Source organism: Heterocephalus glaber, unplaced genomic scaffold, assembly GCF_053883595.1.
Source record: "Heterocephalus glaber isolate CG9 unplaced genomic scaffold, H.glaber_assembly_v1.0 deba00000071, whole genome shotgun sequence".
NCBI lineage: Eukaryota > Metazoa > Chordata > Mammalia > Rodentia > Bathyergidae > Heterocephalus > Heterocephalus glaber.
In genome coordinates this window covers 5,180,454-5,313,046 of record NW_028258137.1, presented here as the reverse complement: position 1 = coordinate 5,313,046, position 132,593 = coordinate 5,180,454, and the positions used below count along the sequence as shown (strand labels likewise).

The window sequence follows — 132,593 nt, the reverse complement described above, 5'->3', positions numbered from 1 at the left end:
TTAGGATTTCTTTGGCTATTTTGGGTCTTCTCTTTCCATACAAATTTTAGGATTGTTTTCTTCTAGTTCTGTAAAGAATGGCATTGATATTTAATGGGAATTGAATTGAATCTTTAGGTCACTTTGGGCATGGCTGGTATGGCCATTTTGACAAAATTAATTCTGCCGATCCATGAATATGGGAGATCTTTTCATCTTCTGGTGTCTTCTTCGATTTCTTTCTTCAGTATTCTGAAATTTTATTTTATTTTATTTTGTATTTTTATTTTTATTTTTTTTGGTACCAGGGATTGAACTCAGGACCTTGCGCTTGCCAGGCAGGCATGGTGCCACTGAGCTAAATACCCATCCCTGAAATTTTAATTGTAGGATCTTTCATCTCCTTGGTTAGATTGATTCCTAGGTATTTTAATTTATTTCAAATATTGTGAATACTCCAGAAAGAATGGCTGCTATCATGAAATCAACCAATAACAAATGCTGGTGGGGCTGTGGGGAAAGAGGAACCCTGCTCCACTGCTGGTGGGAGTGCAGACTGATGCAACCACTGTGAAAATCAGTATGGAGATACCTCAAAGAACTAGGACTGGAAGTCCCATTTGACCCCGCTATTCCACTGCTGGGGATCTTCCCCAAAGAATTAAAAGAATCATACCACAGTGATATATGTGCTTCCATGTTCATAGCAGCACAGTTTGCAATAGCTAAAACTTGGGAACAGCCCAAATGCCCATCAACTGGAGACTGGATAAAGAAAATGTGGGTTTTTAATAAAATGGAGTACTACTCAGCCATAAAAAATGAGAAATTAGAGACATTTATAGCTAAGTGGATGCACATTGAGGCGATACTCTTAAGTGAAATAAATAGGACACACATGAATAAATTCTGAATAGCTTCTCTGGTGTGAGAAATTGAAAGTGTAAATAAGGACTAAATGTATAATAGGTAATGTGAAATAGGAAGAAAAGGGGCAAAGGGGAAGGAAGTGGGAGGGCTAGGGGAAAGGATAGAAGGGAATGGGATTAATATGAGAAAATGGAAAAATAGGAACAAAATCTTTGTAAATAGGGAGGACTGGAGGGGTTGAAGGGAGGCCTGGGCAAGGGTGAAAAATAAGAACCAAGAGAGACTATGTAAAGGTGCAAATTTCCAATGATGAATGTCATTAGATTGTATACCTAAAATGAACCAATGATTAGAATGAATAATTGAAAATGTAAAATAGGAAGAAAAGGTCCAAAGGGGTAGGGGTAGTGGGAGGGGCAGGGGAAAGGAAAGAAGGGAAAGGAAAAATGCTGAGAAATGGAAAAAATGGAAATAAAGTCTTTGTAAATAGGGAAGGGTGGAGGGCGTGAAGGGAGGGCTAGGAATGGGGAAAAAATAAGAACCAAGAAGCATTATGTAAAGGTACAATTCCCAATGAGAAATGTAATTGTGTTGTATACCTACAATGTCCCAATAAAAGAATTTAATAAAAAAATAATAAAAATACAAATAAAATAAAATATTGTGAATGGAATTGTTTTTCTGATTTCTTTCTCAGCTACTCCATTATTGGTGTATAGTGAAACTACTGATTTTTTAAAATGTTGTGTTCATATCCTACTACTTTGCTGAATCTATTTATCAGCTCTAAAAGTCTTTTGGTGGACTCCTTAGATTCTTCTCAATATAAGCTCATACAGTTTGCAAACAAAGATAATTTGACTTTTCCTTTCCTATTTGTATTCCGTTTATTTTTTTCTCTTGTCTAATTAATGTAGTTAATTTTAAGAACTATTGAGTAAGAGTGGTGAGAATGGATGCTTTTGCCTTATTCCCGAGGTAGCTATTTTAATACTATGCAGTAGGTAAGGAAATTAAAGATCAGAGGTCCATTGTCATACAACTAGCAAAAAGCAGAGCTAGAATTCACATGCAGGTATAAATCTACTGCCTGCCCAGAGAAGAGAGAGGGGAGAGAGAAAGGGAGGAAAGGAGGGAGGGAGTGACAGAGGGAGGGGAGAGAGAGAGAGAAAGAGAAAGAGAAAGATGAAGAGGAACAGAAAGAGAAAGAGGAAGAGAAGGAGATGGGAGAAAGGAAGGAGGAAGTGAAAGAATGACCATCAAGTGATCTCTGAGGCCTTCTCACAGTGCAATTATCCCTAACTACTATATCCAAGGTATGGAGTTTACTGTACATAATCAGTCTCTGTGAGTTTTCTCTCCATTCTTCTGCTAGGAGTCCTAGAGGTCATAAGATTGAGGCTCCCATCTCAATCAGGGCCCCAAGACCTCTTTGCAGACCCAAGGTATGAGAATGGCTGGTTTGTTGCTACAGTAACAGTCTGAGAATTCCAGGATGTAAAAGCTAGCATTTTGGAGACATTTGAATTTTTTTTTTTTGGTACCGGGGATCGAACTCAGGTCCTTGAGCTTGCACAGCAGGCAGTGAAACCACTAAGCTAAATCCCCGGCCCAAGAGCCAGCATTTTGACTCAGTGGAGCTTGATTGATCCTAGGGGGCAATATCAGGTATAATAGAGGTGTGGCCAAATTCAGTTGGATGTGGACAAATGGGAAGAGCTGTGAGCAGAGGTACATGGAGAGAAATAGAGCCCTGTCTTAATTGTGAACTTCTCTATGTTCTATTTCCTTCCTATAATATGGAGGACCTTTTCCTATTTTCCATAGAGATTTTTGTGAAAGTAGATAAAATGACATGGCTCTGCCATTTTGCCCCAAAGAAAATTATGGCAAAATAGTAAGATGAATACTTATGTAATATTAATATGGTACACGTTTAATCACCACTCATACTCTTCATAGTTGCTTCAGGGCAGAACAGGAAAAATATCAAGGTTTAAATGTTGATTTCCATAATGGGCACTTTTTGGAGATAAGAGTTGTCAAAGAGAAATCTTCCAGTTTGCAGGATTCAGGTGTGGTTGAAAGAGTACAACCTGCAGTCCCAAGTCTGGGAAGACACTGAGGCTTGCACGAGTCATTAAAAGTCAGTCCTTCTCCAATTGCTGTCGATGGATCTGAAGCATCTGTATCGCCTGAGTACCAATTAGGAATACAAATTCTGAGAGGTCTCCCCAATCCTGTATTAGATTCCTACAACAAATTACCTCACCCTTGGCACCATAAAGCAATAAAAATATTATCATAATGCCATTTCAGAGGTCAGAATTCTGAAATGGGTCTCACAGGGATAAACACAAAGGTGTCATAACATCTGTTCCCCTTCTGGAGGATCTAGGCAAGAATCTGTTTCTCTTCTTTTTCAGCTTCAAAAGGCCCACATTCCTTTGTTTAGCCTTATCACTCTGAGCTGTTTCCATTGTCACATCTGCTCTTCTGAACTTTGACTCTCCTGCCTCTCTTTTATGAGGACTCTAAACTGCCCTCATCTAGATAATCCAGGATAGTATCTCCATCTCCTTAATCATAACTGCAAAGTCCTTATCTGCAAGGTAACATATTCCCAGATTTTCAGGATCAGTGTGTCATTATGGTTGTTAAGGATTATTCTACCAGCCACACCTAAGCTGAATCAGAAGCTTAGGAGTGGACCTAGCAGCCTGTGCTATAATGAGCCCTCCAGGTGACGAACACCCATGTTTTAGAACCACTGCTCAAAGCCACAGAATAAACAGGTTCCTGGACAGGTGACTGGGCTGCAAAAGAAGTGGGAGCTCTTGGAAGAAAGAGGAGAGAGTCGGAGACATCCAGAGAGCTGAGTTATGAGTGGGGCCTATGTCTGCTCTGCAGCTTCCCAGAGGATGAAAACTGTATGAAGCACAAGGAGAAGGTGCTAAACAGAGACCTAGGTAGGTCTGACAATGTTTGTCAGAGAAGCTTATAGCTGGTTCTTCTCAGAGGGGCGATTCCACATTATTTTGGGGTTTTCCCCCAGGAAAACAAATCACAGGGTAGCCTACTTTGCCAGAGAAAGACTGACACCCTCTCACTTCCATCCCTAACAACTTAGTCCATTCTGGCTGCTGTAACAGAATACCTGGACTGGATGGCTTCTAAACAACAGGTGGTTCTGGTGGTTCATGGTTCTGGTGGATGTGAAGTCCAAGACCTAGGTGCTGGCAAATCTGGTGTTTGGCAAGGATCTATTCCTGGTAGATGGCACCTCCTGTATCCTTACAGGTGGAAGAGATGAACAAGCTTGTATTAGTTTTACCAAAGACAGATATAACATGATATATATAAATATATATAAGAATTTATAAGATTGGCTTATAATGGCCACTCATAGAGTTGGATGTGGAAGAGTGTAAAATATCTGTCTGCACACTGGAGATCAAAGCTCTGGAGCTCACTGCAGAGTCTGTATCAGGAGGCTGATGGGTCTGTGATGAAAGCCTGAAGAGTCTACACTGCAAGCTGAGGAGTCTGTGCTGGAAGCTGAGATGACGTCCAAGGGGGAGAAGACTCCAGCTCTCCAAAAGAAACAGAAGCAGATCTCTCTTCTTTTATTTTCCCTTATGCTATCCAGGTGACAAGCCACCTTAGGGTGGGTCTTCCACTCCCTAGGGTGTGGAATTGCTGAGCCAGTTTAGTTCTTTTACTCAAGTTGACACAACCATCAACCATCAATCAACCATAATGAAGCTCCCTCAAACCTTTCTGGGCACTAATCTCATTCAGGAGGATTCCTTTCTCATGACCTAATCACCACCCAAAAGTCATACATTGTAATATTATTGCATCAGGGATTTCAACATATGAACTTTGGAGGAAACAAACATTGGACTATGACACTCATCATGACTCCCTTGTCTTTGGGTGGGAGTAGGGAGGTCTGGATGATTGTTGGTGTCCCTTAAGAGAGTGGGGGGGAGCTTAGAACTAAACATTAGGGTTCCAGTAGGTAGGTGGGGGATGCTGCTTCAGAGGTCACTACATGGACATCTTTAAACTGGAGCTGAAGGGAGGATAAGAAATCTCATCTGGAGAATGAGACAAATAATCTTACCCTAGTTCCAGGAAAGCACAACAGCTCCTAAGAACCCAGAACCTGAGGAAAGGTGTAGGGACAAGAGAAGGGGATGCAGGAAGAATTTTATATCAACTACGTACTCATCTGAGAGACCTTGTGGTAAACCAAAAGAGACTAAGTTACCTGAAAAGGGTAATAAAGGCTCAATTATGTTTCACTTTTAGAACAATGGGTGTGTTGTTTTTCAGGACACAGAAGAGATACATATTACATCAGAAAACCTTCATCCCTTGACCATGTCCTGGGTTTTATTGCAAGAAACCAGTAATAGCTAAAAGCAGAGGGAAGCCTCCAGTACATCTACAATTTGTTGTATTCTTGAAGGAAGGCATGATGAAATGATGATTCAACAAGATTCCTGGCAAAAATATTTCCCTTTCCCCAGCTCTGTGGTCCCATTCAAGGCTGGATGCCAGGTACATTGAATACCTGGCTACCCAGGATCCATACAAAGCCCATGCATTCCTTTTTTGTCTTGTCCTTTTCTGCATTTTACCAAAGCCCATTACCAAATAATGGACTCTGGATGGGAGTGAGGAATTATGAAAAGCACTCAGTGAAAATGTTATTTGTTTTAACCTAAGGAGCTTATAAAAGACTTAAAAATAAACTTTGTTATATTATTGGAATGGATCCTTGAATTTTATTAGCTTCATGAAGAGGATGATGTTCTGGAATGACATTATGGATAGTTTAATTCTAAGAATGAGAAATTACATGCCAAACCCTCAAATAGGGTGGTGGCACCTTCACTCAGTATGTTAGTCAGCTTTCCATTACTTTAATACATACCTGAGATGATCAACTTATGGAGAGAAAAAGTTGATTTTGGCTACAGTTTCAGAGGTTCCAATTCACAATCAGGTGGAGCTATTTCATCTGGGCAGAACAATATGAGCAAACCCATTCACCTCATGGAAGAGAGGAAAAGAGAGAAAGAAAGAAATAGACTGGGGTCCCACATTCTCCTTTGAGAGCATGGCTCCCACAACCTGAAGACCTCATATTAGGTCACACCTTTCAAAGGTTCTACCATTTTTCAATAACACCAGACTGCGGAGTAAGCCTCATGGGCCTTTGAGAGGACATTCCTGATTCAAAAACTATAGCACTCAGTAAAAGTTCCTAGTCCAGCTCTCATGTAAAGCTCAGAGGTTTAGATCCTGGACACTTACTCTGGTGTGGCTCAAAATAAAGTGTTTCTTCAGTATTTGTTGCATAGGTCATTATCTCCCACCAGGACCTCTCAGGTCATGCATGGCCATGGCAGAGCTAGCTTAGTATTTCTGAGTTCTAGCACAATATCCAACCCAGAATCCTTTATCAAGACACAAAAAACAAAAGGAAGAAAGAGACATTGGGTACTTGGAAGATTGAAAACAGAGTGATCTCAGTATGTTTGTAGAGTGAAATTGCTTTCTCTTTTGTTTGCCCTACATTCCTTCTTTTGGGGGGTTTTGATGAGAGTGTCATTCAGGGGACCCCCACTTCTCCACCACAGGGTGGGCATTTGACCCACAGTGTCCAATACTCCAGTGATTAGTTTAGGAGTGAGCATGAGACCCAAGAAGGTCCAGTCAGAGATTTTTTGGTGGGAGATTGTTAATGGACACTGGGATAAAAAGAATATCCTTTTCAGCTACCTATTAAAACTGTTCATGTTAAGCTTAAAGCTTGTAGAACTCACCAAGAGAGAGACTATTAGAAGATAAAGACAAGATAAAGGAAAACATAGTAGAATGATGAAGAAAAGAGAAAGTTGAATGACATAGTCTTGATGTAGCCATACCTGCAGGGCTACCCTATAGATCAATTTCCAAGTTGTTGTGTGCCAGTAAATTTCATTTAGACTATTGAAATTGGATTTCTATCTTCTGCAACAAGAGTTAATTCCTGGAAAATACACAATCTAGGCACAATTCAATGAAGGATGAAGAGTAAGATAATGCTTGCTAGAGAAAGTGGGCAATATATCTCCATGTTCTAAGGGATAAAAAATATTAAACTGAAGATAAAAAGAAAGAAGGAGGTTAGGTTAGGTGATACTACTGTTCATCAGTTCTCTACAGTAGAACTGCAGTATTTCTGTTAGAATTTATTTTGGGCCCTCAATCCCAAAGTCTGTGAGCACAATCCCTCTGAAACAAGATGAAACAAGATCCTGGTGGAGCACCACCATGAGAATCAAAGCTTTCTCGGCTACTAGAATCATATAATACTTTCTTGAGGTAACAGTGTGAGGTACATTGTAACTAGTGTGATAAGATAGTCTCTCTGGATTTTCAAAAAACTTATTTACTATATTGCAAAATATAGTAATGACTGAAGAGAGAGTCCAAGCCTACTGTAGGATTCAGGAAACTCGAGGCTTTTGGCTTCAATTATTTCCTCCTCCCATTGTTTCATCCGTGTGAGGATGTTGTGGCCACAGGTAATTGCCCTGGGAATTGTACTGCAGAGATACTTTGGTTTAACTCCACTTTCTGTTCTTCTTCCTTTTTTGATAATAGGTAATGATTCACTGCTGGACATTATAAGACTTCTCTCTTTGGCATTACCCTGTGCTCTCTCCCTTACTGTCTGAGATGAATTAGTTATAGAGAAGACTGTAAATTAAAATACACTGTGGCTTGGTATTGGTATGGTTTTTAGGAAAGATTCAAATGTCTGAGCAAAAAAAGTTTCATTGAAGAACACAAAATGCACATTTTAATCTTGAATATGTTTGTTGAGTAGAGAAATAGGCCTAAAAATTATAAAAGGGTTAGGTCAATACATGCCATTTCCATTGTAATACTGGATTTTTCAAAAAAGGGAGTTACACCGTTCAGCATTCACTTAACTTCATATTTGGGGCCATCCCTTTGGTGTGAGATCTTGGTGGAAAGCAATGCCCTTCCTCCAACTGTCAAAGTCACAGGGTCTCACTCCTGCTCCAAGCTTTTAACCCTTTAGAACTGGACATATGAACACATATTGACCCTCCTAGACATGGAATGTTGACAGAGTGATTTAAAAAGTCTAACTTTTCAAGCCAAGCCCTTCAGGCTTTCTTTGATTATAGAATCTCATATAGATATCTCCCATTTTGATAAAGGATATTCAGAATTCATTTCTGTTATTTGCAAGGACAAAATTTATATTTATTTATAGCATCATCATCACCATCATCACTACCGTGTTTTCAAAGGCCCATTTGGACCACTCAGCCCTACATTTTCATGAGTCCTTAGAGATAATGGCTCCAAGAAAGACAGAACCTTTAAAAAGACCGTGCATATGAGAGCAATGACAGGTATGCTTCCCCTTCTGCACCCTGGTATTCCATCCCACTCTCAAGAAAGTCCTTGAAACTTAGAGGAATGGCACCCCAGGTATGTCCTGGATTCTCATCTCTCCCTTTTGGTTGCTGTTGGGAAACATCTTCCTAACCTCAAGTGCTCAAGTAGCCTCTCCCAGAGAGAGCATGAGGAGTGTAAGAGTGAGATTCATGTTTGACCTGAGCAGGTTGGAGAGATGGAAGGGAGTGGAATCTTTGAGCACTTTTTAAAGGGAAGCTTATGAAGGGGAGCACAAAGAGAACTGGAGAAGACTCTACAGGTTCTCCCCACTTTAAGGTCCCCAGATGGCTCCCAGAGTTTTGTTTCTATTAAGTGTTTCAAATCCTGGTGAACATTGTTCCTGTCATGTATTATTGGTGACAGATCAGCAAAGTAGTATGGTATGGATGTTTTTGAGGTAAGTGTTATGGACTGAATGTCTGTGTCCTCCCAAAATTCATGTGTTGACATCCAAACTCTCAAAGCGATGGTATTTGGAGATGGGGTCTTTGGCAAATGAGGTTATGAGGGTGGAATCATGGTGAGGGGGTTAATGCCCTTGTAAGAAAAGACAGGAGAGAGGTTGTATGAAGACATAAGGAAAAGACAGGGATCAATAAATAAAAAAGCAGATTGCCACACTTTGGAGTTGCTAGTACCTTGATTTTGACCTTCTTAGACTCCAGAGCTGTGAGAAATAAATGTTTATCATTTAAGCCACTCAGCCTATGGTAATTTGTTATAGCAACTCAAACTGACTGAAACATACAGACTTGGCTTTGAATCTTTGACCTGCTGTTCAATAGCTAGGTGACCTTCAGCAAGCTGCTTATTGTCTCTGAATCTTAAATGAAGGGTTTTCTTTTCTTTTTTTTTTTTACTCTAAGAACAGGGGCAATGGTGATAATACTGTAATAGAGTTATGAGGATTAACTGTTTTGATAATGCAAAGGCTTTAGCCTGCACCTGGCATTTAATAAGGGTTGGATAGATGTAGACAGGTGTAGTGGAGATATAGTTGTTTTCTTCTCTTGCCTTGGACTAGATGAGGTCATTTTGGTGTCGTCAGAGGGTGGGAAGATGCTGTGGCTCTGAATTTGAAGCCAGGACTTCAGGGGTGCCATGATCCAAATGGGGGCTCTTGTTGCTGATTGGCTCTTACTCTGCCTTGAGAAGAACACAGTGACTCTTTCATCAACCCCCAGCCAACTCACACCTCCTGCTCCTGATAAAATCCCCATTCCCTTTTTTTTTCTTCTTGGACAAACAAGGAAGCTCACACTTTCTATTCCTCTTGATAAAAATCCTTAGTGTTTTTTTTTTCTTAAGCAATCAGTGATGGCTTTCTATGTGGCAAGACCTCTGCTATGCAATTTACCTTGGATTTACCAATTCAGTTCTTACAACAATCCCACGTAAGTAAGCACTCTAATCAGCTCTGTTTTTAGATAAGATAACATTCTTAGAAAGCTTATTTTCCCAAGGCTACATCTCCAGTAAGCAGTAGAGTTGAGCTTTTTAAATTGTATGTTCAACTTCAAAGTTTTAAAAGGAGCTCTAGGGTACTGGGTAATTTCTTTTTGGAGCCCGCTTTCTAGAGCCATCTCAGTTCTGCTATTGATGAATTCTATGATCTTGGGGAATTTACTTGGTTTTTCTAGTGGCTCAGTGGGAAGGGCTAAAGTGGGGAGGACGATCATTAATGGTGCTCTTCTCTGAAGTGGTCTTAATAGTAAATAACTTAATGTATATTAAGAACTCAGAACTTATCTGGTAAATACTGTAGTAAATAGTAGGTACACAGTAGGCATGGGTTATTGTCATTTCATATAAGTAATTACAGTATGTTATATTCACGATGGGAACAAAACTAAACATGAGAGCATTAGAAAAGATGTTCAGATATGGAGTAGGCTTGGACTGTGTGGTTTTATTTCAGCTCACTTTGAGTTGAGCTGAAGGTGGTCTATGGGTGGGTGTCATCAAGTCACTAAAATTTCTTCTGATTACAGAGGCATTGTGGTTTTTCTCATCACTAGATAACCAGTTGGTCCAAGAAGATCACTCTTAGCACTCAGAAACATCTACCTACAGGGGTGGCTTCCTGGCAGATGGACGGCCTTGGATGAGCTGAGAAGTGCAAGCTTAGTAAGCCCATACTTCAGCCCTCTCTCAGTGCTGGACTCCGGGCATGAAAGGAAAATCTCATGACTTCACGACACCTCCCTCTTCCTTCCAAGGTGTCAAGAAATAATTTTCAGAAAATGTTAAAATCTTGTATAGATACACAATGAACACACATCAAAATTTTGTTTATCTCAATAAGAGAACTAGTGGATGGCAAAGAGGTATCAGAAGATGAGAAATTGATGAAGAAATACAGTCTTTTATAAAAGGGATGTGAGAAATAGATTGCTAAATTACATACAAACTAACAAACTACAAAATCAGTTAAATTCTGTGAAGCAACACACTCATAATCTTTAAGGCTATATTTTCTATTGACCAGGAATCATTTGCAGCCTTATTGGACAAAAGTAATTTGCCTTCTCTCAGCTTTCTCCAAATTAATAACTTTTACAGAGCTGGGTCAATAGATAAGTTGTACGGAAAGCAAAGCCACACTTCCTCAGTAAGATGTTCTTTGAGAGAGCTTTTAGACAGTGCTAGAGCATACTTAAAATACCACAAATACTTTTTTGCTTTCGTTCCAAGTTCTGGATGATAGTGATAATCAAGGTAGGGATGACTAAGGATCCAGGAAACTCTTTCGCTAGCCTAGATATGGCCTCAGACTCTCAGCACTGTGAGCTATGTAGCCACCACACACGGATGAGAATTTGTGTTAGAGAGGAAACTAATTTGCCCTCCAGCTTGTGATGACACCAGTGGATGGGTTTAGAAGTTCCAGACAGCTTGTCCCATGACTGGCTGACTCAGTCACAGCTCCAGCTCAACCTGAGGAAAGTCCCAGAGAAATATCATCTTCCATGGAAGAAAGTCAGAGGTCAAAATAACCTCTTTTATATCATCTATGGATGTTTACTGGCTCTTCCTAAGTCAGGCTTTTATAGATGTTATGGCTTGTATTTGATGTCCTCACAAAGCTTCATTCATTCATAGGTGGGGTTTTTCAGAGGTGGCTGGATCTAAGGTGTGTAAATATAAATTAAGGGTGTGTGGTAAATCAATTAGTTTACTGACTGGTTTAGCATAGTTCTGGGTATGGATAATGGGAAGCACCCCCACTGAATGGCATCAACCAATAGGCTATAGGATGGACTATAAAGGAAAAGATGGGAGGCAGGCTTGCTGCCTTCTTGCCTACTCTGCCATGGACTGTTTCTCCTCTGTGATACCCCTCTGCCATGCCATCTTGCCCTAGAGCTAGCTGACTATAGACTGAAACCTCTACAAACTGTGAGCTGAAATAAATCTTTCCTCCTTTAACTTTGGGTGTTGAGTATTTTGTCTCAGCAATGAGAAAGTAACCAAGATAGTAGACTAGCCTCTTGTCTTCAAAGCCCATCATCTCATGTTGATGAATTATTTTAATAATAGCAGACATAGAGAGTTCTGTATTAAGTGAGTAAGGAACTTGGAAGGGAATGGGAAATTTTTTCTTAGTTACACTGGGTATTGCTAGTGACCTTATAGAGCATATGGTCCATTACTCAGCAAATGGATCTGTTATATTCAAGAGAAAAGGGAAAATTAGGACTGAGGAGATGAAACCATCCTTCATTAATCCTGAGGCATCCATCTGACACCTACTATGTGCCAGGCATTATTGAATTTCATTGGCAGCTCTCAGGAAGTCTCTTTTTCAGAAACACCAGGAAACCTCCTAGTACGGAATGTAACAAAGTCGTTTAATGAAGAATTTCTGAATTGAGGAAATTCCCTAAATTTTTAAGGCCTATAAGCCCCTTACCATAAAGGCATGTGCATCTGCAGGAAGGGAGAAAACTTAAACAGTATGTAAACACCCTTTGTCAAAAGATTCTTTCTTGTAGATGTACAGTGTTTAAATTGTCAAAATTTCCTGTTTGAAAATTATACTTGACATTTATATTTCTTTGAAAATTTGGGGAAAAGGTAGTTCATCAGTGTTTCAAATAGGGAAAAGGAACAATAATTCAGCGTCATCATAGAATTTTAATTTCTGCCTTCAGTGAAATGATTCAAAGGGACAGAACACTTTCCTTCTCAAGGCAGCTGTGAAAAGAGTTGAAGAAAAGCACAAGGGGACAGAAGCTGAAGGCAGAGCATGTGGCATTTCAATAGTGTGCAGAAAAGGAAGTGTGGGACATCTTGGCCTATCTCTACCTCTTGGTGGCCTATGTTTTCTGCTTCCTTGTAATTGACAGTCTAATTTATACTTTGTTGAGAGATGGAAGACAGTCTCACTTAGATAGATCACAAAGCAACAGCCGTGGATGAGAAGCTATGGGAAGGGGTAGTGAGTCAAAAATCACATGAGACAGCCTCAAATCCTAGAAGTCACTGTATAGGAGACAGAAATTTACAGTTAGCCCTTTGTATTTGCAGCTTACACATCCTAGAACTCAATCAAATGCAAACAAAATACAATGGACCCTCAAGTTATGACTGGCCTGACCTATGAACAACTTGAGTTATGACCAGAATTTTAGTTTTAACTTATGAACAAAATCTTGAGTTATGACCCAAATGTTGGCTGCTTGTGCTTCCAGATGGTCTCAGATACAGATTTAACCCTTAAAGTGTTCAAGAAGGAACATTACAACATCCTTTCCAGTGTGGGGTTAATTGAGAAATCCTGGGCCAATGTCTCTGTAAGGACACTGAGATTTGCCTGTGTATAGGAGAGAGACTTTGAAGGCTGTGTACAGGAGCCTGAGCCTTCAATTGACCAACCTGAGTTACAAACAACTCTCATGAAAGAATTGAGTTCGTAAGTCAAGGATCCACTGTATCAAAAAAACTTGCTTCTGTACTGAATATGTACAGGCTTTTATTCTTGTCATCATTCCCTAAACAATATAGTATAGCAACTATTTATGTAGTATTTACAGTAATACTTTGGCTCACAAACACTTCTGTTTGGAAATAATTCAATTCTCAAACAAAAGCATTCGACAAAATTTTGCTTCCATTTATAGATGCCTCACTGGGTGACAAACACAACCCTGGCCATCTTCCCCCAAATCATAAAAGATACCCCAGGCAAACACTTATTTAATAACAAACATGGTGCTCTTTAGAGGGTCTAGAAACTTTAAGACTGTGACCTAGTGGGAGGTCTTTAGGTCATTGGCACTGGTTCCTTTAAATGGATTGTGGGGTCTGGCCTCCTTGCTTTCTTGAGGAGAAGATATTCAGGGAGTGGTATTTTTCTACCACATGTTTCCACCATAATTTGCTACTTCAACACAGGCCCACAGCAACAGGACCAACCAACCACGAACAGAAACCTCCACAAATGTGAGCTCATACAAAACTTTGCTCTGTATAAGTTGAATATATCAGGCATTTGTTATAGTGACAGAGAGGTGACTAACACAGTTGGTATAATTATCATAATAAAATGCAAAGTACACTCTCAGGCAAGAAATATTTCATAATTTCATTATATATTTCATATATTATTTATCCCATGTACCCCAATCAGAGTTCAAATATTTCTGCTCTGTGACTTCTTGTTGCCCTGCCTTCTCTGATCTGATCTGGGACACAAATTCCAAATCTCTTGGCAGTCTCTTCAGTCCTTGTGGTCCTGAAGCAGGAAAGAATCTTCCTTCAAATCTCAAATTAGACTTTCTTTTTCATTTTTTACCTGCTTCTCATACAAGTGTTAATTGAGATTTGACCTTGTGTGGGCCATGATGTCAGGCACTGGGGTCACATCTGGGAACACAAAAGATGCATTTCTGCTTTCCCTGGAGTTGACATTATAATGTGGAAGAGAAACTAGAAGCAACCAAATAAACAGTGACTAATATGAATACAATGAGTATTCAGGGAGCTTCTTGGACCTAATCACTGGGGATTCCTGATTTTAGTTATTTCCCACTAGGGAAATTTTAGTTATTTCCCAGCTCTTTGATACAGACTCTACCCACCAACCTAACTACCACTGGCCTTTCTGAAAAGAAGCCAGTAGAGATGAAACCTTTAGCAACTGGTCCAGGAAGTGTAAGAGGGGCAACAGGTCTACCTGGACTGCAAGACATTTCAGGCTGCCCAAGTGCCTCTCTCTCAGTTGCCTGCTGAAACTCAAACCTGAGGATTTAGTTCTTCCCAACTCTAATTATGCCCTGATCATGAAATCAGACCCATGGTAGAGTTTCAGCACCAGGTCCACAGGCTCTGGGCTACAACTAGAAGCTTGTGGTTTGATCTGAGGTGTACACTCAGCTTCATTTGGTAATTGGTTTTGAAACACCTGAACACAGACCAGATGCAGAAATCCAACAGGAAGTGAGTGCAACTTGGAGTAAAGCTGAGTAAACAGATGGAACTTGCTAGACAGGGGCTGTGGTTGATTTCCTGTTGTTTAGATCACTGAATATCAGATAATAGGCCTCACTGGAAACTGGCTCATCTCTGTAGGCTGTTCTCTTTTCTTTTTTTCTAAGAGTAGGAAAATTTACTGGGAGAAAGAAAGCTTCTGCCTAAGAGAGACAGACGGGGGACCAGAAAGTGGGTTGCCCACCCACTCCACTTTTCAAAGATGTTTTGTACAGCAAAGCCATGTGGTGAGGTGGGTACAAAGCGAGACAAAACTATAAGACCCAATGGAAATTTACAAGGTGGACATGAGGTGGGACAAAACCATGACCAACCAATAAGATTATAAGTACAGTTACCCAGGTAATATTGATTAAATGGGGGTCAAATGGGGGAGCAAGTCTTGTAGCAAGCATACAAGGATTTTCAGTTAGGGTGGGTCAGGGATATTTCCTGGAGAGGGTGGGTTAAGACCTTGGCCCTTCACCCAGGTGATTGATACCTGTTTAGAATATCAATCACTGCTATTCATTCTACATGGGTATGCTAATTTCTCTCCTTTTACAATGCTGGCCTTCAGTGAATTTGTCTTCACTGTCCTCCATATTGACTCCTTGACTGTCCACCATGTTGGCTCCTCTTGGGCTGTAGGCTGTTTTCTTTTATTCATATGCAGAGAAACTTGCAAGGCAAGCCTATTTTGCCCTGCCTCCTAGGCCCTCCAAACTCTAAATGTTGTAGAGCTTCTATCGCTGGACAAAACCAAAGTCCATTTTTGTTTTCTCCAGGCTATATTTCTGCCTTTGAAGTGCATTTTACAAATCAGTAGAAGGTGGTCCACTAAACAGTCAGTTCTGAGAATGTCTAACTCGATAAGGAGAGCAGAGGCTGGATATTGGGCCCCTCTTTGCCTTGGCAGGAAATGTGCAAAGAGGGCAACCTGTATAATTCATGTACATCAGCTTTGTTGAACACTATGGAATAGTTTCAATCATAACCTACTTAGAATTCATCCTAAAAGGTCTGAGTTAGCATCAGACACTGGGAAATGAACAAGTAGCAACTGGAGAAGAAAAGTGGTAATCCAGCTTTCATTCTACATCTCTGGGGAGGCCTTTTGTCCAGGGACACCAAAAATAATTTTGGATCCTGAGCAGGAATCTATAAGGAAGCCAGTGACCATATGAACTCTGATAGAACACCCAGAAAACTGGGAAAATTTGGGATCTCCAAGTCCAAACTAAGAACCAAAAGAGTTGTTGTTATCTCTTACATTGCTCTCAACACTTTGCTGGAGGCAGCCCAGCAAAGCATCTCTAGTGGAAGAAGATGAGGTGACTGAGATGGGAAGACAAGAAAAGCATGGGTGGAGGAAGGCACTGGAGGAAGTGGTAGCTAATGCTCAATATATACAGGAGGGGCTCAACAAACATGAGCATGGGGAATGGAGGTAGGTTGTAGAGAAGGAGCAATGGAGAATCTTGACTGACTAACACTGAACTTTTTTCAAAGTAAAGTCAGGATAATCCACAAAAATGAAGTCATTGAAGTTCTGAAGCAAGTCATCTATAAAATATCTGGAATAAAGAGGTCTCAAGCACTTCACAAAAGAAGATAACTAAATGAATACTACATGAAAAACCATTCTAATCCATTAGTTATCAAGGAAATTCAAGCTAAAACTGCAAAACACTATGACCGCACATTAACATTGGCTAACATAAATAAGGCAGATGATTCCAAGAACTGGTAAGGATGTAGAATGACTCAAATGATTGCAAAACAGTGGTAATGATCACACCATTTTGTTTCATGCCATTTTATTCAAAATTAGCTTTTCTTTGCAAAATTGCTCTTTATAAAGTCATTCTGTTTTTTCCTTTACCTAATCTTGTAATGTCTAAAAGGTGAAAAAAATCTCTCTGAGTGGCTAAGATGTTAGCTGTTAGAGTCAACTATTCCAGGAAAAGGGAACAAAGAGAGAAAATATTGGTTTCTAGACCCCTAATCAGCAGTCTTTCCTTAATTTTTTAGAACCTAGAGCAATTGGTGGTCTTTAAAGAATGTCAAAGTAGGCCGGGGATTTAGCTCAGTGGTTTCCTGCCTGCTGCGCAAGCTCAAGGACCCAAGTTCGATCCCTCGTACCAAAAAAAAAAAAAAAAAGCAAAACTGGGCCAGGGATTTAGCTCAGTGGTTTCACTGCCTGCTGTGCAAGGGCAAGGATCCAAGTTCAATCCCTGGTACCAAACAAAAAAAAAAAAGAAAAGAATGTCAAAGTGTGGGCCAAGGACTTGCTAATCCTGTTTTCTAATTAAAAGAAGAATAATTAATTTTCATGAAAATAATATATTTAACTAAAAGATTACAGAATGAGCCAGGAATCAGAAGGTCATTTGTAATTGCGGGAATGTTCTAACTGAGAGAAAGGAAAATATGCCTGGAATGACAAAGGTGGCCACTGAGTGCCAGGTGTACAGCTCAGCACACAGCCTTGTTACCTCCCTTCCCCTCATAACTCTTTCATATACTTGAATTCTTTGAAATGGCCATCAGGTCCAGAATCCAGCCATTTTCTGATCATCTAAGTTTAATAAAATCAGCTAAGTTTAATAAAACCTGATTTCTGATTGCCATCCCATCAACTCTTGTCTCTCAGTATTGGCTACTGTGTGTTGAGTAGAACTGACCCTTAATCAATAACACTCATACATTGCTGATAGAAGGATAATTTGATACAATCACCTTAGCAGTTTATTAGGGCTGTCAAGTACTACAGGATGGGTGGATTAAACAAAAGAAATTTTATTTATTTATTTATTTATTGATTGTCTTCCGCCTGTGTCTTTATGCAGTCTTTCCCTAGTGTGAATCTATGTCCAAACTTCCTTTCCTTAAAAGCATACCAGATAGCTGGGGATTTAGCTCAGTGGTTCCACCGCCTGCCTTGCAAGCGCAAGGACCCAAGTTTGATCCCTGGTACCAAAAAAAAAAAAAAAGCATACCAGATATTGGATTATAATCTGCCCTAATTATTCCTATTAACCTTAATTACCTCTTCAATGACATTATCTCCAAAAACAGTCACATTCAGAAGTATTGGGGTTAGGACTTCAACATATAAATTTGGGTGGGTCCACAAATGAGTTTATAACAACCACTTTGAAAAACTATTAGGGTTATCCACTAAAACTGAAAACATTCATGCTTTAATAGATAGTCATTCTACTTTTAAGCATATGTTCAACAAAAATGCATACCTATTGGTGCCTAAAGACTTCTAAAATGTTGACAGCAACACTATTTGAAATAATTTCAACCTGGACACAACCCAAATGTTATCCAGCAGCAGAATGGACAAGTAATGCTATATTCATATATTGGAATGAATTTCATACAACAGTGCAAATGAATCAACTATTGCTACCCAATGTAGAAACACAGCAAAATCTCATAAATGTAATTTTGAAGCTAGATATCAAAATAATGAAATATCATACGATTCTATTTATATAAAATTTAAAAACAGGCAAACTTAATTTATGCCTTTGGAAATCATCATAGTAGTTACTTTGGGTGAGAATATGGATCATGACTAGAAGCAGACTTGAAGAGGCCTCTGGAAGGCTGGCCATGTTCTATTTTTTTTTTAAATATGGATGTTGGTTACAAGGGTGTGCTTCACTTTATGAAAATTCTTTTGTGTAAAAATGATTTATGTAATTTTCTGTCTCATGTAATACGTATAATTTTATATTTCTTAATTGTAATTCAGTAAAAAGTTGACAAAAGAGAATTTTTGACCATGTAAATCTTTGGAATTCAAGACTTTTAGTGTCTCTGCTGATGTGATAGCAACATTATAAGATTTGTGTCTTCAATGTTCTGATACTGGGGTTGGAACAGGTAGGGGAAGAGAGAAAAATGTACAGTTATGTTAATACAGAAAGAAAAACATTAAAGTGCAACTACCTGGGTTTGAATTTTCAGAAAATTGCCTTACTTATTTCCATTTATAAGTCATGTACCATGTACTCTTGGCCACGGAGGGAGGTAGGCAATGACTCCATTTTCTGCCTGAGGGACCCCATTGAGTTCTGGACCTTGCTGACATGCCATTGGCCTGACCTTGCTGCAGGCATCCATGCATAACTTCCAGATTTCTTACTCCATGAAGAGCACCTTCTTCCTGGAGGTGGCTGGGAATGAGGATGTTCTGAGGGCTCCAAGGGCTGCAGATAGTTGCAAAATGACTAACTCACCTGTGTGGATGACCACCTGCTCAACTGGATCACAGGAAAGAGAAAGATGTGACAGACCCTGTGCACCATGCACATGAGTGAACCTCAAGACTTGAGGCTGGAAAATGCTCTGGAAGAGGATGTAGCTGAATGCCAATTAATAATAGAGACTAACGAGTACATCTATAGGGCCTGTATGAAGTATTTTTCATGTGTTAATTCATTCACTTCTCAGGATACAAATGAACATAAATTATAAAGTGGATGTGTACTTTTATTAGCTCCATTTAAAAAATTAAAATATTTACTTCAAGGTCACTGTTGAGTCACATAGTCATGAGACACAATACAAAGAAATAGCCTGTGCCAATTACTCATTTCCTTCAGTGATAATCCTTTGCAAAACTTTAGCATAGTCTTACATCCAAGAAGTTGTCACTGATACATTCAGGACACAGAACATTTCTACCACTCCAAAGATCTCTCATGTTGCCCTGTAGTCACACCCACTTCCCTTCTAAATCCTTAACCCTTAACAACCACTAACCTGTCCTTTATTTCCACGGCATTATTTCATAACTTTTATGTGAATGGGATCATATAGAACATGGCCTTATAGGGATGGATTTTTTCAGTCAGAATGAATCCCTGGAGATTCATCCAAGCTACTATGTGTACCACTCCACTTCACAGAGAGGCAAAGAGAGGAACAAAGAGATTGTGTGTCTTATCATGGGTGAGAGAGTGGCTGGGAAATTTGAACCCAAGAGGTCTAACTCTGGAGCTGTGCTCTTAGCAACTCTATTACTTCTTATCATGGGTAACTAAATAAATGGTTGTAAAACTACTAGTTTAGGAGACAGTGTATTAGTGTATCAGGCCTGTTATATGAAGGCAACCAAAATTTGGTGATTTGAAATAATAGATATTTGTTTGTGGGCTGAGAGATCTAAAATCAAGGTGTCATCTGGGCCATGCTGTCTCTGCAGTCCAGGATGCCATCTTTTTTTACTACCAGTTTCTGGGAGATGGTGGGACTCCTTAGTGTTCCTTGACCTATGACAGCATCACTCCAATCTCTGCCTCTGCTTCCACAGTGTTCTTCTATCTGTGTCTGATCTCTGGGTAAGAGCCCACCTTATTCCAGTAGGCTCATTTTAACTTGGTGACATCTGCAAAGATCTATCTCCAAATATCTACTCACAGGTTCTGGTTCCACATGCATTTTTGTGAACTCCAAATAATTTCATTTTTAGAGAGCACTTCTGACCAGGGCTTGGCAGCTCTTCCTAAAAAAAAAAAAAAAAAGAAAAAGAAAAAAAAAAGACTATCTGGGTGTTGGTGACAGAATTAAGTTCAAATGTGGCTTGGCTATGTATTAGTTGTAGTCCAGGACAATTAATGTTTGTATAACTTCTTCATCTGCAAACAACAGGCATGAGTGAGAAAATATATTTAAAGCACCCCTTGGAGTGCCTATCACATAGCAGATACTCAGTAAACACTATTTTCTTGGGCCGGGGATTTAGCTCAGTGGCACTGGGCCTGCCTTGCAATGCAAGGACCCAGTACCAAAAAACCAAAACAAAAAAACATTATTTTCTTTTTGCACTGAATAGGTTATGAACCGACACAACCTTACCTCATAACAGACATACAAGAGTAAGAATTTATCACCCACAAGTCTATGGTTGAGGGGCCAGGTGGCTTTGCTGATCTTGGCTGGATTCACTCACATGTCTGAGGTGGGCTAATTGGTCTTGGCTGGTGCCCTCAGCAGGGACACCTATGGTGACCCAATTCTGCTCCTCATAGTTCTCATTCTGCAGAAGCCCAGCCTGGGCATGTTCTCAAGGTAATGATGGAGGCACAAGGAGAACAAGTTAATGCATGCAAATCTTCTTGAAGAAGGCCAAGCAACTTCAATGAAAGGAGCTGTGAAATCACGCAGCAAACTACATACGTGCAGGGAGGGATGAGCAATTGGAGCCACTAATATAATCAATCCGCCTCACCTACCGAGTCTTTAGTGGGTTGACATTTCCAGAGTTCAGAGAGTAAGATTTCTGAATGAGCACCATGTCAAATGAATGACAATATCATCCATAGCTCCATGATATTATGATGTTAACTCCTGGGGGATAGTACATAGATTTGGTGACTCAAGGGTTATACCCCTGTCATTCCCCAAATCCAGCTGATTTCAGAGGTCATGCTACTGGTGGCCCCAGGTTTAGGTAAATTTGCCTCATTGAGAATGGAATAAGTGAAGGTAAAAACTTGATGATACTTTGGAGTTGAGGTTGTGGAATGTGGTTAGTGGTTTCACCTACCAATGAGAAGGCCCATATGTCCAAAAAATTATTTTGAAAATTTTAAAGAACCCGCTATGCACTAGCCACTGGACTGAGAAGAGAGGTCACAATAACTAACGAGGTTAGTTCCTACTCAAGGATTATGGCAGATAGATGAGGAATAAATCCTGTACTATCCAATAGGTAACTGCCAGCTGCCCATGGCTATGAGGTACTTGAAATGTGGCCACTCCCAAATGACATATAATGCCAGGCATGAAATACTTACTGTGTTTGGCCTACTTACTACAAAAAGAAGAAGAATGAAAAATATTTAATCATTTTTTATATTGAGTGCATGCTGAAATGCTAATACTTTGAATATATTGGATTAAACAAAACATATCACCAAAATTAATTTAATCTGTTCCTTTTTGCTTTTTAAATGTGTCTACTGAAAAATTTAAAATTACAAATGTGCCTTGCGGTATATTTCTAGGAGATAGCAATGTGCTAGACGTCATAGATGATGTAGTGAAGTTGTGGGATAGTAGTGAAAAGCCCATGTTCTGAAGGAATAAGATTTAAATCTTGGCTGGATCACTTGATGGCTGTGTGACTTTGGGCAAAATCCTCAACCTCATTCTCACCTGAAGCACTGAACAATAAAAGTACTTACTTTATAGTGAGTGCTGCTTTAAATTTGTTTGGTTTCATTGTTTGCTTTTCATTTCTTGCCATGTGGAGATTGAACCCAGAACCTTTGCAATGAAGTACATCTCTGGCCTTTTCAATTTTGAGACAGGGTCTCACTAGGTTGTTAATTTGTCCAGGCTGGGATTGAACTTGGGATGCTCCTGCCTCAGCCTCCCAGAGTGCTAGGATTATAGGCATGAGCCACCTTGCCTGGCTTGTTCTGTCTTCAATGAGTTAATACATGTAAAATGATTTGAAGATTGTCTCATGTACATGGTGGTTAATATTTAAGAATGTGATCACCGTCAAGTTAGGATACAATTATCAGCCATCTAAGCCAAGCAGGGGGTCAGAGACAACTTTTTGAGGATGACAGGAAAAGGGGGGGGGGGAGAGGAGGCAGGAGCAGGTACCCGCTGTGTGAAGGCTAAGCAGGCAAGAAAAAAGGTAGGGGGAGAGGCAGTTACTGCACAGCCTTTGAGCCAAGCTTACCACATCCCAGACCTGAAATTACAGATTGGGGCTTGGAATATAAGGTGGCAAGCATAAAGCAGGGAAGGATCAGATTGGGAAAGGCTGGCCAGCCATGGCAGGCGGTTAGACTTGAGCCTAAGAGCTTTGAATATTGAAACTCTGGAAAGGAACAGAGTCTTGGGATACCTAGTGTGAGGGGAAATTCCTGAGATCACACTCAGTTTCACTCTCAGCTGTCGAAATAGTCGGCCCTCTGATCTGCGAGGGATTGGTTTCAGAGCCTTGATAGACAAATCTGTGGATCAGTTAACTCTGACCTCCATAGAGCTGTGTAACAAACCAGTCTGGTTTAGCAGCTGGAACAACTATTCGCTCTCACAGGTCTGTGAGTCAGCGGCAGGCCAGTTGTTGAGCTAGGACTCGGCTTGTCAGTTCTACATGGAGCTGGGGGCTGGACTGGACCCAGGTCACTCTGGGTTCATGTTGGGGCCCAGGCAGGAGTCACAGTGGAAGGCTGTCTTTGTACAGAGGAAGCCCCTTTCATAATACTAGAGAGAAATGAAAACACAGGATGAGACTTCTGAGTAGAACTGGCAGCTGCCACTCCCACTTAGATGCCCTTAGCCAGAGGACACCACGTGTCTGGCCCACATCCAGGAATAGGGCAGTGCATTGTACAGTGGCAAAGAAGGGCAAAGAATTTAGGCCTAAAATGTGACCTCCCAAGAGCGGTTGTGGAGGCCCCCTGGTGGAAGGAACATGGGGGCAGAGGACACGAGAAGGAATCAGATGTAACCATTTCTAGTAGAGATTTTTATATCGAGCAATGTTTAATGTACAATAAAAACATACCTCTTAAGTGTATGACTCAATGCATTTTGAGAAATGTTTACCCATATATAGCCCACACAGATGGGAATCTTTTTTTCCTTGAAGATTTCCAGTTATTCCCGTACCATTTGCTGAAAAGACTTCTTCCCTATGGATTGCTGGGACATCTTTGTAAAAACATCACTGACCATGTAAAGTGGGTTTATGTCTGAGCTTCCTTATATTTATTTCTGCTGATCTGTTTGTCTATATCATGCCAATGTCATATGCTTTTTGCTTCTTTATTGTTTTTCCTCTTGTTTTAACCTTTTTGTGGTGCTGGGGATAGAAGCCAGGGCCTTGAGCATGTTAGGGAAGCTCTCTACCACTCAGGTACATCCCCCAGCCAGCCCTCTTTTTCTGTCTTTTATTGGATAAGTTTTCTTTGACTTTCTATTTTTAATCCAACATATTCTATTTTGATTCCTTTGATGGTTGCTGAAAACTTTACTACGAACATTTAATGCTATATTTAAAAAATAATATCTACATAAATTTGAATTTCTAGTCTCCTCTTAAAGAAAATCATGCCCTTAGCACAATTCAGCTTCCCTCAAGATGATCCCCTCCTATCTTCCTTTTTTTTATGGAATTACTTTATTTTATTGTATTTAATTTTAATTAATTAATTAATTTTGGTTTTGTGAGATAGAGTTTCACTATATAGTTCAGATTGGCCTTGAACTCACTATGTAGCCTAGGCTGGCCTCGAACTCCCAGTAATCCTCCTGCCTCAGCCTCCTGAGTGCTGGGATTTCAGGCATGTGCCACCGTGCCTGGCTCTGGAATTATTTTAAGAAACAGCTCATTACTCTATTTACAATTAATGCATATTTAGATTTTCCAAATAATTGCACAATTTCCTATTAATGTGTATTTAGGTTTACAAACCACTCTTCTCTGATTTCTACCCTCACTAATGCTTTTTGTGTGACCCAACTCTATTTTCCTAAATCTACTCTTCAATATTTCTTTTCAGGAAGATCTGTGAAGAGTAGTAGCTCTTGGTCTCAGTGTTTGTGAAAACAAATTTCAATCCACAGTTCCATATCCAAATAACCTCTCATCAAGAGAGATTCTATTTCTGAACACAAATTTAAGCTCCTAAAAGATTTATCTTGTCTAAATCTTCACATTGGCCATACATTTTGATTTCTGCTTACTATGGCTAATTTTCCATGGTGGCCACTAAAACACTTGGTCCATTGCTTTCATGTTTGACTATGTATTTCAAAACTTAGGAATTCTGTATGTGTTTGGTCTTCTATCGTGAGCAGGGATGGTAGAGTCAAGAAAAACACTATGCAGGCAAAGAAAACAGCAAGTGAATTCACTCCAATGTGGTGAGAAGCTTGGTGGGAAAGCCATGGGGTTGCGGTGTAGTGAAGGAGACGGAGCTCATGGGTATGATTGCAAGGGCAGGGGCAGGTCACTCAGGGACAGGGGAAGGAGTCGGGAGTTCATTCTCAGTGTGATGGAAACCCATGGAAATATCTGAAGTGGAAAAATTACAAGATAGATTTCTATAAAGCAATTTGGCATCTACGGCTGGCTTTCTCATTCTCTTTACTTACCCAGATCCTTAGAGGTCTTGATTTTACTTTCATATACATATGTCTGTTTGCACAGCCTCCAGGAATTTACATTTTGAAAATGCTTTTTACAATATAAATAAAGGCTTCCAACATTAGCCTGGAGGCAATAAGAAATCATGTCAAAGCACTGGTTTAATCCTGGGTTATAAATTGCTTGCCTTAGAGGGAGCAAAAACATAATTTGCATTAGATTTGGACAATATTTGGTTAAATTAAGTATATCAAGTAATTACTCAAGAGATGCACTGTGGGCTAAGGCAGGATTGTGAATTCAAAGCCAGCCTGGACTACACAGGAAGACCCGGTCTTAAAAAACAAAACAAAACAAAATAACAACAACAACAGAACCTCAAAACAAAACAAAACGAAATGAAGAAAGATATGCAAGAAAAAGTGATAGAGTAGGGATCTATAATGTACAAGACATAGTGAAAATATCAACCAGTCATAATGCGGAAACCTCATTTGGAATCTGATTTAAATTGGAAAAATAGCATTTATTAGGCAATTGGAAATCAAACACTGTTCAGATGAAGAAATTGTGAATTACTGTAGGTATGATAATAGTGCTGTGATTATTACTTTTTATTGAGATAGCATTGTGTGGCATCTGGGATTTGATTCACAATAATACAGTGTGAGATAGGTGAATCTAATAAGAGTGAGGCAATAATATGGCTGAGTAGATCATTTTTGAACTAGAAAATGAGTAATGGACATTTGTACCAGTCTGTCTACTTTTTTGTAGGGTTAAATTTTTCCATGATAAAAATCTTTGGTAATTTAAAAAGCAATTTTAAATCATTCAATAAAAATATTATCTAATCAATATGAAACTTCCAAAGAAAAATGTCTTTGATGGTTCTCCTTTACAATGATTCTTAATTTCATACATTAACCAACTGTCTACCCTCCATCCATTTGTCTGATCATTATCCATTCACCATCAATCCACCCAATCATCATCTATTTATCTGTCCATCCATCATCCATCCATCCATCCATCCATCCTCTTTCTAGCTCCGTATCTGTCCATCCACACTTTTATCTAATTACTGATCTATATCTGCCTGTCTATCCTTAAACTATCAATAACAATTATTCAAATGTCTGGTTTGAAGTTGTCTTAAATTGTGTTCCCTGAAAAGCAGAGCCTGAGATGAAGCTTCAAGTGCCAGCAGTTTATTTTGGAGGAAAAACTTGGAGGGAGCAAGAAAGGAAAGCAGTCAATCAGCTGCCTTATTGACTAGGTCAGATACTGAGGGCAACTGCAGCTCCATCCCTGGGGAATTCTACACGTCAGTGTTGAATGTTGAATGCACACCCCAGAATTGTTCCTGCTGAATGCTGATGGGTGTTTTGATACCAGCTAGGTCAGTGATTAGTTGAGGGCTATTCCAAGGAGTTAAGTCTCTGGAACTTTCCAGTGCTATACTCAGGCCAAGCAAACTTCCACAACTTTAGAATAAAGCCATTTCTTATGTTTCTGTAGATAAGATCTTTAAATAAGGATCAGCAGACTTAGCATGAGTGTATCTTGAGGCATGTGTATTGGTCCATGCCTGTAGTTCCAGCTAGTTAGGGAGCTTAGGGAGCTGAGGCAGGAGGATCACTTGCACCTATGAGTTCAAGACCATTCTGGGCAATAGAGTGAGACCTCATCTCAAAAGAAAGGAGCACTTCTTATTGTATGTAAATTATACTTGAATATGAACTAAAACCAGCAACAACAATTCTTTTAGTAAGCTGACAGATCTGTGAGATAAAAGAGACCTGTAAGGTGAAGATTTGGCCTAACATTTTACAAGGCTCCTGACATTGTTAAAACCCTCCCTCAACTTCAAGTCATTCTCTTTATTGTCCTCTTAGGTTCAGGGAAGAAAAGAAAACCTTTCATTCTTTTTCTTTTTTCTTTTTAAGAATGAAAATATTTGTTCTTTATCAAGGAAATGAGTGAGTTAGCATATATTTAAATTTTATACTGTTGATTTAATAAGAATTTGAATTTTTGATTTAATATGAATTAGAATTTTTTCAGTAAGACAGTACTAATTCTAACACTTTAATAAAATCAATAAGTTTCTGACATGCATAATTCATATTCAACAGAGCTTTTCTTAGCCTCATAATTATTATTTCCTTCCATGGTTGCAATCATTGGCATCTAGTTAGTGGCTTTCTTGGTTTTTGCAGTCTCTTTATCTATGAGAAATAAGCTCAGAGAGACTTCAGGTATTTTCTTAGTTTTCTTCTTTTGCTCCCAGCTATAAACATTGGAACTCTCAAGTTTCTGATTTGAAAATGACTGGCTACCAGTCCACAGGTTTTGAGGATGTTTTCAAGTCCCCACCTCCCCCAGGTGGCTCTTCCTCATTATGGGGCTAGAAGCTTTCAACTTACTTTCTCTTACCACTGAGACTTCTGATCCAGTGCTTTCCTGTTCAGTTTTTGCTGGAAGGCCTCAGCTGCTTCTGCCACCTTTGCTACTGATGACAGAAGCAACCCCAGCCTCGTACACCTGGCCATTATGGATTGTAACTTCTCCAAATCCAGATGTCAACTTGCCCAGAATCAAAGGGATAGATGCCATCATCTGTTGAACAATTCTCCTATATTCGACTACAATGTTACCATTATTTTGTATAAAGATGAGCCAACCTGTTACAACATACTAGGATTACTCTCTTTCCTTGAAATTATCTCTAGCAATATCTGCACTGTAGCTTATCCCATATTGCTGATTTATCTTGTCCAGTTTGGAGTAATGTTTTCCTTCCCCCAAGCCTTGTCATTCAACCCACAGAAGGGAGGGAGGGATTTCATGGGGTTTCATAAAAAGCTTCCCAAACTCACCAGTAGTAACAGAAATGCAATGAAAATAGCAGTGAAATGTGACATCTCCCACACCTAAGATGGGAGACATTTTAAAGCCTGTGTTTCAGTTATTTCTTTCTATGTAACCCACTTCCATGACACTCACTGACTATTCCCCTAAGGTCCTTGGAATCCAGTTATATATAGCAAAGAAGGTCTTGAAGGCCACATGCATACATTGTCCTGACATCTCCAGAAATGTTCTTAGAGCTGCATACTTGGCTTTGAGGATTTACTTCAACATTTTCCCAGAGACCAAAAAGTCTAGATTTGATCTTTGCACTTTCTTACTTTGAGGAACTTTGCTTGCTAGAAAATCAACTACCTGGAATTTCAAACTTTTCCTTAAATTCTAATAAAATACTGCATAGTTCCTTTTTTATTTACTTTCTCTTTCTATCTCTGTCTCTCTCTTTCTCCCTCTCTCCTTCTCTCTTTCTCCCTCTCTTTTGCATTTTCCCATAAACATTCAGAAAAGCCATTTGTCATTTTTAACATTCTGCCTGGGAATTTTCCTAGCCTAATCTTTCTTATCAGGTGAAGTCAACTTCAGAGTCGATTTCTGGGAATCATCAGCCTCAAATGCGTTGTATCTCCTGCTCCACAGAGGAATCAGAGCTGGTGCCAAGATTCAGTCAGAGGGAACAGTGTGTCCCAGACTACTAATGTCCTGACTCTGATCTCCTGGGGAAAATACTGACATTCAGTCCACAACTCTTGAGCCTGGAATAGAAGACTTTGATTTTGTGAATATATGCCTTTAGACAGAAAGAAAACATTGAAGTATGGAAAACCTTTGAGGAATCCAATATTTATTAGATGAATTCATAGAAGAGAGCCACTATAGAAAATGTTTTTCATTCAATTCATTATTATCTGTTAAACACCTAACTTTTACAAAACACTGCCTGAGGAACTTGGGGTTGGACCCAGACAAGGAGTAAAGCATAATTATTGCTTTTCAAATAGGATAATATTTTATAGACTATGATCTACATGAAATTATAATGACAAATAGCTATGTTCCAGATGTGCCTTCATTAGAATCACATCTACAATCTTTCTTAACATCACTAATATTGAGAATATCCTATGCATAAAAACACTTGTGTCTAAAACTGGTTGTTAATGTGAAATTAACACACAGCATTTGTAAAATCTCAATGTACAAAAAGGAAATATTAAAAATACCAGCTAGAAAAAAAAAATACCAGCTAGAACAATATGATTTGAAAGATTCTGTTTGGAAAAAAAATCAAGGTCTTATGGGGCCAAGTGGTTTCATATCTGTTTCCCTGTTGCATTCTTTTCCTTTGCCCTATAGTGTGATATGAGAAAGAGAGTAGGCTTTGTAGTCAGTAGATCTGGGTTCAAATCCTGACCCTATGATTTAAAAGCTGTGTGGTGTATTGAATGTCTCTGTACCTCTCTTTCTCTTTTTTTTTGGTACCAGGGATCGAACTTGGGTCTTTCCGCTTTTGAGGCAGGCGGTGGAACCAAACCACTGAGCTAAATCCCAGGCCCCTGTACCTCTCTTTCTTCATGGGCAAAATGGAGATAGTACTTTACATCCCCAACCTGTTCTCCTGTGCCTGACCCAGTGTCAGACTTCAGTATCTGTTAAACAAAATGCATGATGACAGGAATGTTCTTGACATTTAATGACAAATCTCCTTAGCATGGCTGTCACAGTGGCTGCTCTTGGGGGACACCTATCAGAGCAACTGCTTTCTCCATCTGTGTTTTCCTCCAGTTCACATCTTGACCCCACCATCATCTGTTCCCTTCCTAATTAAACACCTGAAATGAGCTCAGACAGCCAAGTGTGGCTTTGTATATCACCCTTCTGGTGTACCACAGGGCTTCTGCTTCTATGGACTCCAGAATACAATCTGTGGGTGGAACTAGCCTTATTTCTATGCTATTGTCCATTTTTGATTTGCAGCCATCCCAATGCCTCAGTAAGGTGAAATGAGACTCTGAAAGGGGGTAGAGATGAATGATAGCATCCAGATGGGGTGTTATATTTAATGACATAACCATCAGTGACAATGCTTACAGCAGAGGTCAGAGTATTGGGGGTGGGGACCTTGCATGACTAGGCAAAGAGGGGGAGATGTTACACAAAGTCTACCAATATTCATTAGATTGTCATCTTCATTGCCTGAATAGTCTAATTTGATCCTGCTACAGTTTTGCAACAATGTAGGGTCACCCCTGCAGGTTTTTCTTTCATTCAGGTGATGCAGATGGGAGAGATACTAGTAAGCAATGCCTTCCAGATCAAATATACCTTAAAGCAAACCTATGTGTGTGGAACAAGGACAGATACTAGCAAAAGAGTTAGGAGCATGCTGCTACGTGGAATGTTCAGCTTTAACCCAGAAGGGATTGAAGACTGTTTTTGATGAGGCTATCACAGCCATTTTAACTCCAAAGAAACATACAGTTAAAAAAAAGAATAGGATCAAGATGTATAAACTGTTGTTTGATTATGTGAAAAACAACTTCAGTGGCCAAGAAAACTGTCAATTTCTCTCAGAAAGCATATGAAATGCTACAGCAATACCCAGACCTCTTGTAATAAAGCAGTTTCAAACTTGAAAGAAAACAAAAACCTGTCCTAAGAATTCTATAAAGTTCATTAAGAATGTTCCTTAGAGGTCTAAGAAACAGCAAACAGAATCTGAAGCCACAATCTATTATAAATACTTTATTTCAACTAGAAGGTATAATCTCTCAGGGTTTCCATAGTTTAAAAAGCTACAATCACAACATGTTGAAACTACATTAAAAAACAAAAAACAACAACAGTGCTGTAAATGGAACTGCTTGGCTTTGACGATATACATTTCCGCACAGCCCTTACAGAATCTGCACAAAGAAATATCTTCTCCTTTTGCTCCAGTTAATTGTTCTTGTATGTAAGTTGCTTTCTGTTTCAGTTATCCAGAGTGGTGAAATAACAAGGCCAGCCACGTAGCCAAAGGTTGCTCCAAGTGTACAGGAGATGGGCCATACCTGAAGAGAGAATGTGTGAGATCAAAAGTGAACAAACGTTTATTATTACCTGAGCACAAGTTAAATGTAAACTAAATATTTCTATATTAAAGCTTAATATGCTTTCTTAAAGAATGCCAAAAGTATCCCAGTCTCCTAGGGCAGAGAAGCTCAGCTGGTCCCAGCACCTGGAAGGAAGCTCTCTGCCTCCATTCCAGGCTCCTAGGGCAGAGAAGCTCAGTGAGTCCCAGAACCCAGAAGGAAGCTCCCCCACTGCCATCCCAGGCTCCTAGAGCAGAGAAGCTGAGCTGGTCCCAGAACCCAGAAGGAAGCTCCCTGCCTCCATCCCAAGCTCCTAGGGCAGAGAAGGTGAGCCGCGTGGGCGCCAGAAGCACTCCCTCCCATGGAAACGAGAAGACACATAAACAAGCCTCAAAAACAGACTTCTGGATCACCTACACCAACCCCAAAGGGAAACGAGATGGAACAATCTGATACTCAACCACCTGGACTCTCTGAACTGACAACAAAAGAGGATCTGGGAAAAATGAAATCAGAAATAATTACTCACATAACAGCAAAGATTTTGCTCATGGTGCAAGACATGATTAATAAATCTAGAGAGGACACAGATAAAAAAATAGAGAATCTGAGGAATATGATGGAATCCCAACATAGGAAACAAAGGGAATCCATAAAACAGGTGCAAACAGATTTCCAGGAGATTAAAAACTCCATCGAAAGTCTGCACAGCAGAATGAACCAATGTGAAGATAGAATTCCACATATAGAAGATAAGATTGCAATTAGTGAGGAGGAAAAGAAAAATTGCTTTAAAATTGTAAGGGAACATGAGAAATCAATCCAGCACCTGCTAGACGATGCAAAGAAGAATAACATAAGACTGATTGGAGTCAATGAAGAAACAGGAGAGAGTGCAGATGACATTAAAAAAACTGTTCACAGAAATGATGGCAGAAAACTTCCCAAGCAGGGGAAAAGAACTTGACATACAGATAAGTGAGGCATATAGATAGGACTCCAGCTAGCCTTAATCAAAAAAAATCTACACATAGGCATATAATAGTTAGGATTCCAGAAATTCAACAGAAGAACAAAATTCTGCAAGCAGTGAGAGAAAAGAAACAAATCACATACAAAGGAAAGCCCATCAGAATCACAGCAGACTTCTCAATGCAAACCCTCAAGGCAAGAAGGCTTGGAGTGATGTATTCCAAGCCCTAAAGGAAAACAGCCTCTAACCCAGATTGATGTACCCTGCAAAACTATCTTTCAAAATTGATGGAGAAATAAGATACTTTCATGATAAAGAGCACCTCAGGAACTTCATGATACCAAACCAGCACTCCAAAAAATTTTAGACAATACCCTAGGAAAAGACAATGAGGATCACAACCCCAGGAAACCCAGCAGAATGAATCCATTGGGTGTGACAAATTAAATGCAAAGGGGGAGAATCCAACAAAAAGAAAAAGTCATGACAAGGCTTTTAAAACTTTAAACTTCATCTCCCTAATGAGTGTATAATTCAATCTTCTTATTGTACTGATTAGTATTTTTCTGATTCTAGAGTTGCACACCATTCCTTGTGCTATACTAGCTATTTATCATCTTCTTATGTCTACATTTTAATTGGGTTGTTTATTAATGAGCTGTAAGAGATCTTTATATATTCTGCTCATAGGTTATATGCATTGGAAATATGGTCTGTTTAAGGCCTACTTTTCATTTTAATGATGTCATTTAAAGTTCTAAATTTTGATGGAATCTCATTTATCAGTTTTTTTCTTTTATACATCATGTCTTTTGTATCCTAGGTAGTTCTTGCCTACCCTGAATTCATAAATATTTTCCCTTATAATTTCTTCTTAAAGTTTTATACTTTTAGGCTTTCTTATTTAGGTTCATAGATCCCTTCAAGTTATTTACATGTATGGAAAAAAAGGGTTGAGGTTAATTTTTTATATATGGATACCAGGTGTTCTAGTGCTGTTTGCTGAAAACACTATCTCTTCCTTGGCTCTTGAATCGAGTTTATATTCTATAAAATGCTAATGTTAAATAATCTTTCAAAACTCAGTGGACCATATATGTGTGGTTCTATTTCTAGATTCTCTGTTTTATTCCAATGATCTATATGTCTTTCCTTACACCAACACTGGCTTGATTACTGTAGCTTTAGAAGAAGTCTTAAAATTAGGTACTAAACATCTTCCAGCACTGTTTGTTTTTTTTCTTTTTAACTTTTCTAGGTCCTTTGTACTCCTACATAACTTTTAAATTTCAATATCCAATTCTTCATTTATAGCAAGTATACACAGACCTGAATTTTTATATGTACCTTGTGTTTTCTAATCCTGCTAAATTCAAGTATGAGTTCTAGGGGCTCCTAGAGATTTCTTAGTATTTTCTCTGTAGATGATCATTTCATTTACATATAAAGATTTTGCTTCTACCTTGCCAATCCTACCCTAATTGTGTCATTTTATTGCCAGACTATTTTGGTTGGGCCTAGGTTTCAAAGTTTAATGGACAGATAAAGAGTAAGCATATCTGTCCTTGTTCCCCACCTTAAGGAGAAAGCATTGGATCTTCTCTATTCATATAAAGCATTCTTGCTGGAAGTATGGAGTACATGTCTTTAATCTGTTGAGAAGTTTCTGTTCTACTTCTAGTCTCCTGATTGCTTTTACCATGAACAGCTGTAGAATTTAGTCTGATACTTTTTCTCCAACTAGTGACAGCATCATTTGGCTTTTTCCTGTCCTCTGTTAAAACAATGACTTTTGGGGGTGGATCTTCCAATGCTGAACCAACACTGCCATCCCTATAACAAAACCACTTTCTACATCCTGCCAGGTCTGACTTCCAATAGTTTGTTTTGTTACACAAATTTCTATCCATGTTCCTACTTTTTTCTTCTATTATCTTTATCCAGTTTTAGGATTAGCACAATGTTGAGTTCCTAAAATGAGGGGAGAAGTGTTCCTTTTTTCTGCTTTAATTTTTTAATATAATTTATCAGTTAAAATGTTTATGAGCCTGCTGTTGTCATATGGGTAGGTTTTCAAGCTAGGAATATACTTTATTTAATAGGTGCTATTCAAATTTTATATTTCCTCCAGAGTTAGTTTCATTAATTTATCTTCTAAGTTACTTCTTAGAAGTTGTCAAATTTATTTCAAAAAAGATTTTTGTAATATGCTTTCTATATCCTTTTAAATTCTGTAAAATCTGTGGTAATGTCTCCTAGATCTTAATATTGTAATTTTAAAAATGTATAACTGATATTGTGTAACAGGAAGAAAAGGTCTAAAAGAGCAGGGGAATTGAGAGGGGTAGGGGAAGGGAAAAAAGGGAAAGGAAAAAATATGAGAAGAGCAAAAAAATGGAAACAAGGTCTTTGCAAATAGGGAAGGGTGGAGGGTTTGAAGGGAGGGCAAGGGAAGGGGAAAATAAATAAGAACCAAGATACTCGTGTAAAGGTACAAGATCCCAATGATGAATGTAACTGTATTTTATACTAAAAATGTACCAATAAACTTAATGGGGAAAAAAAAGAATTCCAAAAGTGTAATAAGGTCATAGCTGCATTTATCGTCAACACTAAAAATGTACATTTTAATTAATGTGCATTAAACTGTAACAAGGCTTCTGACAATTGTAGATTTAGTTTGATGTTCCCCAAATCGCATAAGATACAGGATAAATTACAAATTAAAATTTTGGGTCAGACTTTGCCATAATCATGGACTCAGTTTAGCTCTATGAATTAGCTGGTAATTTAAAAAAACTCCCACATTGGCTGTGTACATCAAAGGATGAGAACCGTGTATACTGACCAAAACACAAGAGAATGTTGATTTATGTTAAAGAGGCAAGACCTAGCATCTAAACGTTACATGGAATTTAAAACAGAGCAGCTGCTTCTGTAATAAAACTGTTGACACCTTTTAGATACAGATATTGCAACTATAACAGAAATTATAGAACCACAATTTATGTACGCATTCAGAATGTAAGTTAAACAGAATACCAATGGCTTCCAAATACCTATTCTCTCCAGTTGTATTACATTCACAATATTCCATTAAGCCAGAAGTAGATAATGTTGATTTAATTAATCCCGGGGCAGTACATATGTGTGTCCCAAGGTGAAAGACTCTGCTTAAAAAAAAAATTGGAAACATTTTTCATGTTTATCTGTAAAGCTTATGTGGTACTGGAGCCATTTCTTATCATCATCTGAGGAAACAGGCCTTAGGAGTGTGTTAGAGGTGAACATTCTTAATAACTGGTCCTGTTACCTAATCAACTTTCTTTGTTTGGTCTGCTGTGGATCTGCCATGTTCCAGATGCCGCACAACAGGTAGTAGTGCTAGACAAAGTAGTGCACCTAATGCAGTTTAGAGATGCATAATCTAATCCATAATTTCCCCTAGCCTTCCTTGCATTTAACTTGTTGCCTAAATTATGATTTGTTTTTGGTAGGCTTCTGTTAGTTTTTATGATTTGTACTTACAGCTGTGTGTATTGCACAGATTGGGTAATGGAAAACTAAACATTTATATTTGAAAATGACAGCCTTAAATGCTTATATCAGTCACAAATCTAGGATGTACTGTCTTTGTATGTGAGCTTTGTAGAGATTTTTAAAAATACAAGCATCATCTTCCCCATTGAAGAGTGGAAAGTCTACTGGATAACTAGTCAGAAGCTTTCTCTCAGAACTGGACATTGGGTATCTTCCTTCTCTCAAGAAATGGTGGTTCACGTTATCATGGCCTTATGTATGATAAAATGGAATCTTCTGTAACTTTCTCATTTAATTGTGGTCTATTTTTAGGTAGACTTGAAGGAATTATATAAATCAATTAACATATTATCTGAGTTGTCCAACACATGGTATAAAGGAATTAAGACAGTAAAGTATTATACATTTCCTAGGTGCCTTTGGGAATTTGATGGGGATTTTTTTTTTTCTAATTTACATCTTTGAAACCCTTTACACTTGGTTTACTAGGCAATGAAAATTAAAATCTAGAATTTGTCCTGCCCTAAGAGATGGATTAGGAATCTGGAAACACAAACTGGTGTCACCTGCTTCTTGACTGGGCCTCAGTTTCCTCACCTTAAAATACGGAAGGTAGAAGAGACGACGATCTCCAGTGTCTCTCCCATTTATCAGTTCTTAGTGTCTTCTTTCCTGATCACAGTAATCATCGTTGGATACCACCTTCTCAAGATGTTAAGGATCATGTACATAGACTTTCAGAACTCTAAGTGAAGATGATTGTATCATCTGAACCTGAGGTGCCTTAGGTGCTCTACTGGACTTGATGGGGTTTGGAGTTTCCCATTGCTTATTCAGAGCTTTTTAATTGCTTTATTTAGTGTTTCTTTTTGCAAAATCCTTCCTGCTACTTAAACTAAAAACCAAAGATTTGTTTTCTATTTATAAGCAGATTGTAGAAAATACTTCCAGAGACATGTTTTTTCATTAAAGGCTTAGGTTTTAATAGAAATTCAGATGAATCTCTGGAATGACTCTTTCAAACTAGTGAACTATTTGGGAAACAAAATACATTTCAAAAATACTTTATTTCCATGAATTTTGCTAGTAAATGCAAATATATTGCTTCTAATAAGGTCATGTATGAAAGAACTTAGAAGAGATTTGTAGTTAATCTGTTTTTGCATACAGTGAATTAGTTTTAAAGTTCTTAAAAATAATTTTAGGGACTCCCTAAAATCTTATTTAATACTTTGCTAATTTACACCCTTATTTTATCTCTATAGGTACATTTTAGGTTACCCATGTTGAAAAATATTTCCAGTAAGTAGAGCTTGAATTAATGGTATTTGTCATGAATTATCTTAGAGACTGCTTCCGTTTGATTTTTTAATTATCTTAAATACCAAATTAAATGCTGATTTGTTGGTTGTTGCTTTTAAAGTGAAAAGAAAGTATGTGCAACTGCTGGTTTTTTTCTGGAAGTGGCCCCTCACAGGCTGTAGTTATTAAATTTCATTCTCCCCTACACATTCCATGTTTCCTCTTCCCGAAGCTTCTCTGGGTTTATACCTGGTAGGGCATCCCAAAACTTCATTGCCTCAAGGGTCTAAATCATTCCCCTGTGAGATTGCTTTCCTTTAAAATGTTATTAGAAAAAATGTTATTAGACATGAAGTGCTAAAAATGCTCTGGCACATTCCCTGGGTTCCACGTACAGCTCCCTCACCCGCTGTGTGGGAACGGCACAGATGGTCCTTTGTTGCCAGATCACTTGCACCAGCCAAGAGGGTAAACTCCTTTACTGATTGGTTTAGTGGTAAAATGACCAGATGGCCTCAATTTCTGTTTTAATGGGCCTATTGTTGTATCACCTGGTGGGAGGACTCCTTGCCTGGGAAGCCACCAAGGGATGCAGGGAGCAAATCAGATCAATCTGAGTACAGTGGGAAGAGTCTTTCCCTCTAACTTTGGTTATTACAGACCTCCTTTTTTGACTGGGCAACAGCCCCATGTAGTAGTCACAAAGTCAAAGCATGTATTTTTTTGTTAGAGTGCTGCACTTTATCCAGCACCATGTCTTGAGTCTTCAGCAGGTCACCTCACTATCCTATTATGCCTGCTGTTCCTAGCAATGGTGAATATGGTATGGCCAGGAAACTCCAAAAGCATAAGCCCACCACCTCGTTTCTTTTAATGCAGTGAAACGGGTCTGTCAATCAGAAGTAATGGTGTGCGGATTATTATAAGTCCAACTAGTGGATTGCAGTGCTGATAGGGTATGGGGGAAGGACTTTCAGCTACTGCCCCAAGATGGAGAGAACTAGAGGGCGCACTGTTCTTACCCTCACAATGAAAAAGGATCAGATTCGCTAATTTTATAACTTTTTTCATAACTCTTCAGAGTCGAAGACACAGAGAAACCAAAATAGATTCAGGGAGAGACACATGCACTTCATTTATTTGCTGGGAACAAAATGAAATAAAATCGCTAACTCTCAAAAGTCATCAGTATACATCTTTAGACAGATACACATAACTGCATGTTTCTGTACTTATTTAGAAATGGGGTTAAACCAGAAGATGTTCTGGTCAGTGCTAAATCTATCAGGTTGTTCCATAGGAAACTGATAACTTTTTTGACACATAAAGGTAATTTCTTATGGTTCAAGTTAATATATCTCTATATTCTAAATTTATGCGTAGTTTTAGGAAATACCTGGATAAAATTTATCGTAATGAATTAGACTAAAATTATTACTCGAAAGCATAAGAAAACAAAATATGTGAAAGCAGATGTTTATTGCACAATTTTTAATTAAATGCCTTAAAAACAACAAAACATACTACCCTAAACTGACAATGAACTGGTAGTATACAAATGCTTCAGGCTAGAGGTATGTTTGTTCTGGATGAATTAGTATATAATAAATTCTCATGACATTTGATTCCAAAATGAATGCATGAATTGGATTGACATGATTAATAATTTAAAGCAAAATATAAATGTTAAGGGAAAATGAAACACTGGTATTAATTTGTAGGAGTCAATTCAGTATCAGTGACTGGAGAACTATATATTTTTAAAAAATGTAAGGTCAAAAAATCTTTAGTAAGCAACCCTGTGCCTATGTACAACTGAAGGTCAAGGGCTGGAGTTATATTCCTGATGAATACCATTAGGAAAAGGATGTATAACATCTACCACACATCTGTTTCAAAAACAGCATGTTTCCAAAATTATACATTTCTTTACAAATGAACATTACATATTAGCAACATTAATTAGCAACAGAGACACCATCAGGATAAGTTCCAAAATATGCTGGCTTCACAGGCATCCCTGAGCTGTATTTGAAGGCATCCATTTTAATCTTGGGGCTTTAAGAACATCTTCTTTGTTTTAATTGGTTTTATGTTTCCATTTTCATCTTCTTCATAATTGGCACGGTCTCTCTTCTTGGCAAACTTTTTTCCAATTGTCCCTACCAAAGTCTCATATCTGTTAAGACAACACAAATAAAAAAGTAGGAATCAAATCTTCTCAGGAATATCAAATCACACACAATAAAGAGTAAGACAAATGAAAATTATAATTGATTGAAAAATCTATGAATTTCATTAATAATGTTAATATTCTTTGCTGGTTTTGCTTTTTGGCTTTATCCAAAATAAACTGAGCTATACATTTCTGAATGTATGGCAGCAGCACTGGAGAGGAGCCTCTAACTGCTAGCTTGTCATAGGCATGGATCCATGGCCACAGGAGGAGGCAGACTGCAGTGACCCCTGCCAGGCCACTCATGCTGAAGCTGCAGTAGACTGGGGCATCAGACATGTGCACAGAAGAGCCAGGGTCTGCCATGACAGGCCACAAAGCTGTCCCAAGGCAACAGTTACCTTCTAGCCATTTCTTCATCTGACACATCAAGCTCTACTGTTTCTTCTTCCTCTTGCTCCTCTGCTTTGTTCTTAGAATTCATCTGAAGCATTAATTTCTGAAAAATACACAATGTTGGTCATCAGGGCTAGAAACGGGTGTGAAAGGAACTGGTGTCGATTTTTTTTTTTTTTTTTTTTTTGTACCAGGGATTGAACTTAGGGCCTTGCACTTGCGAGGCAGGCAAGGTGCCACTGAGGTAAATCCCTGGTCCCACTGGTGTCAAATTTATTTGAAGGCAGAGAAACTGAATCTAGAGGACTAGAAAAATTTCTAAAGAGAAACTAGAGAAATTTAGAAAAATTTCTAAAGGATTTCCTGTAATACTTTATACAGACCACCAGTGCTAGCAAAGATCTACTCTGAATCAAAGGAATAGTAAGACAAGGACCCACCAGATTGCATTTAGTGTCAAAAATTTAAATTATATTTTAGAACATAAATCTTACTCTCACTCAGAATTAAGGCGGGTATACCTTAATGAACACAGTCCAGTGAGGGGGAAAAGAAGAAATGAGATTTCCTCTGACTCCTACCTTTGAGCCAAATGTAGAGAGGTGCAATGGTGGGTAGAAATCCTAAATTTGGTGGAGGGGGAGGGAACTGCCAGAACACGATGGAAGCGTAAGCCTGGTGGTGATCTGAAGGATGGAATCTGCATCTCAGGCTCACCCCAAACTTTAGGGTAGAAAATGTATCACACATCATGTCCCCAAGCCACAGGGCTCTCTTCTATCTCTTTCTCACACATTATTAACCTTTTCATTATAGTTATCCTGACATTAAAAAAGAAAAAAGTACAATACCTTCTTTATAGTAAGGGGATGAAGAAGGTAGACAAATGAGAAAACAGTTAGTTTTTGTCACACTGAAAGAATGCAAAACTTTTTCTCAGGGAGGGTACTTAGCAATACAGAATGCTGTGCTTAAGGCCGCCTCCTGACAAGCTCCCACACGAAGCTCTGGGGGCTGCGCTGCCTCTCCCTTCCCACTGTACCGGACATACTCTGGTGGGTGTGTCCACCCAAAACCCAGTTCTTTGTACTAGGTACACTCGTAAGCCTGACTTCTTTTGCCTTCCTTTTCTTCCCATCTAAAGCTTAAAGCAGGTCAAAGCAAAGAAAGTATACATTAAAACAAAACATAGTTAATGTTGGCCTTGTGTAAATGTAACACCTTAGTTACCATGCATACTCCTAAGTCACCACCAAAACCAGCAAAAAACAAAACAAAAAAAAGAAAAAGAAAACTAACCTATCATCTTTAAATAAACCCCGACAATGGGCTTAGTAAATTGTGCTTTCTAGAGGGATCCTAGAGTAGTGGTTCTCGCATGGGAACGATTTTGCCAACTGGGAGATATGAGTCAATGTGTAGTGACTTTTTTGGTTGTCACAATGGGGTGAAGGGGTGTGTGTGGCGCAAGCTAGTGGTATTTAGTGAGTAGAGGGCAGGAGCAAGAGATGCTGCTGATCATCCTGCAATGCTCAGGAAAGATACCACCACAAAGAATGACCTGGCCTCAAATGTCAACAATACTGCCAAGGGTGAGAAACCCTGGCTTAAAGTATACTTATAAAACTAAAGATTTATACCACAAATGTCTATCTGGATGGTCAAGTAGCTGACAGGATGGCTCTTAACACACAGGGTGATCAAAATAAACAATGAATATTTAAAAAAATATAGTAAGAGACTTATTGCCATTAATTCCCCTCAAAATATTTGCTTTCTCTTTAAACACACTCATCCCATTGTTCTTTCCAGTTTAGGGGCAGTTTAGGAAGTCCTCTTTTGTGTACTTACAAGATGTGATCAAAATATGGTGAATGCTGCTGCCGAGAGCCATTCAACAGGAAGGTAAGCTTGTAAAATCACTATGATGTGCCCTTAATCACCTTATTCATCAGAGATCACACTGTGCAACTTCTCGCTCTTCCCCAGTTTCAATGACCACAAAAGGTAAATGTTTTGAATTAATTCAGGAGATTGAGGCAGCCATGACAGTACAACTATAGACACTCATGAAGGAGGACTTCCAGACTGCTTCATAAAGTGGCAAGAATGATGAGGTAAGTGTGTTGCAAATGAGGATGTATCTTGAGGGGGACTAATGGCCATGTGTCTTTTATGACACTAAATTTAAAAAATTTAAACATTCACTGTATTTTTAGATCACACCTAACAAATGTGCTAAATAAAAGTCTGCTTCTCTGTAAACCTACAGCAGGCAATTTTAACCAATAGCTCAGTTGCAAGGTAAATATTCATTTTTTTCAAATGACTTTCCAAAGGATTCACTTAAAAATTTATTTAAAAAACCTGTCTATTAAAAAGTCAAATTACACAGATTTTAAGTAACATTCTTCCATTAGAAAAGATACATTTATAGGTGCCAGAAAATAACTTTTCATAACATCATCATATGAATAAAATCTTTTCATTGCTATGAAAGACTTGAGTTGAGATTCTAACAGAAGTACCGTCAGGGTCTATATGTTGCTGTATTAAACTATCTACTCAATTCTTCCATAAAACTAGACTGCAATGCCTGCAATTTCTTTAAATAGCTATGGCAGTATTTCAAGACTTGTTATTTTTTATATAATGAGGAGAAATGGTACCTGGTGAAGAAAAACCTAAACCTAATTACTGGCAGAAAAAAATTCAATTGGAAAATTCTAAAATTTGAAGCAATTATATTTAATACCTCAACTTCAGGATTAAATCCTCTGAATGACATTCTTCCATACAGAAGATCTTCACATAACAAGAAACTCTGCTCTTCTATTATGAAACTTCTAAATGGGGAAAAAAAATTGTATTAACAGGGTTTTTACTTAAAACAAAGCAGAGGAAGTAAAAATCAAGACTTTGAATGAAAAATCAATCCTACTGGACTCAGCAGGATCAATTACCAATGCAGTAAGATTTCTAACCCACGGTTAGAAATAAAGTTTGATTAATTTGGTCCACAAAGGCATTAGGAGAGAACAGCAAAAGGTGGGTGGCATAGCCTCTTCTAAATACTGCCTAAATATTTACATAAAATGTAAAGACTTAAGTATTCATAATAAACGTGAAGTTTCTAAAGTGAAGAGCATTATCTGAAATTTATACCCATACCCATGTTCTTATTCCACATCCAGAAGAATAACAACAACAACAACAACAACAACAAAGAATCCAGGAGCAGCTTAGGCATCTTTCACAGAGTGTATTGGCTGGAGGTCTGTTAAACACAAAGACTCGCCCCCTCTCTTAATCCAAGAAGAATTTATCGCAAGAACACTGGGAAATTGGAAGAGTAGAACTAGAAAACAGGCAGAAATAAGGCTGGCAAGATGGTGGAATCAAAACCAAAATCAGGCTCCAGAACAGCCTTAGTGAAAACAACACTACTGCTGAGAGGGCTAAAAAAATACTGGACACGTGGGGACCACCGGTTCCCCCGTAAACAGGACATCATCTCCAAAAGATATTGTCTGGAGTCACCAGGTACTGACCCTGAATGCAGGCTGAGCATCTCTGTGACACCCAGCTATAACCCTAAGGCAAGCCAAGAAAGTGAACGCCTGACTCTCTTGGTGGAGGGTGGGCTGTGCAGGTGCCTTTGTAGAGGCTGGGGAACAGCCAGGAACAAAAAAGCCTCTGCTCTCATGGAAGTTATAGTCTAGAGGGTGTGCCAGATAATAAAGAGAACATTTATATCTTACAGTGGATAAAAACAAAGCAGGTTATCCCATTCCAGGGCACCACCATAACTAAGTATAAAACAGGACAAAATATGAGACATAGAGTCATGCAATAAATAATCAAAGCATTGGGCTGGGACATCTGAGAAGAAAACAAAATGAAGTGAGCCCTGCTAATGCACAGCTTTCTGCCTGGAGGAAGTTTCAGCTGTGGAGCAGGGAGAGGGAGAGCAAGCCCAGCTTTGCTGAACTGTAGAGATAAACTGAAGTGTGGAAGTCCACAGGTGGCTGGAATACATGGGTCAAGATGACAAGCAGGGTCACACAAAGGAATTCCCCCCATGGGGTCCCCTTGAGCCTGTAGGTGAATTAACTAAGCTGTGCAGGTGCAGGCGGGTCCACAGCATTGAGAAAAGTAGCTACCAGAGCCTGAGCCCTGCTCTCTGGCTTCCTATATCAAGATGTTACCGCCTCCTCCCACATGTACTGCTCATCATGAGGCCCTTGCCAAATCTCAGCTGAGGGCAAAGCTAAAGCAAGTGTTACATACTTGAGCCTCCAGAACTGAGCTAAAAAGCTTCTTTCTTTTTGAAGTTACCCAGTTTCAGGTACTTCATTATAGTGTCAAAGAAGGGGCTACTATACAAGGAAATGTATGATTACATTCAGAGTCCACTCACATAATCTAGGATAATCTCTCAGCTAAAGATCCTCAGCCACAGCAGCAAAGTCAGTTTTCCCATACGAGGTAACACACACAGGTTCCAGAGAGGACAAAAGTTTAAGTAAAACCATATACCACAGAGCTTACTAAGGTAAGAAAATTATTAAGGAAAAAGGATAAATAGCTTCCAGAAGCATTTAGGCAAACTGATGATGTGAATCCATCACTCCTTCATTCAAAGTTTCTTAAGCACTAGCCAGGCTTGGAAGTTGAAGGAAAACTGTCTATTGTGTTATCCCAGCTTCAGCACTGACTAAGCTGGGTGGCTCTGGGTAAATTACTTTCTGTGAAGCTCCAGCTGCTCAATGGACAGAATGACAGTGGGCAATTTGCTATGAAAATTCAGTAACTAAGGGATGTAAGGGGATAGTCCAGTGTCTGGAACACGCTATCAATTTAGTAAAAGTTTGCTAAATGAATGGTATTAAAAGTAGTAAAAATTGAAAAAAGAAACAAAAAGCTCCTAATCTGCCTTAAGAAGCTCAGCTTAATGAAGAACTCTCTTACTAAAACAAAACTGGAGCAGCCTGATGCACACACTTAATCTTTGGAACTCCATGTAATAGCATATTATAGTTTCGATAGGCCCCCTGCTATTATCAGAGATGCAGAACCTAAATTCCTTTATTCATGTTGAAAAAAGGACAGTGTTATAAATGATGGTCAGGTGCCATTAGTAATGTATTAAATCTATGTATAACTTTTATAAGCTTAATAGTATTTATTTATTTTTGGTACCAGGGATCGAACTCAGGACCTTGCAATTTCAAGGCAGGCACTGGAACCACTGAGTTAAATCCCCAGAACCAAGCCCCCCCGCCCTTTTTTTTAGCTTAATAGTTTTTAGAGAACTATTTGCAAGGCTAATTCAAGAAACTGAACAGAAACTATTTTACGTCATCAGAATTGAGTCAAATTTACAAGGACTCCCTGACTGCCCCAAGCATCACTGATATAAATTCTTATAAACCTACTCTTTCTCTTTAAGCTCTGGCAAATCCAAGTACCAGTGCTCTTCACTAATGATCTTCTTTTCTTCCTCTTCTAGCTGTTTCTTGGTTTCTGAGTCCAGTCCTCTTTGCATGAACTGTCAAAACAAAACAAAGTTAGTGTTACCACTGTTGTTTGCCTTGCATTATTAGTACTAAGGCTGCACCTGGTATATGAAAAGAGCTCAATAAAGGGTCTTCTGAACGTGAATGACCTGGCTTTGCCTTATTCAGACTCTTTCTTAAGACGATTCTCTTGAAATGCAGATGCTTTATTTCATCACTCATATTCTTGGTAAAACACCAGTCCTGCTCAACTGCCCATTTACTTCCCATTTTTTAGTCAAGTAGATATTCTTTATGGTATTCAAATAGCAATATATGTCTGTGTTTGGTACACGTGGAAAGGACAGAACACTCTGTGGATATGAATCAAGGATCTCCAGATTTAGGTAGCAGCAGCTCAATTCTCCTGATACTATAGTATCTCAGAACACATCGTAAAGCTAGTCAATTAATGTCCCTCACAACTGAGGCCCCACAGCAGGATTTGGAAAACTACAACAGTAAGGTTGGATGTTTGCTGCTGAATAGTTTCACTGGAAAACAGTCATGCTCATTCAGTTCTAGGTGGCAATGGCAGAGCTAAAGTAGTTATAACAGATATAGCCTGGCCCATAAGCCTAAAATATTTACTGTCTGATCCTTTACAGAAAAAGTTCATCAAGTCGTACCTTAAGGGGCCAAAAGACACTAAAATCAAATAAACATCTTTACAGCCAATCTATCACACCGGTAAACTTTCCAACTACATCCTTTTTTTCTACTTCCCATCAGGATCAACTTCCACCCTTGAACAGCTGAAGATATCAGTGGAGTTGAAGAGTCCTGAAAATAAGTGAGTCAGGATCAAGGCTCAGTGCTCTCCCATCAGTACTACACTTAGCTCTGGGTGAACAGACACACTGCCTATGATGCTGTGAGTGCAGCTGCTCTGTGTTTCTCCTGTGGACTCCACTCCCTCTGAATACAGCATCTCCTTCTACATGCTTGTAAATTCAATGACTGAAGGTGCTAACACAAATAGAGAACCTGAGTAATCTTTTCCCTATTCTCCTTTGTTTCTAATATCCAGATGAATCTTTCCCCATTCACTTGGGTGGGGATGGACTGTTTTAAATTAGGTTCTTCCTTAACTCCAGAGTCCAGTCTTCAGTCTAAGTAAGCCCTAATCACGTAGCATATTTTCACTTGCCTTATTCTAAGAGCTAAAACTACTGCTAAAATCTTTTCAATGCTTACATGGCCATCTACTCCACTTCTCTGAAATAAATGTGATTATAAACCATTAAACCAAAAGAAAGCTCTCTTCAGTGAAGACTCAGTTTTTGCTAATATGCATAAAAGATTCACAAACTATGTTATGCTAAATCTGCCCCCCTCTCTCATCCTATTCATCCCTAGTTACAGCCTAGCTCAAATCCATTCAAATTTTGTAGTTTTCCTCAAAACATGACTTATACCTTCCTTTTCTTGGAAATTCTGCCACTCTCTACATATGACATCTAACAATTTGCATCTCTCTACAAGTACAGATGATCTCCAAATTAAAATGGTTTGACTTACAAATTTTCAACTTTATGATGATGGGAGAGTCAGTAGTTCAAATTTTGATCTTTTTCTGGGCTAGCCATAGACAATACGTTACTGTCTGGTGATACTAAGGAACCCCGGTGAGCTAGAGTTCCCAGTCAGCTAGGCAATCACCAGGGTAAAGTACCAACACTACAGAATTCGGTGTTGCTACACTATGATGTTCAGTAAGTTAGGTGTATCGAGTGCATTATGATGTTTTTGTTGACTTACAGCGGATCAAAAAGCATCTACAATATTCAGTGACAGGTAGTAGAGAGTAGTAATTAAGATCAGAGTAGTAATTAAGCCTAATTAAATTGTGGGCAGGGGATTTAGCCTGCCTCACAAGCACAAGGTCCTGAGTTTGACCCCGGTACGAAAACAACAACAACAACAACAACAACAAAAAGACTTAATTAAATTGTGTAACTTTAGGCATGTCACTTCTGTTTCAGTTGCCTCAGCTGTCAATAAGAGGTATGATTCAAAGGGTTACTGTATGAATTATGTGGGTTATTACACACAAAACACTTAGAACATATCTGGCATGCTGCAAGGACTGTGAATATTTCCTATTTGTATTATCTAACTTTTAAAGTAGTTGCCCTGTTTTAATTCCTATGTTCATTTTTATCTATTGTCTTTTTTCTTCCACTTTGAAATTATAATTAAGTTGCTTCAATTTCAAATTTAAAACTATTTTGGTTATAGTTGGATGACAACTCACTCTCACTCAACTGTTATACTTTCCTCCATTCTCACCTCAATTACAACCCTCACCAAGATTATCGGAACTCCCAGCTGATCTACAATTTTGTGCTTTGCCTGGCCCTTTTCCAACCAATGTATTCTGCATAGAATAGTCAAATTAATCTTTACAAGTAGGTAACACAGCTAATAAGATTGTTCTCCATGCTCCTCCATTGCTTCCCATGGCTCATACAAAACGAAAAAATCTTTAATCTGGTCTAAAGGTCCCTGCAGGTTGTGCCTACTGCCTACTTTCCTATTCCCTCTTTTTGCTACTTGCCTTCCAAGCACAATTCAGTGTCTTTAGTTCTTGGAAATCTCCATGTTTTTCTTTTCTTTCTTCCATCTCAGACTTAGGAATTCGCTTTTCCTTTAGGACGCTATGCTTGCCATCCTCCCACTTATCTTTAGTCTCTACTTAAGGACCACTTCCCGCAACGGGCCCAACTAAGTTCGCAGAGTCCCAGAGTTTCTGCGCTTGGTTCGCTGTATCTTTATGCCTGTTTACGTGCATGCTGCTAATTCATAATCTGGTTCCAAGTGTGTAATGTTGGGCAGGCACTGAGTGAATGAATGAACGGGAGAAATGGAGGCCTTCCAGGACCACTCTGGTCTCCCTCCTACCCCCGCATGCCCGCCGCCTCGGGCCCAGCCAGATCCAGAGGTCCCTGGGGTCCCTGTCGCCCAGTCCGGCTTTCCCAGAATCCCCACACCTTCATGCGTAGCAAGTTCTTGGACAACTTGGTCTTGTACTCCGCCGCCATGCTGGCTCCAGCCCGGGTCAGCGTTCCGGCACAAGCCCCACTGCGCATGCGTGCTGCCGTGCGTCGGGCGGCGTCATACGTACCGTGCGCCGCCCCGCCTCGCGGCTCCGCCTCTGTGGCTCTCTTCACCACAGAGATGTCTTCTCCAGTCACGTCTGGGACCGCTGGTTTCTCGGAGTAGCTAGGGTAAGGGCGTGGACTACTGACGAGAGGGCGTGAGTGACTTACAGCCAGTGGGCGGACCTCAAAGGTGTGGAGTCTGTGAGGCCCTCAGCCGGGTTCCTCTAGAGGACCAGCAGGGTGTGTGCCTCGGCGTTGGCCTGAGGACCTTTCTTTTCCAGGACCTCCCTTCCATCTGCGCTTCCCTGCCCCAGTCATCCCAGAGAATCTTTCACGTTGTTTCCAGACGTGCAGTCCTCCTGGGCCGTTTACCTAGCGTGCTTTCTAACATGAGTGGCGAGCGCCTTGTATTCCGGGTCGCTCTACAAGCCACAAGTTCACTTTATAGTCACAGTCGCCGGTGAGGCGCTGTTGACATTATACCAACCTCAGAGCCCGGGAGAACGCTATAAAGCCGAGCTGGATTCAGAATGGCTCTTAAACACAGGGCTACAACTACAGTGGAAAACTGGTAGATTCACCTATTCATTGTTTTGTGCGTCTTTGTGTTTGAATATTAAATAGGAAGAAAAGCAAGAAATAGCAAGAGCTATGGGCAGGGGTGTGTGTCAAGATCATAAGGAGACCTTGTTGTAAGCTAAAGAGTTGAAAGAACATTGAGAAGAGGGTAGCTTTATTGTTCAACGCACTAGGTACTGCCTACTGACATTTTTTTGGGAACTATTCACATGTTCTACACTTTGGAAACATCTAGCCTAGTAGCATTTCAGCTTGTACTATATGTCCAAATCAGGAGCTGGATACCTTATCTCATAAAAACCGTGACGAAGGCGCTGGTGTCATGTTTTAGGGAACCTGTCTAGAGGGGATACGAGACCAGCTGGATTAGTGTTAAAGCTGAGATTCAGAAAACATTTTCGATATTAAAAGCCTTACAGTTTTTCCTCAAGAGGAAGTAAGGAGATTATAGTGTGCTAAGTGTTTAGAGAAGCTTATTCACTGGTAATTATGAATGAGACACTGGAGTACAACAATGCATAAAAACACATGACCACCCTTTCTTGGAGCTGACATTTGAGACATAAATAAGTGGGAGTGCCATGGAAGAAAGAGAACAGTGATATGATAGAGTGACTTCTAGGGTTACTTTAGATAAGATGGTCCAGAATGGCCCTTGTTAGATGATAGTGCTAAGGGTTGAATGTTGAGAAAATTCTGTTGTATGAAGAGTTGGAGTTAGAGTGTACTGGGAAGAGGGCATAGTGACTATAAAGGTCCTGAAATGAGAACGAGATAAACGTTTCTGTTTTGCAGAGGTTACCCAGTGGGTACAATACATGTTAACCACATATAGGCTGAACAGTGTCCCTTAAAATTCAGATATTGAAATTGTACCCCTTCCCCACCTCAGAATATGACTGTATTGGGAGATTTAAAGATGCAATTAAGTTAAAATGAAGCCTGTAGGGACAGGGATGTGGCTCAGTGGTGCCGTGCCTACCTGGCAAGTAAGTGCAAGGTCCTGAGTTCAATCCCTGGTACCAAAACAAAAACAACAAAAAAATGAAGCCTGTAGGGTGGACCCTAATCTAGTATGTCTGATATCCTTACTTTTTTTGTGCTTGGGATCAAAATCAGGACCTCATCTATGCTAGACAAATGCTTTACCCCAGACTACCTTCCTAATCCCAGTGTCCTTACAAGAAGAGAAATTTTGAACACACAGATATCAGAGGTGTGTGGACATAAAGGAAAGACCATCTGCATGCCAAGGAAAGAGGTTCCAGGAGAAGTCAAACCTACCAACACCTTGCTTTTAACTGTGAGAAAATAAATACAAGCCATGCATCGTAGGTTTTTTTTTTTTTTGTGTGGCCCTGGTAGACTAACATACTACATAATTAGATTTAGATTACAGTTGTGGTGAGAGTCCTGTAAGAAAAGTGTGAGGTTCATGAGATGGTATAACAGAGGAACCTAAACCATTCTGGCCTGGAAAAGAGGAGTCTCTTCAGTGGTATGACATTTAATGGGAGATCTGAAAGGAGAGGAGTTAGGTTAGGCAAAGACCTTCTAGTCATTCCCATTGTTGTGCTACTATCACTACCATCCATCTATTTTCCAAAACTGAGACTCTGTCCATTAAACAATTACTCCTCGGTCCCTTGCAACTACTATTCTACTTTCTAGTTCTATGAATTTGACTCCTGTTCAGTGTTTTGTAAGAAGTATGTGGAAGCAGAGGTGAAGAAGTGACTCACTCTACCACCTGCATCCAGGAAACTAGGAGGTGACTCTTGAAGGATGAACACACATCTTGTTAGCCCAAGAAAAAACAGCATTCCTGGAAGAAATAAGAGCATATGTAGAATCAGCTAAGGATTCTGTAAGTTCTACTCCTCTGTATAGATCCTCATTTTTATCAGTCTACTTGTATACAGGATTTTGATTTGTTTTCCTGAAACATTGATGTTATCATGTCACTCCCTGAATCCAAAATTTACAATAGCTGTTACTGTTTGAGGGATAAGGGTCAAATTCTTCAACCTGCTATTTAAAATTCTATTTTTATTTGACAATGGAAATACTTAAAATGAATCTCCAAAGACTTTTTCCACCCCTCAAAATGTAATAAATGAGAAGTGATTTAAGAATAATAGTGTAATTTTAACTTTGAATTAAAACTCCCTGACAGAGAAGATAACTCCTTGATCTTTCTGTGCTACTGAATTACAGAACACTGGATAGGTGACATACTCAAAAATGTTTAACCTGCTGTAGTTCTCCAGCCAAAGAAACATTGGAGGAAGAAATATTTTGAATAGATCTTCACACAGTTCTGAGTCATTTCATAATAGAATTTGTTGAAAGTGTGAAAGCCTCCCATTCCTGTCAACTCCTGGATCCATGAAGAAGAAAATTCCTGACTTGTTTCTCTCCTGCAGCTGCACAGTATAATAGGTGCTAGTTAAATGTACCTGCTGAGCATTTGAAATGTGAGTGGTACAACTCAGCAACCAATATTTAATTTTAGCTAATTTAAATTTTAAAGTCACTAAAATATTTTCTGTATTCACAGCTTTGTTGTTTTGAAAGGACCACATTTCACTTTAACCTTTGAAAATTTAGCATCTGAGTTGAGATGTAGTCTAAGTGTGAAATACATACCACATTTCAAAACCTTAGAAGATGGAAAAAATAAAATATCTCAGTATTTTTCATATTGATTATTTGTTGAAGTGATAGTTTGGATGTTTTGTTTGAAATAAACCAATATTAAAATGAATTCATGTGTTTCTGTTTTCTTTTTTAATGTGGTTACATGTGTGGCTTACATTTCTCTCCTTTCTTTCCCTCTGCCTCCCTCTCTTTTCACAGCACAGAATTAAATGCTAGTTTTTGTTCATTTGTTTCCAAGTGCCAGATACTGAAATGACTTATTTTAAAAATTAAGTTTTATTGGAAAAAGATGCTGGGTAGTTAGTAAAATTGATAAGAAGCTTTGAGAACAAGGCTGGGTTCAAAAGACAAGCTGGGACAGCCCATAGTTTTAGAAAGCAGGAATAAAAGTGCCACTGCAAGAATGGATGACACACTGATTTCTCTGCTTAGGACACTTTCAAATTTTCAAAGTCAAAGGAAAAGTCTCCTTTTGTTTTAGTTTAGGATAGGATCTATTTTGCAACCCCAGCAAGACTGTACACAGTAGGGTGAGGTGTTCGTTAAAGAAAAATTGGGTGGTGTTCCTCGAAGAAGAGAGGCACTATAATAGCCAAAGAGCAATGCCAAGGGCAGATATCCACTTAAGGCAAGAAGGAGAATTCTGCTAAGACAGCTTCGGAGGCAAAGAATTGTTTGAGTGACAGATGGGAAATTAATGTCCAACATTAAATCTACTTTTAAAAAATCACAAAATTTATGCCCTTTCTGCTTCCCTGTTTCATTCATTAAACAAGTATTTAATGCCTGTCTATTGTATGCAAATTGTGACTTCAGGCCACCAACCTAAAAGTCTAGTGTAATACATGCCTTCAGTTCTTACATTGAGTTACTTATCCAGTTCTTTCAATTACTTGTTCATAGGTATCTTGGTTAAATCAGAACATTAGTGCTGGAAATGGCCTTACAGGATATCTGGGTAAGTAATTTCTAAACATCAGTAAGTTGTTATGACAGAGTGTCCAGAGGAATGAAAACACCTGAAAGAGAAAACAACAACAGTGCATTTCTAATGATTAGCCAGGATTTGGAGACTATTAAGCGGGGTGACCTAATTATATGTACCAAATTGTATAAACTCAGTCAGTATTCAGTTTTGTTAACTTTCCATTTAGCTCCCTTTTTTCCTGTGCCCCACCCCAAATCATTCCCTTTTCTGTCACTGGATTTATGCCTAAATCTTACAAATTTATGACTCTGATTTATACGCCTATTTTTTCTGCTTTCTGCCTTTTTCTTTAACAAATAGTTTTCAGTATCTCTTATGTTCCTGGACCTGTGGTAGGTGCTGCAGAAACCACCCCTCTTCTCAGGATAAGCCAGAGACAAGACTGTAGGTCCTAAGAACTGTCAATAGAGATAAGGGTTGTAGCAGAGAACCTAATCTGGATTTGGGAAGCTTTGAGAGCCTGGTTTGAAGAAGTGACATCTAAGCAGAGACTTCAAGATGAGTTCTGTGTTTTCCCAATAAAAGGAAAGGGGCAGACAGGTGAAGGATGTTTCAGTCCAATGGAAGAGAGTTTGAGTAATGTCTATTGTATTAGTGACAAGACTGGAGAAGCAAGCTAGGGCCAGGGCTAAAGGCTATGTGTTTGGTAGGATTTTATCTGAAAGTTAGAGTGAAGCTCTTGGGCTTTGTAAGCAGAAGAGTGATACCATTTTAAAATTACACAGTAGAATTGTCATTTTAAAGATTGCTCTGGAGAAAGTACAGTAGGGAGATGGAAAGGAAAAAGACAAAAGATGGGTATGCTAACTCTCAAGTCATCTTAGATTCTTTTAGACTATTCTTCCTATTTTCTTTTAGACTATTTTAATATTTTAATTAGTAAATATTATCACTCATGAGGTAAAATCCAAACAAAAGTCATCTTGATGGTCATGTCTTTCTATACCTGACTTCTATCCTTATCTCCATGCTTTTTTGCCCTATGTTTTATTCTCAATTTACTCTCCTCTAGCCAAACTAATCTGCTCACTCTCCCTCTAGTCATTCCAGATTTACCCTCCATGTAATTATTCATATTCCCTTCTATGTCAGGAACAATGCTGGAGTAATGTTTTTGTAAGGCCAGCCTGAATGACATAGCAAGATCCTGTCTAAAAAAACAAAACAAAAGTAAATATAAAATAAAATGGGTATGACAGCATCTTTTAGAATTATGTAATCCTTTAATAGCTTTCAATACTCAGAATAAGCAGCAAATTCTATCTAGCTGAGTTGACAGCTTTTTCTTTTTTAAAGTTCATTTTACCAAAAAAGTAAAGGACATGGTAATGAAATGAGCTTATTTTCCTGTACTAATTCTATTCATAATACTCTGTTCACTTAAAAGAGACATGGTATCTTTGGACTTCATGAGAACGTTTTTTAAAGAAGCCAGTTGCTATGGAGATTATGAAGAAAAAATTTGATAAAAAAATCACCAGTTCATGCAAATGAAAACAGCAGGTCTAACCCTGGAAAACATTTGGGAGGGACTGAGGAGGTACTCTGAAAGCAAAGGAGAGTGGACATGAAACATTAGGGGATCATGTTATGATTGTGGAAATCAAGCCACAGCAGAGATGGATGTTTATCTTCCTCAAGAGGAGGGTTAAATTGTATATTTACTAATAAGAAACAAAAAGAAAGGTCTTAAGTCAGAAGATTTGAGAGATCAAGCAGCCTTTTTTCTTTCTTTTCTTTTTTTGGCCTACAAGTTCTTACTCCTAGAAAAGGCGAGACCAGGTTATAGAAGTCAAAGCCAGTGGTTGAAAAGATTTCTGAGATTTTGACCCATGCCAAGGAGAGTGGTCCTCACCTTTTTATATCCCTCTACTACTGTACTGGTCAGCTTTCACATTGCTGGGACGCAATTCCTGATACCCATAATTTAAAGAGGTAGAGGTTTATTTGACTCATTTCAGAGGATTAAGTCCATGGTTGGATGACTAATTCAGAAACAACATGGTGGAAGGATGTGCTGGAGCAAAGCTGCTCATTTGGGAAGCAGCACAGGGGAACAGTGCCAGAGGAAGAGCCAGAGACCAGATATTGTACTCATGGTCACATCTCTGTGATCTATCCAACATACCCAGAAGTGAGCTTTACTAATCGGATGACTCTTAAGCCATACAAGTTGACAGTCCAGTTCCACTCTTGCAATCACTCTTGAGAATATGAGTCCCACCACTAAAGAAACAAAAAGTCAATGTTGTTATTTATTTAGGTTTTTTTTTTTGAGGCAGGATCTCTTTATGTGGTTTAGGTTAGCCTTAAACTAGCAGCAATTCTCCTGCCTCTCAGGCTCCCAAGTGCTGGAATTACAGATGTGCACCACCTCACCCAGCCATGTTATTATTTATTATTTGTAGTAACTTTTGCGGACATGAAAATATATTTTGCCTTTTGTAAAATTTGTTTTTCCTTTTAGAACTTTAAAATAGAAACAAAACCACTCTCTTATATTACTATGTCTGGTGTTTTTATGCCCCCAACATTGTTTCAAGTGGTGCCAAATGTATGAGTATGCATGAAAATCATTGGCAGATGTATTCAGGCCAGCATACTCACAAGATGGTGTAGGTTGGTGGAAAGTGAATTCTTAATTCTGATGCTATTCTGAGCCCTTCTGTTACTATTGTATGTCTCTGGAGTTCTTACTGCAGTTGGAAATTCCTGGCCCAGAGTACACGGACAAACTAAGGTTTTCAAGACAAAACTGACTAATTAAAAGAAAGAAAGTTCTGTCTTTGAAGAGCCCTATAAAATATTAAAGAACAGTTATATGTTTTTAGGTATTTTGTTAGGTGGCAATGATGTTTTGTGTTAAAAGAAGAAAAGACTCTAATTAGATTCCTTTGATTAAAAAAGATTAGTTTTCATATTATAATGGTACAGACATTTCATTGCAATAATATAAGAACAAATAGAAATATACAAAGTAAAAAAGAAAGTCTTACCTACTTCATTTCCCCAACTCCTATTCCTCAGAGGCAACATCTGTAAAATCCGCTGGAGTTATCAAACCCAGCGACTCATGGGTTACAGCCAAGTGCTCTACTACTGAACTACATCCCTAGCCCAGCAATTCTTGCATCTTATAAGAAGGCACTATAATGTGTTATGATAAGATGTTTTGATCATTTTTCCTTCTCACATATACCTATAAGTGTTTGATCTTTTTGGTATTATGCTTTTATATTTAGTAAAGTTTGACAGTGACTTTCTACTTATTGAGTGACATATCTCTTAAGTGAATTCATCTTTAGCTGTGGTTTCTGTGAAATCCAGCTTATAAATAATAACTGCACAGATTTTTTTCTTTTTGGTACTGGGGATCGAACTTGGGTCCTTGCGCTTGTGCAGCAGGCAGTGAAACCACTGAGCCAAATCCCCGGCCCTGCACAGATGTTTTTGAATGAACTGTTGAGTAAATTTTTCCTCTTCTCCCAAGCAAGAGAGGGAGGGACAGAGAGAGAGAGACAGAGAGAGAGAGAGAGAGAGAGAGAGAGAGAGAGAGAGAGAGAGAGAGAGAGAGAGAGAGAGAGAGAGAGAGAGGAGAGAGGAGAGAACACAAAAAAAATGTTTAGTGAGAAAATCCTTTCTTAAATCATTTCACTCCTACCTGTCTACTCTCAAACAGCCCCAGTGCCACTGAACTCTTACTTCTGTGAGGATCAAATGAAATAACATGTGCAAACACCTTACCAAATATACAAAGTTGTGCAGCTATGAAGGATTATTACAGCATGGAGACAGGTTGCTTTTATAGCCACTATTATTGGCATGATTGATTTTTAACGGAGTAGTCTATATGAGTTAACTACCCTAAGCCCAGATCTGTAAAAAAATTGCATGTATCTTCCTCAAACCCACTCAGATCCAAGTGTCAGATCTCATCATACTGTTGGGCAGGTAGAAATTAAAAGTAATTATTTATTAGTGCTTTCCTGTCCCAAACATTATATTAAGGTTTAGGATCTTAAGTGATACCAAAGCATAGGTGAAGAAGATCCATCTGGCCATTTATCATTGGCTCTGACTGTATAATGTGAGGATGCCCATTGTCCATCCATCTTGATTCTTTTAGATTCATTTCCTCCTCTGCTTCCAGTACATGTTTGGTACTCAGAAATTTTGACTCAAGGGGACTAGCATCCAATATCTGAGCACGCCACTGGGTGCTCCTTTAACAGATTCTGTGTCTCATTGGACCTTCTGAACTTTGACCTTTTTCCAAGATTGAAAAAACTTCCTGATCACTTTTGCTACCCTAGAAACTATTAGTCTTTTTCATCTGCCTCCAGGCTACAGGGACCTACCTCTTCAGTGAGTATAAGGATTTACAAAAGTCAGGGAGAACTGTAGAATTTAGGCAATTTCCCATTGGTACCCTGCAGACTTCCTTCCTTGTCCCAGAACCAAGAGATATTAAGGGCCCAGTCACCTTCTTGGAACTTGTGAGGTATGCATAGAGCAAAACACAGCTTATAGACTCCAAAAATTAATCTTTTGGAGTGTTGTAACAAAGACTTTTCTCTTTGCTTCAGCATGACTAAGTTTTGGTGAGCACACTCCAGATAATATGTATATGATTTCTTGACTGTACATAGATTCATGATCTGTTAGGGGTCTGTTTTCCTTTTGAATTCAGCTATAATACTTTCAATATAAGAGAAAAAGGAAACTACTTCTTCAGTTACTATAAAAAATTATAATAGTGTATAGTTTACCGTTTTCAATAATTAGCTCCCATAACATTAGTGAACATTGCTTTTCTGGGCAGGTTATTGTGTTGGATTTTTATAGCATCATCCAAACTATAAGGAAACTAAGTTGCTCTTTGTTTGTGTTTTTTAAGGGATGGGTGTTAGGAATAATTTGTCTTGAATAAATTACCATTAATTAGCTAGGAATTAATTGCTGTGATTTAAAGGTATGGGTGTTCAGCATTTAGTAGTAAATGATAGAGAAAATATTAAAAAATTTTTAATTACAGAAAGTTTAAAAAATAACCAGAAATATAGAGAAGAGAATAATTTAATGTCCACATGCTCATTAGCCAGCTTAATTATAATTCATGGTAAATCTTGTTTTTTATGTTCCCCTAGCTTCCTTCTCTCCATCCCTCTTCCAATTTGAAGATAGTCCTAGACACCATATAATTCATCTACAAATATTTCGGTAGATCTAAAAAGTTAGAACTTAAAACGTAATCACAATGGCAAGTTAAATAATAATAAAAGATACTTAACAATTTATTTTCATCTCATTATCTACTTATTTAAAATTTAATAGTAACAGCATAAATCTAAGCATACTAACATATTCTGAAAGATGGCTATGTTGTAAGTGGAAAATCAATTAATAGAGTAACTTTTGTAACATGGCTCAATTTTCATTTTAGAAATGAAACCTACAACTATGTTTGTTTAAACATATGAAAGAGAAGTATATACCTTGAACTGGGAGCAGTGGTTATTCTTAAAGTAAGAACATTTACAGTTAATATTGGAGGTGGGAAGGACTCTGAAATTTAACTGATTCATATTTTTAATTTAAAAATGTTTATGATGGTACTTTTGGAACTAAAAATTTTTTTTTCTTGGTACTGGGGATCAAACTCAGGACCTTGTGCTTGAGAGGCAGGCACGGTGCCACTGAGCTAAATCCCCGGCCCTGGAACTAAAATTTTAAAAGAGAATTCATGAATAGAAGGACTTGAATAAATGATGTCAATGTGTAAAATGAGAGACATTCTCAGGTCAGGCTGTCCTGTCCAAAGGCTACCCCTCAGTTGGATGATCTTCCTTCTGTGTTAAAAAGAATAGCAGCTACTGTGCATAGAGTGCTGCCATGTGCAGGTGCTTTGGTAAGTGCTTTCAATCTGATTATTTATTTCTCACTGAAACCCTTTGATATGGGTATTGATATTCCCATTTTACAGATTAGCAAACATGAGCTAGAGCAGTTAAATAACTTGCCAGAGGTTTGGAAGAAGTTGGTCGTAGCTCAGTCCTGAGCTGGAGGGACTCCCCTGCCCATGCTCTCATCACCTCACTGGTAATTGTTTCCCTGGGTTCTGAAGGTCACTAGTACAGAATGAATTTTCGTAGTTCATAATATAAGACTCTTTTGTTGTTGGATTTCCATATTAGCTTTAGTTTTACTACAAACTCAGTAGCTTAGCAAGATAGAATAGTAATTCCTTCCATTTTGTTTCTTGCCCATAGAATCTGACTGGCCTGAAGCAATAAAGGGTGAAACAATCTAAAAAGACTTAATGCTTTTTTGATTTAGGAAACATGTAAATGACAGGTAGATGGGGCTTGTCATCAGTGGCTTTCTGTATTGTTCAGCAGCCTAACCTTTTTTTTCTTGGTAGAAAATGTGATAGAACTCATCTCAATTTATCCATAAACATGACAAAAGGTGCAAGTATATGGGAATAAAAGTACCCAGGACTTGTATTTATTTGGTATACATTCCAAATCATAGAGGTAAACAAGCTGTTCTAGATTTTTTTTAAAAACTGTTATGGATTAACTCTTGCAAACTGTAGCAAATTTCTTTTTTACAACTTGCCCTTGGTACCCGTACTGCTTTAAGCATTTTTGGTCATTTTTTGTTCAGCAATAACAAATTAACTTGGCTATCTAGTATTAAAAGAATGTGGTTAGAAAAGCAAATTAATTTATAAAACAACGTACCCATATACATGTAATGTATGAATTGTTTTTATATTCACTGTAATTTTCCTTATCTATTGGAGATAATTGAGATGCTGCTGTATACTCAAAAGAAAAGAAAATTGCTTATACTCCAAATAAAATTGATCCTTACCAGAAATGCTGAAAGTGTTTGAATGATTACTTAACAAGACTTTTCTATTTTTTGCACACCTCAGTGGTAACTATTTCATCATGGGTTGTCACATTTGGGTAGAGAAAAAGCCTGATAAGACAGTTTCCAGAATTTAGACCACTTGATGTCCCTCTTTACACACAGTGAAAAAGTACAGCAAGTGTGAGCTGCTTCATGTCCCTGTACTGCCCAATCCTGCTTATGTTCTTCAAATAAGATTAGAGACTTTATTTCTTTAGAGAGAGTATTTTAGCCTTCAGACAACCTGAATGGTAGACTGCTGTTGTGGACAGTTAATTCTTAGTGCTCAGAGAAATACATTTATTATTAATTATTTTACAGTTACATGTATCTAACCTTGTGTCTCTGTGTTTGAATGCCACAAAGAGGATATTGAGAACTCTTATAAATACTCATAATTTTATTCAGTGAGGTAACTTAAAATCAATTTCTAACTCTTTTAGGAAGTCCAGATAGAGGTGAGACTTTACTCAGAAGAGGGAATTTTCTTTTTCCTAATGTCATGAAACACTGTGGCATGCTTTGAAAGATCTTTAGTTAATTCAGGTGCAAAGTTACAGGAAATTCAGTCTATAGTCTTCCATCCAGGTGGGCCTTACTCCAGTGTCTGGGGCACTTTGAATTTAAGGCTGATAAACTGTAACCTTATTCCACTAAGGAGAAGTATTTTTCTTGTGACTTATGTGCCATGGTTGGCATTTTAGTTCTTTTGTCTTCTGAATCACCTTGCAGTTGCTGTTACTACAAAATCCAGATATGGGTTTCAATTGTGTGATAAATGTAATCTTAATATAAACCATTTCACAGAGGAAGATGTGTCTGAAGGTCACAGCTTCTGTGGCATCTTTAGTGTTAACGTGGAAATGCTCTGAAATATATCTACTCAGATTCTTTAACTCATTAGGAAACTGAGCCATCAAGAAATTTAAGCAGTGAGTGTTATTTTCCAGGACCAGAGTCATTATGCATCATGACTGAGGGCTTTGGCTCCCAAGTCAGAGGACTTGAACCCTACCCTTGCTGCTTAACAGTTGAGTGACCTTCTGCAAGTTACATAACCCTTCTGTGCTTTGGTTTTCACACCTGAAAATGGGGTAATCATAATACGAAGATTACAGGATTATTGTAAGGATTAAGTAAATGAATATAAGTGAAATAGCATAGTGACTGGTACCCAGTGAGTACTTAATAAATGATTGGAATTAGAATTCATATATCTTCTTAATTGTTTGCTTTATAGTTGTACCACATTATCTCTCCTGACATCCCTTAACATAGTAAGATACTTTAATATTATTTCTCATAGAATTTATTACATATTTTTAAAAAGAACACATATTTAACAAGTATCATTTTGGCTATTTTTCCTATGTGAGAGGTGACCATGTAATAAATGAACAATTTAGAGTGAAATGAAAGTTAAACAGTGTATTTCCTGAATATATTCAGGAGGTTCACTGTATAATACATCACTTTTTTACTACAGTCATGATTCCTAATTTGCATAAACAGTTGAGCACTTTAGTAGTTCATTAGATAAATTGAGCCTAATCCAACAATATAAACTTATTACAAATGCACATCTGGAATGTGAAACTTACTGGAAACTCATTGGAACTCAAATTTCCAGTAAAGGGAACCTTTGCTTTTTTCAATAAAATAGGAAATATCTATTCTGGGTTCACGGAGATGATATGGATTTAGAAATGATTTGTGCTTCAATTATAATCACTTATTGCATTTTAAAGAGAGATTCATAGCTTTCCAGGTCTCTAGGAAGGCACATTGCTGTAACAGCAATGGCCAGTCCTAGATATGTGGTACTGCCCACCTTTAAACAGTTAGTGTCAGCTTTATGATTTGAACCATAGTACAGTGAACTAAATTCTATTTCTATTCTTATAGGTGGGTGTATGTGTCAGACACTTTAGGGTGCCTAATCTCTGTTATTCTCACCAGTCTGGTTTCTAGGTAGAACTTTATTCTCAAATATTGAGAGGTCATGTGCCTTAGAGGAAGCCAGGGCTCCCTTCAACCTTGAGAGGAAGTGAATCTTGAATAGTCTAAACTAGACATTTTAATTTAATTCTAATTATTATCTTTCTATTTATATATTTGGATATGAGTTTAGTATACAATTTTGGCTGAGTCCTGAGGGAGGTGGTGATGGTGGTCATGGTTTCATGTACAATTTACACCTAGAAGGAAGCATTGCTGCCACTTCTGTCATTTTCATGATTCCTGGAATTGCAGAGGCCATCTTAGAACTTTGAAAAGAATCATCCTCAAAAGATAAGCAATGTGCCTATGTTGGCAGAGTGGGAAGATGGAAAGAATCTGGGTCCTTGTTGATCCTGGTGAATTTCCACCCTACTCTGGAGCCAATCTCTGGACCTCCTGGTTTGTGATGTAATGAGAGTCATTATTTAAGCCAATTTTAGCTGGCTTATTTTCAATACAAAATATGATAACTGGTATGATGTAAAATCATTTAATCATAATTCTGCTTTTTTTGTATTCTTTGATCACAGTTGCCACAGTGAGCTGAAGTTTGAAAATTTCTCTTGTAGGACTAGGCAAAGCCTCTTTTCTTGTGGTTCACTTGCCAGTTACCACTATCTTGATATTTGTAAGTGTTTAAACTTATGTTAACCAGTGTCATTTACTTGTTAGTATTTTAAATTTAGTCTTAATTTTTAAATATAAAATGACTAATCTCATAGGGTTGCCTTTTTGCTGCATTGTCTCCCCTCCATAAACTCTTTGAGTGCCATCATTTTGAGGCAAAGTACACTTAACTAAGTCAAATTGAATGGGAGATTACTTCATTCAATACAAAGAATGATTCTGTTACATTACATAGGCATCTACTTTGTGTTGATGTATTCCTAACAAACATATTTAGTTTAGATGTCTTAGACTTAACTTTCCACTTCTTTTTTAGTCATGAACACAGATTCATTCAGTAAGCAGCTGTAGATTAAGAAGACTGAACATATGTGAATTGAGGTTGTTGTGTCAAATGAAACAAAAATTAATTGACATATTTAGTATGTATTAAATTTTTCTGCTGGATAATTTCTAGACATAGATGTTAATTGGTTCATGTAAATCACTAGGGTTGCAGTTCATAGCCTTTTAAAATACATGTAACTGGATAATTATCAAGTCTATATGGAGGTCTCTCCAGCCTTAAAAAATCTTCCTTAATTAATTTCACTCCTGAGTAAGTCAGTGTACTGTGGCTAGCATCCCTTCATGTGTCCTTTCCATCTGTACTTACTGATAGAATAATATGCCCTTTTACTGTGTGAGTAACTCTTCTTTGAATGCTGTGGTTTCAGTGGGAGTCTTATTCTCGGTCCCACGAGAGATCAAACCATGAATGTAAGGGATGAAGTCTCATTGAAGATGATACTACAAAGTCAGGCATTATGAGTCATCTTTGCAAAGCAAACTGGAAGTAAAGTGGACAGATAGGGCCTATTAAAAGAGACCCTTGGTCTGGGGATTTAGCACAGTGGCCTCACGCCTGCCCCACAGGCGCAAGGTCCTGAGTTCGATTCCCAGTACCGGGAAAAAAAAAAAAACCCTTAAAATAGTCACCAGGGGGCCATCAACCCTTGGCATTACCAAGTAGAGATTCTTTCTCTTGGTAATAAATAGGTTAGTAGACTGTGATCATTGTTCTTAATCTAAGAATGAAATTCCTATGCCTATTTCTGGCAGACACACTACCAGAATATCTAAATTGAGAAAATAGGAGAAAAGTTTACATAAAAACAGGCTTTACTTAAAAAGCCTGTTCTTTAACTAAAAAGTTCCTGCTAGCACTTTTTTGTAGGTATGTCTGTAAGGAGAGATTGGGAAGAAACTCATTCCTTCCTGTTCAGTTTAAGGCAGAACAAAGATGTGACTGGATGTTACTATACAGGTTTTTAAGATTTTTTACCCATAGAAGATTAAAACCTTTCTCAGGATTCTTGGTCTATTTGCCGCGAAACCCTTCTCAAACTCAGTCTCTATATCACTCATTTGGAGGGTGAAATCCCTCCATTTTCCATTCCCCAATTAAACACTACCAGCCTTGGGTGATTAAAAATGTCCAACTATAGGCAGCATACTGGAGGTAATGTTAATAATGTTGAGATGGTTGGTAGTGGATTTTATAGGAAATGAGCATGTGAGTCCTTTTATGAGTCTTTGGCTTCTGTTGTACTGAAATTTCCTCCCTACCACAATATAAAGAATTAAAGCACAGTTTAGGCTAGAGAGCAGAAGTGTCCCTAATTTTGGAAACTCCTATAACAGGCCATAAAATTTTGTCTTTACTGGCATCCATGAGGCCCACAGCTTCAGATAGGTATTGAATCACTAGCATCTTTGGGAAATAAGAAGGTGAACACTTGTAGGGTCACTAGGTTTATGTAATAACTATTATGCTAGACTCTAAAAATTAACTGATTTTATGCATCTTGCACAAAGTGACATAATAAAGTTTTTTTGAATACTTTAATCTGTCTCATTTGTGTTAAGGAGTGCCAAGAAAATTGTTTGTGTGTGTGTGTGTGTGTGTGTGTGTGTGTGAGATAACAGAGCAAAGCTGTGCTTAACTGGTAACATCCCCTGTATTAGTCCACTTTTCATTACTATAGCAAAACATGGGAGGCAAGTGAAGTTTGCAGAAACAAGTGGTTTACTCAGCTCAGAGTTCTGTTGATTCAAGGGCATGGCACCAGCATCAGCTGTGCTCTGTGAGGACCCCTGGAAGATGGTGTCTTAGCAGCAGGATCATGTGTGGGAAGAAGAGATCCCATTGCCAAAAAGGAAACCAGAGCAATTCAGAGTTTGGGCTTACTTTTGTAACATTTCACTCCCACAAGAGCTTGGAATCCCACAAGAGCTACAAGGACAGCTCCCCTATGACATAAGGACTACACACGAGGCCTCACCCTCTAAAGCCCCCCCCCCCCCCCACCTTATCACCACCACACTGGGGCCAAGCTCCCAACACATGTAGAGATAACTCTTGGAGGAAACACTCCAAACCATAGCACCCTCTCTTTCCAGAGAAGCTCCTTCAAGTGTTGAAAGTCTTCCAGTTCTGTTTCATCTTAATAAGGGTGAAAATCCAATGTACTGACACATACAGCTTCATCTAGTTAAGTAATAGGTCATGTTACTTTCACATTTACAGTATTCTTACATGTTTTACAAGTGTTTTGTCCGGTTTTGCCACAGATTATAACCCCCTTTGAGCAAAAATACCTGAATTCTAATTCTTTTGTATTTTTGCACATGACACACATCAAAAACCACAAGGATTCTGTAAATCTTTGTAACTACTCAGTTTTAACTAACAGATGACAGTTCTTTAAAGGTTACAAAAAAGTAGCAATTAGCCGCTGAAGTAGTCCTAAGCTCTTTTCTTGAGGAACACATTTAGGGAATGATGTGTAAACATTTCCGTTGTCTTGGTAGCATTCTTTGGTTTCCACTTGTTAAAGAAGGTAACAACAGACATACTTTAAGCACATTGGCTGCTGTCATCTAATAAACACATAATTGTCCTGTATACTTTCTTTTGTATATCTCTTGTGAATCATACACTGCTTCCTGCTTTGTTTGTTAGCCTATTTTCATTTTTGGCTCAAATGCCAGTTTTCCTGCCCATTATAAAGTATAGAAGGAGGTTGGGTCTTTGAGGGTCAAGACTTCTCTTTCTACGTGGCTCATTTGAGCCTTCTTTGGCCTCTGGCCCTAGGGTGCACTCTGGCTCACCGCACTGAACAGCAGCCATCAGGGCGATAGTCTCAAACACACCAAAATAGATAGTTCTACCTTGGTTAATGGAGATCACAGATGGAAATACTTTTTTTTTTTTTCCTGTGGACATGCTGGGATTTTAGAACTGATGCTATTAATCAATCTGTCCTAAAACAGAAACAGTTGCAAATATGTAATGTAGAGTATCAGTGGAATAGAAAACAAACTTTTAAGCCTGCTTTTTTTTGAAGTTGGAAAATGTTGCCAGCCCATTTTTGATGTAATTGAAAATGTTTAGAAGCTTTCCTGAAGAGTTGATTAATATATCAAAATCAAAAAAGGCAATTTTGAGTCTAATTTTGTTTGTTTACTATGTAATACAGGATTCTTGGCTTTGAAATTCTGCCATGCAGGGTGAAAAATGACTGTCAGTGTGAAACAAAGTAGTCTATTGAAAAGAACATTGTGCCTAATAGGAAACAGCTGATACCAACCCAGTGCATGATATATGGAGTGACAGTGTTTTAATCAGTCTGATTGCTTCCTTGTGGGCAGAAGAGAGAGTCCAGATTTGGCCAAAGAGCAGTCTTTGTCTCACCCACCTCTTTGTACAAGAAGCCCAAAGTGGGGAGGTGGTAGAGAGACACTGTGGTGCAGCTCCAGGTGGAAGGAACTAGAGGCTTTGGGATCTTGATAAGCTGCATAGAGTAGAGCATTCCTATGTGCACAGAAGTGGAAGCCATGTCATAAATGAAGGGTTGGCATAGCTCCTGTAGGAGGGCCAGATATTCTTGATTATGTTCCAAGAAGCCTTTCCAATGGCTCTTGATTTCCTAAATGAAAATGAACTGAAATAGGTAATTATATTTTGGCATTCAGTTTTGGGAGGAAAACTTCAAGAAGACTTGTTGTGCAACAAAAATGAGTGAAGTCTTACCAGGAATTTCCACTTTGGATGAAATCACTCAAAGATAGATAGATACCTGCCCTAGAGTGATTTAACTGCTTCTGTTTTCTAGAAAAGCCCCAATTTTATTTATTTTTCCCATAATTTCAATCATTGACATCTCTAGAAACTACAGTGTTTGGGTGGTTTTATCCGCTAGACTATGTTTCATACCCAGAAGCAACACAAAATTCATAGGATCACAGTTCCTGGTTTGGAGTTCAGAAAATAAGGCCACCACATGTAGAAAGAGGCTGCACTAAAAAACACATAAAATCAATCTAATCTCCTACCTCATATGAAGATAATCAAGCATCCAGGCCAGATTTGTCATGTAGCCTTTGCTTGGATAGTTCCTGAATAGATTGGGAGCTCAGAGGGCAGTTTGCTTTTAGTGGGCCTTGTATCTTTAGGTAAACCTGATTCTTATAGTTTCACTCATCAGGGGCAAGAGAGCACATCCTCTTGTTTTGTGACAGCGCCTCAGATGTGAAAGCAGATCTGTCCTGAAGTCTTTTTTCTCCCAGGCCAAGATTGAATAAGCCCTTAGATCATTATATTCATGACAAGATTTTCACTATTGGCTTTGGTTTTCCTGCTCTAGCTTCTGCAGAATAACAATGGAATCCTATTCCCTTTCAAAAATCTCTTAATAGTGAAGTTTAAGATTGTTTTAGTTTATTTGACAGCCACATCCTACTGTTAGTTCAGACTAAGCTGTGGTCAGTTGATGCCTTTTGGTCTATTCAAAATAAATGAGTATTTACCTTTACCACATACCTGTGCATTTGAGTCTTAAAACTGTTATCTCAGAACTTTCATTTATACCAAATACTGTATATATTTTTTTGAATTCTGGCCTCCCATTCAAATCTGGCCTGCCATTCAAATCTGTCAAACTCTTGTAAATTCTTGATTTTTTTCTTCTAATGGATTGATTTTCCTATCAAATGTAAATTTTAATGGGTTGCCCATATTTTTCTAAGTGGTATAGTATTGTAAAACAAGTGAGACATATCTGGATTTTAATCCTAGCTTTGTTATGTACTTGTTGTTTGATACTGGGCAAGTCATTTAAACTCCTCAACTCCTGTTCGCTCATCTGAAGATGAGGATGACAATTTCTATCTCCTAGATTTGTTTATGAGAATTTGCAATAATATCAGCCCAATACAATGGCTATCATATGGTAGGTAATGCTGATGGTAATAATAGTAATACATTTTTTGACAGTGGCTCAGAATTAGTTTTCTTTCTTCTTAATTAGGTCAGAGGTGATATTTTGGATAGGGCCAAGAATAGAATTATGTGGCCACTAGATACTATTCTCCAAGTGGACATTCATTAAATTAGACAGATATTATTAGGTAGTAAGTATTTATTGATCACCACAATGTTTTAGTACTCTTTGAGTGACTAGGGACATAGAGGTAGAGCTGACCTGCAAAAGGGCAGGACTACCACATAATGTAGGAACAGCAGTTGCATAGAACTGGTTAGCTCTGCAAGAGACACACATGTATGTGTATATATACGTAATATGTGTATAAACTTGTACATAATACAGTGTCAAATAATAAGAGCTACACTATATCATATTAAGTAATGGCAGAAACTAAGCAGGAAAATAAAAATAAAGTACTCAAAGTATGAGGAGGGAACAAATGGTATCTTATTTGTCTACTGGGTTCTCTAAGGAGGTGACACTTGGACAGAGTCCTGATACAGAGAACACATGAGCTGTGCAGCTTTCTGAAGGAAGAAGGTTCAGGCCAAAAGAACTAGATTTGTAAGCACAAGCTCTACTGTATAAATGGTCAACTGTGTATTGGTTCTCTTAAAACCACCATCATATCCATCAGACTCCTAAGAGTATTCAGAGACTATAAATATACTTTCCTTCATTAATAGAAGCTGTAGATGGATCTGGGCTTATTTGCAGGGCCTAGGTAGGTACAGGAGTCATATTGCCTTGTCCATGTGAAAGTCTCTCTGAGCAAATGTGCAGCTTCATGACACTTAAAGAATGGGTCCCCAACACCCAGCCAGATTGTTTGAATCAACCCTGGTGGCCTATGGGGTGACAGGAGTCTCAACAAGGTTATTCTCACATCCTTCACAGTGTATGTGGGATCTTTACTTTCACTAGCCCTGAATGCCACCATAAGGGAGGGATGCAGGATCTTTGTTATTTTTTCCAGTGGATCTGCCCTAGTTCCTAGTGATCAACACTTCCTTAAGGGCTCACACATCATACATCTAATTATTTTACAGTATCACCATGTTTCAAAATCAAGCTTGCATATCTGTAGATCATAGAATATACTTTTTCCTTAGGTTGAAAAATTGGAATACCATTTTTCTAGCTTGATTGCCCCAATACCTTTTCTGTTCTCTATGATTCCTTAAAGATTACTGACAGTGACTCAGATTACATTTGCAAAGTCTCTCTGTACTCTGGGATGTAATTTGTTTAGGCCTGGAGACTTGAACTCATTTAAAACAGTGAGATGGTCTCCTGCTATCACCTTACCTATCTCATACTTCAATTTCTTCTAAACTACATTTATTCAATCCTCCTGAGTTTAAAGATCTTTCTCCTTGATAAAGAAGATGGAAATACAACAGGAGCTAAGATATATGACTTCCTCTTTGTTGTTTATTATGTTATATCATCTCCCCCAAGCAGTCTGTGTTTTTTGGGTTCCTTTTTCAACTTTGATTGTAGTTGATAAGTGTGTGTGTGTGTGTGTGTGTGAGTGTGTATGTGTATGTGTTTCTGAACTTGTGGGAGCAAGTATAAGCCTATATCATTTCAGCTTGTTGAGGAATTAGTTCTCCTATTATGCTTGTTCAGGGCAATACTTCTGTGTACATTCTTCCTTGTTTTAGAATGTGATTTTGAATAAGGGCTTTGAAACCACTCTGTCCAGGATCAAATCCTGGGTGTCCCACACTATATAGCAGTGAGACCATAGGCAAGTTAGTTAACCCTCTGCAGCTGTACCTTATCTGTAAAATGGAGATAATAACACTTACATTCTAGGATGTGAGGTGTTATGATTTCATATACATAAAGTACATAAAGTAGTATCTGCACACAATGAGTATTCACCACCACCATCACCATTTGTAATGTATTTCTATCATCTTTCATATGTATTTTAAACAGTCTGACCACATCAGAGAGCTTTCTGGCCAGCCACAGTTTTCTTATGGTTAGGACACACTCAACCCAATTCTTTGTCTATCTCTGTATATCCATCCCCAAATAGTGAGCACTGATATAAACGATGATGTAAGTCTCCAAAAGGCTATGACTTATCAAAGACAGATAAAATTGCATTTAGTATGCTCATGGCAGCAGCAAGGTGAATGAATGCAATTTATGAAGATTCTCATCAGACTCTGGCTTAAAACAAATGTTAAAAAAAGAACTGTCTTCTCAAGCTTTCAATGCTTAGTGTTCCATCTTTTGAAATGCCCATCACAATGGAACATAATACATTTTTTTCCTTCAAATTCTTGTTCTTTGAATTTTGCTAAGTAAAATATATGAATTTCCTACAAAATTCAAGACATCACAATCTTTGGGATAAATTGATTAATTCAAGAATCCAGGTAACTAATGTACTCATTTTCATGTCTTCTGGCTTAGTTTGAATGCTTAAGAAGAAACTTATTTTAGCCCCACATGAGGCCAAATAAACCGGTAAGACCTTCTGGCAATCCCAAAATACTCTCTTGTAGTAGCAATAAAAGGTAAACTTAAAATCAAGGGAATTCTTAGCCTATCAGATTTTTGGACATATTAGGGGTGTTGGTAAAAACTTTGACAGAATTTGATTGGTTGTTCTATGTATTTTCCATTTCTTACATTTGTTTTCTTGGTGGATTTCCTTTGGTGTGATATTGAATTTTTGGCCTTATCTGTTTGGAGAAAGAACTAAACTTGCATAATTCAGACCTTTCTTGGAGCTCTCCTATCTCTAAGATGTTGACACATGTTGAAAACTTAGAGAGGCAGCCACTTCCTGGGTGGGGAGGGTCCTGCATTCTCCCAGTGATACCTGGGGCTGGTGGGTAAACCCACCTAATTGAGGAGTCTGTTTGTACCCAATTCTCCAGCCAAGTATTCTAATCATCCTTATCAGTTATAATAATAAAGCTGATATTTGAACTCTGTTTGTCTCCTGTGTCTTATTTTGCAATAAATTTTAACTTCAGAGGGGAAGAAAGGGGTTTTTATTAATACTTTCATACTGCTAATGATGCAAGCAGTAAGAGCAAAGATTAGCAATAGCAATTGGCTCCTTTACATATAACCAAGATGTGCAGAGAGACAGTCATTAGATAATCTGTAAAAAATTATGTAATTGATTTCCTCCAGGAAAGAACTTGCCCTTATTTCTACGTTTCATCAAGGTTAAACAAACAAACAACTGTACACAACAAAAAGAAATCTAGAAACCTGTGATAAAAAGGAGCTTGGTAGCACCAGGGCAAAGTCAAAAGCTAGAATGAGCTGATTGAAAAGTAACTTTTAGGTGCTGGGGTGTGAGATTTCTTTTGGTATAGAAGGGAGGGAGTGCCACTGTCCTTAGGAAAGCTATGAACAGGATCAACAGTAGAGGTTATGTAGATGCAAGGAAATTAAGGCTGGAAATTTCTTAAAGATTTTGTGTTACACAGCAATCTACCCAGTACCCAGAGATACTTTCCATACATTTTAACAAGTGCGTACCATGCTTCAGTCTTTACTGAGTCAAAGGGAACTAAAGAGTAGTCTGGAGAATTGGAAGAAAGTGAAAAGTAGCTGTAAAGAACATGATACATGGATGAAAAGAACCTTAGAAATAGAAATTTAAAACCTTAGAAATAGAAATACAAATTTAAAAACTGGTTAATGCTCACGATTCAAACAGTTTGACCAGAAGAAAAGACTTAAAAACCTTGGTTGTGCTAGACAGGACCTTCCAGGGATAGAAGGAAATTAGCAGTGGAGAAATTAGAGTCCTCCAGATAAAGAATCAAAGAAAACTTGAGAGCCACAAAGTTAGTAGTATTTTGTAGGATTTGGATTGGAGACTGGTTTTCCCAGAGTCCAGGTACCAGAGTTAAATCTAAATCTCAAATTCATGAAATACGTTCATCAATTGCTATATGCCAGTCACTGTGCTTGGTATTAGAGATAGAATGGTGATTCAACACAACCTACCTGCTGTCTCTCCAGCTGTTCCTTGCCCACCTCCAGGGCTTACAGTCCAGGAGGAGGTAGAGAAAATTAAAAAGAAAACAGTTTCAAGTGCTTAGTGGTTCAGGGTCCCATGGCAACACAGACTGTACCTGACTCAGTAGCTGGGTGTAGGGAAATCTTTCTGGTGGAAATCTTGTCTTAGTTGAGATCTGAAGGACATGTTGGAGTTACAAAATCAAGGAACAAGGAAGAACATTACAGGAAAAGTGAGTAGGTTAGGGAAGGACTGAGGGACAGGTGAGATAAGAGCTTCAGGGTTAGGGATTCTGAAACCTGCAAGTAGGTTAGCACCACACTCCAGGGACTTATGAGTAGTAACTCTGCTTGATGTTTGAGATGTAGAAGTGCAAGCAGGTCTTAGAAAACTCACTAGGAGTTTTCCTTGAAATGCAAAAGCTGGGGCAACAAAAATGGCATTGAAAGGGCCTCCAGGGGGCTTTGGTGGAGAGCCCTAAGAGCCTGTGGACTAGGGGGTAAACAGGACAGTGAAGTGGGTTTTGTGAAATTGTCTGTATCCTTGGGCTATGGGAAAGTGAACAGCATGCTGCATAAGAGAGAACAGTACTGCATAAGAAAGTGAACTTATGTATGGCAGGAAAAAAAGACATGTTTAGTGTTCTATGTTACATTTTAATAATAGTCATTTGTAACTGCATAATGAAATTTGTGAACAAAAGTTCATTTCCAGAGGAATAATCTCTAACTGATATGCAATGCCTCAGTAGGATTTGGCCAGGTTTTAATTTCAGTTTGAATAAATAATGTAAGATACTAGGCTGGGTAAGATAAAAGGAAATCTCTGTACTTTCATCTCTCCATGATGGAAATAATAACTACTTTATTTCAAAACAAGTTTCCAATTAGTTTCTGTGAAATATTATTATCCTCCTTTCCCAGATACTGTAGCTCATTTTGAAACTTAATTTTGATAATATATAAACATTTCTGAAACTTACTCTACAGGAATGACAGTTATATTTGGAGGGAGGAATGCTGCTGGGTTGTAACTATATTATTTGGGACTGTTCTATATAATAGTAAAAATAATGAAAGAGAATCAGTCAAAGTGCCATCTCATTTAATAGATATTCGTGACCTTGCATGGACTCATCTTCACCCTAGAGCATAGATCTACACCATTTTTTCCAAAGTCATGCAATGAAGTTTTTCTTCTTCAAGACTAGTTATGTTTCACTTACAGTTATACTCCATCTTGACCCCATTTAGAGAGGTGATGTGGTATTATTATTTAAATAATTAATACATTTCATTCAGTAACATAATTGAGTACCAACTGTGTCCCCGGTGCTGGGCCTGGGGCTTGCATGGTGAATTAGGTGGATGTGACCTCTGATTTTGAGGAACTTACAGTAGTCCTTAGGAGGAGGCAGGCACTAAGACTCTCCCCCCTCACAGTTAACATATGGCAATAGAAATAAGACGTTTCGGGTGTTTGAGAGCACCCATGACAGAAACATCAAAACTGGTTACATCGTACAGGGAAAGGCTTTGATATGATCCAGTTGAGCTAGGTGTAGATTGGGATACAAGCTAAACTGCTTTAACAAAGATGCTAAATTGTGGTTTCAATGTTTCTTTCTCTCCCATACCACAGTCGAGAGGGAACAGTTTTAAGGATTGTGGGCATCTCAGCCATCCTGAACACTTGGCTTCCAAGGCTATTCCTGTGGTTGCTGGTTTAAGCCAGGAAGAAGGAGGAAACAAATGACTTTCAAGAGGCAACCTGGAAGCTGTACATGTTGTTTCTTGGCCAGAACTTAATGAGATATATGCCATACAGCTATAAGGTAGCCTGGGTGATGTCAATATCTAGATAGCTGTACAGGAAGTTCTGTTGTAAAAGGAAGGTGAGAATGGATGTAGGGATTGGGAAGGTAGCAATCTTTGCCACAAGGATGAGGCTGAGTAGAGTTGGCTAGGTTGAAGTCCAGGAAAGCTGGATGTAGTACATGTAAAGGCCATGTGACAGAAGAGAGCATGGAGGCTTTGGCAGAAAGTAGGCTGTGGGCCTGGATTGTAGAGGAGCAAGGTACAAGATGAGCAGGGTGGGAGGAGGAGGAAGCAGATTACACCAGGCCTTATGGTTCAAGGCAAAAAGTTTAGTCTTTATTCTAAGAGCAACGTGAAACCATTGGGGGATAGTGTTCCATAAGGAATAGTGTTCCTATGACAGTACCAGGAGGGAAGCCACTGTGCTACACTTGCTTCAAGTTGGGAGAGACCAAGTCTTGCTTTACCGCAATTTCTAGCTCCCTAAGATGAAGGAAGATTGAAAAAATGGGATTTGTCAAGATGGTTGTACTTCCCATTAGCTTATTTGTTAAAAATTGACATAAAATTTATATCACAGAACATTACCCATGCTCAAACTCTAAAATTCAGTGGCATGTAAAGCATTTGCAGTGCTCTGTAACACCATCTCTATCAGGTTCCAAGATATTTTTGTCATCCTAAAAGGAAGCCCCATATGGTTATTCCTTACTCCCTGCTTACCCCAAACCATGGCAGCCACTTGTCTGTATTCCATGTCTGTGGATTTATATATTTTGGATATTTTATATAAGTGTTATCATGCCCTCTATCAGTGATGGTGAAACTTTTAGAGACTGAGTGCCCAAACTACAACCCACATCCCACTTAGTTATCGCAAGGTGCCAACACTGCAATTAAATCTGAATACTGAGGTTTTAGTTCAGAGAAAACAACTCATACACTTGGCTTGCATGCTGACAGAGGGCTCTATGTGCTCGTTGCAAACACTTGCCATAGGTTTGCCACCACTACCCTATATACACTTCAGTGGCAGGCTTCCTTCATATAGCATATTTTTTAAGTTCACTGATACTGTGGCATATGCCAGAAGTTCATTTCTTTTTATGGGTGAATAATGTATGAACAGACTACCTTTTGTTTGTTCAATCATGTACTGATGGACATTTTTCTGCTATTGTCAGCAGAGCTGGTGTGAACATTCATGTCCAGTAGCTTATTTTAGCCCAAAGTAAGCCTTTTCACCCTATGTGGAAAAAACATACTGAAGAAACAAAAGACAGATGGAATTCTTCTGAACTCACCCAGCTGCACATGCTCTGCCTCACATGCACCTACAGGGTCTGGGTTACCTCCCTACCCCACTCAGGCTGTCACAGCTCTCCCCTGTTTCCTGCCCCATTTCTTCTCTATGTCCCAGCTCTCTTGTGAGTGGGATTTCCACACTCTGTATTAGAAGTTCTACATGTCTGCATTTGCTTCCTGATTTTTGTCTTTTTCCATCACCCACACGCATCTATTATTCACCCAATCTGTATAAGAAACAGTTTGATGCTAAAGATTCAGACACAGATACCTATGTGGTCTGGTTCTTTTGAAGGTATAGATGAGGCAGTAAAACATATGCCACAAGACAATTTGGATTATAATGGGAGGTAGACAAAGTGGTAGTGGAGCTTGGACAAAGCAGGTAGGCAGGGGGTACTTGAAAAATTCTGAGGACAATTGTGGGGGGAAAAGCTCCTCTACCAGGTTTCCCTTGGATCATACAGAATTATAGGCCATAACTTTTAATTTGTATTTTAAGTCACAACTTGACCATTATCTGTGAGTCAGTTGCAGATGGATGAACTGAGGCACAGAAAATCAGGTTCCAACCATTAGTAATAAAGTGATGATTTGAGTGAAAACCTGGCCCCTGACCCATTCTTTATTCTCCAGTCCCCATAAGCTCGCATTTCTATAATTGCAGAGTACCATTTCTCTCTATTTTTCTTCCCTCTGTGCAGAAATGTGGATTGGTGATTCTATTTTTCAGATGAAGAAAACAAGGCAGGGGGAGTTTACCCCAGGCCACTTATCATTTTTATGGGGGAGCCAGAATCACAACTCCTACCTCTGAGTTTCCAGCCTGTTGCCTAGCTACCAAACCTCCCTGCCTCTCCCACTGTAGGCAGTTGAGCTGGCACTTAATAATTATAATTGATGGTTCTGGCTAAAAGGGAGAGCTCAGAGTGATTCTAGGGAGTTAGTTTTCACATACCAAGGAATTTTACTCTTTCTATGGTCAATAACCTCTGTTCATTTGTTTTAGATAGCATCTCTGTCTTAGTTCAAGTGACGTTTTCTCATCTACACTAATGATTTCTCCTTTTTTTGTTTCTCAAGTATTTTTGTTTTTTCTGGGGGAATCCAATTGCTGCTTACAAGTATTACATTTAAAAGAAACAGTAAGAAATATAGTGCCTGGGCTTCCAAGAAAAGAGTCACACTACAGCACTTTTAATAGAATGTAGTATAGCAAAAGAAATAAAATTCCCACAGAAAGTAATATTTCTGCTTGTTAAAATGTGGGCTTCATTCATTAATTGATTACTTAAAATATTTGAGTGCTTGTATGTTCCAGATATTAATAAGAATAAAAAGATGAATTTGTTTGCCCTTTCAATGATGGTTTATTGAATGCCTTGAATATACCAAATATCTTGGTAATGTTGACATTCCAGATGGAGTCAGACAGCCACATATGATCACACAAGTGTACAATTACAGCATTCCTGTGTGCCTCAAAGAACTCATATAGCAGTGAGTGCCAATTAAGGGTGGATTTGACACAGGAAGTCTTCCTGGAGGAAGTAATGCTTGAGTTGAGTTGCAGTGCATGAAGAGGGAACTAATGAAGGGGGGAAGGAAAGAGTGTTCCAGGCAGAGGCACTAACTTGTTCAAATATCCTGTTGTGAGTGGGAACATGTGGAATCTAGGCACTACAAAACTAGTATGGCCTGAATGAAGCTGGAGAATGGGAGAAAGTTGGTGAGATAGGTAGAGGCCAGAGCATGCGTGGTATCAGATAACTGTACTGCACCACATTGGTCTCACTGTGATTCCAGCCAAGGCTATGGTGAAGAATGCCATACCAGATCCCTTCAGTTCTGTGCTTCCTTGTCCCAAGTGTATCTGACACTTCTTTGAGGCCCAGGCCTGGAGCTCTAGCAGACCAGTGGTAGTCATGTATGAGCAACCCCAAAGTGCTAGGGAACTAGCCTTCACTGGACAACCCTACTGCATTAGTAGATGGAAGTCAATGAGGGAATGCATCTCTCCTTTGTTCCTGGTGAACATTTCTAAGATATATTCCAAGATAACTTCGGAAATCCCTCAAAGGATTGATTATATTGTTCACAGTGGCGATCAAGTTGCTCGTTCTTTTCCCATTCCATGTTTTTCTTGCTTTACCTAGTCCATGATTTAGGGCCTCTGATTGACAGGACTTGGTGACAGATTGGACATTAGAGCAAGGGAGAAGGAGGAATTTGAATAGTCTCCTAAGCATCTGACTTTAGCTGAATAGATGATGACAGAATTCATTGAGTTTGAGGATTCTGGAAGACCAGGTGTAAGGCAAGGAATATCGATTAAAGTTCTTTATGATCCAAGATAGAAAACATACATCGCCTTAATCAGAAAGAGAATTAGTCAAATAGCAGAGCAGAAAAATTGCATAAATGGGCCTTAGGCATGGTATGACTTATCTAGGGGTCAAATAATGTAAAAAAGTTCAGTCTCACTGCACTGCTTCCCTTGGATACTTTCAGCCACTTACAGAAGCAAGATGATTATGCTCTGCCAAATACAGAGGGAAGGCAAAGGCTTCCTTTACCATGGCCCCAGGTAAGACACTTGTTCTGACTGAATTATATGTCCACAGCCCAAGGTCAGAATTGTGGGTGAGGGTGGGGTAAACATCATGGGGATCATATTTGGCCAAGAGTTAGAGAAATGAAGTTCTTAAAGGAAATTAGGATACTGATTCAGGAAGAAACAGGGAAATGGATGGTTAGGAAAATAACCAGAGTTTCTCACTACCAGAGAGAAAGTTCCCGAGTTTTGTTTGAATTGTCTGCAGTGCCTTTAAGACATTTATGAAGTAGGTGATGTTTAATCTCAGAGGAGAGCTCTGGGGTGATTTTCATAAATGTATCATTGAAATTAATGACATGGATGAAATCAACTAGGGAGAAGAATATAAAATGAGAAGAGAACCAAGGGACAAGTGATGAGGAATTCCAACAATAAGTTGGAATTCCCCTAGATAAAAGAGAATTATCTGAAAATAGAAGATAAAATAGCCGGAGAAGCAGGAAGAAATCAAGGAAGACTTGTGAAACACAATGGCTTGTTTCTTGGAATTTATAGTCTAATAACAAGACATTAGCTAAGAAACTAATGGTAATATAGATAATTACAACACCACATTTGAAGTGTTGTATTACAGGTGTGAACACATCCAGTAGGAGCATAACAAAGAGAATGACTAATTTTTCTTGGGGAGAAAGAAAAGGATCATCTGAAAAGTCTGGAAAGATGAACAAGATTTTACCAACTTGACAAGGAAAAAGCTGCAAATCCAAGTTTAACTTACAGAGTTTATTCAGAAAGGGTTTGGGCCAGAGCTAAGGAATGGCAACCTAAACTGTGAAAATTCTGGGAAGTAGGCAAGAACTGTAGAAGGTATGTTGGCAAAGGGAGAAAAGTCGAAGGCATCACACAACCCTTTTGTGGATGGTTGTTGATCTTAGGGTTCAACTACTACAACTCCATCACTTCAAAACCCAACCTGGTTGGTCTTTATTTTGGATTGGGTGACATATTATCTAGCCTTTTGGGGATTAGAAAGACAGACTAAATCTAAAAGGTTTTTATAAGGTAGATTTTGACTACTTGTTCTATTACGATTGTGGCAAAGACAGGAAGAAATATGATTGCATTTTAACAAAGGCAATGTATGTTAAACATTAGGAAGAGTTTTTTAAATTAGCAACATTTATATGTATCAGCCTTCCAATTTATAGGCTCAATTTGACAGTAATAATAATAGTTAAAGATAGTCTGTATGCTAAAGAAGAAAACTAAACCAGAAATAAATACAATCAATAAGCTTATCCAGATGGCTGAGTTGAGGGACTTACATCTGGATGATCACCATAGTATATATTTTAGATACCTAAGTAGCTAGGAGGGCTTAGGTATGGGGCATACTTTCCAGGAATTCTTGGCAAGAGGTGCTTGTGATGGTTAATGGTTTGATAAGATGTCCAAATCCTAATCCTGGGAAGCTGTGAAAAAGGTTACATGGCAAGGAAGAATTCAGGTGAAGATAGAGTTAAGGTTGCTCATCAGCTCAGCTTCTAGGGGCATTATCCTGGATTATACCAGGCCTGATTTAATCCTAAGTGTTCTTTAAAGCTGAGAAGGGAGCAGAAGAGAAGAATCCGGTGGTGGAAGATTTGAAGATGCTACGCTGCTGTCTTTTGAAGATGGAGGAAGATGTCATGAGACAAGGAGTGCAGGTGCCTCTCAAAGCTGGAAAAGGAGAGAAAGAAACTGTCCTAGAGACTTCTTGAAAGGAGACTCCTGGTCTGTCAGCACCTTGAGTTAGCAGGACCCATTCTGGACACCTGGCCTTCAGAACCATAAAATAATATATGTATACTGTGAGCCATGAAGTTTGTGGTAATATGTTACAGCAGCACAAGAAACTATAAACAGTGGCCAAGATGGTCTAATAAATAATAGACCTATGGAGTGGGTTTGCTTCTGGGATAGAAGCTACGTTGAAACATGAGAGAAACTATGTACTGAAGATGTTATCATTAACTTAATTTTAAAAACATTTTGAGATAATTTCAGACTTTTAGAAAAATTGTAAAAATCATACAAATAATTCCTATGTACACTTCAAATAAGTCCCAAAGTGTTAGCATTTTAGCACATTTACATTATCATTTTCTTGTCTAAATAAATATATAAATATATAGTGTAAATATATAAACATAAATATATTACTATAATAAATGTCTTAATATTCTGTATGTATATATATTCATATATACTATATATGTGTGTATGTAAATAAGCACATTGGTACCTCAGTTCATGAGCTCATAAGCCAGAATTGTGGAATGAACTCTATGATCAGAATCCTGGAAAGAATTAAGTTCATGAACCAAGGTACCACTGTAATTTCCTCTCTGAACTGTTTGAGAATAAATTGCAGATGTATTGTTTATTTGCACTAAATGCTTGTGTGATTCCTAAAAACAAGAACACTTACAATACAATAATAAAAATCAGGAAATTAAAAATGTTCACAACACTGTTATCCAATCACAATTTATTACTCTTCTTTAATCTGGAACAGTAATTCAGTCTGTCTTTGTCTTTCACCCTCTCCATATTTTGGAAGAGTACAGGCCATCCTGCCTGCCCCCCCCCCCCCCTTTTGAGTTTGTGCAGTCCTTCCGTATGATTAAGATTCAGGGCAAGTATTTTCAGTAGGAATACACCGAATTGGTACTATGTCTTTCTCAGTGCATTGCATCTGGAGGTCCTTGGTTAAGGTAATGTTTGCCATGTCCTTTCATTCTAAAGGTGGTATCATTCACTTCAATTTAGTGAGTATCTTGAAGGGAGTTGTTTTGTGACAAGTATGTTTTTTCTCATGATACTTTTATTAACATTTTAGCTTCCATGATTCTTGCCTAAAACAAGTAATTCCATGATGGCTGCAAAATGAGTAAAATTTAATTTATGTCATTAAGATATAAAGGTTTTAAAACATAAACAAAACCCCTACTTCACCTTCATCTCATATAAAAACAAATGAATAATTCCTTCTGATATTCAGATATTACATTGTCCCAATTATTTCACAATTTAAGAAAACTTTTTTTTGGAGATAATTTTAGACTTACAGAATTTCAAAAGCAGTTTAGAATGTTACTGTATGTCACTGTAGTGTTAAATCTATAGGTCCATGCAAAGAATTTCTAGCAATGTTATTTTGTCTTCTGATCCATGAACATGATTATTTGAGTCTTCTTTGGTTTCTTTCTTTGGCATTTTATAGTTTTCACCATGCAGATTCTGTGCATAGTCACACACCCAAGCATTTAATTTTTAGAGTGCTATTGCAAATGATAGTTAAACAACTGAATTCTAATTTTTCATTTCTGGTATGTACATATATTGACTTTGTATCTTTCCAATTTTTTAGTATATGTGCTGCCGAAGCGAGCACTTGACTTTGTATCTTAACAATCTGCTAAATACACACACTCATTCTAAGAGACATTTTTGGTTGATATTTTGGGATTTGCTAGGTAGAAATCATGTTGTCTGTGGATGGATTCCAGTTTCTGTCCTCTCCAATTTCTCAGCCTTTTATTTCCTTACCTTATTCTATTATATTGGCTAGGATGTCTTCAGTGTCACCCAGCCAATATACTGTTGAATGGAAGTGATATGAGAGGGCACCCATGGCCAGTGCTTACCAAGGAAACATTCAGTTTACACTATTAATATGATGTTTGTTCCTTCTTTTTTTTGCTCACATTATGAATTATATTGATTGACTTTCAGATGTTGAACCAGTATTCCCAAGATAAATTCCACTTGGTTGTATTATCTTTTTTATATAACACTGGATTGATTTGTTAATACTATGGTAACTGTTCTACTCTAACTCTTCTCACAGGTGCCCATTTATATCTACCTCAGGTAGTCTGGAAGTCACACCCCTTCTTTCTCCACAGCTATCTGTCTCTTCTTGTGTTGTGGACCAACTGATTGCCCTCAGACCTCAGCTCTCCAAGGGGTTTGAAAAAAGTTGTAGATTTGTAGTTGTTTGGCCTTTTTGTTTTGTTATTGGTTTAAGGATGAAAGCAGTGCTCTGATCAGCTTCTTGTATTCCTGCATGGGAACTAGAGGCTTCACAGAGGTTTTTTCCCATACTTGTTTGAGATTTGTACCACATAATATTGGTATGTCCTTTAAGTCTTTTTTGATTCGTTTCTCCTTCTTTTTCTTTTTTCATTCCTTCCTTTTTTTCCTTGTTACTGTTGTCAAGGATACCAGGGTTGTCTATCTTATAGTTTCACTTACAGTCTTACAGTCTGAGTTTCACTAATTGCATGCCTGTGGTGTGGTTTAATATGGTCCTCTGTCCCCTGTGTTTTCTGTAAATTGCTAGTTAGATTTTGAGGCTTCATCAGAATTGGGTTCATTTTTCCTTGATAATTTGTAATCTAGATATTTCTTTGTGTGTGTGATATCAGCCATGGATGTTCAATGCCTAGCTCTATTAATTCATTAGAACTTTTATTTTTTGGTCTTTCTTTTATGGATGAAGAAAAAATGAGGCTCATGGGGGTTAAGTGACTTTTCTAACACAATGCAGCCAGTTAGTAAAAGCTATTTTCAGGCGGGGAACCTATGTCTTATAGAAACAAGTCTAATATGCATTCTGTAGTATACTGACTCTCTTAACATTGCATTATCAATAAATAGAAACATCAGTGTCCTTTCCCTAAGGCCACAACGGATACTTAGCTCTTTTAGGAAGTGATGAATCTCTTTGTATTTGTTTCTGCTTGCAGGCACAAGACCATATCAAATTATTGAAAAATGTTTTCCTTCAGGTTCTGGATTACATTCATTTTTAGGATACAGTTAAAATTATTCATGCTAATCCAGTATCTAGAATTGTATTTAAACAGAATACTAAGTACATTTGGGTTTCTGCTTGTCCTGCCAGTTCTACTGAAGAAATGATACAAAACAAGCAAATGTGAATAATTACTACAAAGAAATTTGCTTCATTTTATAACTCATTCAAGACATATTGCTACAAGTTTTCTACAGCTGAGAAAGGGAGGGAATGAACCAGGGAGAGAAAGAGAGAATGAATTTGTTGCAATTGGTTTTTACTACTTAAATTTTTCAGGAGTTTTTGTGTAAGGTGATGTAATTTCTCATTTGGGGGGCAAACAATTCCATGAATTACTGGTTAGAGTTTAGTGGAGAAAATTCAAGAAAAATACATTTTTAACTCTGTAAAAAAAATTTGTCATGTTTAGATCAACCAAGGACAACATCTGTCTCGCTGAGCATTCATTTTTCAACATAAGTGAATGTACTCAGGTGCCCATGCTATAGTATCTGATGCAAGACTATGATGTTCTTGAGCCTATTTCCAAAAGAGAATATGAACTTTCCACCCTCCAGATATTTCTGGAAAGCTCTATAATTTATGAAATCTATAATATAAAGATTATTATTAAAATAACTTTTAATATATTTCAAATACAATTTATGTAATAAGGGAAGATGAAATTGGATTTTTCTTGTAACCACTGAGTTCTGAGAATTTCTAAGCAGAGAAAAAGCTCTGATTTCCCATTTCTTCCCATGTAGACTCAGGAACACATAAATGTCAACAGAAACTTTGGTTTGGGTTGGGGCAAGTAGAGGCCCTGGGATCCTACTGGACACTAGAAGAAAATGGAGCAGAAATCCAAAGAACCTACTAAATTTTGGAAATAGTGTCAAAGGTACAGCATAAGGATTGGAGTGAATGGATATATATTAGGAATTATATTTTGAATCCTAGAACCTTTAGAATATTAAAGTAGTACAGAGTCTTAGTGATTATCTGGCCCAGCTCATTTTGGTGAAGTGGCTTACACAAAGTTGACAAATTGATAATGGGCAAGTAGATGTTGGCATTTGTTTTCTTGAGCTGTTCCTGTATTATCCTTTCCTGGCATCTCGTAGCATTCAGAAGATCTGAGCATGGCTTCTGGCTCTAAAGTTAACTGCATTTGTAACCTTGAGCAATCACCGATGTCACCAAACCTTGCTTTCCCTATTTTAAAAACACAGATAAATGGGATTCAGGTTGTAGTGGATCAAATGGGATAATGTGTGTTGAAACCCTTTTTGACCTACAGATACATGCAGAATTTAATAGAGTTATGGAATTAAACCAACTCTGTTTAGATCCACTGACATTCCCCATGAAATTTCACACTAGATCATCTTTCCCTCCACCTGAAAATTTTGTGTGAAGCCCATTAATACCTTGTGTAAGAAGGGATGGTGGGTGATCAGTCACCAGTTCATAAGATTATCCTGAAGGTCCCCTGAAGAGTCTGGAAAGAACCTGACTCTTGGGAGTCACCAGCAGGACTATGTGGGTGTCCTTTAGCATTTCCTTTCTGCTGCTGCTGCTACCAAAACAGTTAATAAATTTCAGTAATGTGTATAGGAGTGTTCACCAGGGATCTTTGGAAAGAGTAATCTTCACATTTAGAAGTATTTTTTCATTATGGATAATTGGATGATGAGGTGAAAAATGATCTTGGCTACTTATGATTCTAAAAAGCCTTCAGAGTGAATAATCTATGGAAAATTAGACATTAATGGTAGCAATGAAATAACTCATTTACTACCAGATCCACTTAGTTATTTAATCACTTTTACTGTCATACAAATACATGTCCCCTTGCAAAGTAGTGAAAAGTTATTAATGGTGTAGAGTACAATTGTGCAATAACAGCCTAGCAAGTGCTATAAAGGGAGAGCTTGTTCCAAACAGTTCAGTCATTGAGCCAATATTCCTGATGGCATGAGCATTGTAGAGGAGCAGTGATTGGAATTACTCACTTTTGTCCTTAGATTATTACACAGCATGGAACAGGGATACATAAAATTGGCTAGTTCAACTTGGGTCCTGTTTGGGCTTAAATGAGATCATTACAGTAAAAATGCTTTGGGAGACTACTGGTGGAATACAAAGTTATTATTACTTTAATTTAAATTTTTAGACAATTTAGGCCAAAGAATAGAATGGATAATATTAGCCAGATATGCTAAAAATACCTATTACCAGAAAAAGCAGTCACAGATATATCATAGGCATCAAAAATGTGCCATCTGCATTCTGTTGTCATCTGAGATGATTAGCAAAAAGCACAGTTTCCAAACCATGGTACAGATAGCAAGTGATTCAGGAACTGAGAGAAGTGGGGCTATTGATGAGTAGTAGAGCAATTAGAGGGTGCTGTGAAGAATAGGAGAAATTTAGATGGGGGTGGGGAGCAGGAAGGTAAGCTCCACGCCAGTTTGTGTTCTGAGAAACTCATCAAGGGTAGGGCTGGAAATGTATGTCTTTAAAAGGTGGACTGGTCCAAGGGTTGTATCCTTGCCCTTTTGGAACCCTAAGGGGTATTCATCAGTCAGTTTGGCATCTTGCTTGAATATGAGGGCACCTATAGTTTTGACAATAGAAGTCTCCAGCAGTGGATAATGAAACTTTCTTCATTCCCAGTCTCTCTAAACTGTGAGGCAAGTATTCTCTCTGTTAAGAGAACTGTAATAATTACTATTGTCCTCTGGGCTCAGCTCTGCTTCTTCTCAGGAGGTCTGACAGAAAAGGTATCTGTGAGAACAGTACTGTCCAATAGAAAAGCAACACAAGCCATGAGTGCAAGCCTGTTTTTTCTAGTAGCCACATTAAAAAAAGTGAAAGAAAAGAAATTCTTTTTTCATATTAGCCTTTGAAATCTGATGTGATTTTCAACTTTTACACATCTCAATTTGGACTATTTACATTTCAAGAGCTTTTAGCCACATATGGCTGGTGGTATTGTAGTGAACACCACAGGATTTTCTTCCCCTATGACACCACATAAGTTCAATTCTGTATTTGAGAGGGTATGTTCTCAAAGTGTCTGCTGTAAGGTGGGAACATATGTCCATATCTAATGACCTATCCAGAACCAATTCCATACTATTATCTAAATAGCTAAAATATTTACCAGAGGATTTGGATGATGGTTTTCTTAATTTTGAAGAGAAAAACCACAAAGGAAAAGGTCAGTAGACTTACCACTACATATAAAATATAACACTTTTGGGGACCTGAGAGCTCGGCCACGGGCTGATGCACCATTGGGAAGTTGTGCCCCAACCTTCCCTTGCCTTGTACTTTCTACGTGAGCCCCACTGGACACCGACCCAGACCCAGCCTGGCCGGGGGGCGACCTGGGTGTAAGGAGTGTTGCGTGGGCTGGGCGAGGAGCCGACGCTGCCTTCCTCGCTGATGGTGCCCAGCGCGGGTGCTGGCGAGCATGGCGCAACCTTTCTGCCTGGCCACGGCCGCCGACAGGAGTTGGTATTAGGTCCTTACAGTGCCTGTTCATCATCAAGGTGGTTACTTCAGCTTGGAGCTCCAGTCTGTCACCACTAATACCAGTATCCCAAGCTCCTAGGGCAGAGAAGGTGAGCCAGTCCCAGAACCCAGAAGGAAGCTCCCCTGCTGCCATCCCAAGCTCTTAGGGCAGAGAAGCTGAGCTGGTCCCAGAACCCAGAAGGAAGCACCCCTGCTGCTATCCCAAGCTCCTAGGGCAGAGAAGGTGAGCCGGTCCCCACACCTGGAAGGAAGCTCCCCTGCCACCATCCCAGGCTCCTAGGGCAGAGAAAGTGAGCCACGCGGGTGCCAGAAGCACCCCCCCCCCCGCCCTGTGGAAATGAGAAGACATGTAAACAAGCCTCAAAAACAGACTTCTAGATCACCTACAGCAACCCCAAAGGGAAATGAGATGGAACAATCTGATACTCAATTACGTGGACTCTCTGAACTGGCAACAAAAGAGAATCTGGGAAAAATGAAATCAGAAATAATTACTCAGATAACAGCAAAGGTTTTGCTCATGGTGCAAGACATGATTAATAAATCTAGAGAGGACACAGACAAAAAAAAATAGAGGAGCTGAGGAACATGATGGAATCCCAACATAGGAAACAAATGGAATCCATAAAACAGATGCAAACAGATTTCCAGGAGATTAAAAACTCCATCAAAAGTCTGCACAGCAGAATGAATCAATGTGAGGATAGAATTTCAGATATAGAAGAAAAGATTGCAATTAGTGAGGAGGAAAAGAAAAATTGCTTTAAAATTGTAAAGGAACATGACAAATCAATCCAGCAGCTACTAGATGATGCAAAGAAGAATAACAGACTGATTGGAGTCAATGAAGAAAGAAGAGAGAGTGCAGATGACATAAAAAAACTTTTCACAGTAGTGATGGCAGAAAACTTCCCAAGGAGGGGAAAAGAACTTGACATACAAATAAGTGAGGCATATAGGACTCCAGCTAGCCTTAATGAAAAAAAATCTACGCATAGGCATATAATAGTTAGGATTCCAGAAATCTAACAGAAGAATAAACTTCTACAAGCAGTGAGAGAAAAGAAACAAATCACATACAAAGGAAAGCCCATCAGAATCACAGCAGACTTCTCAATGCAAACCCTCAAGGCAAGAAGAGCTTGGAGTGATGTATTTCAAGCCCTAAAGGAAAACAGCCTCCAACCCAGATTGATGTACCCTGCAAAACTATCTTTCAAAATTGATGGAGAAATAAGATACTTTCATGATAAAGAGCACCTCAGGAACTTCATGAACTTCAAAAATTTTAGACAATACGGTAGGAAAAGACAATGAGGATCACAACCCCAGGAAACCCAGCAGAATGAATCCATTGGGCATGACAAATTAAATGCAAAGGGGGAGAATCCAACAAAAAGAAAAAGTCATGACAAGGCTTTTAAAACCTTTAACTTCATCTCCCCAATGAGTGTATAATTCAATCTTCTTATTGTACTGATTAGTATTTTTCTGATTCTAGAGTTGCACACCTTTCCTTGTGCTATACTGGCTATTTATCATCTTATGTCTACTTTTTAATTGGGTTGTCTATTAATGAGCTGTAAGAGTTCTTTATATATTCTGGTCATAGGTTATATGCATTAGAAATATGGTCTGTTTAAGGACTACTTTTCATTTTAATGATGTCATTTAAAGTTCTAAATTTTGATGCAATCTCATTTATCAGTTTTTTTCTTTTATACATCATTTTTTTTGTATCCTAGGTAGTTCTTGCCTACCCTGAATTCATAAACATTTTCCCTTATAATTTCTTCTTAATGTTTTATACTTTTAGGCTTTCTTATTTAGGTTCATAGATCCCTTCAAGTTATTTTCACGTATGGAAAAAAAGGGTTGAGGTTAATTTTTTATATATGGATACCAGGTGTTCTAGTGCCATTTGCTGAAAACACTATCTCTTCCTCTGCTCTTGAATTGAGTTTATATTCTATAAAATGTTAATGTTAAATAATCTTTCAAAACTCAGTGGACCATATATGTGTGGTTCTATTTCTAGATTCTCTGTTTTATTCAAATGATCTGTATGTCTTTCCTTACACCAACACTGGCTTGATTACTGTAGCTTTAGAAGAAGTCTTAAAATTAGGTACTAAACATCTTCCAGCACTGTTTGTTTTTTTTCTTTTTAACTTTTCTAGGTCCTTTGTACTCCTACATAACTTTTAAATTTCAATATCCAATTCTTCATTTATAGCAAGTATACACAGACCTGAATTTTTATATGTACCTTGTGTTTTCTAATCCTGCTAAATTCAAGTATGAGTTCTAGGGGCTCCTAGAGATTTCTTAGTATTTTCTCTGTAGATGATCATTTCATTTACATATAAAGATTTTGCTTCTACCTTGCCAATCCTACCCTAATTGTGTCATTTTATTGCCAGACTATTTTGGTTGGGCCTAGGTTTCAAAGTTTAATGGACAGATAAAGAGTAAGCATATCTGTCCTTGTTCCCCACCTTAAGGAGAAAGCATTGGATCTTCTCTATTCATATAAAGCATTCTTGCTGGAAGTATGGAGTACATGTCTTTAATCTGTTGAGAAGTTTCTGTTCTACTTCTAGTCTCCTGATAGCTTTTACCATGAACAGCTGTAGAATTTAGTCTGATACTTTTTCTCCAACTAGTGACAGCATCATATGGCTTTTTTCCTTTCCTCTGTTAAAACGATGACTTTTGGGGGTGGATATTCCAATGCTGAACCAACACTGCCATCCCTATAACAAAACCACTTTCTACATCCTGCCAGATCAGACTTCTAATAGTTTGTTTTGTTAAACAAATTTCTATCTATGTTCCTACTTTTTTCTTCTATTATCTTTCTCCAGTTTTAGGATTAGCACAATGTTGAGTTCCTAAAATGAGGGGAGAAGTGTTCCTTCTTTTTTCTGCTTTAACTGTTTGATATAATTTATCAGTTAAAATGTTTATGAGCCTGCTGTTGTCATATAGGTAGGTTTTCAAGCTAGGAATATACTTTATTTAATAGGTGCTATTCAAATTTTATATTTCCTCCAGAGTTAGTTTCATTAATTTGTCTTCCAATGTACTTCTTAGAAGTTGTCAAAATTTATTTCAAAACAGATTTTTGAAATATGCTTTCTATATCCTTTTAAATCCTGTAAAATCTGTGGTAATGTCTCCTAGATCGTGATATTGTAATTTTAGAAATGTATAATTGATATTGTGTAACAGGAAGAAAAGGTCTAAAGGTGCAGGGGAAGTGGGAGGGGTAGGGGAAAGAAAAAAAGGAAAAAGAAAAAATATGAGAAAAGGAAAAAAATGGAAACAAAGTCTTTGCAAATAGGGAAGGGTAGAGGGGGTGAAGGGAGGGCAGGGGAAGGGGAAAAATGAAAGAACCAAGATACTCATGTAATGGTACAAGATTCCAGTGATGTTTGTAACTGTATTTTATACCTAAAATGTACCAATAAACTTAATGGGAAAAAATATAACACTTTTGAATAATGAAAAAGTTAAAATTATTTTGAATTATTATTTTGAATAATGAAAAAGTTAAAATTATCATTAAAAGGGACATTTAACAGATTGGGGAGATATTTGCATTCATTTACAGGTTTAAATAAATACATAATATTAAAGAACTTATTCATATATAAGGAATAAAATTCATTCCTTATTTGATTTATGAGGTATTTAACAACTTAAAGAGGAGGGAAAGCAAATAACTAAGAAAATGTTCAGCCTGTCTTTTTTTTTTTTGTACCAGGGATCGAACTCAGGTCCTTCTGCTTGTAAGGCAGGTGGTGGCACCACTGAGCTAAATCCCAGGCAATCTGTCTGTTCTTTTAAAGAAATTAAAGCTGAATCATCATTAAATCAAGATAACTTTTTGTATTTATTAATAAAGCCAAAATGATAATACTGATAAAATTTTGGTAAAAGAATACATTGGTAAAATCCTTTTGAAATGCAAAATGACCTTAAAATAGTTCTTGTTTTTTCACCTGTAACTCTATTACTGGCTGTATGCCATTCATTAGTAAAGAACATAAATGTTTGAAAATGTTCCTTTGCACTTGTATATAATAGTAGAAAACTGGGGAGTAGTTAGGAGAAATTCTACTAGATAACTTTAATGTACAATTCTGCAGCCATCAGAATAGTTACTATGAAGATTACATAGAAAAATATTTAAGGTGTAGTAAATGGAAAAGAAGCATGCAAAATTTTAAGTATATGTTGATTACAACAATATGAATCTATATATGTGAACAAAAACCAGAAAGGACTGTATGAAAATACAAATAATTGTTTAATAGGTAGAGGTATATAAGGGTGATTTGATTTCTTTGTTTTACAAATTCCAAGAGATTGGATCAAAATGCTAGGAAGAAGCATATGTATCTATTTTTCTTCCTATTCAAAATCTCATGAAATATAAGAAACGATATGAGAAAAGAATTTAAATATATAGCCATGCTGGTAACATGAATGAGTACCATCAGGCATTCTTGAAAAAAATACAGTTGTGCTTATATTGATGGAGGTAAATATTGCCAAAATACACATAGGTGAAGATGATAACAATGGGGGCATCAGCTCTGGGGGTGCTAAGACCCCAGAAACAGGGCATCTAAAAGCCGGAGGAGTATCAAAAGGGCCTATAATTGATGGCAGTTGGGTCAGGTGGTGGCTCAGTCCTTACAGGAAACAGCAGGTATCAGTGGAATTTGTCAGTGAGCAGATGATTGAGGCTATGAATAAAATACCTCTCATTTTTAGAGGCTGAAGAGCTCCAAAATGTGCCTTCAGAAGATGGGTTACCTGTATCTCACTCCTCACTACAATCAAGTGTGGTAGGCTATAGGAAATAAGACATGCAGGCTTCAGCTCCCATTGATTTAAACCAACCTATGTATCCCTTCTTCTGGTCATGGGGATTCCTTTGGGAATATATAAACAGTCCTATGCTGGTCAGTGACTTATAGCCCCAGGACCTTTGTTTAACTCTTGGGGAGAAAAGTTCCTGATGTCTATCTAGAAGTAAAGCTGAGAGACCCAGAAACTATCTTATCACCATGACAGGAGTTTCCAATTTGAAATAAATGATGAAATAGAGCAAAGCCTAGCCAAGCAACAGTGGAAGCATGGTAACCTAAAATCCCCCTGTTTTGGCATTTGGCATGTGATGTTCAAGGTGGTGATGGTGCCTGCCTATCTAAAAGAAAAGCTTGTTTTTCTAAAAGAAAAGCTTCTTTTTAATATAAAAGCATCCAAGGAAAACCATTGAGTACCATTCCTTTCTGTATGGCCTGAGCATGACAGAGAAAACTCACAAAAAAGTAATAGAAACAATGACTTCACAGAGGATGTTTCATAAATTGACTGGGTAAAATATTTACCCTCAAAGGGATCCCAACACTTAGACATAAAGCCTTTGATCAGGTGGTAATACTTATTACCCTGATTTGACCATTACACATTAAAAATGTATCAAATTACAATTCCATAAACATTTACAACTGCTGTATATCAATTTAAAAAGATTCATACTCAAAATCAGTAGCTTTCCTATATGCCAGTAATAATCATCTAGAAAATGCAAATATGAATCCTATTTTCATTAGAAATGAAATACAGGGGTGGGGATTTAGCTCAGTGGTGCCACCACCTGCCTTGCAAGCCCAAGGACCCAAGTTCGATCCCTGGCACCAAAAAAAAAAAAAAAAAAAAAAAAAAAAAAAGAAATCCATCAACAACTTAGGAATGACCAAGAAGAAATGAGTAAAATCCAAATAAAGAAAATTAAAATTATAGTCTTTATGGAAATACATGAAAAAAAAATGGATAGACAAAAGTTCTATCCTGGCTGGAAACACAATAGTTTGTAAAGGTGCTAATTTTCTTCTTAAAAAATAAATTTGGAGCAAGACCAATGGATTGAACAAAGGGCCACTAAAGCTAGTATAAAAGGATAATACAAAGAAAGAAGTGAGATATATTTGTGAAGTTGTAATAGTTATAAAAGTGTGGTATTAATATACAAACAAATAAATTGAAGAATGAAATGGGGCTGAATTCAGAAAAAGTTATAGGAATTTCATTTATGATAAAGAAGTATTTCTGTTAGAAAAATAACATTTTATAAGTGATGTTGGGATCAAGGGCTCTTCATTTGGAAAAGAATCTAGATAAAATTCTAGGTTATATAATATTTTGTGTATTTTATTATACACAAAAAATAAATTTCAGATATATTTACAGACTAAATGCTAAAAGCACCACCAGCACTACTATAAAGGTATAAAATCTTTAGAGAAAAATATGAAAAAATGTATAGGCCTTCCTACATAAGACATGAAACATACTACAGAGGGAGAAGGAAAAAGTTCTGTGTGAATATACATGTATATGTGTGGATATCTGTATAGATAGATGTTTACATAATTTTTGGAATATTTTATTTACACAAAGGTTGTAAGATAGAGAGTACCTGTAGATTCTTCTTCCAGGTTCCCCTAATGTTAACATCTAATATAACCAAGAAAACATCAAAATTTGATCTCCTTCAGTTAAAAAAATAAGCACATTAAAGACAAATTGACGATCTGGGGCTTCTCTCTGCGGGTCAGCCAAGCAGCCTGAGGCTCCTCGGCTGTGTTCTGGTTCCTGTCCACAGCATGGTGAGGTCCCGGGAGCGGCTTGGAGCCCCGCCTTCATCCGGTGCTCCGCTTAGCTGTGCGGGTGCCTGCAAGGCCCAATTCCCCCCCCCCCCCCCCCCGCACCTTATGGCTCTTCTGCTACCTGGTCCCTCACTACAGAGGCACAGAGGATTATACTTAACATAGTTAAATGTGATAGATTAATAACTACTACAAATTGTCATTTTCTAAGCTGCGCTTGATGCTATGGTATTGCTGATTGTAACATTTGGCCTAACATGTTGTGATTGATCTAATCAGTTTTCCTTTCTGGTGTAAGGAAAGGAAAATAAAATAGCCTCAGAGTCATTAGAGCCTCAAAACCTAAACACAAGCCATATCTGGGAGACACCTCTGAAAAGCAATCATTCCACAAGGGTTTTAAACACAAGCAACAAAGATACCTGCATTAAGCAATTTTGAAATATCAACCCAGGAATTAAACCAAGGACAGTACCAAAAACAAAAATGAGAAGACATTTAAGCAAGGCACAAATGCAGACTTCCACGCCACAAAAAGGAAATTCTGGGGGAAATGAGGTGGAAAAGTTGGATAATCAACCACCTGAACACCGTGAACTGATAGCACAGGAAGTAACAAAGCAGATACATGAGGCTCTAGAAAAATTCAAAGCAGAAATAATCTCCCAGATAAATACAGAGATGGTGAGTAGAGTGAAAAACATGATTAGAGGCTCTAGAGCAGAAACAGACAAGAAAATAGATGAGATCAGAAACATGCTGGAAGCCATGAATGCCCAGCGTAAGAAAGAAATGGAAACCATGATTGCTCAACATAAGAAAGAAATGGAATCCATGAAACAGATTCAAACAGATATTCAGGAGATTAAAAACTCCATTGAGAGCATGCAGAGCAGACTAAGAGAATCTGAAGACAGAATATCAGATATAGAAGACAGGATTCCAGTTAAGGACCATGAAAACAGCTTTCTTAAAGATAGTAAGGGACCATGAGAAATCAATCCAATAGCTGCTAGAGGATGCAAAGAAGAATAACACAAGACTGATAGGAGTCCACGAAAAAACAGGAGAAAGTACAATTGACATAAAAAAACTGTTCACAGAAGTAATAGTAGAAAACTTCCCAGACAGAGGTAGAGAATTGGACACACAGATAAGTGAGGCATATAGAACTCCACCCAGCCACGATCAAAAATAATCTACACCTAGGCATATAATAGTCAAGATCTCAGAAACCCAACAGAAGAACAAAATTCTACAGGAAGTTAGAGAAAAGAAACAAATCACCTACAAAGGAAAGCCCATCAGAATCATGGCAGATTTATCAACACAAACCCTCAAATCAAGGAGAGCCTGGAGTGAAGTATTTCAAGCCCTGAAAGAAAATAACTTCCTACCTGAACTGTTGTATCCTGCAAAATTATCTTTCATAATTGATGGGGAAATTAGATACTTTCATGACAAAGAACACCTGAGAAATTTCATGAACACCAAACCAGCACTCCAAACAATTTTATGCAATATCCTAGAAAAAGACAATGAAGGTCACAACTCCATGAGGCCCAACAGAGAGAAGACACCATGCAAGGTAAGTCACTAAAGGGAAAGGGGGGGATATTAATAAAAGAGCCAACAACAATAAAACATCATGGCAAGAATGAGTCAATATCTCTCAATTATAACTATCAATGTTAATGGCCTAAATTCACCAATCAAAAGAAACAGACTGACAGAATGGATTAAGAAGCAAAACCCAGCAATATGCTGTATACAAGAAACACACCTAACTCAAAAAGAAATTCATAGACTGAAAGTAAAAGGATGGAAAAAAGCTCTCCACATTTCAGGATCCCAGAAAAAAGCAGGGGTAGCAATCTTACTTGCAGACAAAGTAGATTTCAAACCAAAACTAATTAAGAGAGACAAAGATAGTCACTACATCCTTGTGAAGGGAACAATCCAAGAGGAAGAGATGACAATCCTAAATATTTATGCACCAAATATGAATGCCCCCAACTATACAAAACAAATATTAATGGACATGAAAAACCAAATAAGCACTAACACAATTGTAGTAGGGGACCTCAATACCCCTCTATCACAAATAGACAGATCATCTAGGAAAAAAATTAACAATGAAATTCTAGAACTGAACCAAGCTATTGAACAAATGGACTTAAGAGATGTTTATAGAGTGTTCCACCCCACAAAATCAGAATACACATTCTTTTCAGCTGCACACGGGTCATTCTCCAAAATAGATCACATGCTAGCTCATATAGGACAAATCTTAGTAAATGTGAAAGAATTGAAGTTATCCCTTGTATTTTATCAGACCATAGTGCAATAAAATTGGAGATCAATAACATAAGAAACCCCAGAACACCCACAAACACATGGAAATTGAAGAACACTCTCCTGAGCAACCAACGGGTCACAGATGAAATTAAAGAAGAAATTAGACAGTTTCTACAAGTAAATGATAATGCCAGTACAACAAACAGGACACATTGTGGGACACAATGAAAGCAGTTCTACGCAGGAAATTCATAGCAGTGAATGCCCATATTAGGACAACAGAGAGAACTCAGTTAAATAACCTAATGCAGAACCTCAAGCTCCTAGAAAAAGAAAAGCGTAACAAACCCAAAGCTCATACAAGAAAGGAAATTATAAAGATGCGAGCAGAAATTAATGCAATGAAGACTAAGAGAATGATAAAAGAAAATCAATAAATCGAAGAGGTAGTTTTTTGAAAGAATAAATAAAATTGATAAACCTTTAGCCAACCTTATCAAAAAAGGAAAGAAAAGGCTCAAATACATGCAATTAAGAATGAAAAAGGTGAAGCCACAACAGATCCAGCAGAAATTCAGAGGATCATCAATACCTACTTTGAGAACATGTACTCTAATAAAATGGAAAACACAAAAGAAATGGACAGATTCCTAGATACATACCAATTGCCAAAGTTAAATGAAGAAGATATAGAAATTCTAAACATCCCAATAACAATGAGTGAAATTGAAAATGTAATAAAAAATTTACCAACAAAGAAAAGCCCAGGTCCTGATGGGTTCACTGCTGAATTCTACAAGACGTTTAAAGAACTATCACCATTACTCTTTAAACTCATCAAGGAAATTTAAAGGGAAGCAAGGCTTCCAAATTCATTCCTGGAAGCAAGTGTTACTTTGATTCCAAAATCAGGGAAAGACCCAACTCAAAAAGAGAACTACAGACCAATCTCCCTAATGAACCTATGCAAAAATCCTCAACAAGATACTGGCAAACAATACAGAGGGTCATCAAGAAGATCATACACTCTGATTAAGTCAGATTTATCCCAGGGATGCAAGGATGGTTCAACATTCGTAAATCAATAAATGTAATACACTATATTAACAGAGTCAAGGACAAAAAGCATATGATCATCTCAAAAGATGCAGAAAAGGCATTCAACAAAATCCAACACCCATTCATGATAAAAATGCTACAGAAAATTGGAATAGAAGGTCTTTATCTCAACCTGATTAAGGCTATCTATGAAAAACCAACAGCCAACATCATACTAAATGGTCAAGAACTGAAAACTTTCATGCTAAAATCAGGAACAAGACAAGGATACCCACTATCACCACTCCTGTTCAATATTGTTCTGGAAACACTAGCCATAGCAATTAGAAAGGAGAAAGAAATAAAAGGATTAAAGATAGGAAAGGAAGAAGTGAAACTGTCATTATTTGCTGATGATATGATACTTTACAGAGAAGACCCAAAAAACTTGGTCAAAAGCCTTCTAGACCTAATTGAAAGATTCAGTAGAGTAGCTGGATATAAAGTCAACCCATTGAGAGAGAAATTTGGAAAATAATTCCTTTTACAATAGTATCTAAAAAAATGAAATATCTAGGAATCAACCTGACAAAGGAAGCAAAAGACCTCTACCCTGAAAACTACAGCACTCTGAAGAAGGAGATCGAAGAGGATATAAGAAAATGGAAAGATATCCCTTGTTCCTGGTTAGGAAGAATCAATATAGTGAAAATGGCCATACTTCCAAAACTACTATATAGATTTAATGCAATACTGATTGAAATTCCAACAATATACTTCACAGAACTAGAGAAAACAATCCAAAAATTCATTTGGAACCAGAAGATATGGAGAATAGCAAAAGCAATTCTGGGCAACAGAGACATGGCTGGGGGTATCACAATCCCCAACTTGCAACTATACTACAAAGCTACTGTGATAAAAACAGCATGGTACTGGCAAAGAAACAGACCTGAGGATCAGTGGAATAGATTAGAAGATGCAGAAACAACTCCAGACATACTCGGCCACCTCATCTTTGACAAAGGAGCCAATCACCCTCATTGGAGAAAAGATAGCCTGTTCAATAAATGGTGTTGGAAAAATTGGATTTCAACCTGCCAAAGATTAAAACTAGACCCATACCTATCACCGTGCACTAAACTAAGATTGAAGTGGATTAAAGAGCTAAATACCAAGACAGAAACAGTAAACTTGCTGGAAGATCAGTTAGGTAGAACTCTCAATGACATTGGCGTAGGAAAAGACTTTATGAACAAAACTTCAGTAGCATGGGAACTAGCACAAAGAATCAACAGCTGGGACTTCATCTTATTAAAAAGCTTTGGCACTGCAAGAGAAACTACCAACAGAGCTAAGAGACAACCTATAATATGGGAAGAAATTTTTAGCAGCTGTACCTCAGACAAAGGTCTACTATCTAGAATATATAAAGAATTGAAAAAAAATCAGACCCCCCAAATTCGAAGACCCAATTCAAAAATGGGCATCTGAAATGAACAGACATTTCTCAGACAAAGAAGTAAAAACAGCAAATAAATATATGAAAAAATGTTCAACATCACTGGTCATTCGAGAGATGCAGATGAAAAGAACACTGAGATTCTACCTCACCCCAGAAAGAATGGCTGCTATCAAGAAATCAACCAATAACAAATGCTGGCAGGGATGTGAAGAGAAAGGAACCCTTCTCCATTGTTGGTGGGAGTGCAGACTGGTGTAACTGCTGTGGAAATCCGTATGGAGATACCTCAAAGAATTAGGTCTCGAGGTCCCATTTGACCCAGCTATTCCCCTACTGGATATCTTCCCCAAAGAATTAAAAGAATCATACCACAGTGATATATGTGCACCTATGTTTATAGCAGCACAATTTGTAATAGCTAAGGATTGGAAACAGCCCAAGTGCCCATCAACTGGAAACTGGATAAAGAAGATGTGATTTTTTAATAAAATGGAGTACTACTCAGCCATAAAGAATGAGAAACTAGAGTCATTTATAACTAAATGGATGCATATTGAGGCTGTACTCTTAAGTGAAATAAATAGGACACACATGTGTAAATACCGAATAGTATCTCTAGTGTGAGAAACTGAAAGTGAATTTAAGGATGAAAATGATTAAAACTAATAATTGATACTTTGAAATAGGAAAAGGTCCAAAGGTGGAGGGGTAGCGGGAGGGGAAGGGGAAAGGGAAGGAAAAATTATGAGAAAGAAAAAAATAGAAACAAATTCTAAGTAAATAGGGAAGGGTGGCGGGGGTGAAGGGCACATAGGTAATGGGGAAAAACATAAGAACTAAGATACATCATGTTCAGGTACAAACACCCAATGATAAATATAAATGTATACCTAAAATGTACCAATTAATATATAAATAGAAATAAAATAAAGACAAATTAACAAAGCATATGTTGAAGTTAAGGGTCATTCTGAGAAACAGACTAGGATAAATATTTTCAATATACATAACAGGAAATGTGTCAACATATAATAATAAGCTCCTACAAACCAGAGCTATAAATGGCAAACAACTTGATAAAAATATATAGAAAAAGAAAGATTGGGCAGTTCACAAAGGAAGAAAAAATGATGTTCAAAACAGTTGTGAAAATATACAAAATTGTATTTAGAAAAATAATAATTAAAATAAAGTGTTCATCCATTAAAATGTTAAAAATCCAAAAGCTTGGGCCAGGGATTTAGCTCAGTGGCACTGCACCTACCTCAGAAACACAAGGTTCTGAGTTCAGTCCCTGGTACCAAACAGACAAACATCCAAAAGTTTGATGATACCAGGCCTTTACAAACAATTGATAATTAAAAGCCTAGTTAATAAATTATCATATATATTTCTATGCAATAATATACAGTGTTTACAAAGAATTGGGTAGAACACTGTATTTACAGGGGAGGCTCTCTGGGATGTGCTGCTAAAATGAAGAAAGCAAGTCACAGATCTGATAGTAGAATGTGATCCCCTTTTTATTAGTGTTTATGTATGTGCATAAATCTGTGTAATAATAATAAGAGTACTGTATTCTTCAGGGCGTACAGAAAGGGATCATTCATATTTTTCTTTTTTACTTTTTATATAGTATATATTTTGTTATTTTATACTAATACATTCTCATATTTCAAAGGCAATTTAGTGGAAGAATCTTCCTTTTGATATTTGAGTCGTGAACACAAACAGAACTATACATTTAAAAAAATGTGTGTCGATAACAACAACAAAAAGACAAGTTAAAACAACAACAAAATAATTGTCCTTTTTTATGGGTGGATATTGAAGTGGACCTAATTCGTTTTTCTTTTTAAAAGCCTCCAAAGACAAAAAGCAGCTTAAAAATCTAAGATGAATAAAAAAAAAAAATTGGTTACTAAACTACTGGTCTCCAGCACCGTTTTCTGTTTTCTGTTGTTTTGATGCAGGTTCTTCCTTATATGTTTCTGGTCCAGCTGCACCATTTTTATCACATTCTCCATCACTATCAAATTTTGTTTTCTTGCCCTGAAACAGTACTTTTCCTTTAGCAGATCCAGGCTGGTCAGTTTTATTTCCTTTTCCTTTCCCTTTAAATCTGCAACCTTTTGATTTCCATTTGTTGTGGGATTCTTGTCGATCTATGATTTTTTTCAAAGCTTCTTTCTCCACCTCTCCTTCCAGTACTTCCCATGTCACTTCTTAGTTCCTTAGTTGTAGGGTACCATTGTTTCCATCTTTGGCTTTATCCAGTGCTTCCTTGGCTTTTTCTTTAAATAGAATTACTCCCTCTTTTGCTCCTCTGACAAAGTCTATCCATTTTATTTCATCATGATTTGAGAAAAGGACATGCAAATTTTCTCTACAGGTCTGATCATCTAAGTCACCTGAGAACTTCAGCAAGCATCCAATATTTTCTTCTAGAGATTTCATCTCAGCATTTTCTGCTAACTTCTGTTTTTCTTCTTGCTCTTGTTTAGCTCTTAAATTAGCTTCCACTTTATTTTGCTTTCTTTCTTCATTTTTCTTTGTAAAATAATCTACCTTAAAAAGTATTAGCAAGGGCCAGGGATTTAGCTCAGTGGTTCCAGCACCTGCCTTGCAAGCGCAAGATCCTGAGTTCAATCCCCAGTACCCCCCCCCCAAAGTATTAGCAAGTCTGTGTCTTTATACTTCTGTCCCAGAGTTTCTACCAACTTCTTAGTAGATTCATTGTTGTCAAACACAGCAAATATTGATCCCTTAAATGCTTTGTGTAATGTTCTTCTCATCTGGATATTTAGTACTTGACCTTTATCTTCTAGCCATTCTTTGATATCATCAAGGGGAGCATCCATTGGGAAGCCTTTAATATAAACAGATCTGTTTTTTCCATCATTTTTATACTCATCAGTCAATTCAGGGAGGGGCTTGTTTGGAGATCTTCTGATTTTAGTTTTATCTTCACTGATTTCCATGAGTTCTGCTTTAGATTTGCTCAATGCTTCAACTATTACAATAAAATCTGTTGTTAGGTGATTGAAACTGTTGAATTTTATCATTATTTCCAAGGGTACCCAGCCTTCATTCAGTTTGATCTGTTCCTTTAAAAATTTGTCCCATGGCAAATTGAAGTCTCCAAAATAATACTCAATTTGATGACAGATTTTGGCTGTCAGAGCAACTAGCTTTTCATTATCACCATTTTCAGCCATTGTGGCTAATCTTTAAGGCCATGGTCCCACATGTGTGCCACAGGTTCACTAACAACAATGAAGACCTCCCCACTCCTCAGTGCCGCTGGCCTAATGCACTCAAAGAAGATGGGCTGATCATTCATATTTTTAATTAAGTAATTTTGTGTGTGTGAATCTTACTCAACATGAATATATTCACATGCTAATTTAGTTATACATGTTGAAATGAGAAAAGAAATAACATTTTTCTTTCTTATTATTTATTTTACTGTTAAGATTATAAAACAGGGCCTACAGATGTAGCTCAGTGGCAGAATGCTTGCTTAGCATATGTGAGGCCCTAGGTTTGACACCCTTCACCACCACCAAAAATATAAAATGATATTTGTTTATTTAAAATGAGAAAGATTTGGAAAGAGTGAGTGTCTGGATATGCCCCCCACAAAAGGCATCATTCCATATTGATCACACTTCCTGATAGGTCAGGCTACTTTGAAGAAGCACACTCACTTGTTTCTTTGGTCTGTTAGGGACTACCTAACCACCTCTGGGCCAGAGCTGAGGGGCCTTCCATTTCCCAGCAGATGCCGGCTCTTGGCGACATTTGCTCAAAGGCAGGTTGACATCCTAATCACAGTACTTTGCCTTTAGTGGTGGCATTTCAGAAACACTGACAACCAAGAAGGAAACAGCAGGTAAGTAGTATATCACTGGCCAGAATGGGACTTGCAACTTCTCAGATTAAATTGAAACATATGACCTATTGTGAGGTTTAAACAGTGTTATCAGGCTACTTAACAGCTCATCCAGGAATATAATATGGTTGCATTGAGAAAGTAGAAACTATAATCCAAATCTTAAAATTTCCTTTTGTACAGAAGTAGGTGAGAGGATTGTGGGTATAGCTACTATGTACTAGGGTTGGTGCCTGTGCACACATTCACATGAGTACTTGCATATGTGGGTGTGAATGTGTGTGACAGCACCAATATTTTATGCTAATTTCCTTGGTAACCATCAAAATATTCCTCAGAGATACAATTTTGGCATATAAACAGCATTTCCAAAAAGAAAGAGGATGGGTAGCCATTTGGGAGATCATGGGGAAAGCAAATTCTGATTGGGTTATGATGTTTAATGAATTAGACTTTCTCTTCTGTTTATCATTCTTTTATATATCCATCCACTGAACAAATATGTTTTATTTGTTATTTGGTAAATGAAAGCCAGAAAGAAGTGTAGCAGATTATTGAGTATAGAAAGCAATTTAATTAATCTTTCATGGAACTATTTTTATAAATGGCTCCATTCTAAAAATTCTTTACATTTTAATTTAAAACCAATGTTTAAATAATTGATTCATTATGTGGCTATAATTTTGTGTTCTTGAGAGAAGTATCTTGGATTATCAAGATGTTGTCAATTTCTACATTCTATGCAAGATGTGTAGGACTGAGACAAGTGTCATAAGAGGTGTGTGTGTGTGTGTGTGCGCGCGCGCACACGCGCGTTGGGGGGATGAGGATGGGAAAGGCCAGAATTAGACCAAAAGTCAAAGTGAGAGCTTTCTTTTTTCTGTCTTTCCTTCTTTTCCTTCCTTTGTTCCTCTCTTTTTTGTCTCTTCTCCCGTGTACCTCTGCCCCCTCTCTCCCCTTCCTGCCTAGATTGTAGCCCCCTTTTCATAGCCAGTATTCTGTCATTTCTCCTTCCATCTCTGCTGTATGTATGACTATAGTGGTTTTTTTCTCTGTAAAGGTTTATTCTGCACAGAGGAGAGGGGCTCAGTCCTTCTTGGCAGCTGCTTTCCTCATGGCAGCCAGCACCTTGCTCAGCTCCTCAAACTTCCTCTTGGCTCAGCTGTGTGTCCCCATCCTTTTCTTGATGAACTTGAGGGCCCGTTTGTGCTTTGAGACCTTGAGCAGCTACATGGTACACCGTTTATAGGGGGAAAAGCCACACACTTCCTGGATCATGTCCCACACAAACTTGGTATGCTTGGTGAGGCCTCCACTGCGGTGGCTGTGCCTTGGTTTGATCACATTCTTGGTCACCTTATGGCCCTTATTGAGGTCCATGGCCATGAGGTAGCATAGAGCCATGGCTGCTGCTCTTCAGTGGCTGCTGCAGCAGAAGGATAAGTGCCACACAGAACTTTGGGATATTTGACTATAGTTTTTTTCCCCCAGGTTTTAAATAAGCTTTTAGAAAACATTTAGCAAAAGAGAAACTCTTATGAATTTCCACAGTACTTCAAATCATAATTTTTTTCTACGAATATATTCCAAACAGCTCTGATAAGGCACTCTATTGAACAGTTAGTAAAGATATGTCAATATGTCATATGAGGAATAAAAATAATTGTTTTTAAAAGAGAAAAAGATGGGTGTGGTGATACATGCCTGTAATCCCAGTACTTGAGTGGCTGAGGCAAGAGATGCACTGTGAGTTCCAGGCCAGCCTGGACTACATAGTGGGACCTTGTCCCAAAAAATCAAACAGAGAGAGAGAGAGAGAGAGAGAGAGAGAGAGAGAGAGATCTCTTTCTAAGAATATTTTTAATAGTTATCTTCCCTTAAAGAAATGAAAACATTAAAAGAAAACATAGCATTCAGTAGTCTCAGTTCTCAATTTACTTTTTCTTCAAGAAATTTTCAGTTGTGATAATAATTTTAAAAGTTTAATTCTGTGTTGTTAGTACTTTATTATTTTTTAAATCTTTGTTGCTTTGAAATAATAAAAAATGTTTGGTATGAGGAAATTTGAATTGGCAGCCAAAATGGCCTACTACCAAAGAGTCAACATTCAGATACCAAACCAGATCTGAACTAAGCAAAGCAAAGATTGTGTCTGTCTTAGCGTTTGGTGCTGCTTCCTCCAGAGGGGATGGTGCCTTGGTCAATTGTGTTAGCCCAGGACTGGCAGTTTAGGAAAAAGCAAAAGCAAAGTGAGCTCAAGTTTATTAAATTTTCTGACCTTCTTTTTCTTCTTCTGTGAAATTGACATAATAGTAGCAGTACTTTTATCTCTTAGGTATTCATAGTGTCGTGAATATAAAATAAAGAAATAATATTGAAAAATGCTATATAAATATTATTTTTTCAGGACTCAAAGGGAACAGAAGTCATTGTTCTCCAAGGTTTTGTTCTGTTATGTTTATTTCTAATTCATGGTTTGATTGCAGCAGCCATCTGTATCATTGTCTTGGTGAAACCTTGACATGTATATTAAAAATGTAAATATCCATTTTAACTGTACTAGTCGGGGTTCTCCAGAGAAACAGAACCAATAGGATATATAGACATACTTATGACATGTAATTTGTTTTGAGAACTGGCCTATGTGATTATGGAAGCTGAGAAGTTTTGTGATAAGCTGTCTAGAAGCTGGAGGACCAGGAAAGCCAGTGGTGTAATTCAGTTTGAGTTCAGAGGCCTAGGAACCAATGAGGGCTTGGGTGCTGATGTAAGTCCTGGAATTTGAAGGCCCAAGGAATGCTAATGTTAAACATAAGGAGAACATGGTTGTCTCACCTCAGGAAGAGAGACGAAATTTACTCTTTCTCCATACATTTGCTTTGTTAGGACCCTTAAGGTATTAGAGAATGTCTACACACATCAATGAGGGTTGATCTCTTTAGTCAGTTTACTAATTCAAATGCCAATGTCTTCTATAAACATCCTCACAGATACATCTAGAAGCAATGTTTCACTGGCTGTCTGGGTATCCCTTACCTCAATCAAGTTGACACATAACATTAGCTATCATGATCCTTATCCTCAAAGAGACCCTGGAATTTGGAGTTTTAAAGGAAAGGCTATATATTAACATTCATCTTCACATTCCCATTGCAGTGCCTGGTTCTCAGCTGATGATTAATAAATAATTATAGCATGACTGGATTTGCAAGCTCATTTATGGAAGAAGCTGGTGGTCCAGACTCTTATGAAGCAGTATCAGGGAATCAAAAACACAGAGTCCAGAAGCATACTCAAAATGATCCACTCTTTTCAAGTTGAACTGAGGCCACACATAGAAGATGATTTTGGAATAACTCCTGTTTTGTCTTCTATAAATCCCTGACTCTCAGGGTTCTTAGGTTCTTCAAACATAGCTATGGGGGCCAACCACACGTTCACCACTTAACCATCCTCTTTGTACCCACATTACTAAATTCCCCTTTGGCACCTAAACTTCATATGTGCCATACCCTAAGGAGGATATGTTTGGGATGGGGCAAGGGAAAAAGAAGAAATTCTGTCATAAATAGAGGAACATACAGCACTGAGAGTATTCAGTTAGTTCTAAAATTTTGTTCTGTTTACAACAAAAAACTGGAGTTTTTTCAGAGGAAAAATAATTTTCACTGGAAGGTGAAGTTATCAGCACTATCAAGGTTGGAAGAAGGATCTTCCTTGGGAGCTGAAAGTAAAGAGAATGAATAGTAGAACTTACAGTGAATAATGTGTAAAAGTAGGCAGAATTTCAGACTCATTGGTCGGGAATGAGCTGTCAGGGAGCAGTGAACAACTGAAGAAACCACAGGGAAAGCCCATTCTAAGATGGCCAGTGGCTGAGCTCCCTGGTGAAATTCTTCCCGAAGAGCACTCATGTCAGCACAAATGGGGTAACCACCTCATAACTGAACTCTTTTCTCTTAGTCTCTCTGAATCTGAGTTTTTAAACTATAAAATAGTGTAGTAAAAATTGATAATATCTCAGCCTATTTTATGGGATTACTGTGAATAAAAAAGAACAAAAAGAAGTGACTCAAAGAGTCAAGTGTTTATCTTAGATGAGCCAACAGACCCCATACAGAAAGGAATTATGGGTTAAAAGTCAGAATTACTACTTATTTGTAGACCATGTACCAAAATATTTTTTTATTGAAAACTGAATCAAAGTGTTTAAAAATAGTATTCATTGTGAGTCCCTTCAATCTAAGAGTAGAGTTTAATACAAATGCAAAACAAACCCAGATCTTCAAAGGCTTCAGATCAGCCTTACTGAATTGATAGAATACTTGATTCAGGTCTCAGCCCTTGGCTCATGATGAAGCACCCTTTTAGACACTCATTGTCATCTCTGTCAGTGCTTGGAACTCTCTCACGAGTGCAGCTGAGGGAAGCCTCTCTCAGGGCTGCTACCCTCCTCAACACAGGAGATGATCATTAGTGTTCAGGAAGGAGGGCTGGGACACACTCGAGCTACAGAGATCCTTCATCCCCCTAGCCACTGCTGTCCTTGCCAGTCAGCTCCTGACCTGGAGAATTTGAAATTCTCTCAGCTGGCTCCTTGGCTTTGACATTTAACCACAGTGGCTTATACTACAATCCAGTCACCTTTTATCTGGCTTAAGCAAGGCTACTCCTCCTCACTAAGTTCTCCCTATGTGCTTCCTCAAATGACCAGTTTTGGAATGAAGTTAGCTCTGGACTCTGAGTACAAACCCAGCTTTCAGTTATGGTCTGTAATGAGAGGAGGGGTTCTGCCTCAGCATTAAAGAGATGAAAACAAATCTGACTTGGGAAAAATGAGATCCAGAATGTGGTGGGGATAGAGAGCCAGATGGGGCAAGAGGCCTATCAAGAGGAACTGGTTAGGAAGGGAAAGAGGGATGGCAGTAATTGTGACAGGAATGGGTTAGGTGGCAAGGAAGTAGATAAAGACAATTATCTATAGACTCATAAATGTCACTGTTTTAGCTGCAGGACTTGTGATTTGCAAATGGAGGAAGACTGAGGTCAGGTTGCTGGTTCTATCAGTATTTTCAGGATTATGTAACTTGATAAGGCTTCTTGGAGGCAAGCTCAAATCAGCTGACAGAGAAAGGTAATCTCATTAACAATACAGGAACCTGGTTGGTTCTGAGATAGCAATCATTAATTCTGACATATGAGAAATGCTACCTTGCAGAGTATGGAAGAATGATGACTGAATGACTATATAACATTGTTTACTTTCTCTGTTTCAGTTTTGTGTATATGTTGGACTCAATTTAAAGAAAGTAACTCTGGGTTTATATTATGTTAAAAGAAGGGGCTATTTCCTTGGTATTTTACTGGATGGAGTCTCTGTTCTTACGTAGAATATCAGCTAATGAAGGTGACAACTTAAAATGTACTGTTAACAGTATGGATGTAGATAAAATGTAGCCAACTCTGGTTTCTATTTTTGTAAGTTATACTTTGGCAAATGAACACAGATCTCTCATGGCTGTGTTTACTCACAGGATGAAATGCAAAGTTGTTGCTAAATTAGATTAAGTAGAACACAAAAGACTCAAAATCCATAATGGAAAGAATTGATTACTAGTTAATTTATTCTTTATTTAAAAGTATTATAGAGCATGTACTGTGAATCATGCACTGGAGGTAGAGGGTAAAAAATATACAAATTCTCTGCCCCCATGGAACAAACACTCTAGTGGGATGGAGATAATACTATAGGAAAGAGTGGTTGAGAAAAATATCAGGTAGAGAGAAAGTGCTCAAGATTCTCAAAGGGTGAGCCCAGATTAGCATAAGCATCACCTGGGAACTGGTTGAAACTACAAATCCTCAGATTCTTCCTTAGACCTACTGAATCAAAAACTTTGGGGTGGGCAAGGAGATCTGTGTTTTGACAAGTTTTCCAGATGGTTCCGATGTAGGCTCAAGTTGGAGAACCACTATGCAATACATAGGAGAAATTTCCTTGTGAAGTCAAGAATCTCAGGTATCTCATTTAGATTGGGCAGAGGGGGAAGGGCTAACTGAAAGGATGAGCTATAAATCAAGATCTGAATGTCAAGAAAACCCTTATGTGCTTCCTCATGGGGGCACAGATTGGCAGCGAGCCTAAGATAGGACTGACCGTAGCATAGATGAGGAGGAGAAAAATGGTTAGTATGGCAGAACATAATCACCGAGGTGGGGAGTGTCGAATCGTGGTCAGAGATGTAGGCAGGGCTCACATGGGGGTGGACAGGTCTTCTCAAATTTAATGAGTACATGACTTATTTGGATATTCTGTTAAAACGCAGCTTCTCATTCAGTAGGTCTGGGGTTGGAATCAAGAGTCTGCATTTTAACAATAGTAACAGTAGGGGTCTTGCCACTGGCTTATGGACCACACTCAGCAGTAAGAGTTCAGGGCTTTAGAATCCTAAGATGCAATGCGGTACCAAAACTTTGTGGGTATGATATAAGTGGATTTGGGTTTGCTTTTAATTCTCTGATCTGGCTTATTGAGCTGGGACTTTGTCTCGTGAGAGGACATTGTTTATGTTAGGTGAGATTTGGGACATTTGTGCTGCTTTTGCAATTACTGAATAAGGGAAGCCATGTATAGTGGACCCTTGACTTATGAACTTGATTGGTTCCTGAGAGTTGGGTGTAAGTCAGTACAGCTGACAGCTGTGTGTTTACCTGGGTACATGCTAGAGATAACAAGAGGCAGATGAACCTTTCATTAACCTAATCAACCCAAGCTGTTCATATGTCAGGCCAGTCATAACTTGAGGGTCCACTGTAGTTGAATGCTTAGAGTCAGAAACTGGCCAGGTGTGGCTCATTGGGCCTCCAGAGGAACAAAAGAGAGAGGCTTGGTTATTTAAAAACACAGCTCTTCTATCATCTTCTACCCAGGTCCTGTGCTCTTGGGATTCCTCGACTGACCAGCAGAACTTCTCTTTGTTGCTTTCTTTTGTTTAGGTGTTCTCTCCCCATTCAACTCCTGCCTCACTTGGCATCTAATCTCTAGGTCTCTCCAAAGTCCTAGCTTTCTGTTGGTGACCAGGCTGTGCATGTTTGGGTTTGCTCTCCATCTGTCATCTCCCTCTCAGCTATCAAGCCCTTGAAATCAGTTGAGGGACATTCCTTACTGGGGCCCAGGCTGTGAACCTTCAGACTAGGACCTGTCCCCAAACTCACAATCCACCTTAATTATTTTGAACTTACTGTGGGAGTCCCTTTTGTTTTTAGTGTCCTCATATATTCTGTTAGGTTCAGTGTCCTACTGGTCCATCTCATGGTGTCTGACAACCAGATGCCCTGATCTCTAGTGTCTTCAGATGGCATGTCACCCTGCATATGCATGGTCTTTCCCATCCATAATCCCAGGAAAACCCTCTTTTGAGAGTTGGTCATACCTGTGAGGAGTTTCTGCTCCTTAGCTCTCTGCTGGGCTGCCTGAACCCAAGTCCTTTGCCCTTGCTCTGTGGTCCTATTGTGGACTCAGAGCAGCAAGCACCCACTGAGACACCTTTGCCACATTTCTTATTTCCCTTTCCCATCCATTAAACACTTACCGAGGATGTTCTATGTGCTAGGAGCTGTACAAGATCCAGGGGTATAAGGATGAATAAACTGAGTCCCTGTCTTCTAGAACCTCACTGTGTAGGGGAATGATAGAAAGTCAAATGATTAGAACATGGCATCAGAAAGGCCAGATGAGAGAAAAACAGAAGATGGATGGACACTGGCAGACAGATATCCTTGTTGATGGAGGGAACAGAGGCTTCACTGGGTTTTGGCATTTGAGTTGGGTTTTAAAGGATCATCAGGAATGGGCAAATTGCTGACATTTGGGATTTATGGATGAGGAGGGATGGAAAGGATGCCAGAAATTACATTTTGGTTGACTTAATAATGAGCCATCTAGTGTGTGAGAGGACAATGTCATAGATCATTTAAATTCATATCATCTTTGCCTTGAGGCTTAAACACTGGGGTATTTTTATAGTCTTACTACCTTGTATTTAAGCATATAAATACAGTACTCAAGAAAAAAAAAGCACCAAGATTCTTCTGTTTAGAATCAGGCCAAGAAAGAGAAGGGGAGAGAGACACAGACAGAAGGGAGGAGGGAAGGAAGGAGGGAGCGAGGGAGGGAGGGAGATGCTGAGAGAGACTGAGATTTTCTGTGAATCTATAGTTTTTGAACCTGAGATATTATATGTTCTGTCTCTGAAAAGCTGAGAAATTTTATATTTTCACTCTCATATTATGTGGAATTTATGTGCTACATACCAAATAATAATAACAGTAAATATACTATCCTCAGAAAGATGCTTTGTTCCTGTAGCTGGCGAAAAAATTAGCTCGCTAACACTTCACCCCCCAATTATGCTGTTCTTTCACTGGAGCGCTGCTCATCAAGATAACTGACAGCTTCAATTGTTATTTGTAAAAAGTTGACATCCAGGCCTGGCATCCTGCCTGCAGAATTGCATAGGCTGAGGATGAATGGTAAGTTAATGAGCCCATCTACCCTCAACCCCCAGCATGAGGTATAGTAAACAGCATCTGGCTTAGTAACATAGACAGCAAACATTGTAACTCTGGGGAAGATGCAGTTATCACATCCCTACCTGGATGGAAAATTAAGATGGAGAATTCTCAGCTTATTGGTCAAAGGAACATATGTCTCATCATAGAGCATCATCTCCTTGTGGACATGGTTCTTGTTTTGTCCTTTTTAATGTTCCTGGCTCCTCTAATACAATCTGGCCTATAGTAGGTGCTTCCAAAAATATTAGCTTAATTGAGCTAAGTTTTATTGGCCTCTGGATGGAAGCATGATCTTATGTCTTCCTAGCTGCTGGACCTCCTAGAAAAGAGTTTGCTTAGCTGAGTATTCCATTCTACATGCATGGACTCGTTATAGGAATATTGGAGTGCCCCTGTTTCTTTCCATCCACTCATTTTATTCCCTTCTCAGAGACTTCAGGTTCCCCTGCATTTTTGACTGTCTTTCTAGTTAAAGAAAGACATGAAACTACTAGTAGTCTTTACCAGTCTTTCCTTAGAGCTACCTCTTTTCTGGAATAGTTCTTTGGTAACTGAAATGTGACATTAAAAAGAGACAGATAGAGGGCCGGGGATTTAGCTCAGTGGCACTGAGGCTGCCTTGAAAGTGCAAGGTCCTGAGTTTGATCCCTGGTACCAAAAAAACAAAAACAAAAAATGAGACAGATAAAGCTGGATGTGGTAGTGTATGCCTGTAACCCCAGCTTTTCTGGAGGCTAAGGCAAGAGGATTGCAAGTTCGAAGCCAACTTGGGCAACTTAGAGAGACCTTGACTCAAAAATTTAAAATAAAATACAATAAAAGGGGCTGAGGATGTAGTTCAGTGATAGAGCACTTGCCTGGCATACACAAGCCCTGGGCTTAATCTTCAGTACTGCAAATAAAGATGAGACAGACAGAGATATGCCATACCATAGTTAAAGGCCTGTTTTTCCTGGGGTCTGAACCTGACTGAAGTAAATGTGGTTAAAATTAAAAACAAGATTTTATGTAAGCTCTTTGCCCCAATTAGTAGGGTTAGTAGGTCTGAGGGATCAAGCTTACACTCAGAGAGCCTCTTAAATGTCTATGATCATAAATGAGGGGCTGGAATTGTTTGAATCATGTGTTCAAACTGTGTTTTTATAAATGGTGTATTTGAAGTTGTTTGGCCACAAGAAACACATACTTATGAAGGCTTACAAAAATAGGATTTCATTTTTCTTACACAAGGAAGTCTGGACATGTTGATGCAATGGCTCAAAATGTCAGGACCCATTGTTGCTACAGTTTGTTCCATTACTTATTGCTTTTACCTCCAGGACACCGTTCCTTCTGTTAAGGCCTAAACTCAGCCTTTTTCTGTTGCTTATGGCTTTGTGGTTGCAAGAAGGTAGCCAGATCTTCCTTATGGCCAGTTTAAGGGAGGAAGGTAGGGGTGATGGTGTAGGCTACATTTGTCTCTTTTATAGGAAAGAATTTTTCCAGAGGTTGCCCACATGGCTTCCTCTTATATCTCTTTAGCCAGAACTGGATTCAGAGGGCTACCCCAGGCATAGAGGAGCAGATAGAGACTGGATATGCTGCTGCCATGGACAACTTTGAGGGACTGTTAGTAAGAAAGAGGGGGAAGGACACTGGCAGGCAATGAATGGTGAAGCATTTGTCCAACACTGTTGGACAAAATATTTTAGTGGTAGCTGAATGTTCACATGTTATGAATAAGAAAGTGCTAGATTATGTTAATTGTCATACCCAGTGTCCTGGCAGAATTTAAAGCAGAGGGGGATTGCCTGGCTTTGACCACACTGGGCAACTGTGATAGTCAGGTATGGTCATCCTAATGGGATCTAACAGCATTTTTACATATTATAATTCTAACACCTAATAGCATGGAGATATGCGGTAGATTTTTAGTATTCATCCCGAGGCTTTCAAGAATTCCCCAGATTCATCAGCAGCACTGCAGTGAGCAACAAACTCACATCAAGATGCAGGTACTGGCTCATTTACTGCCCTAGTGACTATTTCTCCACATACCATCTCACAGTGGAGGTGACTCAAATTAGTACCTTAGCAAAATTATACATTGCTATATGTCATGTTCCTCCAAGATCTCTCACAAATCATCAAAATCATGAGTGTTAAATTTAAAATGGGAAAATGCCTACTGTGCATTCTTTAGAATGCTTTCTTGTCATCAGCAAAAATATCTGAGCACAATGACAACAAAAGTTTTCAGTATTTAAGAAAATACTGAAGTGGCTGCATTATTTCTAGTATCATATTAAAAAGAAGTAAGGGGGCATCCTCCTCTTTTCCCCATTGCCCTCTGATATGGTTCCACTTGAAGGATGACCAGGTTGAAGGCTGAGCTCCCTTTGTTTTCAGCTTGAATTTCTCCAGGTACAGTGGCTTAGCATCAGTCCTGTTTAACATAAGTGACTCTAGGGTGGCTGGCTTCGGACATTCATAGAGGGGTTGGTCGATAAATCAAAAAGAGAAGCAGAGTAAGGAGATTGATCTGGATTTGAATAAAGGGAGGTGGTCAGGCTCAGGGGAAGGGCTAGAATTGGGTGTAGGACCCCTTTTCCTCTTAGACTTCACCATCTCATTGTCCTATTTGTACTCCCTCCCTTTTTAAAAAATCTTTCTTCATGAATTCCAGAAAAGGAGTATGCTGAGGTAGCTGTGGCACATAGATCTATATCCATACCCATACTTGAACCTCTACTTATACCTATTCCTCTCTTTTTATCTATTGATTTTAGACTAATAAAATTGCAAATGTATTTGTACTTAGCAAAATAAGGTTCATCTAAATACGGTATGAGGGACTAGAACCCAGTATTGCAAGCTCAGATTTTATTGTCTAATGTGAGATATACAACAATTCTGTAAGACTGGAAGATCATGCATTAATTGAAGCACTTCCCTGATTTGGTAAATAAAATTTCTAAAAGTCTAGCCTATGAAACTTCAACAAGGTTACACGTAACTTCTGTTATCAGACAGATGAGAAACTTCTAATATCTCTAATTATACCTTGCTTTTTAGGCATCACACTGGATGATTCATATATTTCATACAAGTTTTTGTATTTTGTTCTTTCCCTTAATAACAGAGCACAAGGTTGACCAGCTTGAAGTCAATGAGCATCTGATTGAGGCTAATGACTTATCACCTTCCACAACCTAATGATTTCTATCTTTGTCTCAACTGTATTGAGATAATGGGATCTATGTTTCTTATCTTGGGTATCATCACATTTGGTATTTTTCCCCTCAACTCAGTTTTGCAACTTAATAAGAACAAAATGCAATAAAATTCATAAAATTACACGAACACTGCTTTATTGTCAAAAATAGGGGTGTGACTAAAACAAAAGTATTGGTTGGCTAACAATCCCAACCATCTACAGATGTAAAATGAAATAGCCAACCATCTACAGATGTAAAACAGTTCTTATTTATTTTATCTATAAAGTATAAATCTATAAGGTATATCTATGAAGTATCAGTGTGTGGGTTGCTTGGAAGTTGAAGGTGTGAAGATGAAACATTTCGTATCATAGTTTAATGCCTGAGCTTCAATCATAAAATGTGTGTCCAAAATCTGAGACCAGAACTCCTAACTCCAAATTAGTATTCATTAATTCATTCAGCAAATATTTATTGAACAGCTACTCACTCTTACATACAACATACTGTTTTAGGTGGCAGTACTCTCTTTGGTCTGATCCTGAGCTAAAGCCTTTAGTGACAACCCTCTGCCTGATTTCAGCTTGTGTTTCAGCTTTATAACCCATCTAGTTAGCTCTATGGCTTTGTGTCTCGTGGTTTCTAAAGTGGAGCTGCTTTTGGAAGAGGCTTTCTGGTTGTGACATCTGCCCACTTGGATTCCTTCTTTGAGAGTAGGAGGCAGGCTGTTTCAGAGTCTAAGCATCTCTGTTAATGTGGCCACGTTATCCTGCAGTGTGGACAAGAAGCCTCGGAAGACACTCTATTGATTGATAAAGGCAAATTCATACAGAATCTGCATCCAAATTTAGCACCCTCAAGAGATAGCCAAACAGTGAAGGAAATTCTTTCCTACCCTCCTTCCTATACTTCCATGGAATAGGTAATGGTCCAGTAGGGAAAAAACCCCCACTTTATCATTTGTGCAAAGGCATAGAATATGAATTTGCTCTGTAAGGAGACTCACAGGTTGGGATTTTAGAAACAGGCATCAAAACAGAGTTTTGTATACAGGATATTTATTAGAAATGTGTAGGAAAAAGTTGAACTGTGATGTAGGCCTGGCTCCCCCAGGAGCTCTGGGCATATATTACCCATCTGAGTTGACCCTTATTTGGCTGCAATGGGTGGACATTTACACCACACCTATATCAGTCACTGAACATGAGGTACCCCAGAAATAATGAAACGTTGGGCAAAGTAGCTTTGTAAATAAGGCAGGTCCTCATGGAGTTGCTTGTAGACCAATAAGTCATTCTTTAGAAGAGCTATGGCAGTTCATTTTGTCTGATAAAAATTCTTAGCATTCTAGGAATAGAGGAGAACTTCCTCAGCTTGATAAAGAACAACTACCAAAACCTACAGCTCACTTCATACTTAATAGTGAGAAACTAGGTGCTTTTCTTCTAAAGACAAAAATGTTCTTTCTCATTATCTCTGTTCAGGGTTGTGCTGGAGGTCCTTGTTAGTGCAGTAGGACAAGAAAAAGAAATGAAATGTGTTCATATGGGAAGGAAAGTACTGTAATTAAACTCTGTTTGTTCTCAGGTGATATGATGTCTATCTACAAAATCACAAAGAATCTACCAAATTCCTATAAATTATTGTATCAAGATCATAGAATACAAGGTAATATGTAACAGTCAAATGCTTTATTGTGTACCAGAAATGGAAAATTGGAATTTGGAATTGAAAAAGAGCATTTACAATAGCATTTCCAAAATGAAATACCTAAATATGTGTCTAACAGAAATTTATGGAATCTATATATGGGAAACTATAAAGCTGATGTAAGAAATCAAAGATCCAAATAAATTGGTAGATATCCTATTCTCGTGGGTTGAAAAATTCACTATTGTTAATGTGTTAATTCTGCCCTTCTTGATCTATAGATTCAATTCAATCCTTATCAAAATCCCAACAAGCTCTTTTGTAAATATTGGGAAACATAATGAAGTTTACATGAAAAGGCAACAGATCCAGAATAGCCAACACAAGATTGAAAGAGAAAAACAAAGTCAGAGGACTGACTGTTCAACTTTAAGACTTACTATAAAGCTACAGTAATCAAGAAGGAGTGGTGTTAGTGAAAGTATAGACAAATAGATCAAAGAAACCACATTTGGAATCCACACAAATATAGTGCATCAACTTTTGACTGGAGAGTAAAGGCAGTGTAATGGAAACAGGATAGAATCTCCAACAAATGGTGCTCCTGGGTGTCCCTAGGCAAAGTAAAACAAACAAAACAAGCAAAAAGTCAATCTAGATGCAGACCTTAAACTTCTCATAAAAATTAAGTCAATGGGTCATAGATCTAAATGTAAACCACAAAACCATAAAGCTTCTAGAAGATAATATAGGGAGAAAACCCTGACATTGATTTAGCAGTGAGTTTTTAGGTAAGATGAAAAGCATGAACCATGAGAGGAAAACATTGGTGAGTTGGACTTTAATAAAATGAAGTCTACAAAGGCAGATTTTAGACACAAGAGAAAAGATAAACCACAAATTGAGAGAAAATATTTGCAAACACATGTCTTAAAAAGGGTTTGTTTATAAAATATATACAGAAAACTTAGAATTCAGCAGTAAGAAAACAAACAACCCAGTTTAAAAGTGAGCAAAAGATCTGAACAGGAACCTCACTAAAGAAGATGTATATATAGATGGCATGTTAGTGTATGAAAAATTGCTAAACATAATTTGTCATCAGGGAATTGCAAAGGAAGACAAGATACCTCTACACATCTAATATAGTGCTGTTTCTTACAAAGTTAACCACAGACTTATCATATAGTCTAGCAGCACACTCGTAGTTATTTCTCCAACTGATTTGAAAACAATGTCTGCCCAAAAGTTTTCACATAAATGTTTATAGCAGCTCTATTCATAATCACCCCAAACTTGAAGAAACTAAAATGTCCTTCAATACATGAATGGATAAACTATAGTCTAACTATTCAGTGGAATGTTATTCATTGAGAAATTGAAGTGAACCATCAAGCCATAAGAAGACATAGATGACTCTAAAGTGCATATTGATAAGGAAGCCAGTTTAAAACAATATATTGCTTGGTTTCAACATATGACATTTGGGAAAAGGCAAAACTGTTCAGACAATAAAAAGATAAGTGGTTGCTATAGATTTGAGAGAGCACAGGAAGGGCTGAATAGGTGAAACGGGAATTTTTAGAACAGTGAAACTACTCTGAACACTATTATAATTTGACAAATGATATGATGTATTTGTCAAAATCCATTGAACTCCACCACCCAAAGAGCCATTTCCTTCTTCCCAAAAAAGTGAAAGACATCATATTACAGTGATATATACATACCAATGTTACTAGCAGCACAATTCATAATAGCTAAATCTTGAAAGTAGCCTATATGTCTATCAACAGATGAATGGATAAGGAAAATGTGTTATCTATGCATAATGGAATACTACTCAGGATAAATTCAAGACATTTGTAGGAAAATGGATGTACCTTAAAAATATAATGTTAAGTAAAATAAATTGGACACACAACCTTAAATACCTTGTGATTTCTCTCATTTAAGTAATCTAAAGTACAAATAAAGAGCAAAATAAAAGATTGTTAAAAAGAAACAAGGAAATAGATCTTATGCAAATGAGAAGGGAATCAAGAGAACAAGGGTGGGGGAAGGGGAGAGATGAAGCAGACTTAAAAGATTTAAGATGTGTCATGTACATGTACCAACTACTCACAAGGAATGTAATCCTTATGTATTGCAAACATGAACTAAAATAATAATGATAATAATAATATTATTAATAATGATTAAATTGGAGGTAGGGGATCCAGACATGAAGGGAGGGAGGAGGGAGGTGAGGGGAAGGGGAATAAAAAGAATAAAGGTATGTTAAGTACTTGAACCTACTTCCTAAGATAAATGTAACTTCATGTATAGCAAACATGTACTGTTAAAAAAAAGTTAGGGGAATCCTGGGATAGAATTCAGACTAACTAAACAGCCCAACTTTATTACACATATATGAAATAGCCTCATTGAATGGAAGGTAGGCATGGAAAGAGAACGACCTAAGTAACTTTGGACATATTGGTAATTGTAAAATTAAAGGCAAAAGAAGCTGTCCATAAGCATTTTATTCTAATTAGTACAGTTGTATCTCATGGCAAAGCGGTATAAGTTATTCTGTATTGTTAAATATTTATACTGAAATTGAACAATTGATAAAGGGACAGTAGATGATGGGAACTAGGTTTTTCACTGCTAGAGTGTAAACTTATTGATAAGCAGGGGGAGGAGCAAGAGTGATTCATGGGATAATGGATTAGAGTTGGAGATATAAGTGTGAATTCATGCTTAGTTTGCTGTTGTTTGGATAACCAAAGGTCCATGTGTTAACAGCTTGGTCCCCAATCCCTGGTACTCTTGCTGGGAGGAGGTGCCTAGTGGAAGGTCTCCAGGTCATTGGAGCTGTGCTTTTGATGTGGATAATGGAACCCCAACCTCTTCCTTGTCCTCTGTTTTGCTCCTGGAAAAAGGTGAGCAGTGAGGTGAGTGGTTTTGTTCTACCACCTGCTCCCACTGTGATGTTTCTTCTTGCTCAAAACAACAGGCTACCCAGTCATGGACTGGGACCTCCAACACCATGAGCCAAAATAAACATTTTCTCTGCAAGTTGATTATCTCAGGTAATTGCCATAGTGACAGAAAGCTGACACATATAGATATGGATTATATCTAGAAGTATTTATAGATACTTGTATATACTAACATATTTGCTTGTTTGGTCAGCAGAGTAAATCTAGTAGCAACAACATTACAGTAACAATAAACACAACTGGTGCAAGATCATGGTTTTCATACCATTCTCCAACTGAGGAAATTAGGTCTTCTTAGAGCCTTAAGATTTAGGGTAGGAAATATGCCACATAATCCTGGAGCCATCTTTGGAGTGCTGGTTTGGTTTTCATGAAATTTCTCAGGTGTTCTTTGTTGTGGAAATATCTAATTTCCCCATTGATTTTGAATGATAATTTTGCAGGACACAACAGTCTAGGTTAGAAGTTATTTTCTTTTAGGGCTTGAAACACTTTACTCCAGGCTCTCCTTGACTTGAGGGTTTGTGTTGAGAAGTCTGCTGTGATTCTGATGGGCTTTCCTTTGTAGATGATTTGTTTCTTTTATCTAACTGCTTGTAGGATTTTGTTCTTCTGTTGGGTTTCTGGGATCTTGACTATTATATGTATAGGTGTAGATTTTTTTTTTTTGATCGTGGCTAGTTGGAGTTCTCTATGCCTCACTTATCTGTATGTACAATTCTCTACCTCTGTCTGGGAAGTTTTCTACTATTACTTCTGTGAATAGTTTTTTTTATGTCAATTGTACTTTCTCCTGCTTTTTCATGGAATCCCATCAGTCCTATGTTATTCTTCTTTGCATCATCTAGCAGCTGCTGGATTGATTTCTCATGGTCCCTATTCTGAAGAAATCTCTGTTATCATGGTCCTTCACTGCAATTCTGTCTTCTATATCTGATATTATATCTTCACATTCCCTTAATCTGCTGTGCATGCTTTCAATGGAGTTTTTAATCTCCCAAATATCTGTTTGAATCTGTTCCATTTCTTTCTTATGTTGGGCAATCATGGTTTCCATTTTTTCCTTATGCTGGGCATTCATAGCTTCCAGCATGTTTCTGAGCTCATCTTTTTTTTTTTATCTGTTTCTCTCCTAGAGCCTATAATCACATCTTTCATTCTGTTCACCATCTCTGTAGTTATCTGGGAAATTATTTCTGTTTTGAATTTTTCTAGGGCCTCATTCATCTGTTTTGTTACTTCCTGTGCTATCCATTCAGGGTGTCCGGGTGGTTGATTATCAGACTTTTCCACCCTGTTTCCCTCAGAATTTACCTTTGGTGGGGTGGAAGTCTGAGTTTGTGCCTTGCTTAAATGTCTTCTCATTTTTGTTTTTGGTGCTGTCCTTGATTTAATTCCTGGGTTGATACTTCAAAGTTGGTTATTGTAAGTATCTTTGTTGCTTGTATTTAGAACCCTTATGGAATGATTGCTTTTCAGAGGTGTCTTCCAGATATAGCTGGTCTTTAGGTTTTGAGTCTCTAATGACTCTGAGGCTGTCTCATTTTCATTATACCAGGAAGGACAACTGACTAGAGCAATCACAACACCTTAGCCCAAGTGATACAATCAGCAACACCATAGCATCAAGTGCATCTTAGAAAATGACAATTTGTGGTAGTTATTAATCTATCACCTTTGACTGTGTGAATTAAATCACAGTTGAGGACCAGCCCAACATATGTTTATATTGAATAAACTCTTCAATATAGCAACTTTACCTTTTGGGATGGGGAGTTAGAAGGAGTTGGGGAGGGATGGATAGGGGAAGGTTAGCAGTGAGGCCAGAGGACACAGGCAAGAGAAGGAAAAAGACAAGAAAAGAAAAATAAAGAAGAAATCTGAATTAGGGCCAGAACAGGAACACAAAGGGAGATGAAGAACAATGTGGGACAGCAAGAGATTGAGTGTGAGAGAGAAAGAAAAGAGAAAAGACAGAAAAAAAGAAGAGAAAAATAAAAATTTAAAAAGAGTAGAAAAAGAAAAAAAATAAAAATAAGAGCAAATAATATTAATAATAATTTTGAAAATAACAAATAAAAAATAAAAATGAAAGGCCTCCTTCAGGGTATGTCTCTGCTGTCACAATAGACAATGTGGGCAGCCATGTGCAGATATAAGTCAATGAGTCTCAGCAAGGCAGTAGCAGACCTGTGAGATTCACACAGATTCCTGGCTGCAAGTCCCAAGTTGAGCTCCCTGTCCTCCTGCAGGTTTGAGCTCTGCAAGCTTCTACTGCAGGTTCCAGCTGCCCTTTCCCCTGAAGATAGTCCAGGTTCCAGTGGGAGGTAATGGTCCCTCCAATTTACCAACTACAGTGGTCTGGTGTGCCTTTATAGCAGAGCTTCTGTTCCCTTTTCCAGTGGGCTTCAGTTTTCATCAAGGATCCTGAGAGAGGCCCTCTATCTGTTATTCACTTCTGCTGTATCTTCTGGAGCTCAGGACAATGGCCTTTATGCCCCCCTGTGCCTTTGTGGTGTGGAACCAGGTAGCAGCAGCACAGCTAGGAGGGGGGTGGGTGGGGGGGAGCTGCAGGCTGCTAAGCTGCTCACCATGGGCTTGGCAAGTGGTGAGGGGTCCTCACTGTCTGGCTGGTCGCCGGTGGGCATGGTGCGGGTTGGACAGAGCAGGGCTCCAGGTGGCCAGGGACCTCTCTCTCCGCCTGCACGGCTGACCTGGAGCCATCTTGTATGGCATAAAGTAAAGAAATTCTCGACATAAAAAATGACAAAGTCCCAAGGGGACCAGGGATTTAGCTCAGTGGTTTTGCCACCTGCTGCACAAGCGCAAGGACCCAAGTTTGATCCCCGGTACCAAAAAAAAAAAAGTGACAAAGTCCCTAGCACCTCCCCACCCCCCGCAAAATCCCCACAATAATGAGAGTATGTCAAAGGCACATAGGCTCCCAATGAAAGAGCTTCCAATGGTCAAACCTGGAACAATTTTATCAATAAAATAAAGTAGTATTAGATTATAACCCAAAATAAAAATCAATATTTATATATTCTTACTGATATAAATGATCAAATAAATAAATATGAGGGGAGAATACACACATATTCTATGCAGAAGAAATATAAAGACTTTATGTGCATCCTCTGCCCCAAAGTGGCAGAGTGTAACTTCCCTTCATTCAGTGTGGGCTGTGCGTTATAACTTCTACAGTTAAGCATGGAGCCCAGGGTAGAGGAAGATAACTGTGCAGTAAGAATGCTGGTCAACACAACCTCAGTTTGGTGCTCAGGCTTGCAACCAACAGAGGTAAGTCATGTTGATAGCATGTCTCCTTGATAAGATGTGAAGACCTGGCACTCTACCTCTATGGGCTTCCTCTCCAAAGCCTGGTCAAATCATGAGAAAAATAGCAGACAAACTCCAATTGTAGGAAATCTACAAAACACTTGACCAATACTTCAACATTTTCAAAGTAATCAAAACATGAGGAAATTGTAGGAAACTGTCATAGCCAAGAGGAACCTAAAGAGACATGACAACTAAAAATAATATGGCATTCTGGAACAGTAAAAGGACTTTAAGTAAAATGTCAAGTAATAGGAATAAAGTATGGGCTTTAGTTAATAATAATACATGAATGTTTTGTTCATTAATTGTGACAAATATACCATCTAATGGAAGAGATTAGTAATAGGGGAGGTTGGGTAAGGGTTTAAGGAAGCTGTCGATACTGTTTTTGTGATTTTTCTCTTTAAGACTTTTCTAAAAAATAAAGTTTTTATTCAGTTAAAAACATGTATTCTAGGGCCAGGAATGTAGCTCAGTGGCACAGTGTCTGCCTGGCAAGCAGGAGTCCCTGAGTTCAATTCTCAGTACCAAAAAAAGAAAAAAAAGTATTCCAGGCATTGTGCCAGGTCCTAGGGTGGAGAAGAAATGACCCTGTCCTCACAGAGCCCACATTTATTAATCTACAAGGTACATGAAAATATAGTTTAGTATTCAAGTGAGTCATAAGCAAAGGCCTTTGGAAACCTAAGACTGAAGACTTCTATCCCACATCTTGTGAAAAAGCTAATGTTCTCCATAGAATTTCTATGAAAACATTTTAGGGTGTTGTGGTTCTCTTCTTATTTCTGGGCCAGGTTTCTCTTGCTGACGAGACCATTTGCATCTCATCCTCCAACATTGTTCTCTTTGCTTCCATCCGTGCCAGCCCAGACATGGTGCTCTTCCTGTTTCCTTCTTTTTTGTCCATGCATACAGTCTGTCAGACTTTATTAAAGATTGAAGATATGGAATATGTTTACATGTCTTGATATAAAAATCTTAAAAGTGTAGATTTGACATCATGTTCTTAAAACTTCCTTGGCTATTCCACCACAAAAAATTCTTATTGGTGCCCCAATGTGCAGGTTCTGGCTTTCTGCCTGCCATAGCATCTCATCTCCAGTATTCTGGATAATTTCTTCTGCAGCATAGTTTACTTATGTATTTATTTTTTGGCTTCTTCATAAGGCAGGTTTGAGGTCTTACATTTTTCACACAAAGAAGTCTGGCAAAGTATGTTTCTTAATATAGATGGGTTTTTCTAAAATAACAAACTAAGAGAAAAAGAAACCCCAGGTGCCAATGGTTAAAATAGTAATTCTCTTTTTATGGTATACCTGGTTAGACAACAGGTTCAGTGTTTTAAGTAAAAATGGAAGTTATTAAGCAGGCCCATGAGAATATTATCTATCTCAGTTGCAGGGCATAAAGCAGGGTGGTTTAGGAAGAGAATGCTAGAAGTCACTTCCTGTCTTCCTCCTTCTTATCTACGAGAAAGTGCCTCCTTCATTATTTTCTCCTGGTAGCTTTCAAACAACTCAACTTCTTCCATTTGTTTCATTGCAACATTTCCACCCAAAATGGCATTCTTGTACTTCAGTTCTGCCAGATATTTCAGATCATTTCTTCTTTGTTACATGACTCAGTTTGATCAAAGCTTTGTCCACTTCTTTTCAATTGAGTTTTGACTAGGAAGGGTCAGGATTACTATGGCTATGACCAGAAATGCCCTAAAATGTTAGTTGTAGTGAACAGGGAAAGGGGACATTACTAGAACCTCTGCAGTTAAGTCCTAGTCTCCTGCGAGCCATGGCAGTACACGGCAAATTAAAGGAAAGGTAGAAAAATGAGACTGAGAAGAAGCTGATCTTTGGGTCTGGTCAGTGCTGCTCTGGGCAGCAAAGACAAAAGCCCCCAGCTTACTGCACCTTTTATTCAGTACATTGGGAGAAACAAATATAACAAATGACTTGCAGAGAGCTCAGTACATCCGCATAAACAAGATCTAACAATCCAAGAACAATGAGGAACTGAGTAGATGTTTGTTCCTCCCAGGATGTTTTTAGCTCCCAGGATGTTTTTTGTCCTGGAGAATCACAGCATCACTGGATCATTGAGGTCTCAGTTGTGACCAGAGGCCAAAATGGAATTATGTCTTGGAATTCCATAGCTGGGCTGTAGGCAGGAGAACTAGGCTAACCAAATGATTTTTCCCTAAAATCATGTAACATTGCTCCTGACAGTTAGTTGTTGTTATTGTTGATGGATTATTAATTATTGTTCTGGACAGCTTTCCTCAGCTATTCATAGTCATATTTTTGGCAAGTGCCTCCCTTATCCTGAGATGATTAAAAGGAGGCCATTTTCTTCATTTCTCTCCTAGTTGGAAGGAAAGTTCAAGGAACATGTTAGTCATGAATTCTTTTGTTGTTAGTTATAAAACATTAACTTCAACTAGCTTAAGCAAAAGAGGGAAAAGAGAGTGGATTAGCTTACAAGATCAAGGGAAGAACTAGCAGATCCAGAATCTTGGCAAAGAGAATGATATATGTCTGCCTATTCTCCAATTTTGTTTGATTTCTTCTGCAGGAAGTTCCTTGTTACAGCCTCCGATTCTCCTCCTCCTAGCTCAGCATCCCCAAGAGAAGGGCAGTATTTGCTTTTACCTAATGTTTGTTCATAAGTCATAGGAAAAGCTCTAGACAGCTCACCTGGAGTCACAAACTCTCTCCTGGCACCAATTACTGTTGCTAGAGGGATGAGGACTATGATTGGCTTGGCCTGGGATGCTGAGGCGAGTGGATTAGGGAACTAAGACAGCCTCAGAATGACAGGGGGTGGCTATAAGGCAATCAATATCCACTCCTGAAAGAATGCTGCTGCTTTTTCTTGGTGGGATAATGAGTATGAGTAAGTTCCTCGAAAGACGCTGGGAATAAAGAATAAAGTTGGCGGATTTTATAGGTTGAAGGCTTCTCTCCTGAAAATTATTTACCCTGGGCCCTTTTCTCAGGAAGAGGAGAAAGAAGCTCACCTAGCTAGGGTGGATTGTAGGATCTGGGAGAATGAGATTGGGATAAAGTGGCCATGGGAACATCTTCAAGATCATTGCCCTCTCCTGGGCTATGGGGCCTCAGCTCGTTTTGAGGTTCTGAGACTCAGTAGGGATGAATGTAGTGTCTCCAGCACACTTGGCCCTCTATGCACATGGAAGCCTCTGTTCAATGGACTTTTCCTTCTGAACTGTATAGAACCTTGCAGCTGGCTGTGACTGGTAGTATTCTACCCTGGGCTCCATAAGTCTGAAAAAACAGCATAAAAAGGGTTTCATTTCTCTCCTGCCTGAGAGGTTGGAGGTCCCACATCCTGGGAGTCATTCCTAGTTCTGAATAAGAAAGCGGCTAAAGTGGTAGCATATGAGAGTCTTTTTTTTTCTTATTAATGGTTGCCATGGATTATAAAATGGAACCCAGCAGGCATGGAAGGGCTTGCATCTATTTCAAAAGCACCAATACATTCAGAGGCCAAAGAAAGTCTTTTGAGAGTGTACTGTAAAGAGTGTTGTCAGTGGTTTTTGTAGCTGCAAGCCCTGGCAGGGGTTCTGGACCAAACGAATGCCATCTCATTTTCAGCTCCAGTCACAGCCTGGGAGAGTCAAGTCAGAGTCCAGCTGCAGTGAAGCTGTATAGGACTTATTCAGAAACCATATTTAGAGGGTCTGGGGCCAGGGTTGAAGGGCTACTTATTCCTGCTCTCAGGGAGCTCATAGTCAAAACCACCAAAATCCATAAATTACACATAACTATAGAAGAAGAACGGATAGGGATAGAAGTCAGGAACATAAACAACAATGAGTGGGTTTGATGGAGAGAGGCATTTTCTTTCATCAGGTAAGGGTGGGGGAAGTTGGTGGGGTTGGGAGTCAAAAGGGGGAAGGACCATAATTTTGTCACTGGATGTATTTATAAATTCTGTGGAATCCAAAAAAAAACATAAGAAACATCAGGAAAGAGTTTATTTTGCTGAATTATAGAGTATTTTAGTGATTTTATGATATTTCCTAAGCAAGCAATAAAACATCCCAAGATCGGTTAAAAGGAGGGTATCTGGATAAAGCTTCATGCAGAATAAAAGATCTTTTTTTGTCAAAATAATTTCCATTTATATCCAAGCTTAGACTTTACTTCCCTTTCCCAATAAGAAGCCTCATCCACTTAAGAGATGAGAGGGAAAGAATAAACCTGCCCAATAAAATATCTGTTCTGGTTGGGAGAGAGAAATAAGAGGTCTCAGCCTGCAATCCATACCAGGCTGGCGTTGCCCTTAAACATAGGACACCTAGTTAAATTTGAATGTCAAAATTTTTTTTAGTGTAAGTGGGCTTTGGTTACCCTAATCCAGACTTGGCACTACATAGATGACCTGGGGTTTTCCTCTCTTAAATGTAGTTAGTTCATTAGATCAAATGATTATCCGTATCACATGCCTGATAAAACAAGTCCCATCACTATCATACCTATTCTAGCTCCCCAGGGTGTGATAGAAGAAGGACTTTATTTTGCTCAGGAAGAATAATGGAAATACACTGGCTGAGGATATACCAACAAGAAATTAATCTTGGGTGTGTTAAATGTCCAATTGCCTTTTGAAACTCCCTCCCAGGGAGGAATAAGAGTCCTCCTTACCCCAGACACGTGCAATGAGAGAAAGGAATAGTGCACAACTCATGGAGGAGGCAGAGCCCACAGAAAATGATATCCAGGAGGGAGTGAGTAAAGAGATTGACAGGATGAGAGTTAAAATGATAGAGAGCATTAAGTGATGAATCCTCAGCTGATCCACAGTGGTTGGTTCTATGGGGAATGCTCTGAAAATCTAGTATTAAGGGCTCATATGTATTGAATGAACTGGGTCATGTTGACAAAGGCAGTGCTTCTTTAACTGTAAGGTCAAACATATTACCTGGGGATCTTGTTAAAGTAGAGATTCTGACTCAGATGGTCTAGGGTGGAGTCTGACACTGTGTTTTTCTAACAAGCACCTGAGCGATGCTGATGCTGCTGGAACATTGCCCATATTTTGAATAGTGCTAAAGAGAAATTGTACTAGATCCATGTTAAAAATTGGTAGGGCAACTTGATTGCAATAGGAGTCAATACTATTGCAATAGGGAAGGAAGATCGAACTCAAGTTCTACTACAGCAGGGCTAACTTGGCATTTATAACCAGCAGACAGGGTGAGAGAGAGGACAAAATTACAAGAAGAAGTTGGTTAGGTTGCAGGGATTGTAGAAGAGGAAATTGATTGGCGGTATACCAAGGGTAGGGGATTCTTGCTGAACTGACCTGAAATCATTCTTGCTAAAAATACCCTCAACAGACGAAGGATGACACTTAGTCATGAAGAACGTTTTTAGAAGCCCAGCTAAAGCTTGGCCAAAGTGGGTGTCCTTGTCAGTAGCAAAGAACCAGAGCTCAGAATTTACTCCATCACTTTGTGACTTCATTTGTTTGAAATGAACACCAATTCTACCCAAATTAAAGGATCAATGCTATAGAATGTTGCTATGCTCACAATAAATCTACGTGTTAATTAGGAGAAAGCTGACAAGAAGTTCTCAGATGAAAAGCTATTTGGGTTACCATCTTGTGACTCTGTTTAGTGGAAATGACAATTCTGGGTGCTAGAGAACTATAAAAAGTCTCCAGTCCTGGAGAACCAAGGAGGTAGAAATGCTAGCCAAAGTGGTTATAATTCTGGACCTTGACTTCAAGCAAGAGTTCACATACATCCCTCTCAGACACTAATTCCAGTACAGTTCTTTTTCAACCCTCTCTCAATATACTTGAAAAAAATACATTTATGAATATAAAAATAACATACACTTATTACATGTACCAGTATGTTTTCTGTTGCTAATAATACAACACTACACTGAGTAAGTATGAAGGAAAGGAATTTATTTTGGTTCACAGTTCTGGAGGTACACTGTTGAAAGGTCACATCTGGTGATGGCCTTCTCATAGGCAAAGTCTTGAGGTAGCACAGGGCATTACACTGAAAGAGACAAGAGCACATGTGTTTGTTTATCTCTTTTCTGGTCTTTATCCCTCTTCTCATATGGCCACCAGGGTTCAATAATAGGGCATCCATGTTGACAACTTAGTCTAATCCTGACCATCTCCCAGAGGCCTCACCTCTAAACATCATAGATTAACTTTCTACTCTCTCAATATCTCACAATGATTAAATTTTAAGACAGGAGGCCTTGAGGGGCACACTTAAACCATATCCAAGCCATAGCATGATAGATGAATATGTAGACATGCACTATCTCGAATCTATAAAGAACTTAAAAAGATCAGACCTCCCAAATTTAAAGACCCAATCCCAAAATGGGCATCTGAAATGAACAGACATTTCTCAGACAAAGAAGTAGAAATACCAAATAAATACATGAAAAAATCTTCAACATCACTGGTCATTTGAGAGATGCAAATGAAAACAACACTGAGATTTCACTTCACTCCAGAAAGAATGGCTGCTATCATGAAATCAACCAATAACAAATGCTGGTGGGGCTGTGGGGAAAGAGGAACCCTGCTCCACTGCTGGTGGAAGTGTAGACTGGTGCAAGCACTGTGGAAATCAGTATGGAGATACCTCAAAGAACTAGGACTGGAAGTCCCATTTGACCCCGCTATTCCACTGCTGGGGATCTTCCCCAAAGAATTAAAAGAATCATACCACAGTGATATATGTGCACCTGTGTTCATAGCAGCACAGTTTGTGAAAGCTAAAACTTGGAAACAGCCCAAATGCCTATCAACTGGAGACTGGATAAAGGAAATGTGGTTTTTTAATAAAATGGAGTACTACTCAGCCATATAAGATGAGAAGTTAGAGACATTTATAGCTAAGTGGATGCACATTGAGGCGATACTCTTAAGTGAAATAAATAGGACACACATGTATAAATACCAAATAGTTTCTCTGGTGTGAGAAACTAAAAGTGTAAATATGGTCTAAATGTATAATAGGTAATGTGAAATAGGAACAAAAGGGGCAAAGGTGAAGAAAGTGGGAGGGCTAGGGGAAAGGATAGAAGGGAATGGGATTAATATGAGAAAATGGAAAAATAGGAACAAAATCTTTGTAAATAGGGAGGACTGGAGGGGTTGAAGGGAGGGCTGGGCAAGGGTGAAAAATAAGAACCAAGAGAGACTATGCAAAGGTGCAAATTTCCAATGATGAATGTCATTATATTGTATACTAAAATGTACCAATGATTAGAATGAATAATCAATAATGCAAGATAGGAAGAAAAGGTCCAAAGGGGTGGGGGTAGTTGGAGGGGCAGGGGAAAGGAAAGAAGAGAAAGGAAAAATGCTGAGAAATGGAAAAAATGGAAATAAAGTCTTTGTAAATAGGGAAGGGTGGAGGGGGTGAAGGGAGGGCTAGGAATCGGGAAAAAATAAGAACCAAGATGCATTATGTAAAGGTACAATTCTCAATGAGAAATGTAATTGTGTTGTATACCTGCAATGTACCCATAAAAGAATTTAATTACAAAAGAATATGTAGACATGCATGTCCATCTCATTTCATACTCATAATTTGCTTTTTAATAGATTACTTAACTGCGAACATTCTCCTAAGGAGCATGCAGTGCTAAAGTATGATGAACACTGAGATGAGGTTCAGCAGTTTCTCAAACTTTCTAAAGAAAGGAGCTCTGTAGAGGGAGTGATTTGCCTATTCAACAGCAAGGAGTTTGAGAGGCAAGGCCATCTTATCTCAGGGGCTAAATCACAGTGTCTCTGCAGGGCCAGCAAGGGCAGACTGCCTTCTCTTTTAGCCATCTTGATAACTCTCCCATTATCTTTCTCCTCACCCCATCCCTAGTGGACAAAGAGCCCTGCAAACTCTCTTCTCCTTTTCCAGGGACTCTCTGCAGGCTCTCTTTGGCGAAGAGAAAAGAATGTGAGGTTCTTTTTCTTCTGGATTGAGCAATGAGAAAGCTTCAGCAGAGAATGCAGAATGAAGAAGAGAAGCATCATCTCTCAGGTTCTGGGGTAATCATTCTCCTTCGCTGTCTCAACCTCCTTCATCCCAGTCTAACTTTTGGCACTTGAAAGACCACTGTAACCTTTTCTTTTTCTGTATTTGTCAAACATTATTTCTCACTTTTCTTTAAAACTTCATTATTGCTTTGTTTCTTTCTAAAATGGAAACCAAGGGTTTTTATTCTTGTGAAGCAGAGAGAGATGTGGAAAGAAAAGATCCCTGGATTTGGAGCCTGGAAAGTAGGATCCCTTTTCCACCACTTCTTTTCTTCAAGATTTGTACATGAACAATGGTAAAGTAAGACATTTTTTTCCAGATGACCTCTCAGATGACCTTGGGCAATTCAAAGACTCTCTTTGGCTCTAGCTTCCTTATTTGAGAAATGGAGCTAGAAATCATTCCTCCCTGCCCACATCAAAGAAATAGATGACTGATGTTGTATGGAGTAGAAATTGCTAGTCGTATGTTGGTTGTTATTATTTTTTATATTACTTTTTACATTTGCTGCCATGATCAGTCTTACAGTAAAAACACATTTTTAGAAGTTGTTTTTTCAAGTTATTTCACTTCCAGTTTCAAGTTAGTAAGTCAAAACGGTAAAAATAGAGGATAAAGGTTATGTCATGAAAATGCTTCTCAGTGGCAGTCCCCTCTCAGAATAGTAGCTCCTTTCAATTAGTTTCTTTGTTTACTTCCAAAAATATTTTCTATGTATATAAACTTATGCATATATATGTACACATATGTATATTTATTTTTTAAAAAAGTAATCCACTTCTGTCTTTTTTTGTTGTTAACCATGTAGTAATCATTCCATATTAATACATTTCACTGTATATCATAATTGCATATGAAAGACATTAAGTTTATTTCAGTGGTTGGCTATTTCCAGTTCTGCTGCAATGACCATCCTGTGTTGTCTGCATTTATTTATTTATTTATTTATTTATTTATTTATTTATTTATTTATTTGGACAGGGTCTCACTGTGCAGTTCATGCTGGCTTTGAACGCACTATGTAGCTCAGACTAGCCTCAAACTCCTGTGATCTTTTTGCCTCAGCCTCCCAGGTGCTGGGATTACAGGAATGCACATCCATGCCTGGCTGTCCTGTTTGTATATCTATACAAATATATCTATATCATAAAACTACAGAAGTAGGGTGGCTGGGTGCAAGCTTATGAGCACTTTATATTTTAGTGGAAATTGCCAGATAGTCCTCGGGAGAAATGTCAACAATTTACATTTACATTGATAGAGTGTTTCTACACACTGTCACCGATATTGTGTATTAATCTCTATTAATTTGAATTTATAATGCTATCTAATACCTAGTTTAATTTTCTGTTGCTGTGATTTTTGAGTGATCTTGAACATCTGTCTCTTGTATATACTTCAAAGTCATGGATCTGTGGCCTACTTGCATATGCTCTTTTTCTATCTGAGAGAACACACATTGAGAGGGCTGCCCAAATTGGCTCTGCTCCCCAAGGCTTGTCTGGTCTCCCTCCCAGCCTGCTACATCTCCTGTATGTCTGGTCTCCATGATTCCAAGCTGCTCCAGCAGGCACGGAAGCTCAGGCCATGTATCTGCACCAGTGTGCCCATCCATTTGCCACAGTGAATCAAGGCTGAGCACAGACTTCTGTGTTATTGACGACTTTTTTCTAAGTACCAGAAGCAATTTTATTCCTCTTCACCAAATCCCAGGGAGCTGATGTGAGGCAAGTGCCCTCGAAATGTTATAGTATAGCAAATGGATATGTGAAGTTATGCAGTTGGCTATCTGAACACCTAGTGTCTGGAGTCTGCATGTATATGTTTGACTGTGGCAATAACAGGAGCCCCAAACCAGGCAGCATCACTGTGCTGGAACCTCCAAGATATGTGCACCTGTCTCCAGCTCTAATGTGGACTTGCTGAGAAAGACTGGGCAAGATCCACTCTGTCTCTGGGGCTCAGTTTCATGGCCCAGGGGCCTTCAAACCACAGTGATGATCTATTACCTGTGGGAGAAGAGGGAAGAAATGAGGTTTGGGTAGGGAGAGCCTCTGTCTGCCCAGTACACCTGAGAAAGCCACTTCTGTGCTGATGGGTGGCTCCACAGTAGTGTCCTGCATTGAACAGAGCCTGTTAAGCCCTAGTACTCTTGTTCTGTCTAGTCCTGGTCTTGGAGCTGCCCAGAGAATGGCCTTGGCTTGACCACTAGGCTGCATCCCTGAGGCTCTGCAGCTGGAGTTAGCAGCTTCTGGTACTTCTCTTGGTAGACTTCTTGAGATTAGGAACCTATGTGGTGGCACAGCTGGTTTGTTGGGTCATTTCAGCCAGAAGTGGGGGGACATTCTATGTGCCTCCAAAAGCATTGCAGATTTAAAGCCATAATTACTGTAGTATAAGGCAATATTATGTATTACATACCTCTCTCCCAATATTTCCTATTAAATTATTAAAATACTTGCTGGAGGTAATCTACTCTTCCTTACTGTGAAATATTTAGAAGCATATTTCTTCTACTCTATATAGAATCTGTATAATTTGATACTTATCTGGACACAAGGATGGGATCAGGTCAGAAGACAATGAGAAAAACTCACATTCTAGGCATTTATAGGAAAAGGGGCCCACTGTTTTACAAGATTGAAAGCACAAATTTTAAAAGAGGAAAAAGGTACGTAGAATTTTCAGTGGCAACTGTATTACTCTTGGTCCTTTGAGCAGCAGATGTTAAGACTGGATTAGACATGCAAGGATTTAATGAGCTGAAAGGTCTGTGGAAGAAAATGTGGAGGGAGTTGGGAAAGGCTAGGAGAGCTGTCAGATTGCCTTGCAAGTCTGATTCCCAAAGGGAGGAGAGGAGGAGGAGGGTTGGATGGAATTCAAGGATTGTGAGCCTATGGAAGGCTGCAAGGAAACTCTGAGTCAATGTCACATGTCAGAGAAGTCCTGCATCTCTTAGGAATGGACTTGCCTTAGAATTCCCATGGTACCCAGTTAGAAATAAGGAGCAGCCTGAGGAAGTGTGTCTGTGGATTGCATCACAGCCTCTGGAGCCCTTGGTCAGTTATGCTTCCAGTTATAAATGGGGGGCTGAAAGCAGCATTCTCATGGCTCTGTGTCATCTGACAATACTGTCTATGACTTTGTCCTACAAGTGAGTAGTCATGTCACTTTGTTGAGAAACTGAGAGACAATTATGCAAGCCTGTCTTTGTGGAAGAAGTTTCTTGGGATCTATGGGTTCGTGGGATCTTCTCATTAATATACATTTTGAGATAGGCTTGAAGTGCTCATCAAAGAGTCCTGTGCCTTCTCTGGCTCTGTTGCTTTGTGGGAATCATAAAGTTACCTCTTTCTTCAGTTTCCCCAGAACCCTAGAGATCCAGCCGCAGACACTTTTGGTGCCCTGTATCTCATGTTCCCTAACAAATTCAGCCGTAACAGTGGGGACAGTTCTACAAAAGCTCATGGCAGCATCCTGCCTAGAGCACAGAAAGGCAGTTTCTTTCTGCTTTCTACCTTCAGGGCTTTTTTGAGCTTCCAGAGTCTGCTTGGCTCATGCAAAGACTCCTTGTAAATGTCAGGGGATTAATGTCCCACTTAGTGTGATAAAAGACACTATTTCAGGAGGTGGGGGAGTGCCCCTGAGGTCAGTCCTCTATAGAGAGAGGATGGTAGTTTGCACAAGAATCCCCTAGATCTTTGCTTCCATCTGGAGCCTTCAGATAGGCAGTTTTGGGTGACATTTTGACTCATCTTTGGAACTCCCTGCAGACTGGAGTACCTTTTGGCAATAGCTGTAACCCCAGCCATGTACTCTGATTTGATCTGTTTGCCCTTCCCTGTCTGACTTTCCTTTGCTCCTCATTTCCTGCTCTCAATTACCTATGATCACCTCCAAATAAACTACCTAAACTGAATCCTGCTATCAGGATCTGATTTCAGGGGAATTTAAACAGGGATCACAGGCCTCAAAAACCTGAAAAGTTTGTCCTAATAACCTAGGTGGCTTCTTAGACCTTTCTACAAATTGTATATGAAGAGAGGGGGACTTTTCTCTTGATAATTTTTTCTCCATACTTCTGTTAAATGTTGTGGTAGGTTATGGAACCTCATCGGGAAGGCCCTGAAATTGCAGTGTTAGTGTGTAGACAGACAAAGGAGAGTTGGGTAAACAACCACGACACCTGGATGACTACCATGCATTAAGATGGTGGTTATACACTACTGATTCCCTGCATCTGACCCAATATTCTAGCTATTTGGCTTTTCTACAACTAGGGCCAGTATGGAGCCTCTTCCTCCTCAA

The 132,593-nt window shown here is 38.4% G+C and overlaps 1 protein-coding gene, 2 long non-coding RNA genes and 2 pseudogenes across 3 annotated transcripts; 2 read left to right on the top strand and 3 right to left on the bottom strand.

Annotated features, from left to right (window-relative positions):
• Positions 1 to 9,310: 9,310 nt before the first annotated feature.
• Positions 9,311 to 11,675, top strand: LOC147830587 (uncharacterized). The gene is made up of 2 exons (XR_015441232.1): positions 9,311 to 9,737; positions 10,362 to 11,675. It is a non-coding gene; the product is annotated as an uncharacterized LOC147830587 (long non-coding RNA).
• Positions 11,676 to 38,172: 26,497 nt separating this feature from the next.
• On the bottom strand, positions 38,173 to 47,988 carry Mphosph6 (M-phase phosphoprotein 6). The gene is made up of 5 exons (XM_004842785.4): positions 47,836 to 47,988; positions 44,723 to 44,835; positions 42,040 to 42,130; positions 39,290 to 39,387; positions 38,173 to 38,891 (listed from the first exon to the last, which is right to left on the bottom strand). The coding sequence occupies exons 1-5, from the start codon at positions 47,932 to 47,934 to the stop codon at positions 38,759 to 38,761; spliced, it is 534 nt and encodes a 177-aa protein (XP_004842842.1). The 5' UTR covers positions 47,935 to 47,988; the 3' UTR covers positions 38,173 to 38,758.
• Positions 47,971 to 128,832, top strand: LOC147830586 (uncharacterized). Its single transcript, XR_015450405.1, has 5 exons — positions 47,971 to 48,072; positions 52,090 to 52,144; positions 113,850 to 113,930; positions 116,703 to 116,851; positions 128,166 to 128,832. It is a non-coding gene; the product is annotated as an uncharacterized LOC147830586 (long non-coding RNA).
• Positions 98,435 to 99,877, bottom strand: LOC101718638 (lupus La protein homolog; annotated as a pseudogene).
• Positions 101,578 to 101,895, bottom strand: LOC101718282 (large ribosomal subunit protein eL36 pseudogene; annotated as a pseudogene).
• Positions 128,833 to 132,593: the final 3,761 nt, after the last annotated feature.

What these genes read in the sequence shown, in the direction of transcription:
- Mphosph6 (XM_004842785.4), bottom strand. Translation starts at nt 47,934, where the DNA reads ATGCGCAGTGGGGCTTGTGCCGGAACGCTGACCCGGGCTGGAGCCAGC. An exon ending in AGAACTTGCTACGCATGAAG is followed by an intron (nt 44,836 to 47,835) that starts GTGTGGGGATTC and finishes TTGTTTTGACAG; the next exon opens with TTCATGCAAAGAGGACTGGA. An exon ending in GATGAAGAAATGGCTAGAAG is followed by an intron (nt 38,892 to 39,289) that starts GTAACTGTTGCC and finishes TTGTCTTAACAG; the next exon opens with ATATGAGACTTTGGTAGGGA.